This window comes from Capricornis sumatraensis, chromosome 16, assembly GCF_032405125.1.
Source record: "Capricornis sumatraensis isolate serow.1 chromosome 16, serow.2, whole genome shotgun sequence".
NCBI classification, from domain to species: domain Eukaryota; kingdom Metazoa; phylum Chordata; class Mammalia; order Artiodactyla; family Bovidae; genus Capricornis; species Capricornis sumatraensis.
In genome coordinates, this window is record NC_091084.1 from 75,710,731 (window position 1) to 75,853,506 (window position 142,776).

A 142,776-nucleotide genomic window follows, 5' to 3' on the forward strand; every position below is an offset into this window, starting at 1 on the left:
TACAGACTCTCTGCCTTCTGCATTAGCATCATAGAAGTAAGGAGCTGGGGACACCAGAGGACGTGTTGGGTCTCCAGCATCTGTCTGGCACCCAGCCAGCGATCAATGTAGAACATTAAATGAATGTGCATATCCAGGCCTTTGCCCATCGAGACCTTGCCTTCCTCCCACTTTGGCCCCTGGTAGCTCAGCCCAGAGACCCTATGCTGCTTGCAGCCTGACCCTGCCCTCCACAGGTACACCCTCTTCTCCCCCAGCCTTATTTGGCTGTGGTCGACTTGGTGATTGGAATCCTGGGGCCAACTGGCTCTCAGGGAATGGACTTCAGTGTCCCCTTTCATGGGGACAGAGGAGGTCGGAAGGAGTCCCCCACCCCTGTCCACCCTCTGTCTAGCAGCACATACCACCTCCTGTTCTGCAACCCCTTGCTGCCATGCTGGAAGTGGGGGGAGGTAGGGTAGCCTGGGACTAATTTTTTAGGCTATAAATACTGAAATGTATTCTAAAACGTTTTACTATGCAGAAAAGATAGAAGAATATAATAAACTTCCATGCGTCTGCCAGCCAGCCTCAACAGTTAGTAACTCTTTAGGCATTACTGGCGCTTCTCTGGTGGCTCAGCAGTAAAGAATCCACTTGCGATGCGGGAGACCTGGGTTCAGTCCCTGGGTCAGGAAGATCCCCTGGTGGAGGGCATGACAACCCACTCTAGTATTCTTGCCTAAAAAAATCCCATGGACAGAAGAGCCTGGTGGGTCACAGTCCACTGCATGGGGTCACAGCGTCGGACAGGACTGAGTGACTAGGCACGCACACGTGCATTACTGGCTGTTTTTTTAAGTTAGAAATGCATGGGTCTGGGGTACAACTCGGAAGTCAGTCCCGTTCCCCACTTGAGCCCTCAGTCTCAGAAGCAGCAGCTGTCATAGCCTAGAGCTGTTCTGTGCATGCTTGAGCACAGATAAGTGGATATGCTCTCCTAATTTTATTAAAACGGGGCGTGTTTATTTTATAAAACACACATTAACGTAGCTTTCTCATTTTGTATCAGACCCCATTCTGGGTAGATAACAAATATTAACTCATTTAATCCTTGTAGTGCTATTAATATCCCCAGGCACAGAGAGGTTAAGGAACTCCTATGATATCACATTCGTTTAGACTGAAGGCAGGAGGAGAAGGGGACGACAGAGGATGAGATGGTTGGATGGCATCACCAACTCAATGGACGTGAGTTTGAGTAAACTCCAGGAATTGGTGATGGATAGGGAAGCCTGGCGTGCTGCAGTCCATGGGGTTGCAAAGAATCAGACACGACTGAGCGACTGAACTGAGCTGATGACATCACACAGGGCAACCCCTTAAACCTGGGCAGCTTGGTCTCAACCACCATTTTTTTTTTACTGCCTCTCAAATTATATATATAGTCTTCTTTACCTCGGGATTTTGTTTTCACCACGAATTATGTAATCCATCCAACAAATGTGTGCTTAACTTTGCACCAGGCATTCTTCTAGTGGCAGGGGATATAACAATGAACAAAACAGATACACATCTCTGACCTTCTGGATTTTACATTCTAGTCGGGGAGACAGCCAGCCAGTGATAGAGATAAGTACTGCATATATTTGATGGTGAATAGTGCTCTGGAGGAAAATGAAGCAAGGAAGGAGGGGTAGAAAGCATAAGGGAGCCGCAGTTTTATACAAGCGACTGGAGGATGTGATACTGAGCAAAGGGCTGAGGGCATGAAGGGCTGAGAGCCCTGCAGGTCCCTGGGGGGAAGAGCATGCCAGGCAGAGGAAACAGCCTGTGCAAAAAGCTTGAGATGAAGCGTGCCTTGCTGCAGGCTGTGCAAGGCAGCCTTTGGGGCTGTGGTGAGAGTGAAGTGGCAGCGGGAGGAGGCGAGGTCCAGATTGAGTGGGGGGTGGGCACAGATTGGGTCTGGCTGGCACGCCCCTGAGGAGCTTTGCTGTTCGCTCCATGTGAGATGGGGCTCCAAGGAGGGTTTTGAGCTGGGGACCGTTTGATCTGACTTAGGTGGCCACAGGTTCATCCCGGCCGTGGGGTGGAGAATGGACAGTAGGGCTGGAGTGGAAGCGGGGGGTGGAATGTGTTCCATTGCCTCCTCCTTTGAAAAAACTGCCTGTAATGTGGATACGCTCTCATTTACTTAACCAGCCTCCAGATGGACACGTTGGTTGGTCCTTGCCGTTCCAGACAGTGCTGCAATGAATACCCTTACCCATGTGTCTTGGAGAAATTCTGAGAAGTGGAATTCTGAGAAGACCAAAGGTCATGGGTATTTTTTGAAAGGTTCCCAGTGCCAAATTGCCTTCCCTAGAGGTCCCAGTTTACGCTCCCAGCAGCAGTACATGAGAGCGAGCTCAGGTTAGAGCATCCAGTCAGATCTTGGGCTGAGGGTGCTAAGTCGCTTCAGTCATGTCTGACGCTGTGCGACGACCCCGTGGACTGTAGCCTGTCAGGCTCCTCTGTCCAGGGGATTTCCCAGGCAGGAATACTGGAGTGGGTTGTCATGCTCTCCTCCAGGAGATCTTTCTGACCCAGGGGCGGAACGACGTCTCTTAGGTCTCCTGCTTTGGCAGCAGGTTCTCTACCTTAGAGCCACGAGGGAGACTGAGGGAGAGGGTGCCTGGGGGTGCTGCTGCAGCTCCGCCTTCTGCCCCTCTGTGGTCCATGCGCCGTGGAGGAGCACGCACAGAGGCAGAACCAGAGCTCGGGTCCCAGCCTGACTGGACCTGCGAGTGGGCTGGAGCCTGTACCTGTGGTGGGACAGGGTACCAGTGAGGATGGCCAGGGCTGCAGGTAACAGAGACCCCATCCTAGTCAGGCTTGAGGGAAAACATGTGACGGGAAGTGCAGAAGTAGGGGAGATTCTAGGACCATTTGATTTAATGCCTTAACCAGGTCGATTAAAGTCTCCACTCGGGGATGCTTTCCAATACTGAACAAACCATGCTCTGTCCTCTGATCTTTGACACCAAGTGAAATGAACGATCCAGAATGAACACAGAATCCCACAGGTTGGGATTTGCTCATGACTGTCCCCACTCCAAATGCCACTTGCAATTCCTGGGCCACCCATGCAATACTTACGACCAACATAAATCAGAGATTTCCACAACTGCCTCCCCAGATGCTGTGACTCCCAAGAACAATTTGCAGAACTCAAGGAAGGTGCTTTACTTACTATTTTTGGTTTACTGTAAAGTATACAACTCAGGAAGAGCCAAATGGAAGAGCAAGGCATGGGGAGAGGGCTGTGGAGCCTCCATGCCCTCTCCAGGCATGCCACCCTCCCAGCACCTGGGTGTGGTCACCAACCAGGAGGCTCTCTGAATCTTAAGGATTTTTATAGGGGACTTCCCTGGTGGTCCAGTGGTTAAGATTTCACCTTCCAACGCAGGGGTTGTAGGTTCAATCACCAGTCAGGGAGCTAGGATCCCACATCCCTCATGGCCAAAAAAAAATCAAAACATAGAAATAATATTGTAACAAATTCAGTGAAGAGTTTAAAAATGGTCCACATAAAAACATCTTTAAAAAAGAGAATTTTTATAGAGTTCGATCTTTACCTCCTCTTACCCTTCTCCCCAATCCCTATATCAGTGGATGGGACTGAAAGTTATGACTGGAATTTTTTGGTCTTTCTGGTGATCAGCCCCATCTTAAGTCCATCAAGGGACCCCATCCTATGTTACCTCGTTAGCATCGACTCAGGTGTGATAGCAAGGGGCTCCTTGTGGCTAACAAGATACTCTTAGTGGGAAATGCCAAGGGTTTTAGGAGCTCAGGTCTTTAAGACAAAGACCAAATATATTTATTACTATACCACACCTCTCCACTACTTTGCTGTGCTAGCTTCATCCTAAGGGGGATTCCTGCTGGGGTCTTCTGCAGGACACGCCTGCCATTTGCAATAATGGCTTCGTGCTTTCTCCAGAGGGTAGGACAGTCGTTCCCATGAGGGAAGTGCAGCATCTGAGCAAAATCTGGTTTCATTAGTGGGAGGAGAGGGGGATCCAGGTAAGCCACCAACAGTAGGAAGCCAGCTCATTAAATAGGTGCCATCCTTTGCCAGCTTCTCCGCTTGACTCATGAACCTTGACACTGTTTCTTCCAACTCCTTATCAAAGTCTTAGCATGAAGGAGTCAGCATAGCACCTCCAAAAGATTCTTCAGGAGGAACCACCTTGGGAGTGCGTGTTCCACAGCCCCTGACCAGCTGCACCGCTGGTGCTCAGCGAAAACTGACGTATAGATAAAGGCCTGAAACCAGATCTGTTGTGACCGGGACAGGAGCCTCAACTGGCTGGACCTCAGTTCCCCCAGCTGCAAAATCAGGGGCCAGATGGAGTTAGACGTCCCCCCTTGGGAACTCCTTGCCCTGAGAGCCCCTGCAGAGTTTTTCCTTTGTTTTTATTAACATATAGAAAAGTACAAGTGTGACAGTATATTTTCACACACTTCGAAAATGGGACCAGTACTCAGACGGGACCGGTCCTCAGATCTAGAAATAGGGCGTGACAAGCATCCTAGAACTGGCTTTCCTGGCCCTTTCTGATTGTTTGCAAGGATAACTGGTTACACCTTTAACCACCATAGTTTTGACTATTTTAAAATTTTATATAAATCGAGCATGTACTCTCTGGGGTCACATTTCTTTTCTAAGCATCGTGACTCATCTACTCTACAGCGTGCAGTTGGGGTCCAATTTCATTTCTGCATAGTATTCTATCCACCAAGCTGTTTTTTGAACATAGAGAAGTGTAATGAACATCGCATGGCTCTGTGTAATCAGCAGGACAAGTGAATGAAACATGTCAGATTTCTTTGCTGTTGCTTAGAATGATAGCAATGAACCTATGTGTTCACCCAAGTTCTCACATAACCTATAAAAAAAATTAGGAAAAGGAATTAATTATTACAGAGTCCATGCAATATGTTTCATGGACAAAACCTTTCAAATGGGAATATAGAACTTAAAACAGAGGTGCTTTGTGGTAAAAACATTGGGGCCTTTATCGCTCAGTTGGGTGATTGATTGATTCATTGATCCATTCATCCAATGTGTATCACGTGGCACATATAAGACACTTATATGCCTACCTTTAACCTAGATTCCTCCTTCCTCCCAAACAGTTGGTTGTGCACGCATGAATGCTAAGTCACTTCAGTCGTGTCTGACTCTTTGCGACACCACGGACCATAGCCCACCAGGTTCCTCTGTCCATGGGGTTCTACAGGCAAGAGTACTGGAGGGGGTTGCCATGCCCTCCTCCAGGGGATCTTCCCAACCCAGGGACTGAACCTGTGTCTCTTAGGTGTCCAGCATTGCAGACAGGCTCTTTACCACTAGCACTGCTGGAAGCCCTAAATACTTGGTTAGGTCTCAGTATCTAATGACAAGTGGGTAAAGATAGAAGAACATTAGTTATCATCTTCTCTGGCAGTTTCTCAACTAAATAAGTACAAAGAGTTCTTTTGAAATTTTTTTAAGTGACCTAAGCAAAAAAGAATGAAAACTCTTTAACATAAGATCCGAAACTAACCACCATATATCCCCAAATATATCCTCCCAGACCTGTGTTGCAAATCCATATAGCTGAATACACATTTTATATGCAATTGTTTTGTATCTATCTTTTTGCAACTTTCATTTTAAAATAGACTTTATTTTTTAGAGTAGTTGTACGTTCACTGGAAAATCGAGCAGAAAGTGGAGAGTTTTCCTATGCTCCCTGCCCCCCACCCCCTTCCCCACTGTGGACAGCAGCGTCAGTCTTAGGACTAGCCCAGACTCCAAGAGTTGGAAGTGTTTTTGGACCCATCAGTCCTCAGCTATGTGGCTGGTCCAGGGGCCACCCCAGCAGGCATTCAACTGTTAGTTATACAGTTAAACCCAGAGGCATGTACATTTGTTACAACTGCTGAACCTACACTGACATCATTATCATCCAGAGCCCACAGTTTACATTAAGGTTCACTGGGGTTCTGCGTTCTATGGGTTTGGACAAATGGATAATGACATGTATCCACCATGATAGTATCATCCAGGGTGGTTTCACTGCCTTAAAAATCCTCTGTGCTCTACTTATTCACCCCTCCCAACCTCCAACCCCTGGCAACCGTGGATCTTTTTGCTGTCTCCGTAGTTTTGCCTTTTCCAGAATGTCATAAGTTGGAATCATACAAGATGTAGCTTTTTCCAATTCGCTTCTTTCACTTCATAACTTTCATTTTTCTTTTCACAGTATATTGAGCATGTGTTTCCATGTCAATAAATATTCTTCTGAAGCGTTGTTAGTTGCTGTCTAATATTTCCTTGTATGTTGTGTATTAACTTCTGTGTTTGAGGTTTATTTCCTCTTTTTTTTTTTTTTCACTACTAAAAATAATGTTGCAGAGGGCAGCCTTGTGGGTAAATCTTTGCACACAGCTTAATTATGTCCTTTAGGTAAATTATTAGATTTGAGCTTGCTCCTGCAAAGGTTTTGCTCATTTCAAGGCACTGCCAAATTGCCCTGTAGAAATGTGACATCAGTTCCTATTTCAACTGCTAGAGTATGTGGGGTATTTCCCCACATACTTGCCAACTCTGATGGTATTGAGATTTTTAATCTTTGCCAGTTTAATAAAGGAGAGATGATATTTATTTGTTTTAATTTATATTTATTTGAGTATTAAAGTTTTATAGTTTTCCATAAAGCATACTGGCCATTTGTCTTTTTTTTTCTTTCTTTCACAGCTTTTCCATTTTTTTCTATTGGAATAATCATCTTTATAGCATAGGTTTATTAAAAGTGTTTTTCTATTAAGGGTATTGACTGCTTGTAAAGGCCCTCTTTTAATGTCAAAAAATGTCACCAACATCACCACCTAATGTGCTATGGCTGTTTTTTTGTTTGATTGTTTAGTCGTTAAGTCATGTCCAACTCTTTGGGACTCCATGGACTGTAGCCCACCAGTATCCTCCGTCCATGGGATTCTCCAGGCAAGAATACTGGAGTGGGTTGCCATTTCCTTCTCCAGGGGATCTTCCTGACCCAGTGATCGAACCTGCGGCTCCGGCCGCATCTTCTGCATTGCAGGCAGATTCTTTACTGCTGACCCACTGGGGAAGCCCCATACCTGATGTGTGCTACGCTTTTAAAATAATAAATAAAATGGATAAGAAGAATATGTATAGAGTACTTATTTCTATGCCAGGCACTGTGCTATGTAAAACAGCCCTGTGAGATAGGATCTGATATCTGTCCCATTGGACAGATGGGGAAACAGAGGCAGGAGTGGTAGTGAATTTTCTCAAGGTTACACAGCTTGTGAATGGCTGTGCTGGTATCCACTGAGTAACAACACATGTGGTGGCAGAGCTTCTGTGAGTCAATAACACTTTACAATAAATTTACCTTTTGTTCATCACAAAAGTATCTACATATTAATACATTTGCAAATTCATCTGATGTATAAGCACTAGGTGTATAATTTATTTTTTCTATAGGCAGTGCTTGCTGGACATATACATCCAACAACTCCCTGTAATAATTTCATGCTTTTTCCTGCTTATGCCCCATGGTCTACTGTTAAGAACCATGTCAGACCTTTTATTTTTCAGGAGGAAACTGAGACTCAGGGCCAGGCAGAACCTCACTCAGGGACCCCTAAAAAGTTTATGACAGTCAGGACTGAGACCCAGGGCTTGGGACCCAGCCCATGTCACCGTGTGACTCGGGTAGCCCCGTTACTGCACATCCCTTTGTCATCAGAGGAGACAGTGCAGGATGCTGCAGGGGTGCAAGGCCCACCAGATGCTCATGGTGCCAGCCTCGAGGGTACCCCAGTGGGTACAGACTCCCAGTCGTTCTGGCCACACTTGTTGCCGGGCATTCCAGGTCCTTGGCATCCTGCCAAGGGTGAAAACAGAGCTGCAGGCTCCTGAGCTGCATTCTGCCCCCTCCTCTTGGGTCTGCATCTCATTGCTGGGTTTGCAACATGCCTAATCTCTGCGTGTGCAGACTCCGAGGAGCCAGCTGAGAGGGAGCATTGCCAGCAGCTTGGGAGTCCTCCACAAGGCCTGCCGACCACCCCTCCCCCAAGTCCCTCCCCAGGCAAGCAGAGCCAGAACAATCCGCAGAAACTGTTGCCGGAGCTTCACCTGGCTCCGGCCTTACAGTGCCTGCTGACATGGACCCAGTGAAGGACATACGCCTGTGCTTTCCCTGTCTTCCCAAGGAAGTCCATTCAGTCCTGTCATATCCCATCTTCTCCCTCCCTGCCTCCATGGCCTTTGTTACAGACACAGAGGATTGTAATACACGTCAGTCACATAAGTGAGGCTTGATTCTGATTCTCTAGGCAGCTGGACCCCTCCAAGAATGAGGAAAACTTAATTGTGTAGTTAGTAAATAGGTATCAGTAGTGAGTATTATGTAACCCATTGTGTTTCCCTTTTTGCCTTTGCTGCCAGGAGGCTCAGAACTGAATGGAAAACTAGATCACCAACCATCTTACAACAGATTCTGGGTATAACTAGCATCACTCCTTCTCCACGAGGTCTCTGGTTGTTCAGTTGTCCTGTTGAGTATAGGTTTATGTTATAAATCATCACAATTTTTTTAAAAAAAAGAATGGGATGAAGGTGGGATATAAATGAAAAATAAGACCTGAAAGGAAAGTGGTCCATAGACATCTCACTCTGAGATTCAAATGAATGCTTTTCTCATGAGAGGATGGTCTCCCCAGGGCCATTTCAGACTTGCAGAAGTGTCTGTGGGCCATTTCCCTCCATCTCTCTCTTGGTCTCTCTCTCTCTCCATCTTTTTTTCTCTGATTTCCTCTCTTCTCCCTCTTGCCCTCCAGCCTTCATTCTCTTACTGTTGCCTACTTCTGCCTCCTCTCCTTTCCCCCTTTGTCTCTAAACCTCCCTCCCCTGTCTCCTCCCTCTTCCTGCTCACTCCCTTGCCTCTGGCAGCCAGTTTACTGTTAACATCTCTTATAAACCCTCAGCACTTGGCTCTTTCCAGGGCCTTGACCCTGTCTTTGTCTCATTGATTTCTCTGGGCAATTTTGATTATTTCCATTTTGCTAAGGAAGACACTAAGGCCTAGCGTTGAAGTCCTGTGCCTGTGGTTGCACAGCTTGTGCTTGACTGCTGCTGCTGCAGCAGTTGTGTCCGACTCTGTGCGACCCCATGGACTGTAGCCCACCAGGCTCCTCCGTCCCTGGGATTCTCCAGGCAAGAACACTGGAGTGGGTTGCCATTTCCTTCTCCAATGCATGAAAGTGAAAAGTGAAAGTGAAGTCGCTTCAGTCGTGTCCGACTCTGTGCGACCCCATGGACTGTAGCCCAGCAGGCTCCTCTTTACACTTATTATCAAATCCAAGCTCCAGGCCTCAGGAATCTAATTCCCTCACACTCTCCCTTTCCCTCACTGTCTCTACATACCAGCCTCACCCACCGTGTCTAGTAGAGGTCATGAGAAAGTGCCCCAAGAAGAGGGTTCAAAACGATAACCCACCCACCCTGATAGGTTGAGATTCTCAATGGGGACAGAAGGACATATTAGTGGAGGTGGGGTGAGTTATGACATGGGTCATTTGTCCATCAATTCCCTTGACAAATATTTATTGAGAATACCCTATGTGCTAGGCAAGGCTGAGACCAGGTAAGGAAAGCAAGTGTAAAATTTAAGGAGGCACTCACTCTCAAGTACTGATCCTGCAAGTGCATGACCCTGAGAATGAGAGCTTCCTTAACGTTTATGCCCTAGTATCCTGCTTGTCTTTTGCTTATTTCTGCCGGGATGTCAGGCGCTGTTACAAGTGCTGACCATTCAGTGGTGAGCAAAAAGGCCTGCACTCTGCCCTTGGCGAGCTTCTAATCTATTATGGGAAACAGATATTAATCAAACAATCATGTTAAAAAGAGAGTGTTCTAAGGATGCAAGGGCCCTGAGGAAAGGGACATAGGGCTAGAGAGGATATTATGGGGGGTGGCAGTGAGAGCTGAAGGACGGGTAGGAGTTTTCCAGGTGAAATGCAGATGGAATACAAAGCAAGTTCACAGGCTCCCTGGCAAGGTGGAGCATGGGTACAGGCAGAGGATGGTGTACAGGTGTAGCCAGGGGTGGGCGGAGGGGCTAGAACAGGAGAACTCAATGCAAAAAGGTCCCCACCAGTCAGTTCCTAACAGAGTGCTATAGTTTGCAAATGACTGATTTAAATCCAATCCAATGGAGAGAATTCAAAGCCGCTCCTTCATGACATCACTCATACCCACCTGCCCAATGAGCTTTCTTCAGTTGATGTGCAGTTGATGTGCAGAGATGGTGACCAGATCCCTCCAATTTCATCTCTGTCCGTTTAACACAGAGATGTCTGTGATAGAACCTAATACTTGCCACATTTTCCCGATGAAGAAATGGGAGCACAGAGAAGTTAGAAAACCCACTGTCTTAGCTCGAGCTGTCATGACAAAATGTCCTAAACTGGGTGTCTTAAACAGCAAACATTTAGTTCTCACGGTTCAGGAGGCTGGAAAGTCCAAGATCTAGGTGCTGGCTCATTTGGTTCCTGGTGAAGGCTCTCTTCTTGGCTTGGAGGCAGTTACCTTCCCACTGCCCTTACCTGGTGCAGAGAGAGAGCAGGAGGGGGTGACAGGAAGAGCACTCTGGTGTCCCTTCCTCTTCTTAAAGGGCACCAACCCTTTAGATTGGGGCCCCATCCATATGATCTCATTTAAACTTTATCACCTCCTTACAGGCCCTGTCTCCAAATACAGGCATACTGAAGAACACTGAGTCCTTAACACCTGCCCAGGGTCCCACAGCCAGTCACAGGGGTTTGAACACAGGCAGTGAATGCTGGGGGCCCAGACTCCTAAACTGAGCCAGTTAGTCTCAGAATGTGTTGTGTGTGAATGTTGTCCATCCAGTTGAGAAGTGAGCCTCAGAGCAGGGGTATTCAGGGATCCCTTAAAATTCCACTGGGTTCACCCTGCAGTTGGACCTATTGGGCTGAGTCCAGAACCCACCCGGGGTTGGTGATTCCAGTGATCCTTCTGGAAGAATGGGCTGAGGTTATGGCATAGAATTGAACCAGTCCAGACAAGACGTTTACCTCTGGAGGTCCTCCTGTTTCCAATTTACTCAGAGGAGGCCCCAGGCTCCAGTGAGGACGTCGCCACAAATGGCTTGTGTGACCTTGGGGGAGTCACTTGACAAACTTCCAGCCCCAGGTTCCTGCCTCGGTGACCACCCCCCACCCCCCCCCCCAACCCCTGCCACCATCACTGGCGGCTGGGGGCCATTTGGTTGGCCAGCCAAGATCCTGGCGTGAAGCCCTTCGCAGATGCGGGTCGCCACTCGAGGCCGCGCAGGTGGGGAAGGGGCGGGCTTGTGGTGCGTGGCTGGCAACTTGAGTGTCGGCGGCGTCGCTCTGGCCGCGCCGTACGCCGTGCCGAGCGGGCTGCGGAGCCTGGGGGTGGGGGGACCCGGGCGGGCCACGGGGCCCAGCCTCCCCGGCGCTCTCGTCCTCCCGAGACGCCCCGCCCGGCGCCCCCCGGCCCGCGTGGGGGCCGAGCCCCGCGGGAGGGGCTGGAATCCCTCCCAGGCGGGCGGCCCCCTCCCGGGCGCCCGCTCCCCGCGCGCCCCCCTCCCGGCCGCCAGCCAGCTACGTGCCCCCGGGGCCGGCAAGAAGCCACATGCCCCCGCAAGGAATGCCGGGCCCGGCGGGCGGGCGGGGGGCGGGCGCCGGGCAGGGCCGGGCCGGCCCGGGAGCGCCCCGCCGCGAAGGTTGGTGAGAGGCGGCGGAGGGCGAGCCTGCGCCCTTCCCGGTCCCCAGCGCCGCCCCTGCGCCCGGCCGGTGCGCCGCGCGGGCCGGATCGCGGCGTCTCACACTTTCCCCGCCGGACCCGCGGCCGGGACGACCCGCGAGCTCCGGGGGCGAGGGGGCCCGGGGGCCCGGGGATGGTGGGGGAGGCTGGGGCGGGGCGATTCGGCCGGACCCGGGCCGCCCGCGCCCCCCTCCCCGCGGCCCCCCTCCAACACGTCCCCGCCGGCTCGGCGAAGGGGGCAGGCCGGCACGTCTCCCCACACCCCTCCCCGCTGCCGGCAGCTTTGGGGCCCCGGTGGGGAGCAGGGGGCTGATTAGCAGAGGAGCAGGGGTGTGGCCAGCGGGGCCCCGGGTAGTGAGTCACACACGCTGCTCGCCCAGTCCCGGGGCCGAGCGCGCTCGCAGCCCGAGCTGAGCGCTGTCCTGACCCGAAGAGTGTCCCGGGGCTTGGCATGAGGACCCTAGGGTGCCAAGGGAGGGGCTGAAGCCCAGCGCGGTGGTGGAGGAGGGCGGTAAGCTTGCGGGCTAGGGAGACTCCCCTAGAGAGAGCTGGGTGGGGCTTGGAGTCAGGGCCGCCCACGCGGGGACCCCCCCCCTCCAACAACCAGGCCCCGCCTGTACCTGCTCTGAGCTGGCAAAGCATGCCTGGCTGCATTCCCTGGCAGCCCTGGGTGAGGGGCTCTGCAGCCCGGCGCTCAGGAGCCATTTCATCTGTCTGCCCCCCTTTGGCCCCTGCTGGACTTGAGCGGATCCCGCCCCTGTTCCCCCACGCTGCAAAGTTTTGTGCGGAAGCTCCTATGGGTCCCTCATACCCTTTGCCCTCTGGGCTTGGGGTCCAGGCTGTTCTTCGCAGTCCTGCCTCCTGGCCTGAGCTCCTCCCAGCCCCTGACCCCATGGGGCTGGTGGCTCCAGTCGTCCCCAGGACCAGCCCTGGGTAGAAATGGCATTTCCTCTTGGCCCAGCTACAGCTGTTTTTGTTGTCTGTGTTCTCAAGCGCTTCCTCTAGGGATGGCAGGGAGGGTAACCAGATTCCATGGGACCCCCGCTTGCCCTCTCGCCACTCACCCCTCTTCCCCTGTCTCTTTGATCCTCTTCCTGCGCTGGTCCCGCCTTCGCGCCCCCAGGACAGAATGACTGAGAACATGAAGGAGTGCTTGGCCCAGACCAAGGCGGCGGTGGGGGAGATGGTGACCGTGGTGAAGACGGAGGTCTGCTCTCCGCTCCGGGACCAGGAGTATGGCCAACCCTGGTGAGGCCCCAGTGTGGGGACAGGCGAGGGAGAAGGGGGGCGTCGCCCGGCTGGGTTGATTGGAGACCTTGGGAAGAGAGCTCTCTCTTGCCCTCCTCTGAGCAACTCCTAGGACCAGGGATGGGCACGGGCTCTAGAAAAACCCAAGCAGTGACCCAAGCAGTGACCCAAGGAGGCCTGAACCCAGGTCTCAGGACCCCTATCTTTCCACTATCTGCTGCATCAGATGAGCAGGCTGCCTGGGGTTCTTCCACCTGCCCCATCCTCGTGGTCTTCGGGCCAAGTTCTTGGCTTCTCTGCCCACCAGCCTCTCACTCTGATGGCTTTGTGCTTTCTCTACTGGCCCCTGTCCTGACCAGCTCTAGGAGATCAGACCCCTCGGTCATGGAAGTGGAGCCCAGGAAACTGAAGGGAAAACGTGACCTCATCATGCCCAAAAGCTTCCAGCAAGTCGACTTCTGGTGTAAGTGGAGCTTGGGGCTATTCCTGACCACGCCGACCATCACCCCCACCCCCACCCCATCTCTGCTTAGGGGATTTGCAGAGGCACCTCTGACGATAGGCACTCACCTATTGTGTACACCAGACACAGGTCCAGGCCTCAGTGAATCCTCACCCTTAGCCACTGAGGTGTCTATTATTCGGTCCCATTCTCCAGGGGAGGACACTGGTAGGTTTGCTGAGGGTTAAGGACCTCCTGGCTCAGCTCCCCCGGCTAACAGATGCACACCCATCTGACTCCAGTCGTGACCTTTCTTCTCTTCTTTCAAATTTGAAACAAAGTGGGCTAGTGGCTTCCTTGGCATTGGCAGGTGTGTCCCTTGAGTCGCCAGGGAGGGGAGTGGGGTATCGCTACTGAAGATGCAGGGCCCTGTGGCTGCGGGGGTGGAGCCAGGGCCGGGACTCGTGAGTCTCACGTTGAGTGCTTGCCTCTGGTCTACGCTGTGCTGTGCTCGGGGTGGGTTTCTCATCAGCCCCTCAGCCACCTCCATGGGGCTCTCTCCCCCGGCAACAACTGAAGCTCTCTTTCCTCTTTCCGTCCCTGCAGTCTGTGAGTCCTGCCAGGAGTACTTTGTGGATGAGTGCCCGAACCATGGTCCCCCAGTGTTTGTGTCTGACACGCCGGTGCCCGTGGGCATCCCAGACCGGGCCGCCCTCACCATCCCCCAGGGCATGGAAGTGGTCAAGGAAGCCAGTGGGGAGAATGACGTGCGTTGCATAAATGAGGTCATCCCTAAGGGCCGCATCTTCGGCCCCTATGAGGGACAGATCTCCACCCAGGACAAATCAGCTGGCTTCTTCTCGTGGCTGGTGAGTGTCTCCTGGGCCGTGCCTTGGTAAAGGGTGCCGGGAACGTGGAAGGAAACCAGCAGGGGGAGCCGTCTGCTGGCCCAGCCTGGTCCCAGAGCTTTTCTGCCATCACTGCTGGACAAGTGGATGATGGATCTTACTGTCCCTTTGCCCCTGTGACCCTTGGTGGCTGAGGGCCATTCGGAGGAACCGCCTCTGTCAGTAGTCTGCAGAATCATCAGTGGAGCGATTTCTCCCTGAATCCTCCTGTGTGTGTCTGGAGGACCATTGTATGACATTTACAAAGGGTTTACCCAAGCCCTCCTCTAGAGTGGATGACCTGGGGCTGGGGGCTGTGGGGATGCAGAGCATGACATTCAGCTAAAAAAGCAGTGAAATCCAGAGCTGGAGGTAAAGCCTCCAACAAGACAAGCACAGTCTCTGCTCTCAGTGAGTGGACTGTCTGGTGGGGAGAGCAGGCAGTGAACAAATACATTCACATATGACAGTTGCGGCTTAAGAGAGAATACAAGACACTCTAGGGAGACGGCAGCGTTCACAGTGCTCTGGAATTTGGGGCCTGGAGCCCGAGTTCATTATGTCAGCCAAGTTTGCTAGTTACTATCTAATGTGACCTTGGACCAATCATTGAACCTTTCTGCGACAGGATAATCATAGCTGATGGTGAAGATGAAATGCGTCAATGCTGCAAAGTTCTTAGAATCATGCTTGCCTCTAGCAAGCGCACAGTGAATAGCAGCTATTGCTGTTATTGTTCTTGGCCTACTTGAGGGGTTTGGGCAAGATTTCCTCTTGTCTGAGACTTAAAGAATGAGTAGCAGTTAGTCAAAGGGGGTTGAAAAATTGCTCCCTGTAGACAGAAGAGCTGAAAGAGAGGGACCCCAGGAAGTCTGGTAGGACAGCAGCAGTGAGGCAGAGAGGCGAGAATCGGCCAGGGAGGAAGATGGGGCCAGATCTCGCTGTGTTCCATAGGCCTTGAAAGTGCACCCTTCATCCTGCGGGCCATCAGAACATTTCAGACAGAAGTGTGACCTGGAAGGTTGCAGAATAGAGAAGTGGAATTCTGGGTAAAAGGCTGGAGTGGAGATTCACATAAGGAAAGATAGCAGCTTAAATTCAGGTGCTGGAGGTGGGGACATTTGAGAGAGATTTAAAGGGGAAAATTCCTAAGATTTGTTGATGGACAGGATGTGAAGATGAAGAAGAGGGATTTTCAGATTTGAAAAGGAAGGGTGATCAAAGATGAATTTCAGGCATCAAACTTGGACAGAGAGGAGGGGGACATGGGACAAGTAGGAAAATCATTCCTTGACCATTTATGAGGGTCTTCTTTGTTCCAAGTACTGGGCTGACTCTGGGGACACAGTGGTGGACCAGATCAGACATCAGTGCCGCCCTCATAGAGTTTACTGTGGGAAGATGGAATGAATTAAAGAATAAGCTAAGTAAATGTAAAATGACGACTCTGAAAGGTAATGAAGAGACAGGGAGGCTAGGAGAACAGTGATCAACAAAGGGATTTGATGTGGCCAGAAGTCAGGAAAGGCTTCCTAATAGCTGAGCTGTGATTGAAGGAAGAGAATTCCTATTGAGTGACGGTGGTGAGGACTGTCAGGATGGGTGGGGCAGCATGAGCAACAGCCCTGTGGCAGGAGAGAGTGTGGCGCATGTGCCCACCTGGAAGGCCACTGTGCACCCACCTTGGAGTGCCACAAACCCAGGGATCTGGAAGAGACAGACATGGCCATACAGATCCCAGCAGGCCAGGTTGGGAATTGTTCTCTATTTTAAGAACAATGAGAACTTTCATTTATGTTTTAAAAAGGTGAGTTTGACTGCAGGCTGGAGAACTGATGGGGTAGGGGCATTGGTCAAGAATGGACATCCAGGGCACTTCCCTGGTGGTCCAGCAGTTAAGATTCTGCCTTCCAATGCAGGGAGGCCTGAGTTCAATCCCTGGTCAGGGAATTAAGATCCCACATATTGAGCAGTGTGGCCAATAAATAAATAAAGAATGAGCGTCTGCACCCCAGTCAGAGGGATGTGGTCATTCTCTAAGTCAGTGATGGTGGAGGCTTGAGCTTGGGTGGGGCAGAGACATAGAGACAAGTGAACTGCTTTGTGAATATTTCAAAAGTAAGGGAGATCTGACTTGGAAAGAGACTGGCCTAAGTAAGGGAGAGGGAAGTAAGAACAACTCCTGCAGTGTTCTTCTGCCTCCAGGTCAGGAATGGTGTCTTTCTGTGAGAAATGGGGAACGCCAGAAAGAGACTAGGTTGAGGGGAAGATCCTGATTTTGGTTTTGGGGCTTGTTGAGCTTGGAATGATGGCAAGATATCCAAGTGGTGATATCAACTAGGAAGTTAGATTATGGGTTGGGATCTTGGAAAAGAGGTCTGGAAATAACACTTCATGAGTCACCTGTGCCTAAGCGGTCAGTGGGGCCAGAGGGCTGGAGGGCAGTGCCCAGGGAGAACGGGCTGAGTGGGAGGTGGACAAGCCTACAGACTAAGCTTTGAGGAACTTCAGCAGTGAGCGGTCCACAAGGGGAGCTTGATCCTGCACGGGAGACACAGCAAGAGCTGCCTGAGAGGTGAGATGGCCAGAATGAGAAGCCAAGTGAGGGAAGGGCTCAAAAGTACCCACTGGACTTAGTGCCGAGGAAGTCACTGGTGATTTTAGCAAGAACTGATACTATAAGACCATGGTTGCCAACCTGGGGCAACTTATACCTCCTTCCCTCTTTCTGGGATATTTGTAAATGTCTGGAGACATTTTTTTGGCCATCACAACTTGGGATCTAGAAGGAAGAGGCCAGTGAAAGTGAAAGTCAGTCAGTTGTGTCCGACTCTGCAACCCCATGGACTGTAGCCCACTGGGCTCCTCTGTTCATGGGATTCTCCCGACAAGAATACTGAAGTGGATTGCCATTTCCTTCTTCAAGGGATCTTCCTGACCCAGGAATCAAACCTGGGTCTCCTGCATTGCAGCCAGATTCTTTACTGTCTGAGCTACCAGGGAAGCCAGGGATGCTGCTAAACCTTTGATAATACACAGGGCAGCCTCCTACAACAAAGAGTGGTGTGGCCTCACTTGTCAATAGATGGGAGTTGAGAAATCCTGAAGAAGAGTAATGAAATAAGAACCTCATTAGAATGGAGGTGACTGGTTTCGTCATCTTTCACAAGTTTGATGGGAAGTAAGAAGTGGAGGAGAGACATAGGAAGGGTGATGGCTAAGGGAAGACGGGGCTTAAAGAGGTTTTTGTATTTTTTTGAGTGGGATGCCCTTTATTCAGACACACGCATCTGAGTTGCCGTCTAAGTCTCAGACACAAGTTAACTTTACTTAGGTTTCCTTGATCATATTTTAATGAATTTATTTTTGACTGTGCTGTTCACTGTGTGAGTGAATGAACCACATTCATCGCTGCATGTGGGCTTTCTCTAGGTGTGGCGCGCGAGGGCCGTTCTCTAGTTGCGACGCGCAGGTTTCTCACGGCGGTGGCTTGTGGACACAGCCTCTAAGTGTGGAACCATGGCTTCAGTGGTTGTGGTGCACGGGCTTAGTTGCTAGTGGCAAGTGGGATCTTCCTGGGCCAGGGATCGAACCCACGTTCCCTGCATTGGTAGATGGGTTCTTATCCATTGGATCACCATGGAAGTCCCTAAGGGAGTTTGTTAATGAGACTTTAACTTCCTTAAAAAACCCAGTGTAGAATAGGCATGATGCGTTACCTTTTATGTTGCCTGAGAAGGTTCACATGGAGACATTTGATGTGGAAAGGCGGTAGGTCAATGTTTTTTCTGTCCCTGGAGGACTGTCTTAGAGATTTGGAGCTGATGAAGGGAGTTAGCTATAGTTGATCAAATGATGATTCTCCAAAGATGGCCAGGTCCTTCCCCTGGAACCCGTGGGTCAAAGGGACTGCACATGTGATCAAGTTAAGGGTTTTGAGATGGAGAAATTATCTTGGGTTACATGGGTGGCACCAGTGCAGCTGCAACCATCTTTATAAGAGGAGGGCAGGAGAGGCAGAGTCAGAAAGAAAACACTGGAAGATGCTGTCCTGCTGGTCGTGAAGATACGGAAGGAGCCAGGAGCCAACACATGCAGGCGCCTCCAGAAACTAGGAAAGGCCAGGAAACAGATTCTTCCCTCATGCCTTTTGAAAAACACTCAGCCCTGCCAGCTCCTGATTTTAGGATTCCTTACTTCCAGAAAAGCAAGACAACACATTTGTGTTGTTTTAAGCCATTGTGTTTGTGGCCATTTGTTATAGCAGTAGTGGGACTCCAATCCAGTGAATGTATGTGTTTGGGAGGGGATGGCTGCTAAAGTGTGTGGAGAGGTGGAGAGAAGTATCTTGAGACAGGAGAAGGTGAGTTCAGGCTGGGGTGGGAGGAGAGCTGGAGGTGCCCACAAGATGCCCAGGTGGAGCTGTCCCGAGGCACATCGGTGTGTGTGGGTCTGCAGCCAAGGCGGGGAAGCCAAGCATATAAACTTATGCAGCCGAAGCCTTGGGAAGGGGTGGGCAGAGGGATCAGTGCTGCAGTGGGCGAGAAGCTTGAGGCTCGAGAGCCCGTTGGCTCGGGGGGCACACAGGTCCTGGTATTCTTGGCAGGGACGGTTGCACAGGTGGAAGCCACCTTGCTGTGGATTGAGGTGTGAGCAGGAGGTGAGGAGGGGAAGCCAGCAAGGGTGATCGGCTTGTTTTCAAAGTCTGGCTGCTTATTGATCAATTATTATATGCCAGGTGTTTACCACCTTCTTCCTCAAAATAGTCCCGCAGGTGGAGATGGCTGCCCTTCTTGATGGAGGGTACTGGAACTGAAGAGGTTCAGTAAGCGACCCCCAACTCCTGTGGGTAGTACCTGGCCGACCTTGGGTTCCTTCAAAGATAGGATGTGTGATGCCTGGGGCTTTAAGGAGTTCCTTCGTGGGAAGACATGTGTGGTTGTGTGATTAAATTCAATTATTCAATTTAGCCTCATAGACAGAGCAACTCCCATGTACTAGGTACTGCACAGGAGGTTCTAGAGGTAACAGAAATGCACGAAGTTTGCTCTCTGTTCTTATAGAGTCTGTGGTCCAGCCATGGGCAGCAGGGGCCAAGGTAGATGAGAGGGGAGGAGGCCTCTTCTGAACCCAGAGTGTTGCTGGTAGTGTGGTGCTGCAGTAGACAGTAGGGGCGGGGAGAAGAGGAGTTGGTTTTGGCTGGGCAGATTGGGGATGGGTTTTGAAGGATGGGTAGGAGTTCAGTAGAGGAGGCCGATGCCTTCTCAGCTTGTGGGACAGTCTCAGGGGAGAAAATCTCATACCCAGGGAAGGGCTGGGGGAGATCCCTTTCTTTCCCACCAGAGTCTGCTCCTGGGACGGCCCAGCCAGGCAAGCTTGGGATCTCTAAAGCAGGCATCTTCCCCAGGTTCGTGGCCTGGCGTGAGTCTGGGGTCTGGAGAAAAGGGAGAATAGGAAGATCTGAGTTTGCAGCCTGGTCCTAGACCAGCTCTACCTGTCACGGGTGGGCGTGGCCCGCAGTTAGGGGTGTGGCCAGAGGCAGCTATGTTGCTTCCTTGGAGGTTCCTTCCAAGGGCCTCTGAGCTGTGCCACCGGCATGGGTGTAGGGATGGTGTGACTGAAGGTCACCATACCACATGGAGACTTTGACTTTTGTGATCCAGGGACAGGAGAGGTGTTGAAGGCCTGGAGAGAACAGAAGTACAAAATGGCTTGAGCAGTGCCTGTGTGGGTGTGTGTGTTCTCAGCTGGGGCCTCAGCTGGGGCAAAGCAGGAATGAGGAACAGCCTGCTCAAATGACGGGTTGGCTGAATGGTGCGGGAAAAGGACAAATGGCCTGAACCACGGCCCCAGTTTTGGACCAGGATCTAGAAGCCCCACTTCCTGAATAAGCTGCATTCATGTGTCAGACCCTGTCCCAAAGCCATACTTGATCTTGTCTGTTCTTGACCTTCTGCCTGCCTTCCAAAGCCCTGGCTTCCATCCAGCAGAACACATTTCCTTCCATAACACAGTATGTAGAGTCTCAGTGGAAGCAATGGTGGTGCTCTAAGGATAAGCATAGCCGTTTATGTTTATTGAGTGCCTACTGTGTATCTGGCTCTGTGCTCAACCCTTCACAGCATGATCCTATTTTATCCTAGCGATGCCCCTGTGAAGCAGGTATTAGTCTATCCCTTACTCTGCTGAGAAACCTGAGGCCTGGAGAGGAGGAGTCATTCTGCACATAGCTGAACAGCTACTGAGTAACTGAGCTGAGATTCGAACCAGAGCAGTCTGACTCTAGAACCCACTCTCTCATTCAGCCCCCGGGTCCTCTCCTCCTCCCGTACTTGTCTGGCCTATTCCTGCCTCCTGGCCTCGGTTGACTTTCTTCCACTCATCCTTCCAGCCCAGGACAAGGTTCCACTCCATCTCCCCTCAGCGTGGAGGCAAGCTGGTCCCATTGCCTACAGAGTGATGCAGGGGTGGGGCCCAGATTGAGATAAACCAAATAGCCATCTCCTCTCTCTATCTATCTCTCCTTCAAGGCTTGACCTCCTCGGAAGGAGTTTTATTTATTACGTTTTGGCTGCACTGGGTCTCCGTTGCTGCTTCAGGCTCTCTCTAGTTGCCAGGAGCAGGGGCTACTCTTTGTTGCAGTGTGCGGGCTTATCCTGGTGGCTTCGCTTGTCTTGTAGCATGGACTCTAGGTGCCCAGGCTTCAGTAGTTGCGATCCGTGGGCTCAGCGTTTCAGCGTGTGGGCTCCTAGGGCATGTGGGCTTCAGTAGCTGTGGTACATAGGCTCAGTAGTGGTGGCACATGGGCCCAGGTGCTCTGCAGTATGTGGCATCCGCCCGGACTAGGGATCAAACCTGTGTCCCCTGCACTGGGGGGTGGGCCCCCATCCACGGCACCACCAGGAAGTCCCTCCGAAGGAGTTTCGCATTCACTTCTGGGTGTTTAGGAAAGAAATGCCTCTTCCTCCACTTTCTCATCTCCCTGGAAACATGCAGACTCCATAAATCACTGCCAGGCTTGCCAGGCTGCCCTCAGACACTACAGGCCGGAGACGATGCTGCAGGCACGAGGTGCCTGGGGAGTACCAGGCAGCCATGTGGTTTGGGAAAGAGGCAGAAGAAAGAGGAGTCCAGCACAGGGTTTAAATTAAATGTTTCACTGAGGCCCAGTCTGGTTCCAGAAGGGATTTAGGGCAGCCTAGCAGGATATATAAAATATAACACGATAGCATATTAAAACTGGGAGAGAGAGAAGAAAGAAAAACAAGGGTGGAGATCCTAAATGGAGCCAGGAATGAGGCTAAAAATGCATACCATAATGACCTGTGTATGCACTTTTAGCTATAGAGGTTCCGAATTTGGCGGCCACTGGGAAGAGGGAAGCTGACTCGGCTACCAATGCTTTCTGGCCATAGCGTAAGAAGTCACAGGTAGCTCCCAAGGAGGTCTGCTTCTCTGGGTGGATCCTAGGCGGGAGACTTCCCAGGGCCCCTTTAAAGAGGACACCATGCGGTGGGATCACTTCGCTACTGTCAGCTAGCCTCTCCGCCTGCCAGACTCCTGCTGTTCTGGGGAGAGGCAGACGTGAAATGGGATTTCGGGGTTTTCCATTTCAGCTTCCATCATAAAGTGGAGATTTATTTTAAAACTTAAGATTGGGTGTGCAAAGGCTTGTGACACACCCTCCAGAACAGAGTCTGAAAACCCCCGGGTTGATGGGAGAGATGAAGTGTAAGCAGATGGTTGCAACAGCGCAAGACGTCAGGGGAGGCAGGCAGGTCTGACCGGGCGTGGGGGTGGGCAGGGCTCAGAGGAGGGAAGAGAAGAGTAACGGGCTGGTCCAGGAAGGGAAGAAGGCACATTTGAAGCAGGTCGGGCTTCTGTGTGTGTTTGAGAATCTGAGCAACTGCGTTTCATGCTTATTCACTCATTTCTGTTAACTCTTTATTCTGAAATTTCAAACTCTGCAAAAGCATAAGAACTGTGCGATCAGGAGCCACACACCCAGCATCTGGCTTCACCTGTTGCTAACATTTTGTAACAATTGCTTCAGTCTCTCTCTGTATCTCCTGGCTTCCCTGGCGGCTCACATGGTAAAGGATCTGCCTGCAGTGCCGGAGTCCCAGGTTTGATCCCTGGGTCGGGAAGCTCCCCTGGGGAAGGGATTGGCAACCCGCTCCAGGATTCTGGCCGGGACAGAGGAGCCTGCTGGGCTATATAGTCTATGGGACTGCAAAGAGTCGGACATGGCTGAGTGACTAGGCCACACAGCACAGAATAGCTGCCTACAGGCACATGCGCGCGCGTGGGCACACACACACACACACACACAGGCACATGTGCACGTGTGTGCGCACACACACACACACACACACATACACACACACACTCTTTTCTTTTTTCCTGAGCGATTTGAGACATAGTTCCTGGTATCAGGCTTCGTGGCCATGCAGCGTCTGTCACCCTTATCCAGCCCTGTGATTGTACTATGAAAGCATTCATAGACAGTACGTGAATGAGCAAGTGTCGCTGGGTTCCAATAAAGCTTTATTTATAAACACTGATGTGAATTTTGTATAATTTCAATGAAATTTGAATTTATATAAGTTCTGAAAATCATACGAATGAAATTTTACGGAAAAAGTTTCAGTTATAAAAAATAAGCCGAACCGTGCTTAACTCGCAGGCTGTGAAAGCAGGTGAGGGGTTGGATTTGACCTACCAGCAGCAGTTTGTTGACCCCTGTCCTGTGTAATCAGAGTATAGCTGTTATACTCAGGATACAGTACTGTCTCAACTGTAGTCCTTATTCAGATTTTCCCAATTGCCCTGAGTGACGGCCTTGATAGTCTTCCCGCCATTCAGGACCCACTCAAGCATCACACATCCCATTTGGTCGTCACGTTTCATTAGTCTCCTTTATTCTAGAACAGTTTCCCAGGATTGCATTTCTCGTCCACAGTATTGCTACTTTGGAAGAGTTCAGGATAGTTCTTTGCAGACCCTTCCACAGTTTAGATTTGCCCGTTGTTTCCTCCCGATAGACTCAGGTGATAGACGTTGGGCACTGGCTATGTTGCGTCTCTCTCACTGCAGATAGCAGGAGCCTGTGATGTCCGTTTGTCTTCTCTTTAACTCAGCGCTTTCAGCAACTGTTGATGATTCTTGCCTGTATCACTTATTTTTCATGGCTTGAAAGGATTTTTAATCATTCCTTCTACACTTATGACTGAATAGTCTTCTGTTTAAAAGAAGTGCTCAACTTTCTCCCCCACCCCATCCCTTAAGGTTAGTTTACTACCAGTATGGACTCACGGATTGTTTTTTTTTTTCTTCATTGTGCTATAGTTCATCCCTCTCATTATACATTTTGAGCTTTAAGTTGCCCTAGAGTTGGCCAGCAAGAACCCATTCAGACTGGCTTCTTGTCCTTCTTTCAGTCTTTCCTTACTTTCTCGTGCAAAGTTTTTTTTTTGTTTTTGTTTTTTTTGCCCCAACACAGGGCATGCAGGATCTTTACTTCCCTGACCAGGAATTGAACTTTGCCCCCTGCAGTGGAAGCAGAGCATTGTAACCATTGGACTGCCAGCAGAGTCCCAAAGATGTTCTAGCCATCTCTCTCAGGAGCTCTAATGTGTTTTAGTGAGAAATAGTATCTAGAAATCAAATCTCTGGCAGTAGATGTCCACATTGCCCCTGGGGTGTCCTGGCTTCTAAGCCTGAACTAGGCCTTGAGGGATGAAGTGAGTGACCAATGGGGTCAGGAACCGAGGGAACACGGACTCACAAGCAGTGGACATAGCATGTACAAAGGTCCAAGGACACGTGTGTAATGTTGAGGTGGGGAATGGTAAGAGGGCACAGGGTACCCTGTAATAGGTTGATAGAGGTACAAGGTGTGCTGAGAGGGAAAAGTGGAAGATGATGCTAGAAAAAAGGTGCTTTTCTCACGTTCTAAGATGTTATGGATCTTAAAACACTCCTGAATGACAGTGTCAGCTTTTCTAGGAATGAAAATATGGACCTCAACCCTAAGGTTCCTTTTAATGTCAGAAGCATTAAATGGCATGACTTGTATAACTTTTGTAAATGCTGGTAGTTTTGTTACTAAATCATGAACCAAACCAAAGATATCCCTACTCCCCACAAAAAATATAATACTCTAGTTAACTAGTTTTGGCTGGAACTGAGTCTATAGTTCTTTAAATCTACTATATGGAACAAAAATAAAGCATGAAAAACTATTCTGAATTTTCAATATAAACCAACTGCTAACTTGGCCTTCAACTTTCCTTGCCTCCTCAGCCCTTCTACTGCAATTGTTTCTCACTTGTGTTATATTGAGGCCACTTTTTAAAAGAAATCTATGTATATTACTATATAGATTCCTGTAGTTACCAAACTCTACATTACATACCCAGCACTAATTTATGTTGACCACCTTCATCGATTTTTAACAACCCCCCCACCCTCTGGCTCTGGCAACCATCAGTCTATTTACTACATCTAAGAGTTCGGGGTTTGTTTGTTTTTTGTGTTAGAGTCCACATGTAAGTGAGATCATATAATACTTGTCTTGATCTCACTTGTTTGTCTTAGCACAGTGGCCTCAAGGCTTATCCATGGTATTGCAAATGGCAGGATTTCCTCTTTTTTTTGGCTGAAAACGATTCCCTTGTAGATCTATCCACATATTCTTTATCCATTCATCGGTTGGTGGGCATTTGGTTTGTTTTCATTTCTTGGCTGTTTTGAATAATGCTGTAGTGAACTTGGGGGTACGCATACCTTTTTGTGTAAAGTTTCCTATGGTTAAATACCCAGAAGTGAAATTCGTCGATCATATGGCAGGTCTATTTTTGAATTTTTAAGGAGCTTCTGTACTGGTTTCCATAGTGGCTGCACCAATTTACATTCCTGAAACAGTGCTCAAGGGTTCCCTTTGGTCCACATCCTCGTCAACGCTTGGTATGTCCTGTCTTTTTGATGAAAACCATTCTGACAGGTGTGCAGTGATATCTCATTGTGGTTTTAATTTGCATTTCCATGATGATTGGTGATGCTGAACATTTTTTCAAAGACGTGTCAGTCAGGTGTCTGACTTTTATCGTTTCAGTTCAGTTCAGTTGCTCAGTCATGTCTGACTTTTGCATTTATCATTTACGGAGTCCCAATTATTTATGATTACATTAATTTTACTCTAAAGTTACTTTAAAAGGTTTAAACATAGAAACTAAAGAAACGCAACGTTTCTTACAGCTTTTAAAACAACTATTAAACCAAGACAAACTTACAAATATAAAATGAACAGAACTACACAAACCAGCGTAATTCAAATGAACAAAATCAGTGTCCTGTGTTGGATCATGCGTTACTGAAACTAAATCGCTGTTTATAGGGTGAATACAATAGTGACGACTTCGACGCAGATTCTTCTGAATTTGGCGTGCCTCTCTGCTTTTGTGTGCCATGTGACACTTTTATTTTCTTCATATGTTTGTCTCTATTTAAAACAGGGGGAGATCTTTGGTTAATAAACTGCCACAGTGTTTCTTAGTCTTTGCCAGAATGCATTATTTACATACGAAAGTTGGTTCTTTTTTCATTAGCTCATGGCAAGTACTAATAATTGTATAGTCAGTCAGCTGTTACAGTGTAACAAGCTACCTCCAAATGCAGTGCAATAGAATGAGGGTCTGTAAATGTCTGTGTAAATGGCCAGGTAGTAAGTCTTTTAGGCTTTGTGGCCCAAGCAGTGTCTGTCACACTGCTCAACTCTGCGATCCATCACAGTGTCAGAGCAGCCAGAGGTATGTGTATTCTAAGACTGTGTTTATGGAGGCTGAAATTTGAATTCCATGTAATTTTCACATGATAAAATAGTCTTCTTTTGAGTTATTTTCAACCATCTAGAAATGTACAAACCATTCTCAGATGGTGGGCTGTACAGAACAGGTGGCGGGCTGGATTTAGCCTGCAGGCGCCGGCGTGTAGAGCAGCAATCGTTTATCCTCGCTTGAGTATCTGCTGGTTGATTGCAGCTCCTCACTGATTCTGGTGTGTCCGCTGGTTGCCCGTGGTTGGGCTGGTTTAGCTGCGTTCCGCTGTGCTGCTCAGCCTCCAGGCACAGGGTGAACTTGGCTCCTCACCGAGGCCAGGTCTGCTCCAAGTGTGTCTTTTCTGGGCCCAGACCCCAGGGGCTCCCTGGGGAAGCTCTTCTTCTGTGGAGGCAGAGGCCCTGGAGGCAGGGCCTCACAAGCCCATGTCAAGCCTGTGTTTGCATCATGCTTGTTACCATCCCATTGGCCAAACAAGTCAGATGACCGAACCCAAAGTCAAGGAGTGAAGAATTAGAGGCCCCCTGTAAGACAGAGTGTAGTGCAGAGTCTCATGGCCAGGGTGACAGGGAAGGGCAAGAGCTGGACCAATTCAGCCTCCCACAGGTGCCAACTTGGAGAAGGAAATGGCAACCCACTCCAGTGGGCTGCTGTCCATGGGGTCACACAGAGTCAGACCCGACTGAAGCGACTTAGCAGCAGCAGCAGCAACAGCAGCAGGTGCCAACTCAGTCACAAGCCCAGAGCTGCTGCTGTTCAATTGCTCAGGCGTGCCTCACTCCTCGTGACCCCGTGGACTGACTGCGGCCCGCCGGGCTCCTCTGTCTATGGGATTCTCCAGGCAAGAATACTGGAGTGGGTAGCCATTTCCTTCTCCAGGGGATCTTCCCGACCCAGGGATCGAACCTGCATCTCCTGCACTGACCGGCAGATTCTTTACTGTCTGAACCACAAGGGAAGCCTGTGTCTGTTGGTTCAGTCATGTCCCACTCTTCATGACCCCATGGACTGACTGCAGCCCACCAGGCTCCTCTGTCCATGGGATTCCCCAGGCCAGAACACTGACTTGGGTTGCCATTTCCTTCTCCAGGGGATCTTCCTGACCCAGGGATTGAACCTGCATCTCCTGCATTGACAGGCAGATTCTTTACCACTGACCCCTTGGGAAGCTTTCAGATCTGTAGCATGAGGTACACAGTTTGTTTCCAGCTAGTTTCTCTCAGTGACATGCTCATTCTTTTTTTTAAAAAAAATTTTGATTGATTGATTTGTTTTGGTTGCACTGGGTCTTTGTTGCTGCATGCGGGCTTTCTCTAGTTGAGGAGAGCGGGGACTGCTCTCCGGTTGAGGTGTGTGGACTTTCCATTGCGGTTTCTCTTGTTGCGGAGCGCGGTCTCGAGGCTGCATGGGCTTCAGTAGTTGCAGCTCGAGGGCTCTAGAGCGCAGGCTCAGTAATTGTGGTGCAGAGGCTTAACTGCTACAAGGCACATGGAATCCACCACGACCAGGGATCGAACCCATGTCCCCTGCATTGACAGGCAGGCTGCCATCCATTGTACCAGCAGGGGAGTCCAACATGCCCATTCTTATTTGCATTTTTGCTGCCCCCGAGATGGGCAGATTCTCCTGGCTCTCTCCCTAACCCTTGCCCTGAGACCTTCGTGTCAGGCTTAATGAGGAGGCCAGTCTCCTCACACTGGTCCTCAAGTCCTGGCCCAAGGACTCATTTCACCAGTTTCTCCAACAGCCAGATTTATTACCGCAGGGAGTGAGGCCGAGTGCGTGCAGGGTAGGGGGTGGTCGTTTCTGCGGCTGGATCCAGGGCCGGTTCCCTTTCCAGGCAGAGCAGAGAGACTTGGAAAGGGAAGAGGTGTCTGCAATGGTGACAGGGCTCTGGAGTCTCCTCCCGCTTGAGGGAAGTGTGTCTCTGGGATAGTCACCGTTCTCTCTGAGCTCTGTTTCTCTGGTCCATCGAGTGGAGACCCCCAGTCCAGGGGAACATCCCCCCTGAATCGTGAGTGTTCGTGCTTGTTGCATGCCTGGTGCACAGCAGGTGACGAGCACACTGCAGCCTGAACGTCTCCAGTTAGCTTCACGTGGGTCTCGGGACTGACTGGGGGTGATGAGTGAGATTACAGATGTGGAGTTTGTGGTTGTGTGTAAGCATACCTCATTTCCCAGGTCCCCAGGGCCTTTTTGAAATTTGATAATTAGAATAATAAAAGGCAACATGTAAAGTTTTTCCTCAGAATTGATGGGGATTGGTGCCAGGGACCTCCATGGATACCCAAATCCATGGATGCTCAAGTCCTTTATATAAAATGGTGCAGTGTTTGCAAATGACCTACACTTCCCTTCCTGTATACTTTAAACAGTGTATTTATTTATTTGGCTGTGCTAGGTCTTTTGTGGCATGTGGGAATCTCTTTAGTTGCAGCCTGTGGGATCTAGTTCCCTGACCAGGGATCGAACCAGGTACATAGATAGAGCCAACTGTACTAATTCCATTGTTGGTTAAATGGTGGTGGGGAGGTGTGGGGATGGGTTAGATGGTGGTTCTTCAGCCTCCTTAGTCACCAAGGAGATAATTCCCATATACCAATATTCATAAAATGCTGTACATGTTTTAGGGAATTCATCGACACCAAGTTAGGAACCCATGGCTTGAATAATGTCAGAGGCCCCTTTAAAAGTTCTTCATTCTGTGTTTCTGGGCATAGCAGAGGCCAGAGTTCAAGTTCATGTCTAGGTTAGCCTCTGCATGCTGCTAAGTCGCTTCAGTCCTGTCCAACTCTTTGAGACCCTATGTGCTGTAGCCCGCCAGGCTCCTCTGTCCATGGGATTCTCCAGGCAAGAACACCAGAGTGGGTTGCCATACCCTCTTCCAGGAGATCTTTCCGATCCAGGGACTGAACCCGCATCTCCTGTGGCTCCTGCATTGGCAGGCGGGTTCTTTACCACTAGCGTCACCTGGGAAGGTCACCCTCTTTATCTCTCTGCATTTCAGTTTGCCAGCCTGGGAAGTGACTGAAGGCAGAGGTGATGCTGTCAACCTCCTGGGCCTCTGGGAGGAGCATCTGTGTGAAAGAGCTTTGTCAACTGTCGATGGCTTCACAAATCATTTTTGTAACTGCTTTGCCCTGAGAGGAGCTGCAGAGCTGAAAATCAGAATTCTTTATGGAATCAATGGGTTCCTGGAAAGTTGCAAGCAAATCAGGTTTTTAAAAATCCAATCTCTGCAGCATCTGGTTATGGCACCATTTAGAGGAACCCAGCAGTGAATCGTCGATGGTGGCAGACGTTCTGCAGCAAAGCAGATTGTTCCTCCCTATTAAACTGCCCATCTTTCTGTAGCAGATTTGCTCAAACCAGCAGCAAAGCCGGGAGTCCAGAGAGGACCCCAGGACGTCATTCTCATGAGGTCATCCAGGGAAGCCTGGACTGACATCTGTCATGCCGCCGAGTGCTTAAGAGCATGGGCTGTACCTACAGAGTCTGAACTCCAGCTGCCCCACACATTTCCTTTGTGGCCTCAGGCAAGCTGCCTACTGGCTCTGAACCTCAGTTTCCTAGTCTGTAAAATGGGAATAATAGTTGTTACCTTCATTGAGTTGTGAGAATTCATGAAAGGGTACCAGAGTACTTGGCACAGTGAAGTTGCTCCATCAGTGGCAGTGGATAATGTTTTAAGGCTGATGTCTTTGTTATTACCGTGGTCAGAAATAACATTCTAGTCTACATGGACCCATGCCTGTTGCAGGGAGGCAAACCACATGTTTTTTATATTATTTTCTGAGGGTATGCCCACGTAGAATCATAAAATTCTTAAACAGAATTTTATAGGTCATTTAGGACAGACTTCCACTCAGTGGGAAAATTCTTTTTTCAGTTCCCCTGAGAGTGGGTTGTCCTGCTGCTGCTGCTTCTGCTTCAGTCGTGTCCGACTCTGTGCAACCCCATAGATGGCAGCCTAAACACCCCCAGTGACAAGAAACTAACCTCCTCACAAGGCTGCCTGTGCTACGGCAGGACTGTTCTGCATGCTAGAACATGTATGTTAGGACTGTTCTGCATACACACTCCTCATGCTGAGTTCAGGCCTCCGTCCCTCAAGTGGTCCTGGTTTTGCCTGCCTGCCCCCCCCCCCCACCACCCCGCCTACGTGAGGGTCCTTCCTACATTTGGTGATGTGTCTGCTTACTCTGGCCTCTTCTTCTCCAGGCTAAGGGACACTCTTGCAATGCTGGCCACCTTCTGTGGTCAGACCCAGGTTGTCAGAGTCCTTCTCACATCACAGTGTTCAGAGCCTGGGCTGGTCTAAGAAGTGCAGAGTTCAGAGTGGCCAAGGAGTTGGCCTTGAGGGATAAGGCAGGGGAGGACGCTGGTAACCAGTCTCCTGTGGCCCGGTCCTGAGCATCTGGCCCTGGCTGGCCCTTCCTGGACCATCTCAGTCCCAGGACTTGAGGTCTACAGCCTGCTCTCTACTTGGATGATGGGGGCTCATCAGTAGCATTTGATGTGCTCTGAACACCCTCTGTGATCCTGCTCGCCCCCTGCTTCCTCCACTAGAACTTCCTCACCCTCTTCTTCTCCAAAACTTCAGCTAAGATTCCACACCTCCCAAGAAAGTCCTCAATGAGCACCAGTTGCAGGGCTCCAGCTCTGTGCTCCCATATTCCACAGAATTCCCCACCATAGTTCTGACCGCAGGACAGCACAGTGGCCTCTTTCCATGTCCGCTGGACTGTGAGTTTTGTGAGAGCAGAGACACTGCATTCCCGGATCACCATTTTATCCCCAGAGCCTGTCCGTGTAGCTGCTCCCTGGGTGATGTTTGCTAAATGAATGAATCCTTGATTGGAGAAAGACCTGACTGATGGGAAAGAAAGATATATCAAGAAGCATCCCTCAGCAAACCTGGGATCTGAACCTAGCAACAGAGATCTTAGGGAGCTCCAGAGTCCCCTCACAGCTCCCACCCAGGACTCTCAGCCCAGCTGAGGCTGCAAAACGTCTGATTATAACTGCGTGTTGTAATACATGTAGCTATACAACAATAATGCATATAGTTTTACAACTGTATGTTGTAATACATGGAGTTTTATGCAAACCTCCCACCACCCAGAGTGAATCATAACTGACATTTGGTCTCCTTAATAAACATAATCATGACTGTTTATGGAGTGCCTTTCACATCAATCATTATGGCAGGGCTGCAAGGTTGGTTTCCCCATTTTTCAGATGAGGATGCTGAAGGCTGGCCAGTGAAGTCACCTGCTCAAGGCCACTTAGCTTGTCAGTGGTGATGCTGAAGTTCCAGCCGATGCCTCAGGCTCCATGGCTGTCACTTCCCACTAGGTATTCTTGCAGCTGGCTTCGGGACCTACAGACGCTTCTGTTCCCCCCACCCCACCCCGGAGAGAAAGGAGCAGTCAGAAAGTGCTAATGACGGATGATTAATATTATGATAACGTACATGGTTCCTTGAGATTCCTGGGGAAGGTCCCTGAAGACTGGGGTGTCAGCTGGGGAGACTGGCAGGGGAGGGGAGGCCTGGCCTGCATGTTTTCTCTTTTTGTCCATGAATTTTAAACCATGGAGACAGTAAAGTCTCAAAAATAGAGAAAGCAAAAGCTGCATCCTCCTCCCCTCCATCCTCCCCTCTAGAGGTAACCAGATATGAGTTTGAAGTGTGTCTCCCAGGCTTTCTGTGCATAGATAAACACAGAGTGATGTGCTGGCAGATAGTTAACAGCCTGCTGGTGATGGTCGGGGTGGGGAATACGTGTACCGGTTTCCTTGGTGTCAAGGCTCCCACCATGTCTGGTTTCAGACCGCCAACATGAAGGCACTAAATGAGCAGATGGGAAGAGCTGTCATTTGACAATTAATCTATAGTATTTCTACTCTACAGATGCCAACATCCTCAAGAACATCAACATTGTGAAATGTAGTAAAGTAATTAGGAAGCTTTGAGCATTTGTTACCTATTCAAAATTAGAATATATGAATTGTAAGTTCATATAATTTAATTTTTAATAATGACCGTGTTTCACAGCTGGTTCACGAGACTGGAAAATTTCAGAGTCAGGTCTTGGTAACCAGGACAAGCCAGTTCTAGCCACTCTTTTCCTTATCACTTGAGTATGAACCCTATGTAAATTTTTTTTTTCCTTTAGCTTGCTTGTTATTTAAAAGGCTCTTCATCGGATCATTCACTCAGCTAGGACTCTACCACATGCCATGGCCTGTGTTAGGGACCAGGGCCAGGCCACAATCATGAGCAGATAGCCATGCGCTTTGTTTTCATCAGCTTTTGGTGTGATAAAGGAGGCAGTCAGTTACCACATTGACAAGCAGACAAACCCTGCAGTTAGGTCTTTCAAAGGAAGCAGCAGGATGATGTTTAGAGATAATGCTGAGAGGGGCAGGTGTGTGGAGGTCAGGGTGTGGAAGAGGAGAACCTCCTTGAGGTTCAGATCAGGAAAAGCTTTTTCCGAGGAGCTGACAGAAACCAAGACCCAAAAGATAAGATGGGACCAGCCACACAAAACCTGTTGGAAAAGAGTTGCCATAGGGTACCACATTCACTTGGGTGCCATTTCTGTAAATTTTACAAACATGCACAGCAATTCTGTGCATGTGTGTGTTATTTTTTAGAAAAAGTCCTGGAATAGTAAGAATCAAGAAGGCTCCCTTCCAGCTTCAGGATGGTAGTTAATCTTGGAAGGAGGGTGGGAAAGAGAGTGAGTTAGAGGCAGAGATGGTCTTCAATGACATCTGTGTATTTTCCTGATGCTAGGGGAGACAGAGGTCCGGGACAGAATTGGCTGCTGGTCATTTTTGCTGGCTCTTGCTGATGGATACAGAGTGATCAGTTGCATTGCTCTTTATAATTTCTCAACACCTGAACTATTTCATGATTATTATTTTTAAAGAGTGGCTGCGGAAGAGTGTATAGGGGAGAGAGAGGCCTGAAAGAGTTGGGAGGTAGGCAGGGACCAGATGGTAAAGCGTTGAAGATGATGACCTTAAGTATGAATTTTGCTTTAAGTACAGTGAATGCCTTCTTGAGCTGGTGGGTGGCATGTTCTCAAGTTTACATTAATAGGTTTCTCTGGCTGCCATGAGGAGAATCAGTGGAGTTAAGAATGGCACTGGGAGGTTAGTTGGGATCTCTTGTCGTTGTCTTGGGGAGAGTTATGATGGCTGGAAGCAGTAGAGACAGGAGTAGTTTTGAAGTCAGGTTCAGATGACATGCTGAGGGACTAGATACCGGGGATCAAGAGAGGGAGGCATGGCCCCTTTGTTCATAGTACCACTATTTACAATAGCCAGGCCACGGAAGCAACCTAAATGTCCACTGAGAGATGAAGAAGTAAAGTAAATATGTATGTAGTACATACATGTTGACAGAATGGAATATTACTCAGCCACAAAAAAGAATGAAATAATGCTTTGCGGCAACATGGACAGACCTAGAGATTACCGTGCTAAGTGAAGTCAGTCAGAAAGAGAAAGACAAATATCATATGATACCACTTACACGAGGAAGCTAAAACATGACACAAATGGACATATCTACAAAATACAGACAGACTCATAGAGAACAGGCTTGTGATTTCCAAGGAGGAGGGGCTGGAGGAGGGAAGGACTGGGAGTTTTGGATTCTCAGCTGCAAACCATTATGTATAGGATGGATAAAAGCAACAAGGTCCTACTGTATATGGCACAGAGAACTATATTCAATATCCTGTGATAGACCATAATAGAAAAGAATATGAAAACAGATATATATATATCTCTGCGTGTGTATGTATATGACTCTCTGCTGCACAGAGGAAATTACATACAAATTGCAAATCAACGATACTTCAATACATTAAAAAAAAATAGGGAGGCATGAAGGATGACTCTTTTTTAACAGCTTTGGGAGATATAGTTCACATACTATACACTTCATTCATTTAAAGTGTACAGTTCACTGGGGTTTAGGGGATGGCTTTCTTTCTGAAATCTGAGTGGGTGGTGGCTTCAAATTCTGTGAAGGAGAAAAAGAGAGGAATAGGCTTAGAGGTGGGGCCTGAGGTGAGTTTGAACTGCTAGTAAGACATCATGCCATGTGGGAAATTAAGTATTCATGCCTGGGGCTTGAGATGAAAATCTGTGAGTAGTGAACAAATTGAAAGTGTGGGAATAGAAGTAAATATCCAAAGAAAGAGCATAGTTAGAGAAGGTGTGTGTGGAGGAGGCAGTGGGGCTTCCAATCCAGACGGACGGAGAGTTCATGCTTTGAGCCCCCTCCCCACAGATGAAGGAGAAGAAAAGAGAGGGAGAAAGAGAGAGGCATAAAGTGACTGCCGCGCTGAAAACAGAGGCCCATAGAGCTCTCATCTAGTACAGGCAGAGACATCCATCAGTTTTAGCTCCTGAGGCGCGCTACGAAATAGAAGTGTCTTGTGTGAGGTGGAGAGGGGTGCCAGGTTGACTGCTTAAAATGAGAAAAAGCAAGCAATAGGCAGACAGACTCTTATTCAAGATGAGCCTCTGGACCAAACCTCCAAAACTAATGAAGGAAATTAATGTTACAAAGAGAGCCTTCAAAAACAATGACAATTGAATTCACTCTAATTAAAATATAAAAATAGTCTTTTTTTTGAAAATGAATTTAAAACAACTGTTTAGGGACCGCCAGGAATAGGTTTAACTGTGAGATTCAAAATAACAGTGGCTCATGCAAAACAGGAATTGTGTCCTTCTATGAATAAATTCTGAGCCTGAATTAAGTCCTCAGGAACCTAGCTTGATCCAGCTAGTCACTGTCTCAATGCTTGGATTATTATAGCCTCATAGTCCAAGGTGATAGCTAGAGCTCCAGCCATTATATCTGCATTCCAGGCCACAGGATGGTAAAAGGGTATATATCAGCTGTCTTTTAAAGAAGTTTTCAGGAAGATGACGCATGACACTTCCACCTCCACTCTATTGGCCAGAACTTGGCCAGAGGAGAAGTCAAGAAATGTATTCTGTTATTACAGGTAGCTAGGCACTCAGTTATAATCCAGGGATTCTGTTACTATGGATGAAAGGGATAATATATCATTAACACTCACAGCTTCAGGATCTTCAAAGAAAGAATAAGGATAACATCCATTAAGAAGAATAAGACTGGCATTTTTGTTTGAATTTAAAACCTCTGTCTTAGAAAGATGGTGTTAAGAGAGTGAATAAACAAGTCACAGACTAGAAGAAAGTATTTGTAAGCCATATTCTGATAAAGGAATTATATCCGAAATGCGTTAAAAAATAACAAACAAACGTGCACGTGTGCTAAGTTGCTTACTGTGTCTCTTTGTGACTCTGGACTTCCAGGCTTCTCTGTCCATGGGATTCTCTAGGCAATAATAATGGAGTGGGTTGCCATGCCTTCCTCCAGGGAATCTTCCCAACCCAGAGATCCAACCCACGTGTCTTATGTGTCCTGCATTGGCGAGTGGGTTTTTTTAACACCAGCGCCACCTGGGAAGTCCATTTCAAACTCTCAGAACTCAACCGTAAGAAAAAAAAATCCACTATTTTAAAAATGGGCAAAAGATTTGAATAAACACTTTACCAAACAAGGTATGCAGCTGACAAATGAATGCACAAAAAGATCCTTAAGTGTCATTAGTCATCAGAAAAATGCAAATTAAAACCACATTGAATACTGCTTCATACCTGTCAAAATGGCTAAAACCAAAAAGCCAGTTCATCCAAGTATTGGCAAGGATCTGGATCAACTGGAAATCCCACATACGACTGATGGGAATATAAAATGGTGCAACCACTTTGGAAAACAGTTTAGCAGTTTCTTAAAAGTTGAACATATTCTTACCATGTGTCCCGGCAGTTCCACTTCTAAGTATTTGCCCGACAGAAATAAGCGTATGTATTTATACAAACACAGGTGTAGAGAGGGAACGTCTGAACAAAGTGGGGAAGGGGAGAGAGGGACGAACGGAGAGATCAGGACTGACATACATACATGACCATGCGTAAAACAGCCGGCTGCTGGAAGGCTGCTGTAAAGCTCAGGGAGGGCATCTCGGTGCTCTGCGATGGCCTAGGGGGGTGGGTGGGGGACGGGAGGAGGGTGCAAGAGGGAGAGAATATATGTATACATATAGCTGACTCACTTCCTTGTGCAGCAGAAACTAACAAAATATTGTAAAGCAATTATACTCCAATAAAAGAAAAAGATTTGCTAGTGATGTCTTTTAGCAGCATTATTTGTAATAGCCAGAACTAGCCACAACCCAAATGTCCAGCAATAGGTAGACTAAAAAAAATAGTGACCTATCCAAGCAATGGAATACTACTCACCAATACAAAGAAATGAGCTCTGACACACACACACAGGAGGAATGAATCTCAAAATAATTGTGTGGAGTGAAAGAAGGCAGACATGCCTTCCAGTTGATTCTGTTTGTATAAAGTTATGGACCACATCTATGGGGCTGCACAGAGTCGGACACGACTGAAGCGACTTAGCAGCAACAGCAGCAGGAGGGACCATGCAAAGTAATTTGTAGTGACAGAAAGCAGCTCCCTGGTTGCCTATGGAACTAAGAATGGGAGATATGGAGAGAGGCAAGAGCGAGGGATCACAGAGGCCATAGAGTAATTCTTAGGGGTGATGGATACGTTTATTATCTTGACTATGATATATACATTTGTCAAAATTTATCACATGACATACTATATGTTAATTATATTTCAATAAAGCTGCTAGAAAAAGAAAGAAGGAGCACAGCATTATGAAACAAAAAGAGGCAGAATAAGAAAAGATGAGTGTGAAAAAGAACTAATTGAAATTTCTGGGAATGAAAAATATTAATTGCATTAAAAGTCTTTTAAAAAGGAAAGAAAGAAAGGAAAAACGTCAATAGTCATAAACTCTGGAATGAACATGGTCAAAGAGAGAATGAATGAGTTGGAAGAGCATTCCAAGAAATTCTCTGAGAACCACCCAGGAAGACGTAGAGGGAAAATTCTGAAAGAGTAGTTGTAAGACCTGGAGAATAGACTGGGTTCCGACCGTATGTGTTTAATGGAAATTCTGCAGGAAGAGACTAAAGAAAATGACTGAGAAGCCGTACTCAAAAGCATAATAGCTCAGAATTTTCCAGAGTTGAAAAGGAGGTATAAATCCTAATCAAGTAATATGCTTGACAAGTAATGAGAATTTTAAAAGGTAAATCTCCACTTTAAAACCACATAGTGAAACTGCAGAAAATCAAGCATAAAAAGGAAGTCTTAGAATTTACTGTAGACGGATTACCCACAAAAGAACAACATAGACTAATAGTAAGTTGCTTAAGAGCCTATGGCAGCCTTTTTGGCAGTCTTTATTTTCTGAAAGAAAATAAACTTCATCTGTCTAGAATTCCATATCCAGCTGAACTGTGATTCAAAAATGGTGATGAAATACAGACAGTTTTTGGAAGATGAAGGGGTCCACCCCAAACCCAGAGGTTCTTGAATGTTTAGAGACTGGGGAGAGGAAGGACCCGCTGGAATCACGTATGCCCGGTCATCTGGTGTCAGCCTCTGTCTCCTGCAGAAACCGTAGAGAGGAACGCCTGGATTCAGCTGCTGTTGCAATGTGATGTTCTTGGCAATGCCGCTTGCTGGCATGTGCTGGGTATTCCTTCAGGGCAGAGGAGGGAGATGGGATCCCTGCCCAGCTCCGGTCAGTCCTGCAGCAATGGGGGCTTAGAAGGGAGGCCACAGGGAGGGTTCTGGGTGGCGGCCTTGGGCCCTGGTCTGGGGAGGAGGCTGGGGACGCAAGAGCCCACCCCTCAAAGATGCCCATTTCGAGACTGTCTCTCTGTCTTCCAGATTGTGGACAAAAACAACCGCTACAAGTCCATAGATGGGTCAGATGAGACTAAAGCCAACTGGATGAGGTGAGTCCCGCTCTCTGCTGATTTCCCAGGAGCCTTGTCCGAACTCTGGAAAGGAGGCCAAGGGAGAACGTTGGCCCTTTAGAGTCTCCAGTGGTGGAAGTCCCTGAAGGCCCCGGGACTGCTCTTGGCAGGAACATGTCTAGCTCCAGGGGACCAATCCTCTGATTCCCCCAGGCTTCCATCAGGGGTTCTGGAGGAGGCCTGTGGCCAGACCAGCTGTTTATGGGCACACACATGTCAGTGTTTCTGGAGGCCGCAGGGCCCAGCCTGCTGGCATTCTCGCATGGAGGTGGGGGGTGTCCCTGGACTGTGACACCTCTCGCAGGCAAACTCTGGCTGGATGGGGTGCAGGAAACATCGAAGTGCGACTCCCAGCCATTGTGTAAAAGGCCCCCAGGGAAAAGGGCACAGTCTCCAACTCAGTTTTTGATTGTTAGAGTGATTTTGTCTGTTGTTGGGGACAGAAGTTTGCACCGGAAGGATTCTTCACTGCCAGCCAGAGCAAGCAGGAGACTGGCCCAGGGTCAGCCAGCGGCAGCTGCACCGAGCTGTCCTTTGCGTTCTATGCTGCTGGCTTGTGTGGTGTGCCTGAGAGTTGGCGGGAGCCCTGCCCGATGGCATCACCGGGCAGTATGGGAGGTCAGTCTTGCCTCATTGCCTCCTTGGTGGCCTGTCTCTGGGATTCAGGAGCCGTAAAGGGGGTTAGTAGCTGGGTTGCGAGCTGGATCTTGGAGGGCTGAACCCGAGGCAGTACCGCACCATGGATCGGGCCCTCTGTCAGTGTGTGTGCAGTTCTGTGCCCCGTGGGGCCGGGGGCTGGAGGGTAGAGGAGAGATGATGCTTGGAGGGAGGGCAGTTAGGGCCTCCCTAACGGGAGTCTGCTGGATTTAAACCCTGAGACTTGCCAAGCAAATGCAGAGAAACTGGTTTGAGGTGGGGAGGCTGTGGTGAGTTGTCTGGTCCCCTTCCACTGGGCCCCACTGCCCATGGGTCTCCCACCTGAGGCCGGCTGGCAGCCGGGCGGCTGTGGATACTCTCCGGGACACTTAAGGATTCGCCCCCTGATTTGTCGGAGCCGCTGTCCTTATTGCGATTGAACAGGTGCAGAAGCGGAAGCGCTGAGAACAGGCAGGCCCCAGTCTTATGCCATGGGGACCTCCCCCCTTTCACACAGTCAGGTCAGCCGTGCCCTGAAAGTGGCTCCAAGAAGGTGGGTGGACATCTCTGGCTGCCCTCTTCTCTCCGATCACTGGGTGCAGGTCAGCTGAGCACGTGCAACTCAGCCCTTATTCCTGAGCACCTGCGGTGAGTCAGAGCCTGTACCGGGCATCTTAGATGGATGGGCCCAGCCCGGCTCCCCTGGCCTTCCCAGGACTCACACCTTCTGCTGTTGAAAGTGCTTTTTCTAATGAGGCTGTTCCAAGGAAGTGAGGACGATGTGCTGTGGGGGCTCAGATGAAAGCGAGGGTGGGGAGGGCCTTTGAGCTGGGCCTTCAAGAGAGGCATTTGAGGGCACTTGTGAGCAAAGATTCAGAAGTGGGGAGTGGCGACCAGGTGTCCAGTGGGCGACCAGATGGCCTGCATGGCCCAGACCCCTGGCCTGGCTTTAGGCAAGCAAAGGGGCGTGTGTTTGAGTGCAGTCTGGGTCAGGCCTTTCTGCACTGAAGTTTGGCCAGGAGAGCTGATTCAGTTCCGCTCTTCCATGTATCTCTGATCCTTCAGTTTGGGGACAAGGCTTTGCCATCACTGCAGAGAAGGGGATTCACCACCTGTGCTGACTGAGTGATCATCTGGCCCTCCTGCAATTCTGACTTCATCGGGCTGGGACTGAGCCCAGGGCGTCGGCAGTTTGTAAAGCTCTCTGGAGTGATTCTGATGCGCTGCTGGGGTTGAGAACCACTGCTCTGCTCTGATCTTCATGCTCCAGTGGTAAAGTGAGACCCAGAGCAGAGCAGGGTCAAGATGATGTGGTCAGCGGCAGATCAGAACTGGAGCCTATCTCTGAGCGTCTAGGTCAGTGTTCTCTCTGTGCACGAGGGTTCTGCTACTGCTGCCTTGCTGGCCTGGCGTCTGTCCTGTTCCTGCTCCAGGACCCATTCTGATCCAAGATGGTGCCAGGGTGGCCACAGCTGGTGGGCCCTCATCTTATTAGAGACTCAGGGGGTAGGCTGGGGTTGGGTCTATGGTTTATTGCTGGGGAGATAGCCCTCAGGTGGTTCCTGGGTTGAGGGGAAAGCCAATTCATCCTGGGACCCTCTTCTTCCCCCTAAATGTACGGCTTCCATTTGTACAGCTCCTTCTAATTTGAGGACACGTTCACTAGCTTAGGGGCTTGCAGAAGATCGAATGGAGTTGGTTAATTTCCTCAAAACCTAAGTTTAGGCCGGGAATAGAATGGACACCCACTTGTTGACTCTATGGCAGCCCCATGCTGGGTGCTCTGCATTCATGAGATCGGTGGTCCACAACCCTGCAGGGGCTCTTTTAGTCTCCTGGAAGCAGTGTGTTGAGATGTTTTTGGTTTTCACAACTCTGCGGTGAATGCTGCTGGTTTCTATCGAGCAGAAGCCAAGAATGCTGGTAAATATCCTACATTTTCCAGAATGCCCTCTCCCCCACCAACAAAGAATTTCTGATCCTAAATGCCAGCAGTGGTGAGATTAAGAAGCCCTGAACAGACTCTTCTTGGCAGCCCTTGGAGGTGGCACCGGGGGGAGGTGGGGGGGACAAGGTTTGCATAGGAGACTCAGCTTCTAATCCAAAGTCTGTCTGAGTGCAAGGCCCAGGCCCCGGCCACTGTCTTGGCCAGATGACAAAGCCTCCACCTTCTTCCTTGGCCGCTTGGGCTCTGGTATTCTGGGTGGGTGGAGTGGGAAGACAAGGGCTGAAGGATCTTTGCGCCCTGTCCCTTGCTGTGGCTTTGGCAGCAGCCAGAGGGAATGAATCAGACTCCGGGTCTCCCGTCAGACTCTAGGATGCTCTCTTGGGTGGATCTTTGGGACCATGGGCATGGGATAAAGGGTGGACAGAACCACACTGTGGGAAAGAATGAGTCGCAGAGCCAGAGGAGGTGCCAAGCCAAGGGGGTAAGGGCTGTGCTGTGCCTGTGGCCGAGGACCCTCTGTGCAGATGGAAGCCAAGGTCCTTCCTGGTCTCCATCAAAGTGGACCTTGTCTCCCCATGGATGCTCAGGGTCTCCTCACGTCCTACCCATGAGCTGCCAAAAAGGAGCTTCTGCCAGCGCTGCAGTGGAGTGGTGGTCGGGACTGGGAGGAGCCTGCCCACACCCAAAGGTGGGGACCTGGGAGACTAGGAAGGGGAAGAGACCCACCAGGGTGCAGAACAAGCTTTCTGTGACCACGCCTTAATCGTGGGCGTCACCAGCAAGGCCACACCCCTCGGAAGCCCACTGTAAATAATCTCCCTGTTGAAAGAATCTTCCTGCAAGCCCCTGGGCTCCATAGGTCTGTGCAAACATCTCTGAGTTCAGGCTGTGGCCTCGTCCTAACCCCAGTAAGGATCCTTCATGCCTGCTGAGGGCTTTAAAGCTCTTTACATCAGCGTGCTTATCCCTTCTCGGTCGGTAACAACCCCTGGTTCCAGGATGGGGAGAAGGGGGCCAGGGGAGGCTGCCGAGCTGCCTGCCCTGGCTCCTCGCAGCTAGTCAGAGGCCAGGCGGGACCCGAAACGGAAGGCGTCCGGCTCCGTCCGCGCTCCTGTCGCGCGCGCCGCGGCTCCTGCTGCCCCGCAAGCGGCAGTGCGAGGGGCCTGGCGCCAGGAGCAGGGTGTGGTGGTGGCGAGCGGGCGAGGGCGCCCGGGCGCCTCCTGGCTCCTCGGCTGGGGGCCGGCACTTAGGAAGGAGGAGGCCTGCCGCGTTGACGGTCATTTACCCCATTGTGCTTTGTGGGATATTCAACCCAAGGAACGTGGCGCCCCTGGCCGAGCGTAAGAGGAAGCCCAAGTTCTCCAAGGAGGAGCTGGACATTCTGGTCACCGAGGTGACCCACCACGAAGCGGTTCTCTTTGGGAGGGAGACCATGCGGCTGTCCCATGCCGACAGGGACAAGATTTGGGAAGGCATAGCTCGGAAAATCACCTCCGTCAGCCAGGTTCCGCGCTCCGTCAAGGACATTAAGCACAGATGGGATGACATGAAACGGAGGACCAAGGACAAGCTGGCCTTCATGCAGCAGTCCCTGTCGGGCCCCGGGGCCGGGGGCCGAGCCCCCACCATCGTGCTCACTGCCCACGAGAGGGCAATCGAGTCGGCGCTGCTCACGGCCCGGTCCGGGCACGGCTTCCCCAGGGCGGAACTTGACGGCACAGACAGCCCTTCCACCAGCTGTGAGTACCGCCCGCCTGCTCCCCTCCCCGCGCCCCCCTTGCCTGCCTCCCGCTCACTCCTGGAGATGACCCCCCGCACCTGCCTTCTCCCTCTCTCTCTGCTGTTCCTTTCTGCCTCGCCCAGCCCTTCCATCCTTCCTTCCTTCCTTCTCCCACTTCCATCCTCTCCCCGCCTCTTTCCCTTCATTCATTCTAGAATATGTCCTGAACACGATGCTGGGAGCTGGGAAGACAGAGTTGATTCTAAAACCTCCCCCAGCGCTGCTCTTGGGAAGTTCCTCAGACTCATGAGAATAAGAACCCTTTCATTAAACAGTTGCACGAGGAAATGCGTAAAGAAGGATCAGTAGATGAATGCAGGAAGTCCTGAGAGCAGAGCTGACTTGGTGGGCTTAAGACCTGTCTTCCCCCAAGGGCTGGGAGCTGGGCTGACTGCTCTTGCGCTCTCGCTTTCCTGAAACTCAGACTAAGTTTTTGAAGCAAGCACCCGCATTTTCCTGTTGGGTTCAGCCCTGCAGATTAGCGAGCAGGCGGTGGTGGTCTGAAAGCAGGAGTGGACTGGCTGGGAAAGCACCGACCCCCCGCCCCCCCCCCCCCCCCACCCCGGGGAGAGAGAGTTGAATGGAGACGAAGGGTGGGGAAGAGTTAACCCGGAGGGTGTGCGTGAGGCGCAGCGCAGGGGAGGGGAGGAGGGCCTCGCAGGCAGAACAGCATGTACGGGGCCCCGCATCAGGAAGGCGCTTGGCACGTTCCAGGAACAGAGAGGAGCCAGGGAAGCCCCGTGCAGCAGGCGAGGGGGGAGGGGCGTCGGAGGAAGCCGGCCAAGTCCCGGGCCCCCGAAAGCTCAGGCCTGTCTGTGTGCCTGTTCCCAGGGTCTTTGTTTCTGTGATATTTCCGCGGGGCCTCTGCGGTGCCTTGCTGGCTTCTTTTTTCTGTGTCCTCTGCCTCTTTGTGCCTGCCCCAAAGCTCTCTCTAAGACCCCTGTCTCTGCGCTCTGGTTCCTCTCCCCATGGCCCCCTCCACCTCTTCTCCCTCAGCAAGTATCTTCCTCTTTCTCCCTCTGCTCCTTATGGCTCAGGATGAATGCTGATGCCAGGGGCTGGGTGGGTGTGGAAGCTCCCGGCTTAGACGGGGCGGCCATCCTTTGGGGCTGTAGTTCTTGGCGCTCACCAGAAGGGGGAGCACTCGAGACCCCCCCCCACCCCCCTCACTCCTTGCTGGGGCTGCCACCCACTTTTAGCCCTGCTTCTGCGCACATCTGCCCCCACCTGAGGCCCCAGCTGGAGGCCGTCCGGCTTCCCAGTGACCAGCAGGGCAGGAGGGCTCCAGGGATGCCAGCCGGGCCAGCCCAGGGGAAGATGGTTCACAGAGACCCAGCCTTCCCTTCCCAGGCCCCCTACTGCAGGGAACGTGCTAATTTCCTGTCTGGCCTGGGGAGGGCTCCTGACAGGGGGCTACTCAGAGTCAGCTATTAAGAACTAAGGACGAAGGAGGACACCCTCTAGTCTGACCTCTGTGTGGTCCAGATGAAGCTAAGCTTCCTCTGAAACTAAGCTTCAGACGCAGAGGTAATCTCAGGAGTAGATTCAGAATAGGGATTCGAACCTGGGTCTGCCAGATCCCCGAGAATCCCAGCTCCCAAGTTTCAGGACGATGCTACCAAATTATGAGAAAAAGAAGGGGGCTATCTAGGTGAAGTCTGTTTCTTAAATTCTGTCTTGCTCATCCTTCTGTCTCCCCGAGACTGAAGGTAATGAGATTACCAAACGTGACGTGAGCTGGGCAGGGGGCCCAGGACCCCTCCACCGCAGGCGGGACGGGCCCTCCTTTTCCCAGCTGCTGCGGCACTTGGCCAGAGGCTGGGTGGGACGAGGCCCTGAAAGGGAGGGAAGCGACATCACCGCAGTACATCCCGCTCCTTCCAGCGCCCCTCTCCCCACAAAGTGGGAGTCCACCAAGTGGGGGTCTACAAGGCACTTGGCTCTCTATGCTGGCCCAAGGGGACGCCAGGACTCGTGGGAGGCATGCAGCCCAGGGCAACCAGAATCTGTGTTCCTGTCACCTTCCCTGGGGTGGTTCTGAATTCAGCCCCCCGCCTTGCATACAGGCAGAGACATGTGCCTGTTTGAAGGGTCAGCCTGTGTGTTTTTCATTCTTGCTATGGGAATTAGCTCAGCACAACCTTGGTCATGAGAGAGCCACTGAGATCTGAGTGTGCAGGGCTGGGCCCCTCCCTGTGACGGGCCGCGCGGAGTGGTCTGTCTGATGCTCCCTGTGTGCCGTCGGGTGTTCCTGGGTAGATGGGCTGTGTCTGCTCCGGGAGCCCGCCTCGGGGCACCGAGGGGGCAGCAGGGCTGGTCGCCCAGGTAGATCTGCTCCGCCCTGTCTGGGCTGGTCTATCCCTTGCCTCCTTTCTCCAGTCTGTGAGCTTCCCCCACCATCACTAAAGGTGGCAGATTCCAGCAAGGCCACAAGGTGGCCCCAAGCAACTCAGAAACGGCCGTGTGGAGGCTGGAACTCAGGGCGGTGGCCAAGAGCCTCATAGTACTTTTCTGGCAGTGTAGAGCTTTCTTCTGTCCTCTTGTGTAGTCTTCTTAACAGCCCTGCGAGATGGGCAAGAGGTCGGGGAGGTAGGTAGAGCAGTTGTTATCTTTGCTTTGAGAAACTGAGCTGCAGAGAGAGGAAGTGAGCCCATGGGTTGACATGCTGTCCCTGGGACCGCGTTCCCTCTAGAGTGTTGCCGTGCCTATGATAGGAAGGGAGCCTGGGGACCGCGGGGGGTTCATGCTCACCTGTCTCCCTGGGGTGCTTGGCCCAAACACCCTGGGGGCCTAGGGAGCAGATACTTTTCCACAGGTGGATGGGGAGCAAGCAGAGGCCAAACTAGGCAGAGGGGTAGCAGGGCGGGGGAAGCTGGTAACTTTGCCGGCGGGGGGCTGTGTCCAAGCCCAGAGCTGCCGTCTTTCTCCGGGTTGTAATCATTCGCCCTTCTTTGTTTTTTTATCCCCCAAGATGATGAAGACGAGGAGACCCCCGGGCCCTCGAGGCAGCCACTGCGGGTGCCCCTGCGGCCTTCGCCGGAGGAAGAGGCCTGCCTGGCCAGGCCCACCCTGCTCCGTTCCTCCTCCTCCTCCGACCAGTCCGAGACGGTGGGCCCCAAGCCGGAAGCCCTGCCCCGGCCCTCGCCCCAGGCTGCCTGCAGGACCCCTCGGCCGCACCCTGGCCCGCCTAGCACGGGCTTGGACTGGCAGCTCCTCCATGCCCACGCCCAGCAGACTGAGGTGTTCCGGCAGTTCTGCCAGGAGCTGGTGGCCGCACACCGGGACCTAGCAAGCAGCATGCAGGCCATCGGCCAGGCCATGGCTGAGCTGAGCGGCCGCGTCAGCCAGGCGTGCCAGACGCTGATGGAGATCCGGGATGGGGTCCAGGCATCTCAGCGGGGGCCTGCCGGGGCCGCCCCCGTGGGCCCCAGCCCCCCAGCCGAGGCTCACCCGGTGGAGCCCCCAGAGGCGCCCCCAGTACCAGCTCCAGCACGGACTACCAGGTCTCGGAAGAGAAAGCACAATTTCTAAGCCGGCCAGTTTGCACTGGGAGGAAGAAAGCTGGAGGAGGGGCGTCTGGCCTTGAGACGGGGGGGCCAGTCTCTCGTGTCCACCATCGATGACCTTGTAGGGTGCTGGGGGGACTGTCATCTCCTCACTGAATACAGGTTGGCTGCCCTGGGCTCAGCCCGACTCCCTCATCTTTGGCAGGTGCTCAAGATGCAGGAAAAACTGCCTGCTCAATGCTTGCTTGTCCTGGAAGGTCAGCCTCCTCTTGGTCTGCATCCCGCGGCAGCAGGCCTTGCAGGGAAGGGGGCTGCAAGAGCATCTCAGTGGAATCCTGCTCTCCATCCTCAGGGTTGCTGTACCAGCCTCCCAGGCCCTGATTCTGCTGCTTTCGGGGGGCTGGGGCGGGGGGCAGCGGGGCCTGCGGATGGGCCGGCAGAGCTCAGCCCCTCCAGGAGGGGTCTGCCCTCCCCTCCCCCAGGGCTCTGAGCCCCTGCCTTGGCCTTCTGCTTGCCCTCCGTGCGTGTGCGCGCGCACGCGCGCGTGTGCTCAGCTGCCGTGCTTGCCTTTTGTGGGGCGGGGAGGAGAGCCAGGTGACGTCAGAGGAAGGGGAAGACACGACCTGGTGATCGTAGAGCACTTTACGGTTCTCCGAGCGTGTGAGCTCGGTGGGTCCTCAGGACAGAGGAGGAGAGGCAGCCAAGTCAGGTGTTATGGGCCTCATTACCACCATCCTCATCTGCATTTCATAGATGACAAATGAAACAGCATCATCTACTCGGGGGTGAGGGCAGAACCGGAAGTCGGACCTGTGGATTTTTCCAGCTCCCCTGCCAGAGGCCAGATCTAGACTTGGGAGGGGTGTTACTCCTTTCCTGCCCCTGCCAAGCCCTCTGGGTTTTGAGTGGGAGGCAACAGCAGCATTTAGGATGTGAGTCCAGCCCCCCACCTACCCCTCCCTCCACCCCCCCCACCCTCACCCCCCCAACCCTGACACTAAGGCTGACAGCCAGTGGCTGGGAAGAAGTAGGGTCCAAATCTCAGGATCTAGAAGGCAACCCCTCCCCTGGCTTTTAAAAGAACCCAGAAGCCAGCAGGGCTCCTGTCCCATTCCAGGTTCCAGCATGCCATGCCTCCGCTTGCTTGGGCTGCCTACGCATTAGCTACACACATCTCAAAGCTTCGTGTTTGGTTTTGGAGTGTGGGGAAAGAGCAGGGTTCTTCGAGTTAGGGAGGGAGTTGGGGGTCGGGGGGTGGCAGTTGCAAGCTTAGCTCTGACATGGGTGCAGCTCAGCTCTGTGTCCTCTTTGCTCCCTGGCCTGAGGCTGCCATGTATCCCCAGCCGTCCAACCTTCCACACCAGCCCCCTAGAGCCAGAGTGGGGTCTGGGAGGATCACTGTGCCCAGTGCCCACCATGGCCGTTCCTGGAGTGCTGCTTCTAAACCCAGCCCGAGCTTTGCCCCGTGTTGGGAGAATGGAGGGCAACTGCAGTGTCCTGGGCTCCTTCTCCCATTCTGTGGTTCTTTGGGGGTTCCCGATCCCCAGAAGTGAACACTCCCCTGTCTGACAGCCCGATGGCTTGACTATATTGCCTGGCATTGCCCCACCCTCTGATGCTGGAATCAAAGATTGCCTTCCCAAGTATTTTTGTTAAGATGGCAATAAAAAGAATTGATCTCACACTTGGAACACACTTGGTCTCCAGCATCTTTCTTTGGTGTATATTCTCTTTCTTCGCTTCCTGTGAAAACCTGAAGGCCCCCAAAGCAAGGGTTAGATGACCGAGGGAAAACATGTTGGTGAGAGGGGCTTGAGTGCCCCTGGCATTTTCCAGGTCCCATCAGCTCTCAGACAGATGCCCTGTGTTCAGCACCCTTAAAAGAAAGGAAAGGAATTGATGGGCTGAGGGAGGCAAGGCATCCACATAAGAAATCGTTTCACTGTGTTTAATTTCTCGGCTCATCAAAAGTGAGATGTTGCTCAATGAATTTTACCTTTTGTCCCCTAAAAGTATGTTAGGTCCTGGGGGAAAAGCCCCACTATTTCTGGCAGGAGACTCTGGAAGGGTCAGGGGCTGTCCATTTGGCAGGGTACCTCAGGGCCCCCTCTGAGACACTCACTTTTTTTGCTCAGGTGTCTGACTGGTACAGGTAAAGCCCTGCTCACTCAGCTCTGAGATTTCTCATGAAGTGACTTCCTCTGGCTCCCCTGGGGAGTTTCTTCAGCAGGAAAGGGACCCCCTGACCTATGCATTGCCCTGGCTTATTTCCAGTCACAGGGAGAGAGTCTCCCAGGCAGGAAATGCCCAGGTCCTGACCAGGGATCTATCCACTTTCTGGAAGATTCCAGCCTGTCTTTGATCTCTTGGAATCTAGGTCCTCCTCTACCATTGTTGACCAAAAAGCAGGGTCATGGAAATGAAGATTATCCCATCTCCAGGAGATGCAAAGATGCTGTGAAACCAGGCCTGGGGGTCTTTCCCACCAAGGTCAAAGTGCTAAGCGGTGACTGGCTGACCTCTCCCTCTGGCCCTGGGGAGAGAAGAGGGCATGTAGGAAGCAGAAGGGACACAGAGATGCAAGGACTTGTCAACTTCAGATGGAAAAGTTTTCTGCTTCCTTTTCTTGGCTTCAGTGGGAATGTGGGGCTAGCAAGTTAAACCGGAAGGTGAAACTGGCGCCAGTGGATGGAAGTGAATGAACAGCCAGTTTCAGCCTTTAGATGGGGACATCGCTTCTAAGAGTCTGAGGCGGCCAGCCGTGCCGAGGGAGGGCTGGCTGGGTGGTGTTCTCTTAAAGTCCAGGTGAGGAACTAGGGGGTGAATGCCTGACCCAAAGACCTTCCCAGCCCAGAGACCTCAGTGCCTAGCAGAATACGGAGCCCAGCCTCTCCTCGGTCATTCCTTTCCTGTCTCTGCCTCGGGGACTGGGCTGCTTCCTTTCCATCAGAGACAGAGCCACTGGGTGGGGGTGTCTGAACCTGGCCTTCCTCTATCCCCGCCGACAAAATAGATGCCCTGTAGGTTGTTTCCTCTCTTGAGTTCAAACTGATAGTTCATTTCCTGAGCCAGTTAGAAACTCTGGTGCACTTGATAAGACACAGTGGGTGAGGTCTGGAAAGTGTTGTCTTAGAGCTTATCTAGCCAGTACCCAAAGTCAGCAAAGAGTTGGGAGTAAAAACAATCCATTATCATCATGAAAGTTTCAGTCCAGAACCACCCCACCACCATCACCACCACCACCCCCCACCCCTCTGATTGCTTCAAAGCGCTTGAAAAACTGTCAAAGAAGCACTAGCGTTCACAGATCAGCCTGGGCTGTGCATTTTCTATCATCCTTCTGACATACTCTCTGCTTCCAGCCAACGAGGTAGTGACCTGGAAACAACAAATAGAAAGATTTTCACTCCCTGGAAGCCTTCTGTTCCAGGAAGGGCCCTTGCTCACCTGCAGCCGTGTGATGGGACAGGCGTGCTTCTTCATACGGGGGTTGTTGATGGAACAGGCATGCTTCTTCATACGGGGGTTGTTGGGTAGGGACAGAGGGATTCTAGGAGTGGATCCAGCCATTTGGGTGTTACCGCAAAATACTTGAAAATGGGAGACCTGGCTAGAAATAGCTGATGTTGTGACTTAGTTGGCTCCATTTAGCTTTACTTCAAAAATGATATAACATAAACATCTTTTCAGGGGAATGGATTGTTTATGATTCACTGAGAGCTCCCATGTGTATCTTATTTCAAATGCCAACTTTCAGAACAACCAAATACAATAGGATGCTGAACCAGTTTTGATCTTTGAAGATACTTTGTGATCTATACAAAGTTTTGGAGTTCTCTTCCTAAATATTTTAATAATTTATTTAATTGAAGTATAGTTGATTTACAGTGTTGTGTTGATTTCTACTGTGCAGCAAAGTAATTCAGTTATACCTACATATATATGTGTATGAGTGAAGTCGCTCAGTCATGTCCGACTCTTTGCGACCCCATGGACTGTAGCCTATCAGGCTTCTCTGTTTATGGGATTTTGCAGGCAAGAGTGCTGGAGTGGATTGCCATTTCCTTCTCCAGGGGATCTTCCCAACCCAGGAATCGAACCCAGGTCTCCCCATATGTATATATATAGCTATATATATTCTTTTTCATATTCTTTGCCATTATGGTTTATCCCAGGATATCGATTATAGTTCCCTGTGCTAAGCAATGGGCTTCCCTAGTGGCTCAGCTGGTAAAGAATCCGCCTGCAATGCAGGAGACCTGGGTTCGACCCCTAGGTTGGGAAGATCCCCTGGAGAAGGGAAAGGCTCAGTAGGACCTTTCTTCCTAAGTATTGATTTTTGTTGGGTTAGCAAAGTGTGAGGAGGTAGAAAGGGAAATGGACTTCAGTCTTTCTAAACCTTCTGACATCTTCACCAGGTTGCTCTTTGGAATAAATCTCTGATCGTTCTGTGTTCCTCATCTACTTTTTTCTCTTCAAGTTGAATGTCAGAGAAAATAATTATATCTTTTAGAGCTGGATAGCTGTTTAGAAACTGGAAAAAGGAAAGATTGTATGCTGTTTCCCTTGGGCTCTGTGATTCAAGTGAATCTTGTTAGAACAAAACATGAGTGAATGGCTCGCCTTCCATGTCAGGGAGTAGAAAAGTTTGATTTGCCTCAGTTCTGCTCCGTGCTGACCACTAGGCTGATTAATTTTGGATGTCAAATCCCAGGCTCTTGCTAAAATGGGGACTGGAAAAAGAGTTTGCACATTCAGAAGAAATCTCACGTGTGAAGGAAAAACAGACTCCTGCAGTTGGGGAGTTGAGATTATATGTGAGGGGCGCTATGCCTGGGGTGCCAAGATGTGGATTCCTAAAGCTGCTGGCCACCAGGACTGTCCCCACTGCCAGCCTGTACTGGACTTGGCATTTGTCCTGGAATTGGCTTTTTTAGGGGGTGGGGAAGAGGGATTGACAGTAATAATTGCTTATTGAGGAAGACTTGGAAAGTTCAGAAAATTATAAAGTAGAACCATCTATAAAGGCTAATCACTGCTAAAACATTGGCGTATTTCAAGTGGTTTACCAGGCTTGTTTTTAAAGCACGATTAGAACCGTAATACACCAGTCCTATTGTTTCCACTTTGCATTATATCGGGACCGTTTTTCCCCGTCATAAAAGACTCTTTGAAAAGATTTTTCTGTAGATGAGTAACATTCCAGCATACAAATATACCATGGTTTATTAAATCGTTTCTCTGGTTTTAGACATTTAGATGCTTTTGCACTATTATAAGCAGTGAAACAAGTCTATTGTGTGCAGAGTTTGCATTCTTGATCCACATCTTAACATTTTGGATATTTTTTTTCTTAATTTTACAAAAACTGTGGGAAAATCCACATAACATAAAACTTACCATTTTAAGTGTAAAGTTCAGTAGTATTAAGTACATTCACAGTGTTGGACAAACAGCACCAGTATCCATCTCCAGAACCCTTTTCAACTTCCCCAGCTGAACTCTGTACCCATCGAACACTGACTCCCTGCTCCCCCTCCCCCAGCCCCTGGCAACCACCATTCTACTTTCTGACTCTGTGAATCTGACGACTCTCAGAAGTGGAATCATATACTATGTGTTGTTTTGTGGCCGGCTTATTTCACCTAGTATGTGTCTTCAAGAATCGTTCCTGTTGTAGCATGGATCAGAATTTCCTTCCTTTTTATGGCTATTATTCCATTGGGGGTATATACCACATCTTGTTTGTCCATTCATCCATCAGTGGACACTTGGGTTACTTCCACATTTTGACTCTTGTGCATAATGCTGCTGTGAACGTGAATGAACAAATACTTGTTGAAGTCCGTGATACCAGCTTGTTTCCCAAAGGGTTGTGCCAGTTTATTCTCCACCATTAGAATGGGAAACCCTAGTCTTGCCACCTTTACCAGTACAGACCTGATCACTTAAAAAATTATTTGTGCCAACGATACAATGTGCTACTTTGTGCCTCTTTTCTTATCAGTGATGCTGAATACTTTCATTTATTCATCATCCATTTGGATTTTTTTCTGTGAACTATGGTTTCCCTCAGACTGTTACAAGTACAATTCTCTGGGCTGGGCCAGTCAGACAGACTTTGATTTCTTCCCTAGCTTTTGAGACAAATCATAGCATAAGGAAAAGAAGGGTGTTTTTTTTTGGCAGGGAGGGGGGGGGGATGATTGCTTTACAATGTTGTGTTAGTCTCTGCTGAGCAATGAAGTGGATCAGCTGTGTGTATACATACATCTCCTCCCTCGTGGACCTCCCTTTTTTGACTGCAAATTTCCTAGGCACTTGGATAGTACAGAACCCTAAAACGCCAAATAATGTCCTCTTGTCCGTTTGATCTGTCCTGCAAATGTTGCATCATCTCACCTTTTGGAGGTGAGTGAGGTGGCAGGTTGGATATTGGAGATGTCATTTCAGGGAGAATGGGTGAGAGCTGCAAATTCTAAGGGTTCGACAGAACTTTGAAAGTTTTCTGGGCATTGCTAAGTTGGTGCTTTACATGCCCACAAAGGAGCCGTGAGTTCTAGTGGGAAAAGCGTAGACCTCAATTCTCTATTTCCCATTTATTAGCAGTGTGACCTTAAGCAAGTGACTTAGTCTCTCCGAGTCTCAGTTTCCTTACCTGAAAATGACTTAGATTGAGTGGTTGCAGCTCACCTTTCCTTGCCTCTTATTTACCTACCTCCTCTATCTCCCTTGGGCATCCTTTTTTTTTTTTTCCTTTTAAGACTTTGACCTTTAGGATTCATTCATTGATCTCATGGGCACCCCTGTCACATCGGTTCCTCCTGCTAGGCTTTGTGACGTACTGGAAACAATTCAAGGACCTCACCCTTACCACCATCAGAGGCCTGCGGGTATCTGGGAGGCCTTGCAGTTAAAAGTTAGTGAAGAGGGGGATTCCCTGGCAGTCCAGTGGTTAAAGCTTTGCCTTCCAACGCAAGGGGTGCAGGTTTGATTCCCACTAGGGGAGCTAAGTTCCCACATGCCTTGTGGCCAAAAAACACGTAAAATAGAGGCAGTTTTGTAACAAATTCAACAAAGACTTAAAAAAAAAGTTAGTGAAAAATAGCTTTCCAGTCACCTGTCTATCTGGGGTTGAATCTTACATTTACCAGAACCTGGGAGGTGGGCAGGCCAGGCGTCATTTCCAGTCTCGGCAGATTCTTAGAGGTACAGAGGCTTGCTTGAAGTCATACCAGACAGCAAGACAAGGGACTGGCTCCAGCTGGGGTGCCTGTCCTCCCAAGGGCAGCTGCCCTGTAGAGTTTGGCAGGTGCCCACATGCACATGGACATCCAGCCACCGGCACCTGCCCAGCACCGTGCCTGGTACCAGCAGGCACTCGCCCAAGAGTGGCCCGCGCCTTCTCACCTGTCCCCCTCGCCCCCAGGTACGTGGTCATCTCCCGGGAGGAGAGGAAGCAGAACCTGCTGGCCTTCCAGCACAGCGAGCGCATCTACTTCCGGGCCTGCCGGGACATCCGGCCGGGGGAGCGGCTGCGCGTCTGGTACAGCGAGGACTACTTGAAGCGCCTGCACAGCATGTCCCAGGAGACCATCCACCGCAACCTGGCCCGAGGTGAGTGTCCACACGTGGGGGTGGGCCACGCCCGCCACCGAGCCCCGGCGAGGGCAGAAATGCTTCTGTAGGTGCTTCTAGGCAATCCGATGGGAAACACTGTGCACGGGGGAGACCCGGAGGGACTCAGGGAGACTGACAGGCTAGATTGGAGCAGCTGCTCTGGGGTGGACCAGCGGCACCTCAGTGTGTCCTCCTCCCCCAGACAGGGTCAGGAGCCCTATTATAGATGTTTCAGAGCATGAGGGAGTGAGAACATCTCCAGTGCCAATAATACAATCAAAATTGATTCTGTTTCCCCAAGTCAGATTGATGGAAGGATGTTGTAAACTGCCCCTGGCTCGATCATAGCAGCAATAACAGGTGGTATTTACTAAGTACTTCATATGTGCTAAACGTGTTTTCTACAGTGTCCTGTGTAATCATTTCCATTAGCACCTGCTCTGTGAATGTGTGGTGAGAATTAGATGGATAATATACATGCTAATGATAGCATGTGGATTATTCTCTCCATCTTACAAGTGTAGACACTGCGCAGCAGATAAATACAGTGACTCACTCATCAGATAAATACAGTGGTCAGCAGGGGCAGAGTTAGGCTCCTAACCCATGTCTGTCTCAGCCCAGGATCTGAGCGCTAACCTACAGCGTTGTCTGGCCTCCCGGACAAAACCAGTTTCTTCCTCCTTCCTCCTCGTCTCATTCATAGCTGTTCTAATGATACGCTATGAAAAAACCATTTCTCTTAGAAGAAGAAGGTTGGAGAGAGGTGGGAAGTTGAGTTTATACACGGATCATAGCCTGGTGGGTGGGTGTCCATCCAGGCTCCATTTAAACGAATCATTTGAAAATGGTTTAAAATATCCCCCAGCTCCTAGTCCTTTGCCTCTTTTAGTGCATCCTCAGCCATGCCAGTGCAAATGGGCCAGCCCAGGTCATTTTTCCAACAGGACCTTCCTTGAACTAAAACCACATATCCAAAGACCCAGAGTCCATCTGGTCCTGGGAACCAAACCCTACACCCAAGCCTCACTATATCATGTTTCTGACCAACCTACTTATTCTAAATAAAGCTTCATTTGGACTATGAAGAGCAATGATGAAAAAGGAGTGAGAAGGACCCATTGGAATGACGCTATCTTCAAAATCAAAACAGAGCAAAGCAAATTGTGGACACTGAGAACACAGCTGCTACCTGACTTGGTAAAAGGTATCTGGTGATTGGATGGGCAGTGAGAGGAGACCTAATAGATACACTCATCTCTTGTCCTCTTTGGAGCTGGGTGTTGGGCACATATTTGCCAACTACACTTGGGAAGGCATATTTTCATGACGTGATTGCAATGGTTTCCATTTGATCTCCGGAGATGCCATGTATGAAAGTGTCTGGTACAGATTAGGTGCTCAATAAATCTTTGTTGAATGGATAAAAGAAGAAATGAATGAAGACTGTCAGGAAATCTCCAAAAGAATCTTGTAATCAGAAGAAGAGAAAACCAAGCTGTATCTGAGGACACAGGTTCCATCCCTTGGCCAGGATCTTCCTGAATTCTTCTGGATCTGTAATGTCTTTTTTCCCCAGTGTCTTCTCCAAAGCACCTCGAGCTACATCATCCTCAGAGAGCCCTGAGACCCAAGGGGAATGCTCAGAGAAGGGCATGAGCTTTCAGGAGTGGCTCAAAGGAGTGTGGCAGACAGACTTGAAATCTGTCTGCCAAGATGTGTGCAGATACAGGAGGATGGAGTGTCGATTCCTGGCCAGACTGAGAAGTAGGAAATAGGCAGGAAACTGAAGCCACGATGGGCAGGGTCAGAGCACAGGGTGGACTTGGCCCTGAAGCCCTTGGGAGCAGCCATGGGCTCAGTGTCCTTTAGATGTATCCATGTAGCCTGTAGTTCTGGCAGCCTCTGATACAGTTAGCGGTGTCTGAGATCTGTGTGCCTGTCCTGCTCTGGAGGGGGGAATCCCCCACGCTCAACCACTTAACGTCTTACATGGAAGGAGACTTCTTTGTAATTGGAGGTTGGAGCCCTGCTAAAGTCCAGAGCTTGAATTATCAGTCCTTATTAAGTAGGAACTCTCATTGGGGGCTCAAGTGGTAAAGAATCCTCCTGCCAAAGCAGGAGATGCAAGAGATGCGGGTTCGATCCCTGGGTTGGGAAGATCCCCTGGGGACAGAAATGGCAACCCACTCCAGTATTCTTGCCTGGGAAATCCCGTGGACAGAGGAGACTGGCAGGCTACAGTCCATAGGGTCACAAAGAGTTGGGCACAACTGAGCGACTGAGCAGCTTTAAGTAGGAATATTAGTTGGAGCCCAGAACTGCTTCCTAAAGAGCATAAATTATTCCTTTGTGGTTATCTTTTAAGAACAGGATGCATCTATACATGTATTCAAAGACTTCATTTGTTATTTGTCCACTTTGGGTCATTGATTTACTTTGTGGTGTTTCCCCCATGTTTTGTGGAGGCTTTAGAATCAATTTCATAATGTTTAAAGGTCTTCTTTGACCCACAGATTTTTTTTTCTGTGAGCCTTGACCCCAAAGAAATCTCCTGCTCATCCTAGAAAATTTGAATAACCTTGTCCTTGAGCAGGCAGCATCCACACATCTATAGCAATTTGTGCAACTGTATTAGCCATTTTGAAGAATCAGGCTAACATAATATATTGTTGGGGAGTTCACCAAGGTCTTTGACATCATTTACATGATAGAAAGAAATAGAAGAGGAAACATCAGAATTGTCAGGTAAGGAAACACAGCGGCTGTATTTTGAGCGTGCGTTGTGGCCACGCGTCCTGCTTTGTCCTGCTAGAGGCTGTCATCTTGGAGCACACAGCAGCTGTTGGTGTCCCTGACTTCCCTTTTCTTCCTGCCTTGGTCATCAGTGAGACCACAGAGGTTCAGGCCATGCTTCCTCACATCATCCTATCTTCCGGTTACTGGAAGAATTAGGAAGGACAGTTGCTATAAGATGCACTTTGCCCTAAGGGATAGTCAGGGAGGAGGAAGAAGTGGGACTCAGTGCTTTGTGTACCTTTTACCAAGTTGGGCTTCCCTGGTGGTTCAGACAGTAAAGAATCTTCCTGTAAGGCACGAGACACAGGTTTGATCCCTGGATCAGGAAGATCCCTGGAGAAGGAAATGACAACCCACTCCAGTATTCTTGCCTGGAGAATTCCATGGACAAAGGAGCCTGGCAGACTACAGTTCGTGGGATCCCAAAGAGTCAGACATGACTGAGCGACTATCAAGTGGAAGTAGCCATCTTCCAATTGCTAAGACTGGAGGGGAAGCCTGGAGGCATGAGAGCTCCTGCACTTAGCTGAGCTACGTTGCCACCCACTCAGCTTATCACGTGGGATGTCGTCTTTTAGGATGACAGGATGGCGAGTTCCTTAACTTCCAACTCCCCACGCCCACAGCATTTGCTCAACTTATAAACATACCTGGGTTTGATCTCTGGGTTGGGAAGATCCCCTAGAGAAGGGAACGGCTTACTCACTCCAGTATTCTTGCCTGGAGAATCCCGTGGACTCTATAGTCCATGGGGTCACAAAGAGTCAGACACAACTGAGGGACTTTCACTTTCACTTGTTGATACTTAAGGCTACATTGACACTGCCTCTTTAAAAGGAGTTCTCACCACTTTTTGGGGTCCTTTGACTCCAGACCCTGTGATCCATTTCTGTTTCTTTCTACCATGTAAATGATGTCAAAGACCTTGGTAAACTCCCCAACCGTATGTTAGGTTAGCCCGATTCTTCACTGAGTAATCTGCCCCGCTTTTGCCACACCTGCTGCACCAGGCCAGGCCCAGAGGGATGCATCAAGCGACTTCCTGACAGGAGCACTTTGTTTTCTGTTGGTTTCTCCTCTTCGGGGCTTTTCCCCACTTCCTCACACCCTGGTTTTCCTTCCTAGGAGAGAAGAGGTTGCAGAAAGAGAAGTCTGAGCAGGCTCTGGATAACCCAGAAGACCTGAGGGGTCCCCTTCAGCTCCCCGTGTTGAGACAGGGCAAAAGTCCCTACAAGCGTGGCTTTGACGAGGGGGACATGCACCCCCAGGCCAAGAAGAAGAAAATTGACCTCATTTTCAAGGATGTGTTGGAGGCCTCACTGGAATCCGCAAAGGTAGAAGCCCACCAGCTCGCACTGAGCACTTCCCTGGTCATCAGGAAGGTCCCCAAGCAGCAGAATGATGCCTACGGCCAGTGTGCCATGATGATGTCGCACGGCGTGCAGAATGCCAGTCGGACCCAGGGGGACGGGGACTGGAAGATCCCCCAAGGGGCTTCCAAGGAGGCAGGCCCCCTGGAGGACGAAGAGGAGGAGCCTTCATCGTTCAAGGCCGACAGTCCCGCCGAGGCCTCTCTTGCATCCGACCCTCCTGAGCTGCCCACCACCTCCTTTTGCCCTAACTGTATTCGCCTAAAGAAGAAGGTCCGGGAACTCCAGGCCGAACTAGACATGCTTAAGTCTGGCACGCTTCCTGAGCCCCCCACCTTGCCAGCGCAGGTCCTGGAGCTCCCCGAGTTCTCAGACCCCGCAGGTAAGTTGGTGTGGATGAAATTGTTGTCCGAGGGAGGAACGTGCGGTGGACAGTGTGGAGGGGGGCCAGGCGCTCCCTGGGGGTGCCCCCTTCAGGGAGAGGCCTGGGAACTCAGAGGTGGGCACCGGTCACAGTCCACGCCCTCAGCTGCCTCCGACAGGCCACCTTGCAGCTCCGTGGGGGCTTCATGTCTTGCCCTTGTATCCTCCATGTCAATAAAGGAAATTCCGCTGCAGGAGGGGGTGTGTGCTGTGTTCTTGACCCGTTGCCTTTCTCCGGTATCTTACCCCAAAGCCCAGTTTCTAAACTCAGTCTTTCTCTTCTCTCCCAGTCCCAGGCAGGGTGTCCTGTGGGGGAGAGCCCCCAGCCTTCCTGATGGGAATGCAGGACAATGACCTCCCTTTGCCCATTTCTCTTGGCTGCCTGGATCTTTTAGGGTTGCTCAACCACAAGGAAAGTTTCTCACTACACAGCTGAATTAGAGATTTACACAGCACTTCCTTTTTAACCACACCCCTTAGCTCACAATGAGGGGTTGCAGCTCTTCCAAGCCTGTGTCTTAACTGCATTCTGTTCCCCAACTCACTTGGGGCCCCAGCCGCCTTCATTTGAGGGCACCTTCGTGGTGTGACAAACGAGTCCCACGTCCTCGCGGTCCCGCTGTGAAACCTGGGACGTGCTCTATTCCTCCACGGGCTCGGCTCTCCTAGTTTTCCTCTTCGGTGGATACAGAATATTTAAGTTCCTTGAGCTCACGCTTGTGGAGGGTGAGGGCAGGCAGCCTGGAGCGTGGTGGTGGCCACCGGGGCTAATCCACAAAGAGGATGAGACATGCATGGATGACAAGGATGCTTATAAATGAATTCCAGGCTGGAATTCAGTCTGTTTCACAGAATATGACAGCTGCCTTCTGGACCTATTTCCTTCATTTTGGAAACATCTATGTGTTTGTTTGTTTGTTTTTTCTTCCCAGCAGATGTAACGGGTTCCTTTCCCATTTGTCTTCCAGCCTCAGAGAGCATGGTCTCCGGCCCGGCCACCATGGAGGACGACGACCAGGAGGTCGATTCCGCAGACGAGTCCGTCTCCAACGATATTATGACGGCCACCGACGAGCCCTCCAAGATGTCCTCGGCCGCCGGGCGCCGGATCCGGCGCTTCAAGCAGGAGTGGCTGAAGAAGTTCTGGTTCCTGCGGTACTCCCCGACCCTCAACGAGATGTGGTGCCACGTCTGCCGCCAGTACACAGTGCAGTCCTCGCGCACCTCCGCCTTCATCATCGGCTCCAAGCAGTTCAAGATCCACACCATCAAGCTGCACAGCCAGAGCAACCTGCACAAGAAGTGTCTGCAGCTCTACAAGCTCCGCATGCACCCCGAGAAGACGGAGGAGATGTGTCGAAACATGACCCTGCTCTTCAACACCGCCTACCACCTCGCCCTGGAGGGCCGGCCGTACCTGGACTTCCGGCCGCTGGCCGAGCTGCTGCGGAAGTGCGAGCTCAAGGTGGTGGACCAGTACATGAACGAGGGAGACTGCCAGATCCTCATCCATCACATCGCCCGGGCGCTGCGCGAAGACCTGGTGGAGCGCATCCGCCAGTCGCCATGCCTCAGCATCATCTTGGACGGGCAGAGCGATGACCTGCTGGCCGACACGGTGGCGGTCTACGTCCAGTACACCAGCAGCGACGGGCCCCCGGCCACGGAGTTCCTGTCCCTGCAGGAGCTGGGGTTCTCCAGCACAGAGAGCTATCTGCAGGCGCTGGACCGGGCCTTTTCCGCCTTGGGCATCCGCTTACAGGACGAGAAGCCCACCGTGGGCTTGGGCATAGACGGGGCCAACGTCACAGCCAGCCTACGGGCCAGCATGTTCATGACGATCCGCAAGACGCTGCCCTGGCTGCTGTGCCTGCCCTTCATGGTGCACCGGCCCCATCTAGAGATCTTGGACGCCATCAGCGGGAAGGAGCTCCCCTGCCTGGAGGAGCTGGAGAACAACCTGAAGCAGCTGCTCAGTTTCTACCGCTATTCGCCACGCCTCATGTGCGAGCTGCGGTCCACGGCGTCCACGCTGTGCGAGGAGACCGAGTTCCTGGGGGACATCCGGGCCGTGCGGTGGATCATCGGTGAGCAGAACGTCCTCAATGCCCTCATCAAGGACTACCTGGAGGTGGTCGCCCACCTCAAGGACGTCAGCAGCCAGACCCAGCGGGCGGACGCCTCGGCCATCGCCCTGGCTCTGCTGCAGTTCCTCATGGACTACCAGTCCATCAAGCTCATCTACTTCCTTCTGGATGTGATCGCCGTGCTCTCGCGCCTGGCCTACGTCTTCCAGGGCGAATACCTGCTGGTGTCCCAGGTGGACGACAAGATCGAGGAGGCCATCCAGGAGATCAGCCGGCTGGCCGACTCCCCCGGGGAATACCTGCAGGAGTTCGAGGAGAACTTCCGGGAGAGCTTCAACGGGATCGCCATGAAGAACCTCAGGGTGGCTGAAGCCAAGTTCCAGTCCATCCGGGAGAAGATCTGCCAGAAGACCCAAGTGATCCTAGCTCAGAGGTTCGATTCCCGCAGCCGGATCTTTGTGAAGGCCTGCCAGGTGTTCGACCTGGCCGCCTGGCCCCGTAACAGCGACGAGCTCCTGAGCTATGGCAAGGAGGACATGGTTCAGATCTTTGACCACCTGGAGGCCATCCCTACCTTCTCCCGGGATGTCTGCAGGGAAGGGCTGGACCCCCGGGGGAGTCTGCTGATGGAGTGGCGGGAACTCAAGGCTGATTACTATACCAAAAACGGCTTCAAAGACCTGATCGGCCACATTTCCAAGTACAAGCAGCGGTTTCCGCTCTTGAACAAGATCATCCAGGTCCTCAAAGTCCTGCCCACCTCCACCGCTTGCTGCGAGAAAGGCCGAAATGCCCTGCAGCGAGTTCGCAAAAACCACCGCTCCCGCCTGACTCTGGAGCAGCTCAGCGACCTGTTGACCATTGCTGTCAACGGCCCTCCCATCGCCAACTTCGATGCCAAGCGAGCCCTGGACAGCTGGTTCGAGGAGAAGTCTGGCAACAGCTATGCACTGTCCGCCGAGGTCCTCAGCAGGATGTCTGCCCTGGAGCAGAAGCCGGTGCTGCAGACCGTGGACCACGGGTCAGAGTTTTATCCGGATATTTAGGAAGCTGGCGTTGCAGAGTTCACTAAGCTGTTGAATATTTTTTTAATCTATACTCATAAGCTTTGATATATTATATAAATATATATTATATTATATATATCTATAAAAACCCACACTGAAAAAAATTTTAAAAACCAAGGTGACACGTCCACCAGAAGCTACTGGGAGTTTTCAGATTGGAATAATGTCGGAAACTGACTCTTGTCTACAAAATTTGGCAGCTGTAACACACGTGGAAACTCATTTTCACTCACAGAAGCATGTGCTGGGGCTCCACAGGCTCCCACCTGACTGTCAACCAACTCGCATAAGCTAAAATGACGGGTCAGTCATCGCCTTTAGGTAGCTCATTTTGTTTATGTTCTTCTTTGGGAGTTGAGGGGTTTGGGTTTGGGTGTATGTTCTTGCCTTTTTTTTTTTTTTTTTTTTCTTGCTTGGTTTTACGAGGGGGATCTCTTGGCCTCTTGGCTGACATGCTGGTCCGGCAGAATCAGACCTCTGATCTTTGGATAGGGTGAGCTGGGTATCCGGATCAGGGTTTTCGACTTTTTCCCCCTCCCACCCGGCTTGAGAGGTTTTCATTCATTCCCTGATGAGCGTTCCTTCACTGTCTCTGAATCAGAAGTGTCGGTCAGACTGTGACACCTGCCAGTCCCCACCTGTGTCACCTCTCCCGTCCCTGGGCTGTTGAGTCCCTCCTTCCAGTCCCCTGGATCCTAAATATTTTACCTGTTATACTGAAGGCAAAACTGCCTCACAACGGAGCTTGAAATCCTGGGGAAAAGGGAGGACGTGAGCCCTTTGCATTCCTGTTTTTCACCTGGTGTGGGAGACCATAACAGAATTCCATTCAGATCCAGGGAATGTGGGGGAAATGCAGAGCCAAGAAGTCCAGACCCCAGTACAGCAACGATTTTTGGCTAAACACACGTAAAATGAAAAGTATGTATTCAATTTTCATGAATTATTTATACTGTCTTTATAATCGTATAATGTGTTTGGGGGTATATTATTTTTTCCTTTAATAATCGAGAAATGTCTGCTAGAGTTCAGTGGCAGGAGATGTCAATGCAAGTTGTGCCCTGGGTTATGCATAACTCTGATGAGAGTCTCTAGAGATTGGATTCTTCTTTTGCAATAAGGCTGATGGCAAGCCCTGCAGCCTGGCAGGAAGGTAGTGGAAAAGTGGGGAATGCGTCTGTGCCTGCAAACGCTTCCTTTTTTGAACAGGGTAGAGATGTCCTCAAAGAAAGGAATAAACAAGAAGTCAGACGGGACTCTCGAGGCATCAGCCTACACACACACACACACACACACACACACACACAGCTGAGATATAAGCTTTAGAAATAGCCACTTGCCTACTCCCTGAGGCAAGTAGTGGTTTCATCTAGAGGAGTCTTGATCAATGCTCTTTTGTTCATTTAATTACCAGTATACCTCGCAGGGGAGTTTTTTTTAAACAAATGTGCGTGAGCTGTTAAAAACTTCTGTCCGTGTTCCCACATCTGATGTGTGCATATCTGATCTGCAGAGGTCCTACGCTGTGGATGCAGGTTATATTTGGGGAAGGGAGGAAGACCTGCATTGTCTGTAGTCTGTCTATAGGAGCCACCCCTCTCATTTGGCAGAGGGTGGGCAAAGGATGGGATGATCTGGCCACAGGCAAGGCCTCGGTGTCCCCAACCTGCTCGGCTCAGACATTAGAAGACTGTGGTGGTTTCCTCCCTTCTTGGTTTATCTTGTCTCTGAGGCCTCGTGCCGCCGATGAGAGCCGGAGTGGAACTGTCAGTGACACTGAACACGTCACCCCTTCTTCCTTGTCCCGCCAGACCTTCACCCCCCACAGACCCCCTCCCCCCACCCCCATGGTCTTGGTGCTATGATAACTTTAGAATCATTGCTGCTAGTCAATAGCTTTTCATTATATAAATATATTATATATATTATATATTATTTTTAAAACTTTTTTTGTTTTCAACAGTGATGTAGCATGTTAAAACAAAACAAAACAAAACCAACTGGTTTTCTCCGACTGTCCCACTGCCAGGCCTCATATGCTGCCTTCTTCAACAAATCAATGCACCCCTGCCTGGTGACATTCACCCCTCATCCCCGCTCCCCGGTCTCACACGCTTTCCCACCCTCCTCTGAACTAGGAGAGAGTTAGCAGGAACCTGCAAGGAAAGACCCAAAGCCCTTCCTCCAGCTTTGAAATTCCCAACCTCATGCACGTCACTTTAAGCCGATGTCTTCTCCTGCCATCCCCCTTGTCCAATCAGGGTCAGTATCTGTGGTCAAGTGCAAAGCACAAGGGTCCACCTTTCTCTCCTCGACTTCCTCTCCACCGCGCACCCAATCCACCAGGTCTGTGGGAGAGCTCCCTCTGGACATCACACAGACCGAGATGGGTCGAGGGGGAACAGAGATGACTGGCAGGGTGGGCCTCCATAGGGGTCAGAAACAGTAGTCGAGGTCCTTTCTTCTAGCCAACAGATGCCTTACGCCTCCCCCTGCGCACCCCTGCGCCTCCCCACCCACAACATCAGCAGACAGGGAGTCATCCCCTAGACCACCACTCATCTGAAAACCAGGAGGAAAGACTCGCTGATGACTGCCTGAGTACTGTGGCAGGGCCACAGCCGTTTGCTCTCAGGAGGCCATGGCCAAAATTAGCTCCAGTTTTTAATCCAGAGGGGAAAGAATCCTTTGGGCCAATGCCAGTGTCTACCGTATCATTTCAGAGGAGCGGGAGCCGGCCACCCAGGCTCCAGACCTCGGAGAGGATGGGCTCTCTGGAGGTTCTCGAAGTTTGGGAAGGCATCTTGAAAACTCCAGGTGCTCATGGCAGTCTGAAGGCCACTTTGCCTGGGGACAGGGAGCAATTTGGGTGACACACCACTACAATTGACACAGAGTCTTTACCCTCAGAATTTCCAGTGTTTCTATCCTGTGAATCCTGTGTGCAATTACCCGTGGTTTTCACCCCAGGCGTTTCCACTCTCTGCCTCTGAGAAGGACTCCTAGGGTGTGGGGACTCTTGGGGTCTGCCCACATATGCTTGGGCAGTCTAACCTCTCACCGATGAGTATAAAAAGCTGTGGCCAGGTGATCCTTGCATGCTGATAGACAGGAGACAAAGCCCTCAAATTCAACCCCTGGCTTAGGAGTGACAACCATTGACTTAGGAAAAAAAAATGTTCATGTCTCTGGAGTCAAGCTTGTCCTCATTGAGTTGACCAATTAGTGATTTTCTTCGGTTCATGGAGTGGGTGGGAAATGAGATCAGGTTTGTGGCTGATGGTGCCAAGCAGATACATCGCAGAGCTTGGGAGCCAGAAACCCTTGCAATTAAAAATGGTCTGCTTTTTCTGAATGGAGGGAAAAAACAAAAAGACCCTTTGCCATCTTGTCTGTGAAATATGAGGCAACCCAGCCCTGTCTGCAACTCTTGCCACTTGCCAATTTTCAAGTTTCACCTGCCTGGTTGGGTATTACAATCTGGGCATCCACAACACCAGCTATTTTTTTATTTGTTTGTTTCTTTCTCCTTGGATGGCCGCTGGGCACATCTAGTGCTGGGCAGACCCTCATTTCCTCATCCTCACTGAAGGATGAGTGGAGGCTCTATCTCCTGGATCCCTGGTTAGTTGCATTCTGTGCTGAGCCCTGAATCTAGGGCAGTTGGAGGTCTCCACCCTGGCTCCCACCTAGTGTTTCCCTGTTGAGTTGTCTTGCTGAGGCCCCTCTCCTTGACTTGCTTATGTTGCCCCTTTGACTTGGAGAATGGACCTTGTAATTATTTAAGGTGGTGTCTAAATATTTTCCATTTGTTTTGAAGTGTTGCCAAGAAGGAAAAAATAGGCAAAAGTGTGTCGAGTGCTGAAAATGATTGCAGAGGCTGAAGTGGACCAGACTTGGCCCAGCCTGGACTGTGGAGTGGGCGCTATTTTGACTATTTACCTGGAGCCTCGTGGGGTCCAGAAAGTGGCTTGGGGGTTGAAACAGAACTTCTCAATTCCTTCCCCTCTGTTTTCTCACCTGTAGGCACAGGAATTCTGTACCTAGAGCTCGTTGTGGCTTCCGGTCTGATTTCCAAGTAGAATTCATGTTCTTTCTTGGTCCCTACACCCAGATTGGACAGAAGGCCCTGGCCCTCATCCCCTCTCGCCCTTTCAAGCAGCAGGCCAGCCTGGGACAGCCAAAGCAGGGAGGCCAGGCCTCCTTAGATGAGAAAGGCATGTTCACAAGGCAGGTGAGCTTGGGACAGCCCCATTTCCGCTGCCAGCCTCCCCGGGGGAGGTGGGGCTGGCTCATGGCTTCTGGGCTGGCTTCCTCCTCCAGTCTTGAGGAGGGAAGATTATGTCCAGAGATCCGCAGGGGCCCTTCTCCTGCTTGGAGAAAGGCCTCTCTGCTCTCTGTGGACAAGGTGCTTTAGCTGAGTGTCTGGAGCTGTAATATTTTAAGAAACCTTTGAGGTGATCTTTGTGTGTTAGCCAGAGGGAGAAAAAGTGCCCTTTCGGGAGGAAAAATGGTACGGCCCTCCTCTTTCATCTGGCCCTCCCCACCCCCACCCCATCCCTTCAAGTGGTATCGCCCTGGAAATACCTATGCAATCCAGTCTCCCTAGGAGAGTGCATGGAAGCAGGGGTATGTGCAGTGTATAACACAAATGCTACACTTATATATTGTACATATGGACATATGCAGTGCGTATACACACAGAGTAAGAGATGAAATCACGTCTATATATCTATAAATAATATCCTATATATTTATACATTTCTATGTTTTAAATAGATATAAAAAATAGAGTCTATAGAGAGCTGGGAGAGCAGCGGGAAAGCCTGTCGCTGTGTTGTGAGAAGACGGAGGACATGGAGCCTTTGCAGGGGCACCCGGGGCAGCTGAGCAGGCGGGGTTTGCTGGGAATGGGGCCTCTTACCCGGAGTGTTGGAGAGGAGAGTAGCCAGGCCCCGGCCCTCTCCCGTGCACTTTTCTCTCCTTTTCCACACGCAGGCTTAGTCTGAGGTCGAAAGGAGATCCTCACCCCCTGGGCTCCCTCCAGAAATGTCCCCTCTGCCCCCCAACAAGCCTCCGCTTGGGTGGTCCCTGCTGCCCAGCAGTAGGATGTGGCCTCTGACCCCCTGGGAGAGGGACCCTGCACAGTTTCCCCCGACACCCACTCCCCGACAAGAACGAGCAGCGCTGGTAGCGATGGGAAAGCTGCCAATGGGACCGAGACGGGCCCAGGAGAGATGCCGCCGCCCCCACCTTCCCACTTTAGATGCTTTTTGCTGCCCCCCACCCCCGCCCTGGAGGCCAAACCTCTGAAATACAGCCGTCCTGGCCTCCCTCACCCACTCTTTCATTGCCTGCCAGGGCAGCATCACCAGTCAGCGCTGCCCACCATCCAGAGGCTTTCCGGCTAGGGCGGGGGGGAGGGGTGTCAACTAATGGGAAAGGGTGAGAGAGACATATCCGCACACTCGTAAATTCAGTGGCAACTCAAGTTCAGAAGCGGGGCTTTGGCCCAGCCCACTTTGCACAGCTGCTGCTGCTGGCTGCACTCAGGACAGAGCCCCCCACCCTCTCCTGTGCCCAGTGACCCCCTGGCCCCACCTGCCAGCCAGGTCTAGTTCACGTACACTGTTCTGATTCTGTGACTCGAGGCAGAGGCTGAGCCAGATGCCCCAAGCTCATCCAAGCTCATCCACTTCCGTCGGGGAGGGCGCCTCCCTCGGCTTGGCCCAGCCCCTGCTTCTGGATGGCCGGGACTTCTGGGGGCACCGGTGCCACCAGCTGCGTGACGAAGGGCCTATGCAGCCCTGACGGGATCAGAAATCCGTTTCACTTCCAGGTTTCTCTCACGATTGTTTCTTTCCCCGCCGGGGAGGTAGAGGAGGAGGGGCCGATGGGGCCACAGAGGATGGGAGATAGAGGGCGGCCACACCCTCTGCCCTCTAGGCCAGCCTCTGCCTTTTGGGCTCGTCTCCGAGCCTCCTCTGACCTCCGTCCTACACTTCCATACCATTTACCAAGGTACCTCAGTCTCCAGCAGAGCCCCCCATACCTGCAGTCTGGGGTGGGGGGTATCTGTTCTGCCAATGCCCACCTCTTCCCACTCCACGTCCACCCTGGTCTCCTTGAGCCACCGCTAGCTGCCAACCGGGTCTCCGAACACCCTCCAGTGCCTGGCTCAAGAGAGGCCAGGCCTGGCCCGAGCCTTCCTCCCGCTGCGGGGGGTCAGACCTGTGGCCAGGGGATGGGCATCCTCGGGTAGCAATCCCACAATGCACTGTACCTCAGAGAGAGAGCATCCTCGGGGCATCAAGGGCACCGGGCCCTCCGTCCAGAGGAGGACGGCCGGTCACTACACTGCTCCCCAAAAGACAAGGGCCAGGCTGCCCTCGGGGCACCCTCAGTTTCTTCACTTTTGTCTCTCTGGAAGAGCCAGCAGTCTGATTCCGTCTTTTTCAGCCCCGTCGTCTCTCTCCTCCTCTCCACCCCCACGCTGCTGAACCGTTTCATTTCAATCACAGAGGAAAATAAAGTGGGGGTGGGGGGAAATACCTAGGAGTCTATTATCACATACATATTAATATGTTAATACTTTCTTTCTTAAAAAAAAAAAACCCTCGATGTTATTATTTTGCAGACTACGCTTTATAGTACCTGTGTGACGGGGCCTAGGACACTGGATACAAATAGAGCTATGTTGGTTTATCATAATATGTACGCAGAAACTTTCCTTTTGTCATATTATCCTTGTAATGTAAGAAGATTGTTAATAAAAGCATTTAAATTTACTCACCGAGGTCGGATCTCTGCCTTCTTGTCTTTCTCCCACCCCGTGCCCAGGGTGATTCAGGATGAGTCCCATGCTTGGGTGTCAGGTGAGATTGCCTGCCTGCTCCCTGGTCAGAAGCAACTGGAAGAGGCTTTCTAAGTCCTATTCCTGCTGTTCTTACTTTTCCACTATTCAAGGCCACTTCCAGCTGGTAACCTACACATCTCGCCCACCCGTCTGGCCAAAAAGAGGTGTCACCAAAACCGTTTAAAATAAATCTCTCGCCCCCACACACATTTACCCCACAAAATTCTCAGAGCTATTGCAGATGAGACAGGCAGGCAGGGAGGCAAAGTCGCTTCAGTCGTGTCTGATTCTGTGTGACCCTAGGGACTGCTGCAGTCTGCCAAACTCCTCTGTCCATGGATTCTCCAGGCAAGAATACTGGAATGGGTTGCCATGCCCTCCTGCAGGGGATCTTGGATGAACAGTGTTCTAATTCTCCATCCAACTACCTGCATGATTCTCCACTGGCAAACTTCTTCCCCAGGGAGGGTCCTTCCCAACAGTTTGCTAATGGCACTGGTACGGGGGTGAATGATAAGTGATGTTTGGCACAAATTGTCTTAGAAAAATGGGCATACATTGGAGAAAAATGTAGAAAAGTGTTTATAGTGTTTCCTCCTGGGTGCTGAGCTCTCCTCTCAGCTCCTTTCCGCTCCAGCGCAGCTTCCAGTCACGGGCCGTCCCTCTCCTCTTTTCTGAACCTCTACCTGCTCAGTGCCTGCCATCGTCTCTCCAGCCCCTCGGTGACTCAGAGCTTCCTGTCGTGAAGGCCATTCCACAGTCTCCGCAGAATGTTCGCTTCTCTTCTTTTCCCAGGGCAGAAAGAGCAAACGGGTACAGCTGTCCACGTCTAATCAGCCCAGGTGAACTGGGGTTGGCCCCGCCCCACTGCTGGCCATTGGATCTGACCTACACTTGCAGCTGGGAGGCAAGGGAACGATAAATCTTCCATTGGCCCTGAGCTGGGTCTCCCCAAAGCAAGGCTTGGAGGATGTGGCAAGGAGGGAGGCCCAGTCCACTTCCGCTCCTCCCTCTCCACAGCTGCCCCCAGCTTCCCTCTCCAAGGTTCAAAAGGCAAGTTGAATTCACCCCAGAGAGAAGACTCAGGGAACTGGCCTGAAGACCCATTGCTATGTGAGTTTCTACAGTGATCCTTTGAAAACACAGACCCAGTCGTGGTGGCTTCCCAGTTCAGGACCCTCTAAAGGTTTCCCGTCGCTCCCATCCCAAAGTCCTGATCACAACCCATCAGTCTGCGTGGTCCAGCCCCTGCCAGCCTCCCAGCCTCCTGGTTCCTTCTCGGCCCGTGCTCCCTGGCCTCCCCTCTGTTGCCCCAAGCTCACAGAGCTCCCTTCCATTGCAGGACTTCCCAGCTCAGTGTGCCCCCTGTCTGAGATGGTTTTCCCCAGGACGGTTGCCTGGCTGAGCTCTTTTCTTCTTTTAAGTGTCAGATAAAATGTCTCCTTTTCAGGGGGTCTTTCCTGATCACACCCTCTAAATAGCCACCCTTGAGGCATTATTCATCTTTCCTCCTGATGTTTTCATTCACAGATCTTATCTCCAGTTTTCAGCTATGTAACTGACATGTGTGTGTGCCTGTGTGTGTATTCTATGTCTGGTCTTCCTCCTTTAGACCGTGAAGTCCACAATAGAAAAGTAGAGGCTTTTTAATACCACTGTGTGTGGTTGCTATCACATCCTCACATAATAGGCACCTAATCAGTGTTCAGAAGCTCCAATACTTTGGCCACCTGATGCGAAGAACTGACTCATTGGGAAAGACCCTGATGCTGGGAAAGATTGAAGGCAGGAGGAGAAGGGGACGACAGAGGATGAGATGGTTGGATGGCATCACCGACTCAATGGACATGAGTATGAGCAAGCTCCGGGAGTTGGTGATTGACAGGGAAGCCTGGCGTGCTGCACTTCATGGGGTCGCAAAGAGTTGGACATGACTGAGCAACTGAACTGAATTGAATCCAGTTTATTGAAGGGATGAATGAATGAGTGTACTTTCACTCGCCTGATGAAAGTGCAGTCCCAGCAATGCTGTGTTTGTCACAGTAGAGACCTCAGATGCCTCCACTTTGCCTGCCTCTCTCTCAGTTTCCTCACTTGACTAGGGGACCCCTGCACCTGACCACTGGCAACATCTGGCCCCAACCCAGCCCTTTCTCTACAGAGCTGAGGTGGCGCCTGAGGTGCTTACTTGAGTTCTCTTCCACCCCAACTTGCACTTGTCCTTTGGACACTGTCTCATGGCCCTCGGGCAGGTGCTCCCAGGTCTTCTTAGGGAAGAGGATCTTTCCAGCCCCTTCCAGCGTGGCAACTGTCTGTGTTCGTGGTTTCAGATAGCCTTTCTAAACAACTGCCTAGGCGTCTGTTGCCTTTCCAGTGAAGACTGCGCACGGGCTGTAAACCACAGCCTGGACTTTAGGGTTAGAGCAGTGTTGTTCAGCTCTAAGTCATGTCTGATTCTTTATGACCCCTTGGACTGCAGCATGCCAGGCTTCCCTGTCCTTTTCAGTCTCCCAGAGTTTGTTCAGATCCATGTCCATTGAGTCAGTGATGCTACCCAACCATCTTATCCTCTGTCGCCCCCTTCTCTTTTGGCCCTCCATCTGTCCCAGAGTCAAGGTCTTTTGCAATGAGCTGGCTCTTCACATCAGATGGCCAAAAGATTGGAGCTTCAACTTCACCATCAGTCCTTCCAATGAATATTCAGGGTTGATTTCCTTTAGGATTAATTGACTGGTTGGATCTCCTTGCAGTCCAAGGGACTCTCAAGAGTCATCAACACCATAATTCAAAAGCTTCAGTTCTTTAGCCCTCGGCCTTCGTTATCGTCCAACTGTCACATTCATACCTGACTACTGAAAAAACTATAGCTTTGACTATGTGGAACTTTGTCAGCAAAGTGATGTCTCTGCTTTTTAATATGCTGTCTAGGATTGTCACAGTTTTGAGTGGTACCAGCTTCAAATTTCCCCCTTGGCCTCCTACAAGCTGCGAGACCTTGGACAAATCATGTATCTGAGTCTGCATCTTCTGGGCTCAGCACAGAGCAGAACATGATGAGCAGGATCATTATCGTCATTACTGTTACCTCTCACATCAGGGTGAAGTAGATGCTAAGAAGCCTAGGTTTCCCTTTTTTCACCTAGAATTCCAGGGCCTAACCTGGCTGAGGGAGTGCCTGTTACTTTTCAATACAGAGCCACCAATACCTATCTCAGAGCTGGAGTGGCAAACTCTGCCTTGACCCTCCTTTCCTTCTCAGCCTGGAGAGAGGACTTCAGGGCACCATCTTCTGGCTGAGAGCTCAATTCACCTGACCCTTGAGGGCAGAGACCACAAAGAGAGATGGTTTGCTTTTGGTGGGGAAAACCAGGTTTCTCCTGGCTTGTTCCTGGTTTGAATCCCTGCGTTTCTATAACAGGATTCTGCCATCATCCGCTTGTCCTGAGACACCAAGGAAGAACGTTGGGAAACTGGGGTGGGAAGCCAGGCTCCAGCCACTCTGCCTTGAGAAGAGACTTCACCCGGCTGAGGACGAGCCACCGCTACTAGACTGCTTTCTATAACAAAGTCTGACTTCCCGTCCTAAGTCTGGCTTCTTCCCACCTCCTCCCAGGTAGGCACCTGCCTCCATCTCTGGCTTCAGGATGATGCTGAGGGCCCTGCCAGGGACTGTGGTGGCTCCTCTTTAGGAGACGAGGGATGGGTGTAGGGGGCAGTTCTCCAAGGCTGGTATTGAGAAAAGCCCCACCCCCTAAATCCATCCACAGCCACATCCTATGGCTCTTCCTTTGCCAGGCATCTGCCCAGGATGGTAGAGAGAACAGATGCTAGGGTTCTAAGCTCTTGAAATGGTGTTGCTTCCAGTTGACTCTAAAAAATAGAAATTCTCGTGTGGAAAAATCACCACCGGCTCCATTAGCAAGTAAGCACATGAGAAGAGATCCTCAGGTAATGTCACATACTGTCTGGAAAAGCAAGTGGCTGTCAGGAAACCTGGCCCAGGGCAGGGAAGGCAGGTACCCATGCACGTGGGTTTAGTTCATTTTACACATGAGATTGGAGGCCAAGGATACACATGAGAAGTCTCAATTACCAAATCATAACACATTAAATTTTGAAGAGTGATCATTTTCTCCAAATTTATTTTATAGATGTGGGCATAAGCCCAGAGGCAAGCGACTTACCCAGAACCATGAAGGTGGCAGCGACAGAGACCAGCTGGGTTGCCCAGCTCCTAAATGCAGTGCTCTAGACTTGAGTTATTTCATAGGCTGGAGCAGAGTTTGTTATTTAAGGTGGTTCAGTGGAAAGCCCAATAAAAAATCATCCCTAAACTCTTCTTGCCTCTTCCATTTTTATTTTTGGTAAATCCAGATTCTCAAATCTTAGTTTTGGGCTTCAGAGCCCATTTGGGTTCGATCCCTGGGTTGGGAAGATTCCCTGGAGAAAGAAATGGCAACCCACTCCAGTATTCTTGCCTGGAAAATTCCATGGACGGAGGAGACTGGGAGGCTATAATCCATGGGGTTGCCAAGAGTCAGACAGGACTGAGTGACTGAGCACATCAGGGGCCATATTCACAGTTACCTGTGAAACACAGTCTACACAATATTTGGCTACATGGGATAAGAGCCACTTTTCCTTTTAATACAGAAATAAAAATCCCGGCTGTCATTAAAATATAACAAATATATATAATATAAAATAAGGAATTACATGTACAGACTTGGAAAGTGAAGCCTTTCTTTATGGCTCATTTAGCCTTTTTAAGGGAGAAGGCAGTGGCAACCCACTCCAGTACTCTTGCCTGGAAAATCCCATGGGCGGAGGAGCCTGGTAGGCTGCAGTCCACGGGGTCGCTAAGAGTCAGACACGACTGAGCAACTTCACTTTCACTTTTCACTTTCATGCACTGGAGAAGGAAATGGCAACCCACTCCAGTGTTCTTGCCTGGAGAATCCCAGGGAGGGGGAGCCTGGTGGGCTGCTGTCTATGGGGTCGCAGAGAGTCGGACACGACTAAAGCCACTCAGCAGCGGCAGCAGCAGCAGCCTTTTTAAGAGGTCTTCCCAGGAGGTACTAGTGTTAAGGATATGCCTGCCAATGCCGGAGATGCAAGAGACGTGGATACAATCCCTGGGCCAGGAAGATCCCCTGGAGTAGAAAATGGCAATCTGCTTTAGTATTCTTGGCTGGAAAATTCCATTGTCAGAGGAGCCTGGCAGGCTACAGTCTATGGGGTCACAGAGAGTCGGACACAACTGAGTGATTAAGTAGCAGCATCCTTTTTCAGAGCCTTTGGTTTTAATTCCACATAAACTGCCTGATTTTCTACTGACCTGAACATTCAGGCCCTTCCCCTGGCTCATTGTCTGAGCCTCTTCCTCCTGAAGCCAGGGTGGCAGCAGCCACGAGGAGGCCCTAAGATGATAGGACTCTGAAGTTCCCTTGTCCCTGCCGGCCACCTGGAGCACAGGTGAATGCTCAGCCACTGCCCTGCCTCTTCCAGTGATGGGGGTATTTCTTTGGGCGTACGTTAGAGGAAACAGTTTCCATCTTTCCTTGTCAAGAATAAAGTTCAAGCCCCAAGAGGCCTTGCCTGAGAACGTTCACAGCAGCAATTCCTGCAACACACACAAAAAAGAGAGAAATATCTAAACACGTGTCAATAGGGGAATGCGATTGTGGCATATTCATGCAATGGAAAATAACACAGCAGCAAAAAGTGAAGGAGCTAGAGCGACAGAAATCTGCATGGAGGAAGCTCAAAATTTTAACGTGGAGCAAAAAATAATGTGAGACAATTTGAAATTAAAAACAGAAACTACTCTATGAGGTTTACACATACATGTCGTAAAAATACAAAGAAAGGTTTGGGGTGAGAAATCCCAAGTTCAGGATGGTGATGTCCTGAGTGAGAGGCTAAGGGGATTTCAACTATATTTGTCAAGTTTTATAGAACTTGGCAGGAGTTCACGTGTGTTTATAGGATTATTTTTCTGCATTGCCTATGTCTAGAGTTTTTATGTGTTTATTTTTATGCTTCATCTTTTAAAAAATATTTGTTTGTTCACCGATGACTGCACAGGGTCTTCACTGCTGGGCATGGGCTTCTTGCTGTGGTGGCTTCTCTTGTCGTGGAGTACAGGTTCTAGGTGTGTGGGCTTCAGTAGCTGCGGTGCGTGGGGTCATTAGGAAGTCGATTCATCACCACTGGACTACCAGGGAAATCCATGTCCAAAGTAAGAAACAGGAACTTACACACAGGCACACACTAGGCAGCTGACCCTGTTAGAAGTCATTTATTTACCACTGCAAGGTTTTTGCTCCAAAGTATGACACCAGACATATGAGTACAATATCTCATGCGTCTTTTTGTGCTTCGGTTCATGATTGCAGAATAGACACAGCATTGACAACAGGAAACACAGGCAGCAAAGACAGATCACAAGGACTAGGTCTTTTTTGGCGGTCCTCACCTCCGATTGGCGTGGGCTGCAGTCTCCCGCTGCCCAGGACTCCTTTATATCCCTAAGGAGCTGCCCCAGAGGACTGCTCCCCCACCTAGCTCTCTCTACACAGCATCGACTGGGGGAGATTCATCATTACTCAATCCACACCAAGAGTCATATCTCAGATTGAAATGGGGAGACGCGTGCAAGGTCTTGATCAATAGGCACTCAACAAATATATAGGGACTTGATGTAAGAAGTGAGTCGCAAGATGAATGAGATTAGACTCCCAGTTTTCTACCCCATTGCCGTATCTGTGACAAAGTCAGATCACCTCGTGGGCAACAGCCCAGTCGGAGACAGTTTCTCCCTTTATTTTTACCTCTGCTTCATGCACTTAGAAAATGCTCCCTGGCAAAGGACCAAGTGTTTCTTTTAAAGAAAAGATTGGATGCATTCGCACAGACCCAATTACTCTAATCTGGTAGTCAATTGCAAAAGTATCCGGTACAAGGTGAGTAGATGCAAAGATTACTGAAGTTTTTTTCAGTAATTTAAAATTTAAAATTCACTGAGATGGAGTTCTGATGGGAAATACAGCTTTTATATTCTCATCTATATATCCTCATCCTTATAGTTCACTATGCTAATTATTTACATAAAGTAAAATTAAAGGGAAAGTCACTCAGCCATGTCCGACTCTTTGCAACCCCATGGACTGCAGCCCACCAAGCTCCTCTGTCCACGGGATGCTCCAGTCAAGAATACTGGAGTGGGTTGCCATTCCCTTCTCCGGGGGACCTTCCCGGCCCAGGGATTGAACCTGGTCTCCATCACTGCAGGCAGATTCTTTACCATCTGAGCCACCAGGGAAGCCCAATTATTTACACAGTGAGCTATAAATTATCATTAGGTGAACGGTAATACTCAACATTATGAATTTCTAGGCCAGCTGCTAAGGTTTCTGAGGACCTTACCATTGAGAACTCAACTAGGACTCAGATTTGCATTCAAGTTAGATAAAAATGTGTATTTTTTCTCCTACTCCCCTACCCATCTTTCATTCACTAATTCATTCAACACATTTTTATTAAGGGTGGATGAGTCGACTGTACTCTAGGTGCTTGGAATACACCAGTGCACACAACAGGCAAACCCACCTGCAAAATCTGTCTTATTTCTGTTTAGTGAGATGAAGGCTGACACTGAAGATGTCAGGCAGTGACATGTGACTCCTTTCAAGGACACACATTTCGTCTGGATTCTGGAAAACGAAAACTTTGACACCAAAGAAATGAATGCCTCATGATATTCATGCGGTGGAGCTGATGGCTGTGGGTGGAGCTGATATTCTGGCATCAGGGGCCCCGAGAGCTCACTGCAAACATCCTTTGGTGTGACTGTATGGCAGGCTCATGGACTTAGAAGGAAGTAGAACCCACCTTTCCTGATGTTAAGTCTAGGATCCAGACTCCTCTGAATTAGAGTAGCAGTTGTCACCAAGAACTGAGTGCTGGTCAGCTTACGCAAGGGAGGCTTTGCTCTGTTTCAGCATGCCAACCAAAAAAGGGATGCCAAAGTGGTGAGAGGGCTCTCAAAAGATGTGTTGTAGGAAGTCAGTGACCCACACCTTGCCTAAAAAACACTTGGCAGGAGGTGGCCAGACTTAATGGGAGAAATGTCCAATTATGTGAAAGATCTTCTCATTTATGAGGAATGAGATATTGTTACTGTTCCTTCAGGGGATCGGCAGAAGTTATCTCTAAATGCTTTCCTACTGCTGTCCAGAAAGGAAAAGTGATGACAAAAGATGACACGTCTCTGCTCAAATTCTCAGGCAGAGACCAAGAATGACTTGACTTGTTACAGGACTGAAGGAAAGGAATTCTAGATCAGGGACCCAGGGTGACCTCTGGAGGCCCAGAGTTTCGCTGTCAGTATTAAAAAGTCCAGATGTGGAGTCCGTGGTTCTAGAAATGTCTGGCACTTGCCAGGGATGCTCAGCTGCCAACATGAAGCTTAGAAATGATCTGCTGGTGGCCTCGGAGTTTGTTTCTAGTGAGGGGTGGGTGCCTGTGGCATGGGAGCACAATTTCATCTATTGCATCATTCAGAGACCAAGCTGCCACATCATTAGGCTGCGTTTACGGACAGTCAGCAACAGAACCCAGAAATACCGGTACCTAGGCAAATATTACATCCACTCGAGCAAGGCTCATAATATTCTAATTAATGATGTGGACAGCTATTTGGAATAATCAGGTAGCGATGTGAAACCTAGCTGCTGATTATTTACTAATTAAACTGATAGATCCTAAACACAGCGAGAGGCACACTTGAAAAGACTCCTATCCTCCTCCCCTTCCACAGACCCGGACTAAATTAACGTGCGCCCCAGATGGAATTCCTCCTCACGCGGCTGGGAGGCTGAGAAGGAAGGAGTCTGACTCAGACGGTCACTTTGGTGATGCTGGTGGACATGACAACTAGTGCCCAATAACCAATGGGGGAATCCCACCTACTCCTAGTCAGGGAAGGGCTCCCCAAGTATAACATAAACCGATTTTGAGATGAAACAATACAGTTATTCAATAGAAAGCACAAAATTCAGTCCAAGAGCAGGATCCAAAAAAGCACAAACGACAACATTAAGAATTCAAATGATTAAAACAAAAAACGGAGGCTCCTAAATTTCACACCATGGTTGAAATGTCCAGCGATGGCACTGGCTGCCCCAGGGAGTTGGGGGCCCAACGAGGACTGTGAAACCGAGTTGGGGGTTTTGTGAAAAGGATTTCTCCAAATGCAGTGCTCCAGCTTCTTCATCCAAACCACTCTGTGCTTGTTAAAGACGCAGGCTCCTGGGGTCCAGCCAGGATCATGGATTTGGAATGTCTAAAGCAGGGTCTGGGAATCTGCTGGTGATTCTTCACACACTGTTTGGGAACTGCTAGGTTAGTGCCTTGGGTCAGTAGCACGATTTCATGCCTGCTGACTTTCCATCCCGCCTTGACCATCTCTAATTCTCTTGAGATGATCCAGGATACAGCATTTCTGTCATCCTTTTTGACATGCTTATTTTTAAAAAGCCACATTCTTTGCATCCATGATTTCCCCAACTCAGCTTTCTCTGCATCTGACACCCACTGCAAAACCTCCACACGGATCATATTTGATAAGCATCTCTTTCAATAACACAGATCAGCAAAATGTGTTCCTTCTGACCCACATGTCCTGTCTCCATCCTTGCTCATTCTTAAGAAACAGGAGTGAGATGGGAGAGGAAGAGGGTCCTGGTCTCTGCACACATGTCTTTCTTCTGGTGTCAGAATGCGGATGGGGCACAAGAGGAGGGGGCAGAGGGTAGTGGGGTGGGGAAGGGGCAGATTGTGCCCCAGGAGGGCGGCGGCTTGGGTGGCTGCCTAGAGGTGCAGCTGATGCCACATGGCGATCTGCCGGCGCGGGTTCTTCAGCATCTCCTCCCAGTGGCTGCGCTCGGAGCCTGAGGCGTGCAGGCCCAGGCTGCAGTGGCCAAGCACGCAGCTCTGCCCCTCGGCACCCAGGCCCAGCACGTCCAGCTCCACGCTGGAGGCCCGCAGCAGGTCATCCGGCAGCTCGAACATGATCATCTCGTTCCACACGGGGTTGATCTTGTGCTTGGCTCGTTTCGTCTGCTTCTTCTTCAGCTTCCGAGCCTGGTGCTTTAAGGTCACCTTGACAGAGACATCTGGGGAGGGGCAGGGGAAAGAGACAGAGAGAGGGGCCAGGAGTGAGCTTCTGGGGTCTGAGGCGGGGAGAGCTGGGGTCGTGCTGCCTCTTGGGGATGGAGAGACAGGGTCTCCGGCTCTAGATCCTCACTGAGGCTTCTGCTCCACCACCCCTTTCCCCCGACCTCATGGGCCATGTATTTATTCAACAGTGATTCAATGCCCACCTTATGGCAGGCATCAGTCTGAACATGAGGATATAGCAAAAGCTCCTTCCTGGACCATGACAGGGTCACACTGAAACACCGCTAGGAAACCTTTCTCAAGAGCCCCTCGGAATGCCTTCAAGTCCCATATCACACCAGGCCCAGGATGATGGTTCAGACGTCCTGCAGCTTGATTTTAACCCCAGACCAAGAACACTACGCTATCCCTACGTCTTCATCCCCTTAGCTCTTCATCCAAGCATTTTCGTCCCTTCCTAAGATAGAGGTCTCCTGCTGGTTGACTGTGTTTTTCTCTTCTGTTCTTTTGCAAGTTTTACTGGAGGATCCCACCCCATGTGGAGGGTGAGGGCAGCCTGCCTTGACCCCAGTAGAGCTGCCCGGCTCCCAACCCCCACCCCAGAAATCAGGCAGCAGTTTGCTAGACAAGCCTTCACGCAGCATCTCGAGGCTCTGGGCTGGGATCGTGTTTCCATCAGTCAAGGTTTCCAAAGCTAATGTGAGGATAATTGTTACTCTATATTTCTCACTATAATTATCACTCCCAGGTGGTTCGTTTGTTATTTCAACAGAGATATTTGAGTGATAAAGTGTTGAGCTATAATTGTCCTGACAGGAGCTATAAAAATTAATAATAATAAAAAAAAAAAGAGCAGGAGGCAAAGAATTGTCTAGAGGGGATGAGGCAAAGGCATTGAGTTCTGACCTCCGGCTCAGGGATCTGTCAGCCAGACCAACTCGGGTGATTTTTCATTCATCAAAAATCTCTTGCCCAGAGGTCCTGACTGCAGAGGCAATTCTTTATTTGCTTCCTGCTATAAATATCGATGTATTTATATCCTGCTCTGAGCACTTGGCTCCCAGTCCGGGTGTCACACGGCTGACCAATGCTGCTTTCTTTCCTGCTCTGACCAAAGGGGCTGTTTGGTCCTTAAGCCTTGGGGCCTGTGCTGGAGTATCCAGAGGGAACAGCCAAGGCTTCCGGGCCATTGAAGAGATGTTTATTTGGGTATGTGGGGCAGAGACGCCTCCTCAGCCTGTGCGCCCACATGCCTCTGCCGTCATCCACACCCAGCTGGTCTGGGGATGGCAGGTCGACAAAGGCTGGGAAGAGGGAGGAGTCTAGGGTGGGTGTGGGGAGCAGAGTGGTGGCTAGTTGAGACTGGAGAAGGGAAATCCCACCACCTCCCCAGAAGATGCACCCAGCCAGGCCTGGGCGACAAAGTGGGGCCAAGCTTCCCCTAGAGCCCAGATTCTCCACTCCCTGGCTACAGTCTGATCCTAGGATTCCTGTGACCCATGGATCAGGCTGTTCTTCTCACGATGGATCTGCAAGGTGGGAGCCCTAGGAAGCTGACACCTGGGCACTAACAGGTAGGACTGGCCTGGGAGTTAATGGACATGACTTTAGGGAAGCGAGGGTGTCCTTCAGAACTGATTGTGAGCTTGGGGGTGGAGGACACAGCTGAGGCTGACTGTACGAAAGTACTCAGGTTCCAGGGCCCTGCTCACCCGTCCTCACCGCCTCCCAGGCACCACCTCCATCTGTGCACATACCTAGAGGGGCCCTGGCTCCCCTCTCACACCTCACTCACCCTTCCCCAGGAGCTCCTTGGACTGGCTAGAGTGGAGGTTCTTGGCCTTAATCAGCACGACTAGGAGGCGGTTGGCAGCTGGGAGGTAGCTGATGGAGAGAAGGACCTCTCCCGTCCCCGCAGACAGCTCCTGAAACAGAATCGGGGAGGCAGGAGGGGAGCCTCACTTAGGGATGCCCTCTGGCCCCGTCACTATCGCTGAGGCTGAGGTTGCCCTGGAGTTGTATCCAGGAGGCATCCTGGAAATCACTTACCCATCAGGGCTGCTTTCTCCAGGCTTGCAGAAGGGAGGAGGGCATAGAGAGATCCTATGCCAGCCTGTGTTTCAATATGAGTTTGTTTGATTCGCCACAATTGTGATTTTAAAAACAGCTCGTATTCAAACCCAACATACCGAACAGATCAAAGAGGTGCCATTCAGGATGCAGCCGGGACAGAGGGCCAGGACTTCCTCTCACTTTATCACCTGTGCCCCCCTCAGGCATCTTTGCACAGAACCCTAGGGTTCTAGTTTGAAAACCACTGCATTGACTGATCAGGTTCCTGGAGCAGCAGGATGTTGCAAGGCATTTCTGTGGAAAAGAATCCTGCCGGGGGCCAGCGTGGGGAACTCCGCCCATGGCAAGGGTCATGAGGAAGGAGGCTTGGCATACGCAAAGGCGTGATCAAGCCTCAGGAAACCCCCTGTTCCCAAGCATCTACCCCAAAACCAGAGTCTGTTTTATGCTCTCACCTACACCTCTGACTTTATGGGGGGCTCTCCCCCATCACCGTTTCTCTCGGAGGAGTAAACGCGCAGCTCCAAGGCAATAAAAATTCCTGGGCGTGACGAGAGTGTTTCAGCTTCCGGACTGCTCTGAAGGCTATCTAGCCCACCAGTATAGGTTCGTCCGGCCACATGTGATTGTTTACAGCCTCCCAACCTGAGAGGCACGAGATGTTTTAGACTTACTAAAGGCAAATTCTTTTGGGGAGTTAGAAATTATTAGTATAGTGTGTTGGTTAGGAATTATATTGCTGAAGGGTTTTTCATTTGTTGTGTCAGTAATTGCTGCTAATTCCCTCCCCTGTGTGGGACAAGGATGTCTCAGGTCAAACCTCTCTGCTGACAGACTAGCTTGTGTGACAGGATTATCCATACTCCTGCCACTATGCACATGATTGTTTACTACCTCTTAACCATAAACAGCACAGAGAGTTTTGGAGTATTTTGAGAGTCTTAATTAGCATAGGGCTTTTTCTTCTCGTTGAGTCAATGATGGCCGCCAGGCCTCCATATCCTTAGACACCTGGGAATATATTAATCAATATATTTGAACTATAGAAAAGGAAATATAGTAGTTTTTGATGTTAGCAATAGTAGGCTTTTTGAGTTAATGGATTTTCTCTTTTGTAATAGATCACTGTACTTTGTTATAAATCACTGTGTCCTTGCTATGTAAAAATGTAACTTTATCACTATCTTAAGACTAAATAGATCTTAAGGGGAACATTGATGAAAGGATTTTCATTTGTTGGGCTGATGTTTGCTGCTAAATCTCCATATTCCCTGCCCTTATAATGAATATAACTAGCATATAGGAGAAATGAGCATTAACCTTTAAACATATAGGAGAAAAAAGTATTAACCTTTAAGATTAATCATGTTAACCTTGGGTTGAATAAATTCCTTTCTTGATTGTAACTCACTACACCCTCACCCTATAGGAATGTAACTTTATTTGGAGGGTGGTGCCTGGTTTAAGAAAAAACACCCTTGAAAAAAATAAGTTTTTTGGTTATCAGAAAGAAAGGATCATAAAATCCCTAAGACCTTTTTATGTGAAGCACCTGGTTTTGATAAAGGTCAGGACTGCTGACCCCCGTGTGACTCTGTATTTGTCCCTGTGTGTAACAAAAGGTATATAAGCAAACCTAAAAATAAAGAAATTGGATCAGTTTCCGGAAAGACTGATTCCCCCATGTCGCTTCCTTCTTGCTCCCGTTTCTCTGGCTGAATTCCCATCTGGATTCAGCCTCCTTTTCTCCACTACACTATCTGTACTACACTATCCGTTTCTAATCTCTCTCTATATCTGTAATTAAATATGTATTTTTCCAAAGACGCCGACGCCATCCCCCCACCTTCGAATCACCCTGGATCCACCAGGGATGGACCTCGGCAGAATCCCTTCCAGCCCCTGCAAGGTTGAGAGATGTGATGTGATCACGTCAATAATGTGATGCACTAATGCTGAGCGGGGCTTGGCTTAGTCCACAGAATGACCAACCATGTCAACAAAGGCCAGGCATACGATGGGAGCTAACATACCACAGACACTCACAGGAACTGCGCTTTGTGATGCCTCCAAGAAGCATCCAGCATGTCAATCTGCCTGCCCCTCCCCCGCCCCCCACCGTCTGCAGCTTTAGAGAGTCTCTCCATTGAGATTCCTACAAGAGTTTGTTTGGAATTTCAACAAATCCATTGAAGGACAAAAATGAGTGAGAGTCCCCACAGGGGGCAGGTCATAGTCTGAAGGGTAGAGGGAAGCATATGGACTCTAGAATCTGACCACCTGGGTCTCAAGTCTGATCTCACCATTTACTAGCCATGTGACCTTGGGCAAGTTATTTCACTTTCCCAAACCTTCATTTCCTCATCTGTAAGATGGGAACCATAATATCTCCACCCAATAGGGTGGTAAACATTAAATGAGGAATTAGTTAATGGCTTAGAACAGTGCCTGGTGCACACGACGGCATCTCTACCCTTGCTTTGATGATTATCATCAGTTATCAAGAAAGGATAGTCACTACTTCTTGAAAATATTAATTGGGAACAATGTTTCTGGGTGAAGGGGAGACAGGATTTGGGGAGTAAAAGCTGGATGGAGGAGCTGGGCAGCCCTCTGCTTGGGTCACACCTTCCATTCAGGAAACATGTCTACAATATGACCGCAACAATTCAACCAGCCCTAAGTGGCTAGTCGTGCGATGGAATGTTTCTGGGGGCTGCCAGGAACTTTGGTAATGGCGTTAAGGGTAGCAGCTAACGCAACACACTCCGTGCTAGGTACAGTTACAATATCTGTCCATCGAGGCTGTCATCCGCACAAAGCTATTCCCAGCACCTAGGACACAGCTAACACACAATACATAGCGTGAGGAGGAAGAGTGAGACATCCTGTTTAATCTTGACGGCAAGAGTAAGAGGGATACTGACCTGGTTCCCATTTTAAGTCTGAGTCCCGGATGCTCAGAGAGTGAACTTCACTGCCTGAGTTCATGTAACCTGTGTGTGTGTGTGTGTGTGTGTGTGTGTGTTAGTCACTCAGTCGTATCCGACTGTTTGTGACCTCATGGACTGTAGCCCACCAGGTTCCTCTGTCCATGGAATTCTCCAGGCAAGAGTACTGGAGTGGGTAGCCATTCCCGTCTCCAGGGGATCTTCCAACCCACGGAATGAACCCAGATCTCCTGTACCGCAGGCAGACTCTTAATAGTCTAAGCCACTAGGGAAGCCCCATGAAGCCAGTTAAGTAGTGAAACTGAGCCTCGAATGGGGGTCTGGTCTGATGGCAAAGCCCAAGTCCTAAACCTGTGGTCCTCCAGAACTCTCAACGGACAGACCTCTCCTTTCACAGTGAAGGACCTGAGCTCAGGCGCCTGTCCAGGTGCCCGGCGGGGTGTTGCTGAGCTGAGATGAGCACCAGGCTTCTGCTTCAATGGCACTTCTTGGAGGTCCATCCACACGTGTTGGCCTGGGCTTTGGCCACATGGTGCCCAAGTGAGAGGAGCCTGGACCTGGCAACCCGTGAAGGGCTCGGCAGCTCCGTGCGGGGTGCCCAAAGCCGCAGACGAGCCCAGTTGGCGACACCACAGCCACCTGCCCCCTCGGCTCTGCTGCTGAAAGTACCTGCTGACAAAAAGTAACCCTCCTTCTTTCGCCATCCTCTCCCTGTCTTTCCCTGCTCCCCATCTTTCTCTCGGGCTCTCGGGGAATCACGCCAGCTGTCCTTGGAGTCGGCCACTCTGTGGCCCCTGGAGACGCACATCCTGCTTTTGGCTGACCATCTTCCGGTGAGAACTGGGGCACAGCTGGCACTTCCTTTAACCCATTCTGACCAAGAGAGGAAAAACACGTGGGCTATAGCAGCCAATGGCTCCACCCACTTTGTTCAAATCAGCCCGTAGTATCCGCTCTGGATGGTCAGGCAGAGGGGCTCCCGAGCCGGGCCTTGGGGCTCTCCCTTACCACTTACACCGAGAGCACCGCCTCCGACTTCTGACCCCATGCTGCCCTCTGTCACTGTTCTTATCCGTGGCAAACAGGCCAGGGGTCCACGTGGATGCGGGAGTGTATTTGTGGGACAGTGACGGCTACAATGAGTGCGATGATCAGGATGAGTGAGTCACGAGGGCGGGTCTTTGTCCTCATCTCCTGAGCTCCCAGCTTCAGGCACACTGCCTGGCACATGGTGGAAACCGGACAAGACCTTTGTGGAATGAGTAAGTTTTCTTCTAGGGGAAAGGGTAGAGGCAGGTTAGGTGTCTGAGACTTCTACCTGTTGGACTGCCACCCTTTGCGGGCAGCACCAAGCACTCCAGAGGCCTGGAGGGGGAGGCCCTCCATCTCCCGAGGAAGCTGGGTTACCAGCTGAACAAATCCGCATGTTGGGCGCCTCTTCCCAGGGGCTCCGGCTGTGATTCCACACAAGTCCCAAACCGCACACTAATTAGAGAGTGTGCTGGGGAACAGCCTGGTTCCAGCTGAGAGTGGCTGTCAATGTTTATCAATTTTCTGAGCCTGGGAAAGAGAGGAAAATGAGGCAAAGAAGAGATCGCAGCAGACGGGGAGCGAAAGTGTACTCTCTCCTCCCGTGGTGTCCATCAGGAACGGCGCCTGCTGGCCACGGCTCCTGTACTACCGGGCACTTATGTCCCATGGCGGCGGCAGGGCAATGCGGGCTTTACCAGCACACTGACCTGACCTCAAGGCCGAGCATGCCAGGTCCCAGCTGGGCAACCCCACGCCGGTTACTGAGCTTCTCTAAGCCACATTGCTCTTGCCTATCAGCGCATACTCCTGTCATCAGTCCTGCTTTGCTCACTGGGGGCAGAACTCAGGTAAAGTTCCAAGCACAGCAACTGATAGATGGTCAGTGCTCAAAAATTACTACTCTTCTTCCTATTTTTAATACTCACGGGAGTCGGCAAACTTTTTCTATAAAGGGCCAGATAGTAACTATTTTAGGCTTGGCAGGCTATCTAGTCTCCAGAGAAGGCACTGACCAGCTGGTTGAGAGACTGGCCATCCAGAAGGGTCCCTCTAGGCACCATCATGGCAGGCCCTTGAATGGGGGTGTAAATAACCACACACTGTCCCGCAGCACTGACCCTCCTTGACCTGCTCACTGCCCTGGCCTGTGGGGATTGGTGGTTGGCTCTCCAAGGAACCTCTCTGGACAGCATGACATCTCAGCAGATGACTGTTTTCCACTCACGGCTTTGGCAGCTGGGGAGGGGTGCGGAGACCCAGCCTGGGCCCCCATTCGTGGTCACTCATTCAAAGTCCAGCACAAACGCCACTGCACACCAGGCCTTCTAGAACTCTCTGTCCCAGAGCACTTCAGTCAGGCCCCTCTTAGATGTCTTATGTAGATATCATCAGTATCACAGCCACCATCATCATCGCCGTCGTTCGTTCCAGTTTCTCCCTCTGGCTTGTACCCTCTATGAGTAGAGGTGCTCCTCTCCCCTGCAGGGCCTGGCATGCAGTGGAGGTGACAGGGAGTGTGAATGGTTCTAGGTGGGGATAAGCATCGCCAGCACCGGAGTCAGGGCGCTCACAGTGCGATCTTTTCCATGATGGTGAGGCCAGGGGCAGGGGTATCTGTGCCTGGCAAGCACCTGGCAAGACTAGGCCCCAGGAATCCCCAAATCCTGGGCTATCGGTCTCCTCTAACCGCCCCCCGCCCACCCTATTCAAGACTCCACCTTACTTTTACACGCTGCCTCCCTGCCCAGACTCCCATCCCCAGGCTGGGAAGGTCTCCAAGCTCGTTTCATGAGCACTGGCCCAGTCCTGGCCTGCCACCCCAGGGAGAGGCGACCCTACCTTCATGGAAGTCTTCAGCTCGCCCCACTGGGCGGCCCCCAGGGGCACGGACACCCCATCCAGGCCGAGGCGCAGCTCCCCGACCACACTGTGGCGGGAGAAGCGGTCGCAGGTCCTCAGGGTCAGCGTCAAGGTCGCTGCGGGGAGCTCCTCCTCGGCCAGGGGGAGCACCAGGCCTTCCTCCCACGTGGTGCGCAGCTCCCGCTTCTTGAGGACCGTCTGGGCCTCCACGGAGCCCATGCTGTTGGCCACACTGCCCTGGACGTAGCAGTCACAGCCTCCATCGTGGTCGCTGGTCACAGCTGCAGCCAGGGAGAAACGGGCACAGACGCGGGGGCTTGTCAGGGACCAGGGGAGGCGGGAAGCATGGCCCTGCTGTGAGCTGCAGAATCTACCTTAACGGCCATGACCTTGGGGGTCTGAAAGAGACCCCACCGGGGCTGCCTGACCACGCTGGCTTTGTGAGATCGCCTTTTGGGAAGCCGTTCGGAAATAGGAGATCCTTCTCATTATTCCGAGACTTCCCCAAGGCGCCTGGGCCCACAAACTGCTGATGATTTTTATTAGGGTTGCCATGGATACCATAACTCATTTGTTCTCTATTTTAAATATTTATCACATAACCACTTGTGATGTGAATCGCTGGGCCACAACTTCATGAGTGTTGTTTTACGTTCCGAACCTCGGTGTTTTTAATGCTTTCCCAGTGGAGCTTTCCAGTTTGCACCTGGAGAGCTTTCATTACTGCTTCCTCAGTGACAATATGTGAAGTGGTATCTAGTGTTATGCAGAATGAGAGAATAAAGAACAAAGGCCATGTGTCCTAATAGAAAGAAACCTGAACTGAGCTTCAGGGGAACTGGCCTCATCCTGACTCTGGCACCAAATAGCCAGAGTGATCTTAGACAAGTCACTTGATGTTGTTAGACTTTAGTTTTCAAATCTGTAAAATGGGACTATTGTTAAGACCAAATGTAAGAAAGTCTATGAAACACTAAAAAAAAAATCATACAAGAAAGCTAAAAGGAAAAATACTCCATCAAGAAAGCAAAATTAAATACAAAACTCCAGTTTTTCTTGTTCCCAGCTTCTAGTTTCCAGGCATCACAGAGTAGCCCATTTTTAGCCCCATGTCCTTTGCAAAGTCTTAGCTTTGTTTGTCGATGGTAAAATGAATTATCAGGGTAGGGAGACCAGGAACAATCTGATTCCATAGGAAAGACTGCTTGGTTCTAGGACCACAGAAACTTTGCTGACCATTCAGAACACCCTCTGTGTCCAGCGCAAAGCCCTGTTCAATGTCAAAGGCCTCTATAACAGAGATGACTAGCTGTTTATCAAAACAAACCAAAAAAAACCCATTCTTTTAACTGGGGACCCGGTAAGCCACATTTCCCAGCCTCCATTACAGTCTGCCGTCCTGTGACTTAGTTTCAGCCAATGGGAAGTAAGCATACATAGGTTACAGTTTCTAAGGAATGGCTGTGCCCTCTCCCTGTTCTCCCCATCTTTCCACTTGCTGGGAATAGGCCACAAGGAGGCCTCAGAGAGGAGGAGCTGGTCCCTGAATCACTATTTGGAGGAAAGATGGCCGCCAACCAGGAATCCCCAGTTTGGACTGGTATATGAGAGAGAGGAAAAACTCCTGTGTATCTGAGGATCACACGCCTCAGGGTCTTGTTTGTTGCAGAGTGCTCATCGAGCCCCCAGTGCTCGCTCCAGCCACAGACGCTCAGGCAGACAGGCACACAGAAGGCCGTGAAAGTCAGCTAAGAGCATACCTTCCAGACGAGTCACAAATAGTTCAGCCTTCTGCCTGTCGTAGTCCAGGCAGTAGTGAAGTTTGGGAGCTTGGTTCCAACTGGCGGCTTTCTCTGGGTTCCAGGTCTCCATGACACAGACATCCTCCACCACACCTATCAAGAAGGTGAAGTCATTGCTGATACCGACACTGGGATCCTGTTTTCCAGCCCATAATTTTCCATCTCTGCCAGCTAGGCCACGACCCCAAACCAAAAGCTTCCTAACTGGGTGCAAAAGCATGGTGGTACCATCTGTGGTCCTGGGCATCAACTTCCAGGGACCATCACAGCCCAGTGGGCAAGACCTGGGCTTTGGCGTCAGACACGAGCTGCTACATAACAGTTATGTGATCCCGGACAAGTTACTTGACGTCTTTGAACCTCGGTTTCCTCATCTTTAGAATGGGAGTGACAGCGGTTCCTTCTTCCTGGAATTACGGTGAGCATTAAATGAAATAAAGTGAGAAAAGCGCTTAGCTCAGGGCCTGGCCCCTGGTGAGTTTTCAGCAGAGAAAACTCCCAGCGTATGTGACTCTAGTCAGCCTGTGTCAGGCAAACCCTTCCCCAGCCCATCTCCAGCTCCACCTCTCCACAGAGTCCAAGCCAGGCTGGAAATAAATGTCAAACAATGAGTCAAGCTTAGGGAGAGTAGAGTAGCCTTTAGTGCATGTTCAGTGATCACTTGCTGAATAAATGAATGACCTTATCTTTCATTCAGTTAGTAAAACTACAGCTATCACTCACGCTTCCCCTAACTTGGACTGCAGCCAAACATCTGGAAGGTTCTCATTACTCAGGGATAATTCAAGAATAAAAGGATCCAGCAGCTGCAGCAGACTTCACTTGAAACAAATAAGAATTAATTTTTTTTTAATTTTCAGAATTAATTTCAAGGGTAAAAACATAGAGGAGTATTTAATTTCCAAAATGGTTCATTATCGGGTTCCTGCAAGTAGTGAAGAATCTCCCTAGTGTGTCTAAGCAAGGAACGAATTGACCAGGATGTGAACAGCCACGTGGAAAGCCAGACACACAAGCACTCGGGACCCAGGTGGCTTGGACAACAGCAGCAGAGTCAGCGCCAGACAGGGCTTGCCTGGCACCCAGCGCTGTCAGCCCTCAGACTGCCTCAGCCTTCAAACTCCAAACCAAACCATGACCAAACCAAAGCCAGCACCCTGGGAAATGCGGGCGTGGATGGAGCTTCAAGAATCAGGACCCTGAGCCCGACAAAGGGCCAGTGAGGATCTTTGCTTGTGGGAGCCCCCGACCAAGAGATGCCTTAGGAGTCGGGTCAGCGTCAGAGCCGGTTATGCTGCTTCTGTTTCCACCATCCCCCTCTCTAACCACACAGAACAAAACCCCAAACCACATAACAATCCATTCTCCTGGCTGGGTTTTTTTTATCTCCTTATAAAAGTCTGTGTGCTCTGCTCCTTTGGGTTAGGGACTGTCTCTGTTTCCATATCTGCCCCAGGGCCCAGCAAAGTGCCTTACACGAAAAGGTGTTCCATTCTTGATGTTGATGAGAAGGAGAATAATAATAATGATGCTTTGACTATATCCTTGTGCCAGGCTCTGATCTAAACACTTCATATGCATTGTTATAGTTACATTTTACAACAACCTTACTGGACAGGTGATAGTGTCATCTTATTTTATACCCAGGGAAACTGAGGCCCAGAAAGATGATCAGTACGACCAGGGTCGCACAATGGGTACATAAAAGGGGAGAGAATTAAACCCATGACTCTGAATGAAGCCCACAGTTTAACCACAACTCTTTATCCCCTTTGTAGTTGTACATACAGCTTGGAAGGGACTCTCCATTTCCCAGTGGAAAGCTGGAGGCCTTGGGAAGACACAATGTGGGAACACGTGGGGAATAATGGAGTGTAATTCCAAAGCCTGGTGCCCTCTGACCTGGTTGCCCAGTGTCCAACGCTGCGGACACGGGCTGGCCACGCCCACCATCTCGAGATGCTTTCCAGCCCTGCTGGGTGTTGTCCACAGAGTGAGGGGCAGGAGAGCCCTACCATTCTGAGGAAGGACGAACAGCTCCTCTGTGACCTGCCTCTTGAGGCGGCTGTCATTCGGGGCCTGGGGGCTGGCTGGTGCAGCAGGCTCTGCCGTGGTCTTCAGTGTGTAGTCAGCATAGTTGATGACCTCCGGGGCCGTCACAGCTGGCCTGGGTCCATAGATGTCTGGGAACTTCAGGAGGGCTCGGGGCTGGACGGGCTCTGTGGACTTTTTGACATTAAACTGCAAACACAAATCACTCCAGTTAGCCCACAAGAGGTCCGCTTGCCTGTTTCCATCCACAGAAGGGAGAAGAGATGACCTGAGCTTTCAAGGGAGACAGAGGAAGGGCTGGGGTTCCTTTCTGCTCCGAGGAACATGACCTGGGGAGGCAAAATATCATCGCCAAGTGCAGCAGAATCTCCACCATCGTGAATCACGCCGGGGCCTGCCGAGATGTCAGCCCTGTCGGTCCAGCCCCTGGGCATCCGTGGCCCAGGCGCCCTGCTGCTGTGTCCAGAGGAGTCCCCCAGGCCTGTCGTGGTTACCCTCCCCCCCCTGCTCTCATCTGCCTTTGTTTTCTCTTCTCCTTGTCTTCCTCTCTCATTCCTTCTTCCCCTCCCCTTCACCACTCAGTGACTCAGAAATGAATGTGGTCCCACCACACTTAGAACCAAATCTAAACTCCCTGCAGTGACCCGTAAGTGCTTGCCCAGCCTGGCCGTGTTCACCTTTCTGACATCACCCCCAAATCCCTCTCCAGCCACTGAGCAACCTGCTTCTCAAACAGACTGAACTCTTTCTGGGTCTGGCTTCTGGCCCACAAACCACCCACCTCCACCTCCACAGGCTCTAAGTTAAGTCCCTCCTCCAAGTCTGTCCCTTCCTACCACCTCATTCTGCACTTTGCTTTAGAGCATGGCTTTCACCCTGTACTGTCTCCATCACTGCCTGGCCTGTTGTGGTCAGTCTCTCCCACTAGTGTGCAATCTCCATAAGCACAGGGATTATGTCTTGCCTTGCTCCTGCAGCGTCTGGTCATGGGGAGCACGCAATACATACTTATGGCTAGGGCTCCCATGTTCAGTTGTGCGGTTTGTGCACTGTGCAAAGATGCCCAGATAAGGACCAAAATGTGATTTGTGCTCCACTTGCCTGGCTATGTGCCCTGGGGTAGGACTTAGTTCCACTTGGAGGAAAGGGCATCTTTACCCACCTGCTTGTCAAGCCTTAAGTAAGCAAAGCTCCCTCATACAGGAGTGGAATCTTCTATCTTTGCCTCCACTGGGGACTGAGATTTCTCTTATTTGACAGATTCTAAGTTACATAACAGGCAGCAATACTGGGGACCTGCCCAGTCCCCAGGAAATAGGAGATGATGGTCAGATCTAGAGCTTGAAACGCTGGCACACTGGGTGGGCCACCCACAAAACAGCCCTCAGACCGAGGCAGGTACCAACCCACAGCAGGGCCCCCAAGCAGCTGCCTGCTCCAGGCTCTCCTCCAGCCCCTCCACTCTCTGTGGCTGTGGGAAGGGCTGGCCAGGGGTCAAGGTGGCTCTGCCCGGTGGCAGGAGTGACTCAGAGATTGGGAAGTCCGTGCAGCCCTGGAGCAGGGCGGTGGTTGCACTGTTTCAAAGCTCATGTTTAGTGGTTGCCCTCTGTACATTTCATTACCCCAGGACAACTAATTCCTGGACACTCTGACCTGGTTGAAACTCTGTCCCCAGATATTCCTGGGGGAGGCTGGAACTTGATGGTAGGAGGCATCCCTAACTATCTTCATTGATTGGACAATGGACGAAGTCCATGAGAAGGTGCTAATGAGACAAGACACAAGACCCACTTCCTGCGGACACCTGAGGGCTGCTGTCCCCGCAGTGCATTATGCATCCATCAGAGCTCCCTAAGGGGCTCAGAGGGGATAAAACACCTCACCCTCCCTTGGGAACACTGCCCAGTAGGCTGTAATACAGCCGAAACACATCTACCCTGATCTCTGTTGAGTGCATCTGGCACGCATGAGCTGGAAAAGCACTTGCTGACTTCCACGGACAAAGGTTTCCTGGGGCCAGAGTGAGGGCAGTGACAAGACTGAACCTAGACCAGCCTAGACCCAAAGCCCACGGCCCCAGTGGCTCCCAACCTTTTTCTCTGCCTTCAAGCCTTTAGCAGGCAGCACCCACCCATCAGAGAAGCTTGTCATGATCACGCATTTCGGCAAATCACCCTGGGAGGAGGTGTATGCCTTGCAAAGTCAGGTCTCCTTTGCACCTCCACCCCATCGAGAGTGCCACTGGGCATCCAGGGACCTCGCTTCTAGTACTGACCTAACTGTCTGAGCTGAGCAACTTTCAGCAGATCATTTCGCCTCTCAGTTATATCACTCAAGGAAGAGGTGATTTCAAGGCTTGTTTCACTCCCACATGCTGAGCAACAAAGAGGTGGGAGACACGGTTCTTTACTCGCGGATGAGCTGGGGAGACCATCAGGAACAGGAGAGTAAGTGACAGTGTGTTTGGCAAGCAGGACAGAGGCAGGCAGCAGACAGCCTGTGTGAGTGACAGATGGGGCAGGGCAGAGGACACCTGCGGCGAGGCAAGCAGAGCCGTCCTGGGAGCCAGGGCGCGAGCTAGACCCGAAAGGAGAGGGTGTCTGGAAGGTGGAAGGAGCGGGAGGAAGGCCAGGCCCCGGGAGGAGACACGCAGAGCAATGGCCGATGTCCCCATGTCTGTCTGTCCTCCACAAAGTCGTGCCCACCTCTAATATTGCATCCAAGTCTGAGTTACGCTAACTATTCTCCTTCACAATAAGGAAAGGGAGGATGGAGGAAATTCAAGGTCATACAACTGAAGAGGGGTATACCATCAAGCCTCCGCATATTTTCACTTCAAGTTTGCGTCATTTCCACTGCCTCGCAGCTGCTTCTCAAAAAAAAAAAAAAAAAATCCCTGTTTGTTTTGGACGCTGGATTCTCAGTGGCAACTGCAGCATCCCACGGCTTCCCACAGGGACTGGACCACATCCTCTTCTCAGAGTCGTCCTTTTCTGTCACTTGTTGGGGCCAGAACTGGGGCTGTCAGGCTGGTCTGGGGAACACGTTTATATTTTATATTTTGTTTCACCTTAGTTCAATCATTTTAGAAAAGGGTTGTGTGTGTGCAAGCCAAGTTGCTTCGGTCGTGTCTGACTGAGACCCCATGGAATGTAGCCCACCAGGCTCCTCTGTCCACAGGATTCTCCAGGCAAGAATACTGGAGTGGGTTGCTATGCCCTTCTCAGAAAAGGGTTATGTTGATTAATTCCCAATTTGATCAAATCAGGCTGACTCTGCATTTTTAAGAGGGGAAATAATCATTGGGCTCAGTTCTGAGTGAGGGTCAGCCTGTCACTTCCAGTCCCTGCAGAACCTGGGCTCGCATTCCTCACTACTGAGTGGGTCTCACTTTGCGTGGCCCCTGAGAACCTCAGGAGCCTGTATCTGACTGGGTTTTTCTTGGGTGCCCGTCAACATTGATCCCCTCTTTCCTCCCACTTCCCTCCAGGTCACCGGGCTCTTTTGGATCCCACTCCAGTTCCAGGGCAAGGGTGGGGAGGGGGTACTGTTTGGTCTGACTCTATTTGTTCTTGGCATCACCTTGGGGACTGTCCTGGGGAAACCACCCGGACGGAATGAAAGGACTTGCTTTCCACAGCAATAGAAGAGATGCTCTCCCCTGCTGAATAGGAAGCACGTGGTTCTGACTCGTGACCGCAAGGTGACCAGTCTTAGGACAGAGCTGCCAAGGTGCACCACAGGGTGGACAGACAGAAGGAAGCTGTGTCTTTGATGACAGTGTCACGAAGCCACCAACTCAACCAAGCCTGGAAGCTGTCTTACCGCTGCACTTCCGGTTACATGAACAATATTGTTCTTATTGTTGGAGCCTCTTTGGATTGGGGTCTTTGTGGATTGTGGCCAAAAGCATCCTGAACAGATGCCATGCATTTTTATCAAGCGACACAGGAGATCACGACCTTGACGTAGAGAAACTGCCTAGACTCAAACCTCTCCCCAAGCCCCTGTGTGTCCAGCCAAAGGCATCCTCACTGGTTGCTGCTTCTTGCCCAGTGTGGGTAAGATCCTGCACAGCCATGGCTGCCTTTAGTGAAGAATGATTATTGCCCTTGATCTCACAGAGAGCAGAGCCTGCCGACCACTCCATGAGCTTCTCCAAGTGGTGAACGCAGCCTCTGATGACCTATCTCCTTCCCTTGTACAATCTTATTTATTGCATTTTAAAACCCTGTTCCACCACATCTTTCAAATGCATCTGTTTCCACTTAAATAGCTTAAACATCAATGCCCAGGAAGCAGAAAAGAGGTTTGGGCGCTGAGGGAGGGAGCCTGGGAAAGGATTAGAGGTGGAGGGCAAGAATGCTGGGAGGAAGGAGGTGGTCAGGGGAGCAGACCCCAAGGAAGGACCTGAGCTCAAGCCTTACGCTGTGGATGTTGGCGGGGCAGTCTTTCAAAGTGGGGTCCTCTTTCTAAGCATCCCTTGAACCCAGAGAAGAGGGCTTGGAAATAGAGAGGCAGGGTGAATCAGGAAGGTTTCCAGTGGAGGGAGGCATTCAACAACTAGGGAACACCCAGCTGTGCTCAGCATCACAGGTGCAGAGATGGGAGAGACACCCTCATTGGAGCATCAGCCCCTTGTGATGCGTCTCCTTGGCTTCTCCCTCCTCACCTGTCTCTGGAGCTGTGGGCCGCTTACTCCTCCCCATGTGGCCAGATCTGCATGGTCACTGACCAGCTCCATGTGGGCACAGCCCCAAACTGCCTCATGTCACATCCATGCCACACCCCTCTTGCCTGCCTTGGGGCTTCTCTGTGGCTTCTGAGGTCTGAGACACCCAGGGACACACTGGGTGCACCCAGAGGCAACCCCGATGTGTCAAGGATTAAAGCTCCATGGAAGAACTTGACCACCGAGGGCGCCCCACTTCCTCCTCGCTACTGCTCCCAACGGTGTCCAGCGGCCTTTCGGAAGGTGACCCCTGGAGATCCAGCAGTCGCCCTTGGGACTGGCTGGTGGCCGGCTCTGACACTCCCTGTGTGTGTGCCCCTCCCCGCCTCCCTCCTACATCCCTGGACGGCACTTGCTAATTAACAGAGGCTCAGCAGGCTCAGCTTTCCCGTCATCCAGGCTAAGACAGATGGCAGGGCGAGGAGGGGCAAACCTTCATTTAATGAACAAATATTTATTGATCCCCTATGACAGGCCAGGTCCTCCGCTAAGTGGCAGGAACACAGAAGTGAACAAGACAGATGCTGTCCTTTCCTACGGGGCTTATGTTGAAAAAAAAAAAAAGGAAATTAATTATGAAGTTAATGATCTGTAAACAAACGTTTAACCTTACTAGAGATGTTATGTGACCCCTTTTGTGACGTGATTAATTTTTTCACCTAAAGACTGTTTTGTTAATTAGGGTTTTTGCACTGGGACATCCATCTTAAAGCATCACAGCGTTCAGGAAGTTACCGGTGGGGGAAACAGACCCAGATGTAAATGGAAGCAGATGGCTTCACCCTTTATATTTGAACTTTAAAAAAAAAGAGATGGGAGAGAGGAGCGAGTTGAACATAGAGTATTCAGATGAGGCCAAACATGGGCCACTGCGGCTGGGGTCTGCAGCTGAGCACAGCAAAGCCCCCCTCAGAGGGGAGCTGGATCAGAGGCCAGGGACCTGACAATCTCTGTCCTTCTGGGCTCTAAAACTGGTAATTATGCACACTAACATGTGTAACAGGGTTTGAAATATAGCCTGGTCATCAGAACTGATGCTCTAAAATAAATGGTTTGGTTGGGCTCCAGGCTCAGCCAGTTACTCACTGTGTGATCTTGGATCTGTTTAGCCTCTCTGTGCCCCTGGTTTCTTATCTGTAAGAAGGGCATGTTAGCAATAGGATCTGTGTCTGAGGCTGTATTGAGGAGTAGAAAAGACAGCCGGGTGTCGAGTGCTTAGCGCACAAGCAGGCATGGCAAGCCCTTGGAAACACTGGAGATACTTATTTGACTGGCATCTCTGCAACGTGGATCCATGCATTAGGATGGATCATCAACATTTTTTAACTTCATCTGTGATGAGATGTGTGTGTGTCAGTTGCTCAGCCATATCCGACTCTCTGCAACTCCGTGGACTGTAGCTCACAGGGCTCCTCTGTCCACGGAATTCTCCAGGCAAGAATACTGGAGTGGGTAGCTACTCCCCTTTTCAGGGCTGCTGAAGCAAGTGCTACAGTCCCAGGGACCCTCACCTCCCCGGGGGTCTCACCTTTGCGTCATTCTTCACCCTTGATTATCGGCTGAACCTTGTGAATTGCTTCTGATGAATAAAATCTGCAAACAGGATGGAATATCTCTGACACTAGGTTACAAAAAATCCAATTTTACTAGTTGTTCAAAGCTGTTGTTTTATTTTAATTGAAGTATAGTTGGTTTATAAGATTGCGTTAGTTTCCGATACTATGCAGTAGAACCTTGCTTATTTTTAACTAATTAATTTAATTGGAGGATAATTACTTTACAATATTGTGATGGGTTTTGCCGTACATCAACATGAATCAGGTATACATGTGTCCCCGCCCCCATCCTGAAACTCCCCCCCATCTCCCTCCCCTATCCCATCCCTCTGGGTTGTCCCAGAGCACTGGCTTTGGTCGCCCTGCTTCATGCATCGGACTCGCACTGGCCACCTATTTCACATATGGTAATATGCATGTTTCAGCGCCATTCTCTCAAACCATCCCACCCTCACCTTCTTCCACAGAGTCCAAAAGTCTGTTCTTTACATCTGTGTCTCTTTTGCTGCCCTGCATGCTTTCTATACAGGAGCTTGTATCTGCTAACCCCAAACTCTCAGTTCACCCCTCCCCCAACCCCTTTCCCCTTTGATAACCATAAATTTGTTTTCTGTGTCTGAGTTTGTTTCTGCTTTATAAAAATGTTCATTTCTATCATATTTTAGATTTTGCATATAAGTGCTATCATACGGTACTTGTCTTTCTCTTTCTGACTTACTTCACTTAGTGTGATAATCTCTGGGTCCACCCATGTTGCTGCAGATGGCATTATTTCATTCTTTTTATGGAGGAGTAGTACCACATCTTCTTTATCCATCCATCTGTTGCTGGACGTTTAGGTTGCTTCCATGTCTTGGCTATTATGAACGACAACTAGTAGTTTCTAAAAACTTAAATATATATCTACCCTCTGACCCAACAGTTCCACGCCTAGGTATTATTCCAAGGAAGAGAAAAATGTTTGTTGACAAAAAGACTTACACATGAATACTGATAGTAACTTGAATCGTACTAGCCCAAAACAGAAATCAGGCAAGTGGCCATCAACAGGACAATGGCTAGATGCCTTATGGCATGTTCTTACAATGGAATATTCCTTAAAAGTAAAGAAATGAATCGTCAATACATACAACAAAAGGGAAAAATCACAAAAACATGATGCACAAAAAAAGTCATAATACATATTCATCTATACTATGTGATTTCATTTATATCAATGGTTCGCAACTCAGGGAACATCTGTAATGTTTGGAGATATTTTTTGTTTGTCCCAACTGGGGGTGGAGGTTGTTGCCAGTTAAGAGGCCAGAAAGCTGCTAGCTATCACCCTACATTTCCCAGGATAGCTCCCCACAACAAGGAATTATCTCACCCCAATGTAAACAGTGCCAAGGTTGAGAAACATTGATGGAAATTAAGCTCTAGGACAGGTGAAACTAACCAATGATGATAGAACTTAGAACAGTGGTCCTGATCGCTTCCAGGGAAAATTGAGTGGTAAGAGGCATGGCAGAAGTGTGGGTTACAGCCTAGAGGATACATATTTGTCAAAACTGATCATCATAAACTAGTGACTTCAGATGCTTCCATTTCACTGTATGACAACTGCATCACAATAAAATTTAGACAGAGATACACACAGAGACACACACACACACACCTCTAGCCCACCTGCTGAATTAGGCTTTCTGGTGTCTGGATTAGTGTTTCTCAAACTTCACTTCCAAAGCAGCACCAACGGCAACAAAGCTAACATGTGCTCCAGGGAATGGGAAGTCTAGAACAATTGGACCTCTCTACTGAAATCTCTCGTTCTATCTTAAAGTTCGTGTGACTTTTTGTATTTGGCTCCATATAAATGTCTCAGTATTAAAATATTTTGAATTACCACAAGAAAGGATAGAAAAAGTTTTCTTGTTTATTTTGTGATGTGGAATATTTTCCATAACACTGGCTAGTAACACATTCCCTCTGCTCTTCAAGACACACACACACACACACACACAGAGGCCCTAGAGGAGAAGCAGAACTCTTTCTCTCTCTCTCTCTGTTGGACAACATGCAAAAAATCAAGCTGAAAGCTAACTGAGAATAAGTCATTTTGTCTCCAGGAAAGGAACAACTCCTAGAAGCTCAGCCTGTGTGAACGGCCCTCTATCCAAGTTTTCCTTCCAACCATATAGATAACTCCCCTAGAAAGAATTTGGGGTACAGCTGTAGAAGCTCTTAACCAACCCAGAGGTTTGACCCCTTTTGCCCATTCCCTCTGTAAAGCATCCTTACACACACCTACAGCTGATCGTACCTTCTTGGGCCACTTGTTCATGACCTTGTATTAGTCAGGGAAGACCAACTGCTTTGTAACAAACAACACCCAACCTCACCTCAGTGGATGAACACAATGAAAACTGGTTTCTCTAGTCTTCAAGAATCTGTTCACTCTTCTACAAACTCAGAGTCCTCCAAGCCCCTTCCATCTTGTGGTTCTGCCCACCTGCGCCCTGTACCATTCAGATATGAACTCAACAAATCCTCATAATAACCCTATCAGGAAGTGTTGCTGTGACCAATCCCATTTCACATATGAGGACACACAGCCAGCTGGTGAGCAGTAAAGGTGAGATTCAAACCCAGGCTGGCCCCCGCCAGAGCTCTCTGTTTTACCTGCTCTGCTGTGCCTCCAGCCCTTCACCACCTCGTCACATTTGGAATCACCGTTTGTTCACCTGCGTTTTTGTGCCACTTAGACTGATGCCTGGGCCACTCCACCCCTGCGCACCTTTAGTCAGAGGCAGAGGGTTGAGCACTGTTCCACACTTCAACCTGTAGAAATGGCACCTGGGGGAATGTAAAATTCAGATGTCCAGGTTCCTTCCCTGCTTTGTCTCAGAAGTCCTAGGTGGATCCTAAAGAATCTGTGTGTCTAAGAATCTCCCAAAGGTGACTATGATGCAGGCGGTCCCTGAAGCTCACATGGGAACCCTCTAGTTTGGGGGAGGTCTGAGAATTCCAGGCAAGGTGGAGAGATAAGGTCAGCTGCTCACAAGCATGACCTCCCTCTCAGTCAAGTCCTCTAGGCTTCCAACAAACAGTTCTTTGTCTGGTAGATCTCCAGCTCCTGGGGAGCTGCTCATACCAGGATCTCCAGTTCTTGGCTACTTATGGGTGAATCCACAGGGTCAGGTCCTGGCGGAAGGGTTTATTTCAACCTGCAAATGTGAAATTCTCTTTGAAGAAGCAGCTTGTCTTCCAGTCCAGGCGCCTTGCAGTGTTTCCATGGTAACCCAGCCACCACACATCTTTTGTTATCCCTTCCAACACCTCTTCTTCTGTTTGTTATAGATCTGTGCCTTCTTAAATCCCCTTCCCTTGAGACTCACCCCCTGCGGGCCTCTTTCCCTTCCGTGATTATTTCAAATTCTAAAAAGGCCAGTCTGTGATTGACTTAGCACACTCCCTGCCCCATAGCTGGCATCTAAGGCGACACACTAGGGGGTTTATTGGTGGGGTAGACTTGCCAGCTAGGCTTATCTATCAGCCAGGTAAATGCACCTCACCCAAACCAGCAGGAATGAACCACAACTGGGAATAACAGAAAACCCTTTCTCTGCTGCTAGTGATTCACCAGGGCCTCCTTGATATCTCAGGTGGTTAAAAATCTGCATGCAAAGCAGGAGACCTGCGTTCAATCCTTGGGTCAGGAAGATCCCCTGGAGAAGGGAGTGGCTACTTACTCCAGTACTCTTGCCTAGAGAATGGCATGGACAGAGGAGCCTGATGGGCTACCATCCGTGTGGTAGCAAAAGAGTCACACACAACTGAGTGACCGACAATTTCACTTTTTACTTTCAGTCATTCATTCATTTGTTCGACGTTTACTAAATCTCCAGATACTTATCAGCTTCAGGAATAACACTGTCCAGTCATTCTCTCGTGGCTTGGGCATTTCCAGGGCAGTGGGAACAAGAAACCAGCAGATGCAAAAAAGCAATCTCAGGTAAGAAGTCCTTGCAAGACAGGGACAGATGGTGATGAGGCTGTGTCCACTAGGAATCTGAAATCAAGAAAGGCTTCCCGAGCTAAAATTTGAGGGGAGGAGACCAGCTAAATAAGAGATAGGGTACATAGGAGCCCATCAAACATTACCTGGGGGAAAAGTCACAGGGTGGGGTTGGGGGAATGAAAACAGGATTTCAGACGATCCAGAGACTCTGACTTCTGGTTGCTGCACCCACTTCCCAGCCCCAAATCCAAGGCAGCATTCTGCCAAGTGCAGAAGTAGCAGAAGGGCTTTTTGGGTCAAGGCAGCAGCTTGAAAGTCTGCAGTGTGTTCAAAGAGCCACGGGTTCCACCAAAGCTTAAAGCCCCGTGAGAAGAGGAGGGACAATGAGTATTGTCATTATCCCCACACTTCTGGAGGACACAGAATTCAAACTGATTTTTGGATAAATAATAATTCCACTGGGTTGCCACAGAGTGGCAAGATCCCACCAGAGAACCTTGTAGGTGGTGTCTGCACTGATTCCACCAGTCACATCACAAAACCGGACAGGACAATATAGCTGCCACCTCTCCACCACTTCCTCTGCACCAGATGCTCTGCAAAACGCAGCAGACTTTACGTATTTGATCCTCACACAACCCTAGAGATGAGCGCCTACATTTTTTTCTTTTATTTTTTTTTACGGCCTTCCCTGGTGGCTCAGTGGTAAAGCATCATACTAGATGCTGGATCAAATCAGAAAATGAAAGTGGTTTCTAAACAATCAAGCTGTGAGCAAACAGAGGGCTCACCATGTGGGCCCTGACCTTTGCCAATTTGTATACACTCTTCCTGACTCGCTGACCCCCCCTTATTATTTATTAAGGTTGTAGCTAACATTGATTGAGCACCTTGTCCACCGGGTTGTGGCAGGAGCAGATGGCACATTCAAAGCAGATAATTGAGGAGAATTTCATAAAGCAGATGTTGACAAAGGTGTGGAAGGTTAAGGAAACTAACAAGTCATTGGAAATATCCAGGGGCCAGGAGCAACTGGGCAATGTTCACATGCCTAGAACTGGCCCCTGGGACGAGGGCACAGGGGATAGACAATGGGGTAGGCTTGGGTGGGATTGGGGGTGGGGGTGGGGGTGCAGGGAGAAGGATCTGGAACGTGGTTCTGGATGCTTTCCAGCCCAGCACTAATGTTCTGGGCACTGTCCTGTCCGAATTAGCTGACTGAATCCTCATGACAATCCAGTGTCAATGACACAGTTAACAGATGGTCACATTGAGGCACAGAAAACTTAAGTCACTAACCCACCGTCACACAGCAAGTGAGGGGCAGATTGGAACCGAAACCCAAAGCCCGAGTGCTTCATCCCCCCCATACATCTTGTATGTGAGGTTCAGTCATTTAAAAGAATCATTATAAGGATGACTTAATTATTCATACTATTTATTAATGCATTAACCATTTCACAGGCTGTTGCAATTAGTGCATTCTCCCAAGGCCACCCTTGGGAGTCACAGGAACCCCATTTCTTTCCAGTGGTAGTGTCAGCCAGAGCCACCCCTTCTCCTCTGCTCCTGAGGAGCCGAGGCCCTGGTGTGCCTCCTTGGGGCAGTCCGTGCTGTTGACATTGCCCAGATCTCAGCCCACAGCCCAGAGTAAGGAAAGCATATCGGTGGTGTTGACTCTGCTTTCCAGACTCTAAGCCACTGGGACAGCCAGGCTCACAGCTCAGGGGAGCCAGGCCCCTGCCTGATCCTCCTGTGGGCTACAGAGGTTACAGGTTCAAGGCCCTCATCTTTTAGAGTCTTTTGTTTTCCTACAATAAAAATTTCCAGAAACACCATATGACATGTGACTGCTAGAACGGACATGCAACAATGGACCGGTTCAAATTTGGGAAAGGAGTATGACAAGGCTGTATATTGTCACCCTGCTTATTCAACTTACATGCAGAGTACATCATGTGAAATTCTGGGCTGGATGAAGCACAGCTGGAGTCAAGATTGCCAGGAGAAATATCAACAACCTCAGATATGCAGATGACACCATCCTTATGGCAAAAGCAAAGAACTAAAGAAAAACTTTCATCTCTTGATGAAAGTGAAAGAGGAGAGCGAAAAAGCTGGCTTAAAACTCAATATTCAAAAAAACTAATATCATGGCATCCAGTTCCATCACATTGTGGCAAATAGATGGGAAAACAATGAAAACAATGAGAGACTTCATTTTCCTGCGCTCCAAAATCACTGCAGATGGATTAAATGAAATTAAAAGACGCTTGCTCCTTGGAAGAAAAGCTATGGCCAACCTAGACAGCATATTAAAAAGCAGAGACAAGACTTTGCCAACAAAGGTCTGTCTAGTCAAAGCTATGGTTTTTCCAGTAGTCATGTATGGATGTGAGAGTTGGACTATAAAGAAAGCTGAGCACTGAAGAATTGATGCTTTTGAACTGTGGTGTTGGAGAAGACTCTTGACAGTCTCTTGAACTGCAAGGAGATCCAACCAGTCCTGAATATTCATTGGAAGGACTGATGTTGAAGCTGAAACTCCAATACTTTGCCCACCTGATATGAAGAACTGACTCATGTGAAAAGACTGATGCTGGGAAAGATTGAAGGCAGGAGGAGAAGAGGACAACAGAGGATGAGATGGTTGGATGGCATCACTGACATGATGGACATGTGTTTGAGTAGGCTCTGGGAGTTGATGATGGACAGGGAAGCCTGATGTGCTTCAGCCCATGGGGTCTTAAAGAATCGGACACAACTGAGCGACTGAACTGACCTGAAGTGACTGCTGACTTACCCAGCTGCTGACCCATCTGGCCTTCTGAACATAGCCATCCCTTAGGATTTCTGGTGGATTGGTTCCAGGAACCCTTCAGACACCAAACCCACAGATAAGCAAGTCCCTCATATAAAATGCCATAGAAGAGTCGGCCTTTCAGATCCGTGGATATGCAGAGCTAGCGGAAACAACTTTAAGTCCATCAATTACTTACTCGAATTCTGTGCCCTGATCCTGTCCCCTATAGGCCTTGTGAAGGAAGGAAGGGATGGTTCTGGCACCTTTGACCCTGGTGGGCATATTGCCTTCAGGGTGCCCATGGCCAGCTGCGGGACCAGCCCTTCTCAGCTGTTCTTCCAAACGCAAGGAATCTTCAGACCTCGGAGGCCTCTACTCTTTCTCCTCTTTCTCCAGTTTGCAACTTTCCCTATTCAGTTGCCCGGGCCATGATGTCAACAGCACCCTTCTGAAGTCTAAAGATCTCCCTCACCTCCCCATTCTTTCCCTGATCTCACGAGGTGAATCACTGATGATGCCTGCACCCAGTAGCTGGGCTCCACAGAAGAGTCACTCGACAGGGCAGACGGTTCCATAAGAAAGTCACGGTCACCAACCTTAAGCTCAGTACTTCCCAGAAATCTTACTGTTTCCTTAACTCCTTCTTCAAGCTCACGTTTTGGAATTTCTCTATCTCCTCTGACTGCCTTCATAGAGCAAAAAGGAAACCAAGAGAACGAAAGACCCTTCAGTTCAGTTCAGTCGCTCAGTCATGTCCACCTCTTTGTGACCCCATGGACTGCAACACACCAGGCTTCCCTGTCCATCACCAACCCTTGCAGCTTACTCAAACTCACGTCCATTGAGTCGGCGATGCCATCCAACCATCTCATCCTCTGTCATCCCCTTCTCCTCCTGCCTTCAATCTTTCCCAGCATCAGGGTCTTTTCCAGTGAGTCAGTCCTTCTCATCAGGTGGCCAAACTATTGGAGTTTCAGCTTCAGCATCAATCCTTCCAATGAATATTCAGGATTGATTTCCTTTAGGGTGGACTGGTTGGACCCTCAGTGTCCTGTTAACAGACACGTGGAAATGCCCTTCTTCTCTGGACTGATGTTGTGGCCCGTCCAGTGTCTTGGGACACTGCAGGAGGTGTTCCCCTCTCTCCCTCCCTCCGGGATCAGTCCTTCCATCCCAGCCTTGCGCCCCCTTCTCCACGCATGAGAGCCTTACCCTAGCTATTTTCAGTCTGTTTCTCTCCCTCTCTCTTGAACATTCATCTTCTCTTTCAACTGGCTCCTTCCCATCAGCTTTCAACGGTGCTCAATATTTTTTTGACCTCTGTCTTCTGCTCAGCCAGGCCCTAGCCCTCTCCACCCCTTGGCAGCTACGCAACCCAGAAGAACTGCCTGTACATACCTACACCCCTATGCCCCCCGACACTTCTTTCCCAGAGGCCCCATCAGCCCACTGAAGGTCCCTGTTGATCTCCAAGGTCACTGAGAATCTTCCCTGTTTCATTCTATGGGATTTTTCAGCCTTATCTTACTTGACTTTTCAGTGACTCCCTTCTTCATCAAAAGTTTTTCTCTTGTCATTATTAGTATTTTGACATCACATTCTCCAGGTTTTCTCCTTCCTCTCTGGCCACCCTCCTTGTTTCATGAAACACTGGTGTCCCCCAGGACTTGTTCCCAGGGCCTTTTTCCCTCTCATTCTGCTTTCTAACCAGGTGGTCTCAGCCATGCTCATGGCTGGGCTTTCTACTCCCGAATATACATCCCTACCAGAAGGTGAGCTCCGGACCTGCAGAACCACTTCATGGAGATAACGCAAAGGTTCCTCACACTCCCCCTGCACAAAAGTCAACTCATGACTTAAATCCACGGCCTCATCCTTGTTTCACCAGGTGGTACCACCACCCTAAGTGAAGCCCTTAGCTCTCATCCCCAACTCCTCCCTCTTCCTGAAGCCTACAGCCAACGCAGAGGCAAAGCCAGCCAATTTATCTCCTAAACACCTCTCCAGACTATTGCCACAAAGACAGCGGTCCACGCCATCATGGTCTCTCTCCAGAGTTTCCCTGGTCTCCTCACTTCTAGTCCTCTCTCATCCAAGATGATGCTGCACCTTAAATCCAACTATGTCACATCTCACTTAAGACCTTTCAGGAAGAAAAAAAAAAAAAAAAAAAAAGACCTTTCAGTAGCTTCCATTGCTCTTGGGAAAATATCCCAACACTCCTGTTGGCCCAGAGGTCCTGTGTGGTGCTCTCTGGCCGGACTTGCCTTGGTCACTTGCAATCATTCTCTCCTGTACCCTTGGAGCTCTACCCACTTTAGCCTTCTTTCAGGGCCTCCTTCATGATATTTCTTCTTGCCACAGGGCCTTTGCACATACCCTATGCCGAGAATACTTCAAGTCCTCAACTCCAGTACCTTTACTTAGTAAATGACACTAACTTTATGCCACAGGGGTGTGCAAGATAGTTCATTTGGGGTATGGGAAGAATATAACAGAATTTCATTTTATAATTTATTTTTACATTACTGTTTTAAAAGGTCCATTTTGTGCATGTTTTATTATGTACATGATATCACAGTACATACATATAAAACATACATATGCTTTGCAAAGAATTGAGTCTATATGTATAAAGGGTCAGAGAAGGCAATGGCACCCCACTCCAGTACTCTTGCCTGGAAAATCCCATGGACGGAGGCCTGGTAGGCTACAGTCCATGGGATTGCTAAGAGTCAGACACGACTGAGAGACCTCACTTTCACTTTTCACCTTCATGCATTGGAGAAGGAAATGGCAACCCACTCCAGTGTTCTTGCCTGGAGAATCCCAGGGACAGGGGAGCCTGGTGGGCTGCCGTCTATGGGGTTGCAGAGAGTCAGACATGACTAAAGCGACGCAGCAGCAGCAGTATAAAGGGTATATGCTCAAAATTCTTTACTAAGTCTCCAAATATGTTAAGATCAGAGCACTGATGAGTTATCACTTCTTGAGAGAACTCTTACCTACCTTACCACACCTAATACCATTAGATTTATATCCACTTGTATGACTGTGTAATGAAGCTCTCTACCCCCGAGGACATGAGCTTCAGGAAGTCAAGGGTGTTGTCTGCCTGGTCACTTTGGTGTCCCTAGTGTTAATTCAGTGTCTTGCATGTAATAGGTGATCAAGAAATCTTTTGTTTTGTTTTGAATTGCTGTGCTTGATTTTTACTGCTCTATTGGAGTGCAGTTGATTAAGGCCTCCCTGCTGGCTCTGTGGTAAAGAAGCCACCTGCCAATCCAGGAGACACACGTTTGATATCTGGGTTGTGAAGATTCCTTGGAGAAAGAAATGGCAACCCAGTTCAGTATTCTTGCCTGAGAATTCCGATCGACAGCGGAACCTGGCGGCCTATAGTCCATGGGGTCACAAAAGAGTCAGACATGACTTAGCGACTAAACAACAACATTGACTAACAATGCTGTGTTAGTTTCAGGTATACAGCAAAGCAATTCAGTTATGCATATTTGTGTATCTATTCTTTTTCAAATTCTTCTCCCATTTATATTATTACAGAGTAAGGAACAATTTTTTGAATGAAAGAATATCCTAGCATTCAGTTATATCTAAAGGATTCAGATATACCTAAACAAATATCCTAAAGGATTCAGAGATACCTAAAATATACTGAATAGAGAGGCCAGGCACTGAATGTGTTGGGTGTGTTCAAAAATATTGTCTCATTTAGTCTTTAATATTACTGTGGAGAACCTTATTGCTATCACCTCTGTTTTGTTGGTGAAAGCAGGATTCAGAATGGCCAAGTTCATTTAGCTGGAAAACACTGAAGAGTGAGGTCTGGGGGCTTTCCTGATGGTCTAGTGTTTAAGAATCTATCTTGCAGTGCAGGGACACTGGTTTGATCTGGGAAGATCCCATATGCCACAAAGCAGCAAAGCCTGTGCGCCACAGCTGCTGAGCCTGTGTGCCCAGAGCCCAGGCAGTGTGCCTTGCAATAGGAGAAGCCGTCACAAGGAGAAGCCCGTGTACAACTCCCCTGCTCGCCGCAACTAGAGAAAGCCCAAGTGCAGCAATGAAGACTCAGTGCAGCCGTAAGATAAATAAAGTCGTAAAAAGAAAATAAATTCAGGTTTAGAGTTGAAGTCTAATTTGCTTCCTATTACATCTCAGCAATTTGATCATGAAGTGAACATTTTCGTTCTAGGAGGTAACTTCCTCTTTTATGTGGTCTCAAAGACTAGATTGTTCTTAAACTCATTCTGGTGAATATCCAAATACACACAAGTCTACCGAGTAGTGGTTACCAACGAGATACCTAAGCTCTTGTTCACTCCTTTCCATCCTCTGATCCTTTGTCTCTCTGAGTTTGGTAATGAGGCTGTTACATGAAGAACAAGAGTCATGTTGCTACTTAACAGCTTCAGCCTACTCGCGAGGTAAGCAACTCATCAGATGACGCATCTGCAGGGAGTATGCCTCAAAGCCCTGAGACCACGTTGATGTTTTCCCAGGCAGTTTCGTCTCTTCTCGTGCCCTTGCTGCCTTCACTATATGTCTCTCTGGGAGCCTCGCCCTTTCTTTGTGAATTGACTGTGCTGGAAACAAAAATACAATCTAAGGTGCTTGGGGGGTGCACTGTGAGAAAGGATGGGGTTTTCGGATATGAAACACAGGAGTTGAGAGCTCACCGAAGTTATTCTCAGCTTCATTCTGCAACTGTTTCCTAATAAATCATCTAGTTGCCAACCAAACCACTCTTCCCCAACCTTCTCTTCTTCAAATGCAGTTCTCTTGAAAACATCCTTCTTTCTTTCTTTCCTTCTTTTTTTTGGCCACCCCTCATGGGAAGGATCTCAGTTCCCCTACCAGGGACTGAACTCAGGCATAGCAGTAACATCGTCTAATCCTATCCACTAGACCACCAGGGAACTCATGAAAGCATCAATCTTAATTCTGTTTGAAAAGCAGTCTTCACTATCCTGCCTCCGTAACTCACATCCCTTTCATCAGGCTACTTTTAGCAGCAAGTTCAAACCTGTGTGGTTTATAATGATTTTCCAAGTAAAATGTGCTCCCCCAGGGTATTATCTCATTGGTCTTTGCAACTGGAGATTTTTAAAACTGTTTCCAATGTCAGCCGTGTGATCGGATGCTTGAAGGGCAAGAAACCAATAGAAAGTGAGGACTCCACACCCTCCTGGCTTGTCTTGATTCCCTGCCTTGTCACTGGCGGTGACCAGAGATTCTTCCACAAGCTCAGCTCCTTCTCCTGCATTTCTGTGCTTGTGATTTCTATGTTGGCTGCAAGCAGAGGCGGTGGCCCCATGAGTCTCCTCCCCATTCATCTATCCATCCATCCAATGACTCATGCAGTCATTCAGTGTTTCTCCTCACTGCTCTTGCTCTCTGCCATCCTGCTCAGTTTTTCTATGAAGGAAAAGTACGTCTTGGATTAATGAGAAGAGGGTGGGCAGAATCAATGAAATACATCAAAGTACCCCAGGGTCTCCGGCAGATGCATTAAGACTCAGTTTCACAGATTTTCCATGGGATGCTCTTCGCCTTTTCTCTCTCTTGGATATACATGTATACATATTCACATCCACGTGTGCACATATTCATATATGCAACCACCCCTCATCCTTTGACTCTAATCTGTTCATGGAAACAAGCCTGCCAGGCCAGTGAATTTCAGAGAGCAGTCACTTGTATTTCACTGTTTTAAATGGGAAAAATTAAAATGCATTCCGAGTCCACCCCAAACATCGGTCAGGTTCCCAAAATATCACTGTAAATAACTGCAACGCCCTTAAACACCATGTAAAACTCTCCTAGGAATGTTCTATAATATGAATCAATTAAAACACCCTTTTCTTAATTAGCACTTAGGGAACGCCTCGATGGGAAGGTCTATTTTTGTGCAGTGAACAGACCTGGTAAGTGATCAAGGCTCCTCCTCCTGGCATCACATTGGCCCAGTGATCCCAAGGTGAAGAAACGTCACTGAGAAGTAGTAAATACCACCTCCACTGGACCTGAGTTTCTAGAGCCCCCAGGAACCTAGGTAAAGCAGATTGGGACCCTTGAGGGACTAAAGCCTGGGGGGAAAGGGTAAGGAAGCTGACGATGATAACACGCACGGGGGTCATCCACACAGAGTCTGCTTTCTCCCTCTGACTGTGGAAGGTCGGTCACTTTTCAGCTTGTCTCCTTTCTTTGTCTTCTGGGTCTGCGGCTTCCCCATCCTACCAGTCTCCTCCCTTCCTTCTGCCTTCCCCTTAAGCCCCTCTGATTTCTAGTTCGGGTGTTTCTCCCATTGTGCTCTGATGGTCTCGCTGTCTCTCTTCCTGTACTCCAGGCACATGAGAGGAATCTGGGCCAGTATCTGAAAATCTAAAAATGTCGAAAGATGGAGCGGCATTTTCTGCTGGAGTGAACAAAGGGTGCTAGTGAGCCGTCAATCACATCAAGAGAGGAGCCATGAACCCGACTTATCTACATGCTGAACCAGAGGAGAGACTAGAGAGGGAATAAGACGGGGCAGGTCTGGGACCTGTCACTGAGAAGGACTAATGGACACAGACCAAAGGTCCGCAGTACGTTTCAAAGAGCCTAGTGCTTCCAGTGGGCATATGCTCATCTCCCTGAAATAATCCATGCTGATTTCTTGATGAAAAATTCATACTGTCTTCCCTGTTACTAAGCAACCAGCCCAAACATGTTTACTGTGTAAATTTCTCTGGAGGGCCTGGGGCTGCACCCAGTGCTCAAAGCATGAAGGATGCAAGAGGCACAGAAGCCAGCCAAAGCTTTGGGGAAGGTTTCTGAAGCTGACCTGCAAAGATCCGTATATTGTAGACACTTTTAGGCCATACCTGGGGAAATGCAGTGGCTCAAGTAAAATTTTGACTATTTTTTTCCTGCTACTCTCCAGCCTAGTGGTCAAAGATGTGGACTCTGGGGCCCGACTTCCTAAATGTGATTCCCAGTTCTGCTATGGAATAAGTTGCTACAGAGTAAGTTCCATGTGTAAAATGGATGCAATAAGTATGCATATTTCATAGGGCTATTGTGGGGCTAAAAGTAATATGATTAAAGAGCTTAGAACAGTGCCTGGCACACAAGAAGAACTCAATAAATGTTACCTATACTATCACTATTCTTTATTACACTATGGAAACGGATATACTTTTTGTTTGTTTATATCAATAGGAGAGTTTATCAGCTGGGAGATCAGCTGAGAAATCAATTCTTTAAAAGGACTGAGAATCCAAGGAGGTCAGGCCTTCCGGCAGTCCAGGGTCAAATCAGTTCCAGGAGTGGGGTTAGCAATTCATGTTGGCCTCCTGTGATCACTGAAGTCCCGGGAGGCCTTGTCAGGGCAGCCAACGAGAACTGGAGACAAGCCCTACTTTGGGGCCAAGTTGGAGGTGCCTATCCTAAGCCCCCCTATACCTCGTCTGTAATATGCTTAATGACAACTGCTGGCTTCATTGTCTCCTTCCCCCCTTACAAGGAAGAGCATACACCTGTCTTTTTACTGCTATGTCCCAGTGCCTAGAATATGTTCATTAACCTTTAATGAGTGAATTTATTAGCTGCTGAACTGTAGCACTGGGGCTCTGATCCATCCTCTCTGCCAAGTCTACGTTCAGACAAGCACTCTGAGAAGATGTTGCTCCAGTGGTCTAAGGAAGAGGAAACAGGCGGGAGCGTTAATCAGGCCGCGCTGATGTTCCCCAGGCCCCGGTCTGAGGGAGAAGGCAGCTGCAGAGCAGCAGCAGAAAGCAGACGGGGCCGGGGGGTGTGAACAGCAGACCACAGAAAGGAGGGCCGTGTCTTGACGACAGCCCCCAAAGCCTCCTACTAAAAACCACTGGCTTGATACTAAAACAATATTCATAAACATTACATCACAACTTGACAGATAAGAACTTTACTGAATTATAACTACGTTCAGAAAAGTGCACAAATCATAAATGTAGAGTTTGTATATGCTTTCTTTCCTAAAGTGGACACAGCTGTGTAATCAGTACCATGTCAAGAGGCAGAGCTTATAAACAAAAGCTCTAGAAAGAGAAGCTTCCCCACTGTGCCCCAGGCATGACCTGTCCCCAGCGGAAACCCCAGACATAAATGGGCTTGATTTCAAATCTCGTGGAAATGGAATCTTAACCACGTGCATTCCTTTGTTCCCTTACTCTCTTCTTCAGTGCTATATTCCGATATGATTTAACTCAAAATATACATTGATATCATGTGCCCAGGATCTACCGGATATCGTCAGAGGTACAAGGCAAATGAAACACACTTCTGAATCTCAGAGAGGGGAAAGACTCTACTATACATATGTTGCTTGATAAAAATATAGCACGTTTAAATTATTTCTTAAAAACATCAAATCTATTAGGTGTTTGCTCTGGTCAAAATGCTTATGCCGCCCGAACAATTCATATGTTAAAACCTAACCTGAAAGGTGATGCTATTAAGAGGTGGGGCATTGGGGTGAGCAGCTGTGAGTGTGAAACCTTCATAAGAGGGATTAGCGCCCTCATAAAAGTGACAGAAGAGAGCTTTCTGCCCCTTCTACCCCGTGAAAAGTGAAAGTGAAAGTCGCTCAGTCGTGTCCGACTCATTGCGACCCCACGGACTGTACGGTCGATGGAGTTCTCCAGGCCAGAATTCTGGAGTGGGTAGCAGTTTTCTTCTCCAGGGGATCTTCCCAACCCAAGGATCGAACCCAGGTCTTAGGCATTGCAGGTGGATTCTTTACCAGCTGAGCCATCAGGGAAGCAAGTGCAAGAATACTGGAATGGGTAGACTACCCCTTCTCCAGCAGATCCTCCCGACCCAGGAATCAAACCAACTGGGGTCTCTTGCATTGCAGGTGGATTCTTTACCAGCTGAGCTACTGGGGAACCAGGTGAGGTTACAGCCAAAAGTCTAGGAAGCAGGTCTTCACCAGACACTGGGTTGGCCAGAGCTTTGATCTTGGACTTCCCAGCTTCTAGCTCCATGAGAAATAAATTTTTGTTTATAAGCTACCCACTCTGCGGTATTTTGTTATAATAGCCTGAATGAACTAACACAGTGTTCCATCAAAAGTCACTTTGCTTCACAACTCTGTTGGAAAGAAGGTAGGATTTTAGAGTTTGGTAGTAAGTAGCAGTGGGAGCTGGGCGATGTGGATAGAAGAGACCTGGGGACCACCGCCGGGGGGCCCTCGGAGGAAGCCTTTGACCGCATGTTAGCTTTAAGGGGACAGCAGCAGGGTTACTCTGGGAACCTCTGAGATGCATCTGAGAAGATTCACATAAGGGGGCAACAAGATAAGCGCCAGATGGGAAGAAAAAAGCTTTCTGAGAACAGAACCCAAGTCACGCTGAGGCGTCAGGGGCACCGAGCCGTGGGGAAGGACAGCTCCCCCGCTTGCTCAGTAGTCATGTAGGTTCACCAAAAGGAGGGCTTCGTCTGCAAGGACCCAGAAATGCAGTGAGTGGCAGCCTGGGCAGACAAGCATGAAAAGGAAATTCTGGGGGATGGAACCAGTGGGTCTTGCTGCCTGTCACTAATAGGTTCAGCAGCAGCAGTGAATTAAAAATGATCACACACACACATCCCACATCTGACCCTCCACTGTCTCATGGCTCAAGCATTCGGCCATCACTGCATAATAACCAAGCTTTGAAAGCTGGGCTGATAACAGAGAACGGGGTCCCAGGTGATGCTACCAGGTGACAAGGACGGCGTAGTGAGACTGAATCCCTCTCCCCCTCCATAAAGGACTGCACACAAGGGGGCGGAGGGGGTGAGGGATTGTGTAAGAAGGCAGGATAAAGGGTCCACGATGTACATTTTGGAAAAACCAAGAAAAAGAATGAATTGGAGCCAGCTGGAGGCATGAACAGCAGTGAGAGTTTGCACCTCGGCCGCCTCCCACTCGACAGAGACATTGGATGAATTTCTACGGTTGTTTAGAGAAGCCTATGATACCTCCTCCGAGTGCCTGAAAAAGCAGCAAATAAAAGACACAGGACTACAACAGTCTACCTAATAAAATCAGTCAGGGAAACAGCTACACATGTGCCTCTTTATTCTTTCATTAAATGAAAGGATCTCGCGGGAGATTTAATAAGTACATAATTTAGAATTAGGGATGAGCATAAACCCTGTCGTAAAGCATCTGCCACAGCCGTGAGGTACTCTGAAACTACCCGTGATTTCCCTTGAGGACCAAGTCGCAGACATTGTTCATATTCCTGTGACGTGGTGTTTATACTCCTATTTACAGAAAATGCTAAGTTTCAGGTAGAGGCTCATGAAAAGGAAGAGAGAGTTTTTTCCTCTCCAAGACCATGAACCCCTTCCATTTTAGCTACAGACTCCTTGTTGGGATCTGTGGATCTCAGGTGAAGAACCCGCAAGGAAAAGTTCAAGTTCTTTTCAAAAGCACTATAAACTTTAACTTCAGCTGACCACTCATGGCCAGAAATTAGATTCCCCAGGCATAGGTAACAAATCCAAGGAATTTTTTCCCCAGCCCTCCTGGTTACAGGAACCTAGAGCCCTCTTCCCCAGCCCCAACACCCTCTCTGTTTAAGAAGCATCTTCCGAGAACCTTCCTTACCAGACTCTTCTCTTGGCCAGCATGTGCCAAGCCCATCGCCCTGCTGCCATCTGCCCTACCTCCACCTCCCTTCACTCTTTTTGAAATGTCAACACACTGTCTTTTTTCTCTGTGTACTTTATCTGGGTCAGCGGCTGGATCAGTCTGAGCACAATGGCAGCCAAACCAACATTGTGAGATCTCAACTTCATCACGTTCACACCTACAGATTCACATCCAAGTGCCCAAATCCTTGTCCCTGAGGGAACCAAGGGAGGGATGTGAATGGATGGGTCTCACGTGTCAGCAGGGGCTTCCCAGGTGGCTCAGCATCAAAGAATCTGCCTGCAAGGCAGGAGATGCTGTTTCGATCCCTGGGTCGGGAAGATGCCCTGAAGAAAGAAATGGCAACCCGCTCTAGGATTCTTCCCTAAACCATCCCATGAACAGAATTAGCCTGGCAGGCTACAGTCCATGGGGTCACAAAGAATCGGACATGACTGAGTGAGCACGCACATATCAACAAGGATTTATTGTGACCCTGTGAGCCGGCTCTGGGTTGCAAAATACATCTACATTTGAAGAACTCAGACAATAATCCCCAATGGCTGGGCATGGGGATGCCTTACTATCAGTCAATAATTTCTCACTGGGCACCTACTAGGTTTCGGACACTGAGTAGGTGCTGGGAATGAATATTGTAAGCAAGCAGATACGAAAAATCACGTTCAACTGTCACAAACGCTACAAACAGAAATAAGAAGGAATAGTATGGAGGGTGTAATGGGGGAGGGGGGCTTTGTCACACGTGGCCACGGACAGAATCCTCGCCCCGAAGAGGTGAAATGCAAACAGAAGGAGGCCCACACGATGCGGAGGAGCCATCTCTGTGAAAAGTCAGAGGAAAATGGGAGGGGTTGGCGTCTTCAAGAAGGATAAAAACCCAGGGGAGCTGAGACCGGCTGGGAGGTGGGGCGCTCACATGAGCTTGGCTGGAGAGGTAAACACGGGCCACATCAGACAGGCAGGGCCGTGGGGTGGAGTGGCTCACAGCACGGACTCCAGAACCAGACCAGCTTAGAATCAGGCTCTGAAACTTCTCGGGCTGTGTGGCCCTGTGTGGCCCTGGGCAAAATCACTCACCTCTCTGAACCTTCATCTTTAAGCTGGGATCACCATCTACGTCTGTCACTGAGTGGCTAAATGCATTAGGTGTGAAGCACTTAGAAGAGAGCCCAGCCCCGGGCAAGTGCCAGGCTACAGTGGCTGTGGCCTGTTCAAAAGCTCAGTGAGAAGCTGGGGAGGATTTTAAGCCTGGGAGACGCAGGCTCTGGTCTGTCTTTAACAGGTCATTGGCCGCTGCTTGGGCTACTGGTCCTCAGGAAGACAAAGAGCTGGAGGTCATTTGCACCAACAGGGCCCTAGTGATTCTTTCCGGGAAGTCGGGGGAGAGGGCCGGACAATGCCTGAAGAGCTGCCACGGTGAAAGGCAGAAGAATGAATGGCTGTCCCTCAAGTGTGCCGAGTGGGAGAGAAGGTTGGGGCCTCCATGTTTGGAGAAGAGCTTGTCCAGCAGCCCCCCACCCTGGACCCCCTCCCAGGCCCCGTGGGGAGCCCGCTGCTCCCATTTCAGACGGCTCTGGACCCCACATCGCCCTGCCCAGCTGACCCCGGATCCTGCCAGCATGAATGTCACTTTGCTGGGATCCTAAGTGCCTCAAGGACAGCAGCCATTTCCTTCCCTCTCACAGTGACTGACAGGGCCCCTGCAGCTGGGCCTGAGCTTTTGAATAATTGATTGGCAAAAGGAAGGCGGAGGCAGGGCTCTGTAGTGCCGCTCCTGGAGCTCTGAGCCCTGGAAGGAATCGAGGGGGCCCAGGGAAGTCGTGAAGTCACCTCTCTCTTCCCCAGGCGGGGCTTGCCTTCCTCCAGTCTCTCCCTTTCCCCTGGGTCTGCAGAGGACATTTCACCTCTGCCACTTTGGGGATGTGTCCTGGACTTCACAGCCCACATAGGGCAGTCCTCCCAAACCTTTCTCAGACCCCCTTCGGCTGCACTGTACAATGGGGACCCCACCCATTTTCTGCCCAGAGAGGCCCTGGGGGACGAGCTCATGTGGAGATAAAAGTCCTCCGGTCTTCAGAGACATCTGCAGCCACATCGTTGGGGAATGGGGGGTGGGAGGGGGGCTCAGAGCTACTCCCTCAGGCTGGCTGGAGCTGAGGGCCGCTGGGAGGGGGTGAGCGTCCCCCAGGCCCTCCATACTCACCTGCCTCTCCAGACCCCAGCACCCCCCACCCAACAGCCCCCTCCCCCGCTCCCACTGCAGCCCCCGGCTGCCACCCTCTCTCTCCCTTCTTAGCTCGGTCAGTGAGTTCCCCTGCGCCAGCGGCACAACGGCCCCACTCTGCTCTCTGTCACCCTTTCTCTTCTCCCCAGTTCCTGGAGCTTCTCCTTCTCGGTCATTCCCCTCTTTCTCTCCCCTAAGCCTCGCAGCCCCCTGCCCCAAACCCTCACAGCCTCCCTGTCTTATTACTCCCCCCGGCCCCCAACTCGCCTCCCAGCTCCGATTTCTATCCAAGCCCCCTTTCCCACTCACTCCCATGCCCGTGCCTTAGGCTTGCTGGCCCCTTTCCTCCTGTACCCTAGCCACCCCCCCACCCCCAGGCCTTTGGGACCCCCTGCCCCCGCCCCAGGGCCTCTGAACACACCCGCTGTCCAAATACGTCCGCTGTCCCCACTCCCAGCCGGGCTCTGTCGCGCAAAGAAGAACGCCAACCATTCCTTCCCATCCACTCCCCCCGCGCAGCCGCCAGGGAGACCCCCACCCGAGCCCGGGGGAGGCCGAGGCCCGCGGCCGCTCACCTGTTGGGCGGACCGCAGCACGCTGGGCTTCGCCTTCTCCGGGTCGGGCTCCAGGTCTCGCTGCAACACTCCCTTCTTGGGGTGCATGTGCCGGCACAGGCAGGTGACCCCGCACAGCGCGAGGATGCTGGTGGCCGTGCCCAGCGTGGCGCCCAGCGCGATCACCGGCACCGACAGCACCATGGTGCCCCGCTTCCCGCACCCGGCTGGGTCCCGCCGCCGCGCGCCTCCCGGGCCTGGGGTCCAGGCGCGCCAGCCGCTCTCCCGCCGCCGCCGCCGGCGGAGGGGCGGAGGGGCGGGTAGGGAGGGCGGCCCGAGGACGTCAGAGCGGGAGGCTGGACCCGGAGCTGGCTGGCGCGGCACCGCGTCAGCCCAGCACGTGACCCGACCCCCCACCCCGGCCCAAGGCGGATCCGCTCAGGTGGAAGGAACCTGAGCGCATCGTCCTCTCGTCTCGAACGCTTTACGCAGGACACTTGGGTTCAAGAAGAACAGGAGCTCGCCAAGGTCACACTGCGCGTTAGGTTAGTCGGCAAACTAGGACTCAAACCCTGGCCTGCGGCTCTGTCTGGATAGGGGGTCGTTTTACCAGACTACTAACTGATGCAAAGAGCCCTCTCCTTGGGAAAGACTCTGATGCTGCTGGGAAAGATTGAAGGCGAAAGGAGAAGGGGGCAGCAAAGGATGACACGGTTAGATAGCATCATCAACTCAATGGACATGAATTTGAGCAAAGTCTGGGAGATGGGGAAGGACAGGGAAGCCTGGTATGCTGCAGTCCATGGGTTTGCAGAGTCTGATGACTTAAGGGCTGAACCAAAAAGCTTTGTTCACTCTCTGGCCAAGGAGGCTGGAAAATCGAGGCTTGCAAGAGCTTTTTCAAACACAAAAAGCTGGAGATTTCCCATCTCCCGAACTTGCCATGTGTTTACTACCAGGGAGAGGGACTGGTGACCAGGGAGAGGGCACTGATGCCGTGTCTGGGGTTGAGACTATACCTGTATTGTCCTGGAGAGGATGATTGCAATGAGTCTTTTCACATCTGTCTGCACTTCCTTAGCCATGAGATTGGCATGTATTCTCATCTCCATTTACAGATGAGGAAGCCTAGACTCAGAGGGGATGTGGGGCAGGTTGAAAAATCCAAACTCAAGTTTGCAGGATTCAAGTCCACATGCCACCCTAAAGGAAAGGACTTACCTTAGAAGGATAAACAGTATCAAATGCAGCAGCTAGGAGTCCATGCTTTGATCCAGAGAAAGAAATTTAGTGTGCTTCGAGTGAGGGAAAATTAGAATTCCAGGCATGAGGAGGGTTGTCTCAGATCAGAAACAGGGCTTTCCAGTGATTTTCATTATGTGGAATGTTTCATTTAATTCAGCGAGCATTTGCTGTGAGTCGGCGGTGATTTCGTTTCAAATAGGGTTCTAAACTTCCCATGAGGCTGATGACTCCCAAATCTATGATCATTCTAGCCAGACCTTTTCAGTCAAGATGCAGACGTGACCAATATTTGATACCTCCCAGTGTTATCCATTTCTGCATAATAAACCCATAACTTAGTATATTAGAGGGCTTTCCAGGTGCCTCAGTGGGTAAAGAATCTGCCTGCAATGCAGGAGACGTGGGAGACATAAGTTCAATCTCTGGGTTGGGAAGATTCCCCTGGAGAAGGAACTCACTCCACTATTCTTGCTTGGAGAATCCCATGATTCTGGTGAGCTACAGTTCATGGGGTCGCAAACAGTCGGACATGACTGAAGCAACTCAGCATGTAGTGGGTTAGAGCAATTCTTTTGTGACTTCTCATGTGGTTTGTGCATCGACTGGGCTCAGCTGGGCAGTTTTCCTGCTCAACATGGTATCTCCTGGGACAACAGTCAGCTGGGCTGAAACATCCAAGATGGCATACCTCATGGCAAGTGGTTGGTACTGGCTACTGCTCAGGGCACAACTGGGCTGTGTATGAAGCACTTGGGTTCTTCCTTATGCGACTGGAGCTTCTCACAGCATCGCAGCCAGCTTCCACGAGGAAAGAAGCAGAAATTTCCAGTTCTCTTAAGGCCTGGGTTTGTCAATCCGAGAACATCATCTCTCTGGTCAAAGCAATCATCTCCTTCTAATCCTTTCTCTCAGTTCAGTTCAGTCGCTCAGTCATGTCTGACTCTTTTTGACCCCATGGGACTGCAGCACGCCAGGCCACCCTGTCCATCACCAACTCCCGGAGTTCACTCAAACTCATGTCCATTCAGTTGGTGATGCCCTCCAACCAACTCATTTCTCTACAGGGCCTCAAAAGGGATGTTTCTGAAATGCAGAGCTGATCTTGTCACTCACACACATAAAAGCTTTCACAGTTTCTCCAGTAATAAACCCGATAGACTCCAGTTGAATCCAGAGCCCTTTCTGATGTTATCCCAGCCCTCTACACACTTCCCAACCTTCCCTTGAGCCCCAGACACTCCTGGGGACAATTGAATTCAGTCAGCAAGTGAATATCTATAGAGCTTCCACACTGTCACCCATGGGTATGTCCAGCAGGCCCTCAGTAACTGCTGAAAGGGTGAATGGTTCACCATCTCATGTAGGACTTCCAGTGACTTGACAGGAATCCTATTTGCTAAATGAGCTCCATTTGATTAAATGGACTCTTCTGTAAGTATTTATTTTGTGCCTGCTGTATGCCCAGGCTTATTTTCCTACAGAGCTTCATTTGCTGCCATCTGTGGAGCTGAAGTGCTTTATTCTCGGGTGATAGACTTAGCATTCTCTCTCATAAGAGCTTCCCTGGGAGGCTTTCTTGGCTCCTGAGCCTGGCAATGCAAAATGTCCTGGGGAAATAAGAGGTTTAATTAATGCTGTCAGTCTGGATTTCCCATGCCTGAGCTGCTCCCCTGGGAGACCCTCAATGCCACCTAACAAGATCTGGGGTGGGGGTGAGGAGAAGGATGAAGAACACTTACTATCAGGCATTTTCTGATGGGGATCAGACATCTGTCATGTGGCCCCTTGTTACTATGGTTACTGAGATGTTAGCAGCTGCAGTGACCTTCATTTCTAACAGGAAGAGGGACTCCAGTCCCAGAAGAACAGAGTGCCTTTTGCGTCTTTCACACACAGTGAACCGAAGGCAGAGCTCAGCTAGACCTCTGGAGATTTGAGACTCAGTTAAGTCATTAGGGCTCTGGGTCACCTTGGCTACATCTCATCAAAGATGTGACTTTTGCTTCTTGGTTACTGATACCCAGGCAGCAGCCTTTAATGACAACTCTCTAAGAAAAGGCATTAGTGGGATCCTTTGAAAAATGAGATCATCTCTATTGAGAAAGGCAGTTGACAGAGTGGAACACTAAGACAGTCTGAGGATGAGGTTTGCAAATAATTGGAATGCTGGGGCCACCAGAATGCCAAGGGCAGACAGAGCAAGATGTTCGGGTTTGGAAGCGGTGGTGGTGGTGGGGGGGCACTTCTGGAGGGCTGAGGAGATCCCTGAAGATTCCCCAGCCTCTTGATGAAATGCCATTGTTATTCTGATGCGCATTTTGCTTGTTGGGTGTTGAATTTTGTTAAGTGTTCTGAGTAATTGCTTTGAATTTTTAAGATGTTAAAATGCTTTTAACTTGGGGGAAGGACTTCAAATATAGGAGGTACTCTTATTTAGCAAACATTTATGATGTCTGCCTATAGTGCTGGGCAGGAGGGAGGAAACTTACAAGCAGAACAACTGAATTTTAGCATCAGAAGGATTTCAGAGATCACTGTGTGGAATTCCTTCATTTTACTAAGAGGAAGCCTGGAGGCTGGAGAGATTGTGGCTGGTTGCAGGGTAGAAGGAATTAATGGCAGAGCTGGGAAGGTGTTTTCCATCAGGGTAGATTAGGTTTTGCTGCAGTAACAAGTAACTTCAAACCTCTGAGATTAACTCAATAAAAGTATATCTTGCTTCTATCACAGTTTAAGGAAGGCCAGAGAACCTGGGTGGGCAGCTCATCTCTAATCAGGAATCTGGGCTTTTTCTGTCTTGAGACTCCTTTGCTTTCAGCCATGGAGACAGAGGGAAGAGAGGGGATTGAGGACCGTCTGTGACATTTCCAAGGCCATGGATGAAAACAGTACCTACCTGTCACCCCGATGATCAGTCAGAATTGGATAGCATGACATCTTATAACATGACAGAGGAGATTGGGAAGTGCAGAGGAGAAGCATAAACAACAGTAGTCTTGGCCCCAGGAGCCAGAGCTTAGGACTTCCTCTCTAGTGCTTTCATTCTCTCGAGAATGTTTTTGAGTTTCTACCACACTGCCAGGCACTGTACTCAGTGAAGGAGTTATTTTCGCTGTTTAGTTGCTAAGCTGTGTCCAGCTCTTTGCGACCCCGTAAACTGCAGCACGCCAGGCTTCCCTGACCTTCACTATCTCCCAGAGTTTACTCAAACTCATGTCCGTTGAGTTGGTGATGCAATTTAACCATCTCATCCTCTGCCACCCCGTTCTCCTTTTGCCTTCAAGCTTTTCCAGCATCAGGGTTTTGTGTTTTTTTTTTTTCCAATAAATTGGCTCTTCGCATCAAGTGGTCAAAGTATTGGAGCTCAGTTTTAGCATCAGTCCTTCCAGTGACTATTCAGAGTTGATTTCCTTAAGGATTGACTGGGGTTTGATTTCCTTTCAGTCCAAAGAACTCTCAAGAGTCTTAACCAGCACCATAATTCAAAAGTATTCAATTTTTTGGCACTCAGCCTTCTTTATGGACCAACTCTCACATCCTTACATGACTACTGGAAAAACCATAGCTTTGATTAGATGGACCTTTGTCGACCAAATGATGTCTCTGCCTTTTAACATGTTGAATAGGTTTGTCAATGCTTTCCTTCCAAGGACCAAGCATCTTTTAATTTCGTGGCTGCAGTCACCGTCCAGAGTGATTTTGGAGCCCAAGGAAATAAAACCTGTCACCGTTCATGCTTTTTCCCCTTCTATTTGCCATGAAGTGATGGGACCAGATGTCATGATGTTAGTTTTTTAAATGTTGAGTTTCAAGCCAGCTTGAAGATTCAGGGTATCTTCCTAGCCCAGGTATTAAACCCGTGTCTCTTGCGTCTCCTGCCTTGGCAGGCAGATTCTTTACCACTAGGACCACCTGGGAAGCCCATGAAAGAGCAAAGTTAGGGGGCAAAAACCTAATTTTGGCATGGTCCCTCTCACCATGGAGTTTACATTCCCCCAGGGAAGACAGACAGTAATCATTCCTCACACAAGTACATGTGAAATGACAACTGTGATACAAGCTAAGAAGGAAAGGTTCAAGGTCTAGATTTGACTTATTCTGAGATACCAATGACGGATTCCCAGAGGAAACAGTGGGCTTCCCCGGTGGCTCAGATGGTAAAGAATCCGCCTACGATGCGGGAGCTCTGGGTTCGATCCCTGAGTTGGGAAGGTCCCTTAGAGGAGGGCATGGCAACCCACTCCGGTATTCTTGCCTGCAGAATCCCCATGGACAGAGGAGCTTGCTGGGCTACAGTCCTTGGGTTGCAAAGAGTTGGGCACGACTGAGCAATTAAGCACAGAGAAGCAGTGATCTGAAAGACTGAAGCTAATGCAGCAAAGAAGGAAGAAAAGTGTTCAGGGCAGAGAAAGAGTGCACGCAAGGCCCCTGTGACGGAGCTGCATGCTGGGCGAGGGTCAGCAGTGCGCTGGTTAACCGACTCTGGAGGAGGGGGGAGTTGATTTCTCTGGTGTAAATACTCCTGTCATGGTCGGTTTCCAGCTGCCAACAAATTCCCGAACATCCACCAGTAGGAGCAGTTCCAGCACACAACTGGCCCAAGCTCTGTGTGAGGTGAGACTGAAGGGAGAGACGGGGGCTGGGGTACCGGGCTTGTGGGCCACGACGGAGGGGTGTTTGGTGTTCTCAGGCAGGGGCAGCAGGATGTAGCCCGACCTATGCTTGAAGAAAGCTCCTCTGGTTGCCCTATTGCAAACAGATTGGAGGAGGACAAAGTGGACGCTGGTGGATTGGAGAGGGGGCCACAGCGGGCATGCAGAAGAAGGGGGCCAAGCTTCCGTCATGACATGTATAATCATGGGATGGGCTGGCACTGTCAGTGGCATAAGGAGAGGGTGGGTATGGGGGCACTTTCATTTTCCCTCTCTGCCACCCCCCAATTTTCAGTTCTGCACTGTTAGCACACTCATTGGGTGACCTTGTGGTTCTCCAAGCTGGACCACTGCTAACTGGAGGTTCCCTAAGCCCTGGGCCCCACAGAAGGCAGGACATGCAGGAGGAAGCTGATGAGAGAGTGGGGATCCTGGGTCCCCAGCTCAGTGATGCATACATATCCCAGAGGCTAGACAGGGGCAGAGGGGCCAGGAGGTGAGGCCCATCCCCAGGAGGCCCACTCCTAAGACTCATGCTGCTGGCTCGGAGCAATTCTGGGGCCAGGTCATAAAGCAGGAAGGAGAAAGGGGCTGGGTATGGGGGCCCCTGAAACAGAAATCCAAGTCAGCAAAAGGGGATGACAGAGGATGAGACAGTTGGATGGCATCACTGACTCAATGGACATGAGTTTGAGCAAGTTCTGGGAGTTGGTGATGGACAGGGTGGCCTGGCATGCTGCACTCCATGGGGTCGAAAAGAGTCGGACACGACTGAGCAACTGAACTGAACTGAACTGATGCCACGTGCCCTGGCAGGTCACCTTCAACACCCCTGTGCTCTTTTAAACCTCTGATTCTATCTCAGCAGAAGATGAAGCAGCATGATTCCAATTCTCAGAGGTGGAGCTCCTCAGCTCCGTGCTATTTCTCAGGAAGCTGGCCTAACAGCTTCTTTTCTCCCTAGGCTTCTGGAATATATGAAGATTACAGGGCTTTGTCTAGAGGGTTTTTCCTGCCTGGTTGGGAGGAAGATAAACACTTACACAGATACGTGGCGCTTTACCTTGTGTGGGGGACATAGATCCCGTTCAGAATTGAACAAAAGCTACTTCGTTCTTCAGAAAAGTGCTTGAATGCAATTGTTCAAAGACCATGTGACACCTTCTGGAAGTTTATGGACCTCAGAACCCCAGAGGAATCTTTAGCATGACTGAAAAATAGTGGACCTCAAATCAGAAAAAAATAGGTTCTATTCCTTTGTCTTTATGGACACTAGAGAGCAATGGTCCAATGGCAGATAGTTTTTAAAACTTCAAGCTTTCTGAGCCTTGATTTCCATATCTGTAGAATGGGCACAGTCATCTCCACTTCATGAAGATGTTGTGAGGATCTAAAGCATAGTGCTGTATAAATAATAGAGAGTACTTAATGAATATTAAGAATTAAAATGATTCTATCTGCTCCAGACCTTTTAATTTCTCAATAAAGCAGCTTTGCTTAGTGAAAGGATAGCTATTGAAGTCACACAGGTATGTATTATTCTATCTTGGTTGCTTATGAGCTGAAAGACCCTGAATAGATGAGTCAGCTTAGCTTGCTTGAGTTTTACTTTTTTTCATTTATATAATGAGTGTGGTATATTTGCAAAGGTGGCTGCAATTCTTCTCTTTCCTGTGCTCATCATTCTTTGCAATATTATGGCTTTCCAAAAACTGAACGTCTCTTGCTTCACTTCTTCATCTGGGCTGGCCTTGTGACTTAATTTGGCTGACAGATTGGTGGAAACGTGTGCCGATTCTGAGCCTAGGCCTAAGGAGACCTTGCATGCTTCTGCTCTGTCGTGGGATCCTGACCAGCCAGCATGTGAAGAAGCCCAGGCTGACCTGTTGGAGGATAAGAGACCAAGTGGCCCAGGTGTCTGCATGACCACAGCGCACCCAGAAGCTGAGCTGTGCAGCTGACTGGCCGCCCGCCGCAGACACGTGACAGGGTTCAGCTAACGCTAGAAGAAGCACCCAACCGAGCCCAGTCAAAGTGCCGGCCCGCAGAGCAAGAGCTGAAGGGAGATTTGGAGTCCTTTTAAGCCGCTGCCTTCGGAGTGTTTGCTACACATCCAGAGATTCTAGTGTCAATGATATTCTGTGCCTCACAGGGTTGCTAGGAGGGTATGGAAAGCACCCAGCGTGGAGCCTGGTGCACAGAAGCCATATGATTGGTTTCGATCATTACTCCTGCCTTCCTAAGACATCCTCACCAAGAACTTTCAGTAATGCCTGGTGAGTGCAGTGGCCATTAGAATCCTATAAGAGTCAATCCTGGGGACCTTAACACTTGAAACGGTAATAGCTTCCTGATCCAGCCTCCACAGAACCGACTTCCCAGACTAGTTCAGTGTCTCCAGTCCAATTGGTGTGTTCATCTCCAAACCTTTTCATGCCGGTTGCTCTCCATATATATATATAACATATGCCAACTAATGAGATAGAGGAGCTTCCTGGGTGGCTCCCTGGTAAAGAATCTGCCTGCCAATGCAGGAGACACAGGAGATGCGGGTTCAATCCCTGGGTCTGGAAGATCCCCTGGAGAAGGAAATGGCAGCCCACTCCAGTATTCTTGCCTGGAAAATCCCACGGACAGAGGAGCCTGACGGCTACAGTCCATGGGGATGCAAAGAGTTGGAAATGACTTAGTGACTAAATAACAATGAGATAGAAGCATGAAGAGAGTTAGTTCTATAAAAACGGAAGTGAGTACTTTGGAAAGACCCATAAAGATAAGTTGCTTTCAGGGCTTCCATTCAAATAAGTACTAGCAAATTACGTGCAAAGGGCGGAGGGAAATTATAAAATTCTAGGATTCTGCCATCAAATTGTTAGGCAAGTGTATTTAACCTCTTCCTCTGCTGTGAAGAAAGTGAGACTGGATGTCACAGGCGATGCATCATGGTATATACAAAAGGAAACAGTGTTAACGTTTATGAACTACTTCCTGCGTGTCAGGCAGGAGTCTGAGCATTTTATCTGTACTAACACATTTCAGAAACTTTAAGAAAGATGGCACAAAGCTCTAATCAGTAAAATATGGGGAAAATAATGAAAACTATGATTTACATTAAAACAGAATCCTTAAGGAATGTGTGTCATTTTAAACTTTTTATTGAAGTATAACCTAAGGGCTTGGAATGAAAACTGACCTTTTCCAGTCCTGTAGCCACTGCTGACTTTTCCAGATTTGCTGGCATATTGAGTGGAGCACTTTCACAGCATCACCTTTTAGGATTTGAAACACCTCAACTGGAATTCCATCACCTCCACTAGCTATGTTCAGTTCTGTTCAGTTCAGTCACTCCGTCGTGTCTGACTCTTTGCGGCCCCATGAATCGCAGCATGCCAGGCCTCCCTGTCCATCACCAACTCCTGGGGTTCACTCAGACTCACGTCCATCAAGTAGGTGATGCCATCCAGACATCTCATCCTCTGTTGTCCCCTTCTCCTCCTGCCCTCAATCCCCCCCAGCATAAGAGTCTTTTCCAGTGAGTCAACTCTTCGCATGAGGTGGCCAAAGTACTGGAGTTTCAGCTTTAGCATCACTCCTTCCAAAGAACACCCAGGGCTGATCTCCTTCAGAATGGACTGGTTGGATCTCCTTGCAGTCCAAGGGACACTCAAGAGTCTTCTCCAACACCACATTTCAAAAGCATCAATTCTTCGGTGCTCAGCTTTCTTTACACTCCAACTCTCACATCCATACATGACCACTGAAAAAACCATAGCCTTGACTAGACAGACCTTTGTTGGCAAAGTAATATCTCTGCTTTTCAATATTCTATCTAGGTTGGTCATAACTTTCCTTCCAAGGAGTAAGCGTCTTTTAATTTCATGGCTGCAGTCACCATCTGCAGTGATTTTGGAGCCCCCAAAAATAGTCTGACACTGTTTCCACTGTTTCCCCATCTATTTCCCATGAAGTGATGCTAGCTATGTTAGTAGTGATCAGATCACTACAGATCCAAAATCACTGCAGATGGTGACTGCAACCATGAAATTAAAAGACCCTTGCTCCTTGGAAGAAAAGCTATGACCAACCTAGACAGCATATTAAAAAACAGAGATGTGATTTTACCAACAAAGGTCCGTCTAGTCAAGGCTACGGTTTTTCCAGTAGTCATGTATGGATGTGACATTGAACTATAAAGAAAGCTGCACCGATGAATTGATGCTTTTGAACTGTGGTGCTGGAGAAGACTCTTGAGAATCCATTGGACAGCAAGGAGATCCAACCAGTCAATCCTAGAGGAAATCAGTCCTGAATATTCATTGGAAAGACTGATGCTGAAGCTGAAGAAACTCCAATACTTTGGCCGCCTGATGCAAAGAACCGACTCATTGGAAAAGACCCTGATGCTGGGAAAGGTTGAAGGTGGGAGGAGAAAGGGACGACAGAGGATGAGATGGTTGGATGGCATCGTCGAGTCAAGGGACATGAGTTTGGGTGAACTCCGGGAGTTGTTGATGGACAGGGAAGTCTGGCATGCTGCAGCCCACGGGGTCACAAAGAGTCGGATGCGACTGAGCGACTGAACTGAACTGAACCTATGGGCAAGAAGTGCACAGATTATAATTTAGCTCATTTTGCAAAATGAACATATGCGTTCTATCTAGCACCCAGATCAAAAAACAGAACAATATTCACCTCCCAGGAATTCTGTATGCATGGTTGTCTAAAATTTCCCATTTTTAACTAGCATTTTTAGATGGACAGAGCAGTCCCGGTTTCCATAGCGTGAGAACAAGCTTCCAGGGGAAAGGAAGCTTCCAGACAAGAGGACGTGTCTGTGCTGTCCACCGATGGGAGGATGCTGCCACCTAGAGGAGACAGGAGGAAATGGACTCCCCCCGCCCCCCAGGTCTTCACTCCTGTGGGAGGGAGGAGCTGCGGCCAGACAGTCCTCTGCGGTGCTCTGGACCAGCGGTCAGGCTGGAAGGTAGTACTGCATAGTGGTCAAGTCAGAGGGTGGCAGCAGCTACCCCAGAGTGATTCTGGGTCCCACCAGGGAACCAGCTGAGTGGGCAATGGCAAAGCACTTTATCCTGTGTGTGCTAAATCGCTTCGGTTCTGCCTGACCCTTTGCGACCCTGTCACCAGGCTCCTCTGTCCATGGGATTCTCCAGGCAAGAATACTGGAGTGGGTTACCATTTCCTCCTCCAGGGAGACCTGCCCGAACCAGGGATCGAATTTGTGTCTCTTGTGTCTCTTGCGTCTCCGGCATTGGTAGGAGAGCGGGTACTTTACCCCTAGAGCCATATCTTGCTTGGTGAGTCACCGTTTTTGACATCTATACATGGAGAGAATTAAGTAATATAATGGGTAGGAAGTGCTTGGCCCCAAGCCTGGTTCATAGCATAAGACTGTTGGAAATTATGACTCTCATGCTGAGAGGCTAGGGCCGAAAGGAAAACTAGAGGTCATATGGTGGAGGAGAAGCACTGCTTATTGTTACTGAAAATCATTTCTTGGATTTACCCACTGGTTGAAAATCTACCTGCCAATGCAGGGGACATGAGTTCGATCCCTACTCCAGGAAGATTCCACATGTCCCAGGGCAACTGAGCCCCGCGCCGCAGCCACTTGGCCTGCACTCCAGAGGCCGTGTTCCTCAACAGGAGAAGCCACCACAGTGAGGAGCCTGCATCCCACAGCCAGGGGGCAGCCCTTGCTTCCTGCCCAGGGGGCAGCCCTTGCTTCCTGCCGCTTGAGAAAGCCCGCATGCAGCCACAAATGCCCAGCACAGCCCCAAATGAATACGTTCTAAAAAGAAAGAAAAATATTTCCCTGCATGAAGTTTTATGTAGAAATTGAACTTGTAAACAAAACACAAGGTGCTCTGGATGACAAAGGAGCAGAGAGAAGAATCGTGTGGGTCCCCCATCCCCACAGCACACAGCAGCACCTCTGAGGAGCTTCCAAGTGGCTCAAAGGTGCCCATGAAGCCCCTGAGGTTGGTTGACACCCTCATTTCACAGTTGCGGACACCAAGGGCCAGAGAAGGGAAGGGACTCATTTGAGTCACCAGACTTTGTAACTGAGGTGGGCTGAGCCTCCAGACCTTGTAACCTCGCATCATCCCGTGTTCCCCTCAGGCTCTCTGCTGACCCCACAAACCATTCACAGATTTGCTTCTTGGCTGATGGGTGAAGGGCCTAAGGGACCCTCTCAAAGAATACTCTCCTTTCCCCTCATTCAAATCATGGTGGACTTCCAGGTGGAGGTGGAGTAGGAGGACGTGGGGAGGTGTTTTGGAGAAGACTTCATGCCATAATGGAGAAGAAATCTCAGAGGCAAAGTCAAGTTGGTGAATTTGAGGAGCTCTGTAGGCAAAGCCAGGTGTCAAAGAGGTAAAACCCCAGAGGGGGTTTAGGGAATGATTGTGAAACAAAGTCGATTCATCAGTGAAAAGTACTTTGAAGGTGGCTAAGTGCTAAACAAACAAGATGTTTATTATCATCAATGTTACCATGACACTTTATATTAATCAATAGGCCTGGAAGGGATCCTAATTAGGTGAGGAATTGATGCTGTGAGTAAAACACCACAAATGAAAATAACAAAATGTGAATTTCTGGGCCCCATTTCTACCAGGGAGGCTGATCCAGGGTCACTGGTGTCTCTCTGTGTTAAAGATGAATGAGATCTCTACCTTCCGTCACTGCTCATAAAGAAAATCCATCATCCTCTTCTGCTCACAGAACTGATAGTTATTTATTGATTGCTTATAAAATTATATCTCAGGAATGAATGAAGGTGACATTCACTCTTTTCTGTAAGTCCGATGAGAATGGCATCTCTTTCTTTTGTAAATAATCTCACTTGATACAATGTAAAATTAAGATCATTCTTGCAAATATCAATCTTGGTTTCTGTGTACTAAGGCAGCTGGTGGATGTGAGTGATGATCTCCAAAGAGGACCATCAATTTCTTCCCTCTCTGTAACTCCTTGCTTCCTTGTATGGAGATGGAGAAGCTGCTTCCCTCACCTTTGATGTGGGCCGATCTTGGTGATTTTCTAGACAACAGAATCCACAGAAGTGATACTCTGAGCCTTCTAAGACTAAGTCATGGGAAACCTCCCAGCTTCTGCCTGGGCCTCTTGGAATGCTCACTGGAGATGCTCCCTCTACGAGCCCCGCTTCCACATGCTGGGAAGGCCAAGTGCATGGAAAAGCCTCGTATGGGAGCTCCAGTCAACAGCCTAGCTGAGCTCCCAGCCCACAGCCCACACAGGCTGTGATGAGTGAGCCTTGTGGGATGTCCAGCTCAGCTGAGCCTTTGGATGACAGCAGCCCCGGCCATGATCTGAATGAAGGCAACTGTCTGAAAGACCCTAAGTGAGACCTGCTCATCTGAGTCCAATCAACTGCTGAGACATGAGAGATAATTACAAAGTACCATTTCAGGCCACTGAGATTTGGGACTCTTTATCACATCACAATAGATAATCTGAATGTGTCAATATTTGTGAACCTACCACCAGTGTATTCTGTCTCCTGTTGACATAAATCTTTCTGCAGAAGTATAATTCAAACAGAAGGATTAAAAAAAAAGAAAACTCCTGAGATTTCAGAGCTTTTTTCCCCATGTCCTGTGATAATAATCTTCAAAGAGAAACCTGTAATTTGGTACAACCATTCTCCTGATGATAATGCTGCAATGGACATCTCTGTATTCATAAAGAGCATAAATGCTTGTAAGATGCTCTGTCAAATCAGGACAGGACTGTTGGACTTTCTTCTCCCCCTTATATAATGGGACAGAAATACAAGCCCATGACTCTGCTAGATTTCTTATTTTAATAAATAGTCTGTCATTTAAATTAACATGGGAAATGCATGTTTTCCAGTGAACTCCCCAGGGGGCACTGGCGTGGGTGGTCCACGGACCATAGTTTGAGGAGCATCAGAGTGCTGGCTGTGCCTGGGTGGGGGAAGCAGAGCAGGGCCCTGGCCCCTCCTCTGTTGTTTTCCTGCGTTCGCTCCACCAGCTTTCTAGCTCCATCAGTGCGCACCGCCTCCATCCCTGCCTGCGTCTGTCTCCCCCCCATTTTCTACCTACCCTGAAGAAAAGTCACCAGTTTTCAGAAATCAAGGACCAGATTCTCTCTGCTCTCCTGGGGGTCCCACCTCGCACATTCTGGCCAGAAAGCTTCCCCTTTGCCCACTCCCCTGCCCGCTGCCGCTGCTACCCTTGGCTCCGCTCTGGGCATCTCACCGTGCCTTCCATCCACAGCCACCTGCCCCTCAGGAGCTCTATCCGCTGACCTCAGAGGCCGAGAGGTACCCAGCGTGGGCGAGCTGGCACCCTCTCTGTGGGTATCACAGCAGGAAATGGCAGCAAAGTCACTTCCCTCTCTCTGCCTTAATCAAACCCACAGGCCTTTATTTTGAAAAAAGAAAAGTGATATTTATAGTTAAATAAATAGGATTCCTCAGTAATGACAAGTGTGTATCTGTTCACAGTGCCCTCATTTTCTTTTTTTGTTTAAATTGTTTTTTTAGGATATAATTGATGTTTAAAAACCGCATATATTTAATGGGCCTTTGTAAAGTTAAATGAATTAACACAAGCAAAGGGCTTAGAACAGCAGTCATTGCGTTGGAAGCATCTGGGGAATACTAGCTGCCATTTGTATTGTTGTTGTCATTGTTATCAATCAGAGCTTCTCTAAAGATAGCGGTAACTGTGGACTTCCTTGGAAGTCTCTATAGTTTTACCCTAAGAAAGTATGTGCTTTTGCATTCTCATCCACCATGGATTTTTTATTGGCCTTGAAATAATGTCTTTTAAATGAGCCCAGGAAGTGAGAGAAAAATCAGTCCCAGATTTCTTCCATGGCTCTGTCACTGCTGGCCCAGCACAGGAATGGGAAACACTGACCGTGAAGTCGCTCATCTCTCCGTCTAGTTTGCCCTGTGCTTCCCTGTCGTGATCTGGTCACAGCTCCTTGACAACCTGCGGGTGCAGGCTGGGCCAACACACTGCTGTTTACAGAGTGCGTATGGTTAACAGGGCCATGTCCGGAGTCAGACGGCTTGGGTTCACATCTCAGCTACTCTACTAATAGCTGTGGCGAGTTGCTCCACTTCTTTTAAGCTTCAGTTTTCTCATCTGTAATATGGGGTGAAGATGGTTAATGTAAGGAATGAGTCAGGTAGCTCTGCACACAGTGCCCGGCAACAAAATGGTGTTAGCTCTGGTTAGGTGGTGTCCTAATGACAAATCCTGGGACTTAGAAGCTGTTTAAGATCCTCTCTGTGCTGAACCTTGTGTTAGATGTATTGTTAGGGGTGCATGTTTGCATGTGTGCATATGTGTGTGTGTGTGTGTGTGTGTGTGTGTGTGTGTGTGTATGTGCCTCTCCAATTCAGTGGTTCCCACCTGGGAGCAATTTTGCCTTTCGGGAGACACTTGGCAATGTCCGGGGACGTTTTTGGTGGTCACTGTTGGGAGAAGGGGAGTGGCTACTCTGTAAAGAATAAGAATGCTGCCAAACATCTCACAAGGCACAGGACTGTCCCCATTCCCTGACAAAAATCCATCTGGTAAAGTGTCAATGCACATACGTCCTGGCGCGGACGGTAAAGAATCCACCTGCTATGCGGGAGACCCAGATTCGACCCCTGGGTCAGGAAGATTCCCTGGAGAAGGGCATGGCAACCCACTCCAGGATTCTTGCCTGGAGAATTCCATCGATAGAGGAGACTGGCGGGCTACAGTCCTTGGGGTTGCAAAGAGTCAGACACGACTGAGTGACTAACACCTTCAAATGTCATTGGTGCTGAGGTTAGAAATCCCTGTTCTGGTTAAAATATAAGCTTCGTAAGGACAGGGACTGCCTTTCTGCCCACTGATGTATCCCTAGACTGCAGCAAAGCACTTGGTCCTCAATACATCTCTGCTTAGTGGATGGTCAGCACGAGTGAATGATGATCAAGGCTCTCAATGGGTAGAGATGTCTATGGAGCCAATGAGCACATGGTTTGGCTGCAGCCTGTTCCCCTGACTGAGGAGTCATCAAACCCGGCAGAAAAGGCCCCAGGCCCAGAGGGTAGTAGGAGGGTGGGTTAGGGTGAGCCCTGGGATGCAGGTCTCTCTAGGAGCTGGCTGGGGGATCATGGGTTCATGCAGTCTACACCAAGCGTAGCATTCAGGAAAGTCATCAGAAAACTCGCACACAGCAGCCATCAGAGCAGAGATTCACCTCGGAGCCTCTTGGAGGCAGGATCCATGGTTTGCATGCCCCCAGGACACTTCAGTTGGGTTATTTTGCCATCAGCAGTGTTGAGTGGTCCTGACGGGGGCTGGAGGTGGTGCTAGTATTGCCTGCAAAGCACTTAGGACAGATCCTCTAGGACCTGCTGATTCCAGCAATCTCCCTGTTTCTTTTTTTTCTTTAGTAATCACTTCCTGCCCTGGAAAGTGCTACCTCCCAGCATTTCTGCAAGTTTGAGACGGGAATCCACACCAGTGAATTCCAACAACCCTCTCGCTCTAGGCCCAGCATCCCTTGTGCACAAACAAGTAGGCGGAGGCCCCAGTGTGTCCCGTTCACGTCCCGCGCTCCTTCCCGCACAGCAGTGAACCCCCGTGCATGGTGAGGGCGCAAGACAGAGACTAGGGGTGCCGTCTTTCGAAACTGTATCTTCTTGAGCCTCCTTTCAAGTCCACGTGACAGTGGCTGACAGAGAGACCTTGGAAGTGAGTCCAGAGCATCGTCCAGCCAAGTAGTGACCGAAGGCTTTTCATGCCGGTAACAGGATCTCGCTTGAACTTTTCCAGGAGTGCAGCTTTGGACTGGTAAATACTTCCAGGCTTCAGGAATTGCAAAGTAAGCTTTGCGATCAAGATGTGCATGTATTTAAAAAAAATGTAGATATTAAATTTGATTTTACTTAAATTTAACAGAAGAAACTGAGGTTATGCGAAATGAGTTTCTGATCAGATAACTGCTCTTCTCTACAAGGTATTAATTTAAGAGATTCTTTTAAGGTGAAAAAGCAGTGTGGAAAAATTAGTAGATTAGAGCTATTATAGTGTTTTTTTAAACTCCATGTTTTAATTTGAAGCAGAAGAGGTGGATACCCACAAGGCTCTGTGACAGATGTTGTTCAGCAAATCCTTCATTCTTTCTCTCCTCACAGCTGGACGACACTCCCCGTGTCCTTTGCGATCAAGTTGCGCCTGCACTTTAGATGGCCTAGGGGCAGGAGTGCTGTGGGTCAGCGGCGTGGCCCATGGAAGCTGCAGTGGGCGGCCCTCCACTCTCCTCCCTATCCCACTGACTGGATGCATGGAAACCCACGCCACCTCGACGCCCATGCTGACTGCCGGGGTCAGACACCTGGAGGCCTGTATCACCAATTCAGGCAGAGCTGCTGCCAATCAGGAAACAGCTACTAGAAACTTCTACCATGTTTGAGTCTCTATATATTTTGGATGTGTTTGTTAAGGTAGTTAATATGACCTTAACCAGTCCTCTTGTTCTGTAATTAAATTGGCACAACAATCACTATAGTTTTTCCAATGTATGTTTTTTTTATATTGACTGTTGGTTTTATTCACAAGTTGGAGAAGGAAATGGCAACCCACTCCAGTGTTCTTGCTTGGAGAGCCCCATGAATGGAGGAGCCTGTCAGGCTGCAGGCCATGGGGGGTCTCAAAGAGTCAGACACGACTGAGCGACAAACACTTTATTCACAAATAAATCCTTTCAGGAAAACCCCTAATAATAATGGCTAAAATTTACTGGGCTCTTACTATGTGACAGACACTGTGATAATTACTTACATGTACTAATCCATGTAATTTTTGCAACAGTCGTGTTATGTATGAATGCCATCCCCATTATATAGATGAGTAAACTGAGGCACAGCGAGGTTATGTAAAACAACACAGCTGAAAATTCCAGAGCCGGATTTCACCAGTTTAGCCAGTTTGGCTCTGAGTTCATTCTCTTCCCCTCAGTATCAAACATTTTAGGGAGTTAGATTCCTTAAGTTCTGGTGTGCCTCATTGCCTTACTTATTTATTTATCAAACTGCTTGCAATACCCTTTTATGTGGTACCAAATTCCATGAATATATAAAGTCTCAACTCTGTGTTTTTCTTTCTAAGAGAAAGAGGTATCTTTCTCTTGGAATCATCCAGCTCTTTTTCTAACCAGGTTAATTGCTCTCTGGGCCTGCTCTGTTAGCTGGAATTCTGGACCTTCTATCATACTCCTAGGTTGTATACCACACTTTTCTCTCTCTTTGGTGCAAGAAAGAGGACTCCATTTGCTGGAGCATATCCTGAAGAACTTCCTCAGAAAGTGACTATGAGAGACGAACGTTCTCAGTATTGGTAAATCTGAAAATGTCTCTTCTCTTTACTTTAGACCGTACTCAGCGCTGCTGGCCGCTTGGGCGTAGAGCTCTGGGCTGGATGCTATCTCGCCTCATGCTTTCAGGAGCGCCCATCCTGTTCCTGCTGCCCAGTTTCTGGGCCAGTCTGGGTCTCACTCCTCTAACAGCGATCTTTGTTCTTGTTTCTCTTTAAAAAGTTCTACTGTTTAGAAGATCTGCTCTTTATGCTTGGGTTTGTTTCACCACAGTGGATGTGGGCACCTTTCTATTCATTGTTCTGGGCATTCTGTGGGCCTTTCGTCTAAATATCCGGTCCCGAGTGCTTAGCCATGTCTGAGTCTTTGCCACCCCATGGACTGCAGCCCACCAGGCTCCTCTGTCCATGGGATTCTTCAGGCAAGGACACTGGAGTGGGTTACCATTTCCTTCTCCAGGAGATCTTCCCTACCTCAGATTCTTTACCATCTGAGCCATCTGGGAAGCCGACATGGTCCTTAGCCCTGAGGAATGCTTTTATTCTTTTCACTTTCTTAATTCTTTTTCTGCAATTCCGATTAGTCAGATGTTACACTTTCTAGATCAATCTTTCATGTTTCGTATTTTTCTCATATTTTCTATCCTTTTCTCTTTTTCTTCTACCATCTGGAGATTCCCTTGACTTTATAAATCAAACTTTTAATTCACTTTTAATTTTGGCAGCGGGCTTTTCACTTTTTAAGAACTCTTGTCTTAATAGCAACTCTTGCTTTTCTCGGTTGCGACATCTTCACAAACTTTTCTGCAGAAATTCTGAAAACTACTGTTTATTACCTGTCCTAGCTCTATTTCCTTTAGATTCAACTTTACCATTTATTTATCTTATGCTTTTGGTATGGCTGTTAGCATAGCTGATGCCACCTCGGGCCCTTACAGTTTCTCCTGGCCTTTCACTGACTCTAACCATCACTTCTGTCATTAAGAGCTTTGGTTAATAATCATTAAGACCAGGTGGCCTCTATGCTCTGTTAGTCCCCAGACAATGATGGAAACCTTTCCTGATGTATTATTCCCAGCACCCAGGAGATCAGTTACCCATTTGTAAATCTTGGCTTAGGAATGCATGTCCTGTTTCCAAGCATCTACCCTCATACCCTAGGTTAACTATGAAATTGTCCCAGGAGCCGCTGGCAGTGTGGGGTGAGGCTGGAAGCACTTCTGGATCACTGGCTGCCCAATCCAGAGTCCACCCTGTGAGCAGGTTACCCTACAGTAAATCGATTCATTGACTCTGCGGAGCTGCCTGACTCATTTCTTCACCTTCTCAGTTTGATGAACACTTTTCCTTCCCTGCATCCTTTCTTCCCCTCAGGGACTTCTACTGAGACCAAAAGAGAAAAGAAGCTCTTTCTGCTGGGATCTGTGGCTGTAACAATAATGGAAATCAGTCCTTGCCAGGTGCCACCTTTTAGAGGTTTGAGACACAAGTCCACAAGGCAAAGTAGAATCCAGAGATGATGGGAAATACCAATTCCTGGATTCAGCTGTGCCTGAAGTCAGCCTAACCTTTGGTTTAATGAGTCACTGATTTTTTTTTTCCTTTGTCTTATCCAGTTTGAAAAAAAATTCTATTACTTGCAACCGACAGAGCTCCAAATAACATAACGAACCAGTTACCTACTGACCTTGGCAAGTCCTTTCAACTTTTAAAACTCAGTGTCCTCATCTGTAAGATGAGGGTTGGGATCCTGGCCTCCCTTGAGGGTTGTGATGAGGACCGAGTGAGAGGCTTGAGTTTGATCACCCTTTAAAAACTGTAGAATGCTATGTGTGCTCAATCGCTTCAGTTGTGTCTGGCTCTTTGCAGTCTCATGGATCATAGCCCCTCTGTCCATGGGAATTTCCTGGTAAGAATACTGAAGTGGGTTGCCATGCCCTCCTCCAGGGGATCTTCCCAATCCAGGGATCGAACCCAAGTCTCTTGCATTGCAGGCAGATTCTTTACCTACTGAGTCATTGGGGCTCCACTGGGGAAACCCCATAAAACGCTATAAATGCACATAATTATTATTGTGGGAATTCTGGTATTTGAGATATTCCCGTTTCTGTCACTTGGGAACCACATAAATGACCAAGAACTGTCCCCGACTAAGCAGGGGCCTGGAGATGAGTGATTCTGTGCCGCAGAGTGAGCTCTGGATGGGACACACAGACTGTGACCCCTGGCCTGGTGTGGCATTATCGCTAGACTGTGATCTAGTCTGCTAGGGACTGGTAGCTCAGCTGGTAAAGAACCCACCCGCCATGCAAGAGACCCCGGTTCGATTCCTGGGTCAGGAAGATCCCCTGGAGAAGGGATAGGCTACCCACTCCAATATTCTTGGGCTTCCCTGGTGGCTCAGACGATAAAAATCTGCTTGCAATGCGGGAGCCCTGGGTTCGATCCCTGGGTTGGGAAGATCCCCTGGAGGAGGGCATGGCAACCCACACCAGTATTCTTGCCTGGAGAATCCCATGGACAGAGGAGCTTGGCGGGCTGCAGTCCATGGGGTCACAAAGAGTCGGACACACTGAGTGACTAAGTCATTACAATATCCTTACAATTGATATTATAATGATTTATGCTTTTATTTAGTCCCTTTGTTGGGGTCGGTTTTTCTTTTTTTTCCCTCCAGCTAAGAGAATCACTAAATCTTTATTTCTTTGGAAAACTAAAATCAAACCAAGCTAAGCGGACTTGGTCTTCTGGCTGGTTCCCACTGTAAGGAAGGAGCCCTGGGCTGACGTGTTTGGCAGGGGCCCTTCTCCAGGACAGAGCTGGAACCAATGGGCTTCTCACTTAATGTTTGTTTAGTGCTCTGGGCCTGTGAAGGGCCATGGGGTCTCTTACTGGGTTTGTTATTGATGTTTAGTGAGCCGTAAAACCCTGATTTCCTGCCTGCACTCCCAGCCATAAAATAACTGTTTGCTACAGCCTGTAAACACCCCTTGGTCAGCAGGCCCTGCTCCCAACGTCTGAGGAGCTGGTTCACCAACATCCTGCAAGGGCCTGCTGACAGCATTTCCCGCCTTTCTGCTCCGCCCTGCTGGCTCCTTTGACTTGCTCCCCAGATGCAGAGTTGACAGTCCTGGTTTTGCCAGCTTTGCCCTTCAGGACAGGCGGGGCTCTGTGCTGGGGGCAGAGGTCTCAAGGGACTGCTGTGTCTGACCCTGAACATGTAACCTCAGCCCTCTCTGCTCACCACACAGAACTCAGGTGGGCTCGTCTCAGGGCCAGGGGCCCGCGGAAGCCACCACCCCCGGTGAAGCCTCAGCCTTGATGAGGCCCTGCTCAGACTGCACTGGGGGCTTCACGTTAGGAAGGTGAGGCCTGAAAGGTCTCAGAAGCCTGGCCCACACCTTCACCTTCTGTCTCGGGGCCCCTGCCTCCAGCTGCAGGACCGGACCAGGGGTTGTATCCCCACCGTACACACACCTGGACTCTGCAGCTGCTATGGCCGCCATTGGAAGACTCTCCTGAGAGTGAGTGCATTTGGTCCAATTCCCTCCAGAGACTGGGAGAAGTGATGGGGGAGGCTGGGTCTGGCTCCTTCCAGCCGGAGGAGAAATTCCCACATCTGAGCACCGTCCAAGAGGACAGTCGACCTTGTGGGCAGTGAGTCCTCTGTCATTTTGAGAGACAAGGGACACAACACTCATCTTACTCTAGCTGAAGCTAAACAGGAAGACCATTAACTCAGCCACCCAACTCAGGGAATGGCAGAGGCTGGGTTATCCTGTCTGCAGATCCAGGGTCTCCACATTTTGTCCTGACCTCCCATTCCTTCAAAACCCTCCTACAGGTCTGGAGGCCAATCCCGAAGCTGTGATTTAACAGGAAAGAACGGTCTTCTCTTTTCAACAGCCACGTGTAAAACCCTAGGGACGGTGCCTGGCTGGCCTAGGTTGGGTGGTGTGCCCACCCCTTGCGCCAGTCACAGAGTCTGAGGGGAGGCACGGGTGAGGGTCCCTCTCTTCAGGAGAAACATGCTGAGTGGCGCCAATCAGAGCTCAGAGGAAAGTTTGCATGCCCATACCAGACAAGAGGGGAACTCAAGCCCTAGGCAAGTGCTCTAAGTGCCTCTGGAAGGAGCTATGCGGGGAATTTCTTCAGGGGGAAGAGTTGGCCTAGACATGCGGTAAGCCCCTCTCAGCTGCTCTCTGGACATCACGTGCCACGCTCTGTGGGAGGGTCGTCCTCCCTGTCACTCCCGAGACTGCCCAGGCAGTGCGGGGCACGGGGAGGGGGCCTGTGCGTAAATGACTAGAGCGCTCTCCACCCTGTAAAACCTGGGAGCTCTCGCAGCTGGGAGTCTGGAGACGTCCTCAGAGGTTAGTCTGTCTCTGCTGCGGGCGTACACCCGGTCCCAAGGAGCCGTGAGCTTGGACCGGGCCTCCCGCTCTGCAGAAGCAGATCTGCCCTTGGATACAGGACCGCCTCCCCGCACAGCTCTGGGCCTCCACCCCCACCGTGGAGCAAAGGTGTGAGCTTGCCCTGAAGCTGTGGGTCAGCTGCAGAGCTCCTGCCACTCTCTGCGTGGACCCTGCTCTGTAAAGCCCCAGCCTTTCAGTTTCATTCCCACGGCCACTCGGGGTGAGGCCTGTGGGGGTCCTGTAGGGCCTCCTTATGCTCTGAAGGCAAAGTGACAGAGCGAACTCTTTCTCTGGCTCGCCACCCCTTGTGCTGGCCAGTGGGCGAGCTTTTCCCGAGGCCGAGGCGGGCAGATGGGTGATTAAACAGATACAGACAGGGGCAGTGGTCGTCTCAGGGCACATCCCCCTCTCCTCGTGGAAAAGAAGCGTGTCGCGCACACAAACTTTTAAGCTGCATTTGTGAATCCTGGAAATGGATCCATGACTGTCTGTTAGCTGGACGTGATGCTCATGGAGGGAACCTCATACCATCTCATCAAGGAGTTGGTATGGTTTTCTCCCAACAGGATAGTGAGCTGCCTGGACAGGCTTTCTTCACATACACACTCCTTCCCCAAGCACAGATGCCAGAGTGCTAGGACCGTTCTAAATCTCTGCCTCTCCAGTGGCCTTAAGCAGCACCAAGAGCTCCTGCAGGACCAGGAGCAGGCAGTGAGAAGAGCTGGGTGGCCGTAGGTCTCCTAGGGGACCCTAACCTCAGCTCCGGCTGCCCGCCCAGGCTTCTGGAGCCTCCTTTGACTCTGGCACCTGGCACTTTTTCCTCTCTCGCTCTCCAGTTCAGCTCTGCCTCCCGCGGAAGTGGGCATCCAGCATTCTGTGTGCTGGGGGGTAGGGGAGCAGAGTCTCTCTTATCACTTCCCCGTGGGCAGGTGAGTGGGTTTTTCCCTCCTTTCCTTCCTTCCCTCCCTCCTTCTTTTCTTCTTATGGAAACATAATTTACATGTAGTAAAATCCCCATTTTTGGTGTGTAGCTCTATACGTTTTGATAAAGGCACACAATTGTGTGGACCTTCTCACAATCAAGATAGAAAACATCTCCATCACCCCAAAATGTTCCTTGCCCTGTGCCCCTTTGTAATCAACAAACTCACCCCCAATATGTGGCAACCACTGGTCTATTTTCCATCCTTTTATAGTTCTGCCTTTCCCAGGATGTCATATGAATGGAATCATACAGAATGGAGCCCTCTGTGTCTGGCTTCTTTCTCTTCACAAAATGTATTTGAGATGTACCCATGTTGTCGCGTACAGCAGCGGTTTGTTCCTTTGATTTTATTTATTGGACACGTGTACCACAGATTGTGTGATTGTTCATCCGCTCCCCTGTTAAAGAAAATCTGGGTTGTTTCCAGCACTAAGCTATGGTGTCTAAAACATTCTTGCACAGGTTTTTGTGTGAACATATGCTTTCATTTCTCTCGGGTCACATGGCAAGTGTATGTTGAACTGTATAAGAAACTGCCAAACTGTTTTCCAGAGTGGCTGTACCATTTTACATTCCCACCATCAGTGGAGGAAGGTTCTGGATGCTTAGCGTTCTGGCTGGCACTTGGTATTGTCAACAGAGTGAACTTCTCAAGATGCAGATCTGGTTATGTAAGAATGATTTGATGTCTTTTTATTGCTTTTAGGCTGAAGACCTTTACATGTCCTAGAAGACCTTGCCTGGCCTTGCTGTCTCCTCTCCGGCTTCTTATGCCTCTATACTCTGCACTCTATACCCTTCTCTTCCGCTAGCGTCTATCTCCAGGTGCTTCCTCCCGCCTGGAGCCCTCTGCCTTGAATCATTTACCCTGATCTTTGTTGGATGAATGCCTTCTCAACCTTCACATCTCAGCTCCAATACCCCTCCTCAGCTAAATTTCCTGACCCCCAACCTATATGTGGGCCACCTGGTGGGCTTTCTCATAACACACTGTGATTTTTCCATCATAGCACTTATCACAATCTGGAAGCACAGATTTATTTCTGTGACCATTAGATTAAGGCCCATCTCAGCCCTCTAGCCTGTCATCCTGTAGGCAGGAACTGTGTCCATTTCACTTTCTATTGTTTCTCCACTTTCTTGGTCACATAGTGAGAAGTCAATAACGTCATAATTCAAATAGTGACTGGTGAGATTCCCTATAGCTGGAATGGGCCTAGAAAGGACGTCAAACAATTCGTGACTTCCGGCAGGTGTCTGACCTGTGTGATGTGACGTAAGTCTCTCCCGCCGTCCCAGGGCTTGTACTGGCCACCGTCCTATGCGTCAGACACCAAAGCTGGATGAAGAGTGTGTGCTTCATTCTCCTTGCTGGATCCTCCATCCTGCCCAAGGTGGAACCAGCCATCCTGTGCCCTTCATGGTGGGCCCAATCTCTGACATTTACAAGTTGCTTTGCTTGTTTTTTTATCAGATTTTGTGTTTTATGTTCTTCATTTTTTTTATTATGAAATATTTTGACAAGGCAAAAAGTGGCACAGAGGAGTGTATTACATACATCTATGTTCCCCCCCGGATAAAAGAGAAACCATTTCTGACACAAATAAAGCCCTCTGCTCTCTCCAATCCTTATTTCCTCTCTAAAGAAAATCTGGAAAGTCTGGAATTCGGTGGTTATTATTTTCACGTGTGTTATCGTATTTTCCCTACATATGTGAGTATCCATAAACCATTTATAGTGTTTTTCAAATTTTAAGACTCTATATAAATATTATTGCATTGTATGTATTTTTACGAACTCTGGCTTCTTCCCAATTTTATGTTTGTGAGATTTATCCATGCTGTATTTATAGCCTTGGCTCGTTTATTTTTATTGCTGTGAAATATGTTATTTTTTCCAATGTACCATAGTTCTTTCTTCTCTCACTGACAAGGAGTGAAGTTGTTTCCAGTTTTTGCTCTAACAAATAATGCTGACTTGAGCGTTCTTATCTGTCTTCTTTCTGCACAAGAGTTTCTCTAACTTGGGTGGACAGTAATGTTGTTTAAGATTTGCACTCCTTGTTATTGCGAAACCCTGTCTGATAGGTTGTACCTGGGGCCACAAATGAGATTTTCCATGATTCTTCACCTTTGCCATCACAGAGTGTTACCTGACTCTTCACTTTTATTAATAATGGAAAGAAAATGGAAACCCATAATGCAATTTAATTTGTATTTCCCAGTGACTGCAGCCATGAAATTAAAAGATGTTTACTCCTTGGAAGGAAAGTT

General features: G+C 49.7%; 2 protein-coding genes across 3 annotated transcripts; one reads left to right on the plus strand and one right to left on the minus strand.

Moving 5' to 3' along the window:
- Positions 1-12,983: 12,983 nt before the first annotated feature.
- Positions 12,984-61,452, plus strand: PRDM11 (PR/SET domain 11). Of its 2 annotated transcripts, XM_068989239.1 has the most exons (7): positions 12,984-13,102; positions 13,462-13,565; positions 14,151-14,413; positions 38,149-38,216; positions 53,537-53,724; positions 57,652-58,278; positions 59,288-61,452. In XM_068989239.1, exons 1-7 carry the CDS (start codon positions 12,984-12,986, stop codon positions 61,450-61,452), a joined length of 3,534 nt encoding a protein of 1,177 aa, XP_068845340.1. The 2 variants fall into 2 exon arrangements, with proteins under 2 accessions (XP_068845340.1, XP_068845342.1); XM_068989241.1 differs by lacking the exons at positions 53,537-53,724; positions 57,652-58,278; positions 59,288-61,452 and adding exons at positions 42,139-42,560; positions 45,573-46,178.
- A 16,750-nt stretch (positions 61,453-78,202) lies between these two features.
- On the minus strand, positions 78,203-117,035 carry SYT13 (synaptotagmin 13). Its single transcript, XM_068989290.1, has 6 exons — positions 116,853-117,035; positions 90,245-90,470; positions 88,188-88,322; positions 86,407-86,708; positions 80,307-80,436; positions 78,203-78,507 (listed from the first exon to the last, which is right to left on the minus strand). The coding sequence occupies exons 1-6, from the start codon at positions 117,033-117,035 to the stop codon at positions 78,203-78,205; spliced, it is 1,281 nt and encodes a 426-aa protein (XP_068845391.1).
- Positions 117,036-142,776: the final 25,741 nt, after the last annotated feature.

Bases quoted from the DNA above. Each gene is read 5' to 3' on its own strand.
- PRDM11 (XM_068989239.1), top strand. From the start codon at position 12,984: ATGACTGAGAACATGAAGGAGTGCTTGGCCCAGACCAAGGCGGCGGTG. The intron at 13,103-13,461 runs GTGAGGCCCCAG...TGTCCTGACCAG, and splicing joins CAGGAGTATGGCCAACCCTG to CTCTAGGAGATCAGACCCCT. The intron at 14,414-38,148 runs GTGAGTGTCTCC...TCTGTCTTCCAG, and splicing joins CTGGCTTCTTCTCGTGGCTG to ATTGTGGACAAAAACAACCG.
- SYT13 (XM_068989290.1), bottom strand. From the start codon at position 117,035: ATGGTGCTGTCGGTGCCGGTGATCGCGCTGGGCGCCACGCTGGGCACG. The intron at 90,471-116,852 runs GTGAGCGGCCGC...TTGTGTTTGCAG, and splicing joins TGCTGCGGTCCGCCCAACAG to TTTAATGTCAAAAAGTCCAC. The intron at 88,323-90,244 runs GTAGGGCTCTCC...CCTTCTTGATAG, and splicing joins GTTCGTCCTTCCTCAGAATG to GTGTGGTGGAGGATGTCTGT.